General features: G+C 33.6%; 4 protein-coding genes across 4 annotated transcripts in view; 1 reads left to right on the forward strand and 3 right to left on the reverse strand.

Annotated features, from left to right (window-relative positions):
• Nucleotides 1-46,540, reverse strand: part of CdGAPr (GTPase-activating protein CdGAPr) — a 320,315-nt gene extending 273,775 nt beyond the window's left edge. The window contains exon 1 of the mRNA XM_072522419.1: nucleotides 46,405-46,540. The gene's annotated coding sequence lies outside the window, so the exon portion shown is untranslated. The remainder of the gene's footprint in view (nucleotides 1-46,404) is intronic.
• Nucleotides 46,541-63,065: 16,525 nt separating this feature from the next.
• Nucleotides 63,066-104,624, reverse strand: LOC140433624 (uncharacterized). The gene is made up of 3 exons (XM_072521606.1): nucleotides 104,335-104,624; nucleotides 63,646-63,757; nucleotides 63,066-63,367 (listed from the first exon to the last, which is right to left on the reverse strand). The coding sequence occupies exons 1-3, from the start codon at nucleotides 104,392-104,394 to the stop codon at nucleotides 63,066-63,068; spliced, it is 474 nt and encodes a 157-aa protein (XP_072377707.1). The 5' UTR covers nucleotides 104,395-104,624.
• On the forward strand, nucleotides 98,716-100,399 carry LOC140433217 (uncharacterized). The gene is made up of 2 exons (XM_072521256.1): nucleotides 98,716-98,797; nucleotides 99,815-100,399. Exons 1-2 carry the CDS (start codon nucleotides 98,747-98,749, stop codon nucleotides 100,343-100,345), a joined length of 582 nt encoding a protein of 193 aa, XP_072377357.1. The 5' UTR covers nucleotides 98,716-98,746; the 3' UTR covers nucleotides 100,346-100,399.
• A 3,148-nt stretch (nucleotides 104,625-107,772) lies between the features above and the next one.
• LOC140434278 (zinc finger HIT domain-containing protein 3) lies at nucleotides 107,773-118,232 on the reverse strand. Its single transcript, XM_072522423.1, has 3 exons — nucleotides 117,976-118,232; nucleotides 116,246-116,400; nucleotides 107,773-115,711 (listed from the first exon to the last, which is right to left on the reverse strand). Exons 1-3 carry the CDS (start codon nucleotides 118,041-118,043, stop codon nucleotides 115,527-115,529), a joined length of 408 nt encoding a protein of 135 aa, XP_072378524.1. The 5' UTR covers nucleotides 118,044-118,232; the 3' UTR covers nucleotides 107,773-115,526.
• Between the last annotated feature and the right edge of the window lie 9,555 nt (nucleotides 118,233-127,787).

Genomic DNA, 127,787 nt, shown 5'->3' on the forward strand with positions numbered 1-127,787 from the left:
TAAAAAGTACATAGTTTTGTAAATTATTAAAAAAAATATATAAAAAATACTATGAAAAAAAAATGTAATCCTAGGATAAATGTTCAAACTGCATACTAAACAAAAAACTAGGTAAAATAAAAATCGATCAAAAATGTTTGTTTCCAGCATCAGTCAAACTTTACCAATTTTATATGCAATTTTTTCATAGTGGTTTTGTACATCCCAAACAAACAGGCTTTTTGCAACGCAAGCACAGGTATTTTGTCATCCTGCGATTTCTACTAGGACACAAACTGCAAATCTTGCGTTTTTCTAAAATATGAACATCCGTCTGATTGTCCTCTTGTTCTTCTTGAACTCCAAGTATCTGACTAGTTGTAAGACGTAATTGACGTTTAATATTCGTCATTGTCATTCGTCTTTTCATGTGATCTTGCACTAACTGCATAGCCAACTCCAAAGCAAAAACACTTTTTTCTTTTATTACTGGATTATTTTTGTAACACTGATGTAGAATATGTGAATTTGCTATAGAAATGTCCAATATGCGGAAAAAAATTGTTAAGTGCCATCTTCGGCTTCGACGGCTTGAGGTGTTTTTGGAGCATTTCTCATCTAGGGAATCTGCACCTCCCTTATTCTCATTATAATAAGAAATAATTTCTGGTTTTTCAGTAGAGGGATCACTATACCGTCTACTATGCATTGAAGATATAAGTACTGTAGCCTTTCCACTTTTCCTACATGAGAAATTAAGGTACATTTTTCCCTAAATCCATAAATTGTTGACCCTTCAGGTCTATTTCTGTTGGGCAGAAAAGATGGAGGTATCAGCCTTATTTTTTTTTCAGTGTGCCCACATAAGTCAAGTTTTTAGTTCGTAAAATATCCACTAATTAAATAGAAGAGTATCAATTATCAGCTGTGATATTTCGGTTGCTACCAAAGAGCGGTTCAGCTAAGCGCAACACAGCTTGTGTAGGCTTTAGGAATTTTTTGTACTCGTCACTGATACCAAATCCATCTGACTCTTTTCCGCTGTAGATATAAGCATTATACAAATAACCATTGTGTGCATCCGTAAGACACTGTATTTTGAGTCCGTATTTAGCCGGTTTGTTAGGCATGTACATTTTAAACCGGCATTTACCTCGAAAACTTACAAGCATTTCATCAATTGTGGCAGATTGACCAAGTCTGTATACACTTTGACAATTTTCTATGAAAGTACTTATTGAATATAAATGAAATAGCTGCAGTTGGATCATCTTTTTGCGTTCCTCCCTGTCTTCAGGATTGTCGAATCGGATAGCAAGTAGAAGAACAGCAAATCTTTTTTTGCTCATGACTGCTTTGAAAATTTCTCTTCCAGTTCCATCAGTTGCAAATAAACGGTCTATATTTTCGTGACTGGAGTTGAAAATGGCAGTGTAAACAAGGAGTCCCAAAAATGCTCTTAACTCAATAACATCCATTTCTCTAAGATGATGAATAGAACTAGCAGAATATTTCTCACGCATTGATCGTAATTTTGTGTTTGTATTATGCTTAATATGTTGTAGAATGTTATCACTAAACAACATATTCCAAACAAAGGGTATCGCAGCCTCGCCAAGCATTTGCCTTTGTTTTTAGAATTGGCACTTTTATGACAATGTTGTGTTTATGTGTTCTAGATGAGGGGATAACTTCTGACGTACACCACCTGTGTCGATTTTTACCATAAACATACGTTTTGTCACCATCACTTACTGCTAATTCATCACAATCTAAAGGCTCGTCAGAATCAGAAAATTCCAAACATGTATCGTGTTCAGATTCAATGTTATGGTCTTCCGAAATATCGTCTACATCACTGTCACTATCACATTCCTCATTGTACCACTTTAAAAGAGTTGTCTTATAATCGTCATCGCCGAAACGCACTCGTTTTGATGGCCTGGCCATAATTTCTAACAATGCACGACACACAAAAAAGTCACACCAACAGTCCGGCGTCGTCTGAGGAACTACTCTCGACCTAATTGTTACGATAACTTTTTAGGAACTGAGAGAAACTTGTCGCAAATACACCCACTTGTCAAGCTCCAATAGTTTAAGGATTAGATAGAAGGACTTGCCTGTGAGCGGTGCCAATTTCCAATAAAATATAATTAAAAATATGGAATCGTCTGTCAGACGACGCCGGACCAGTTAAAGGTTGAAATGCAAAAACCCTGGCTGTTCAGGAAAATCAAGATGGAAATGTCAGAAGAGCAATGTCCTTTTGTGTCTTCAAAAAGGAAAGAAATTGCTTTTTATGTTTCATATGCGCTAGTTTTTTAGATTTGTTAAGTACTTTTGGGTACAAATGAACCGATAATAAATTTTTTTATATATAAATGTTATATTTTTTGATATCCAACTGTTTTAAGTACATTTTAGGCAAAAAATATTTTTTCATTTGCTGAAAAAAAAAGCGGTACTGAAAGGGTTAAGTAAAACCCACCAAAAATATTAGGCCTAGGCTTAAACTCTTAAAATCGTAGGCTTAAACGGCACTCCTTTAGGATTTATAAACGAAAAAAATTCAGACGAAAGCAATTATTTTAACGTAATCAGCAGATTTTTGTCTGTTAGTTTTGCACTGTTAAATTAAGCATGTCTAAACTCTTAATAATTATAATCGTATATTGTGGGATAAAAATAAAAATTCGTTATTTTTACTTCCAACTATCATTATACCAATTTCCGATATTTCACAACTGATGCAATCGGTGACCCTGTAAACTTTCACCGAATTTTGTGATTTATCAAAGCATCGCCGTCCAAATCACTATAATTCGGTGCCACGGTTCAAGATTTCGTTAATAGTCCTCCGAAAATCCGTATAAGAAACTACATTTAACCGTTAAACAATACCACATTAAGGTGGAAATAATATACAATGAGGTCACATTTGACTTTTTTCGTAGTACTCGAGAAAAAAGGGAAACAGGATAATATGAAAACTAAGTCATAACGATTTCAGTAGAAATTAGAAAGTATAGAAAAAAGTATATTTCGCGGTTATAAGCTGTTATAATATTGTACATGTTTCTAAGATATGACGATTTGACTATGGCGTATACGAAGGAGTCGACTTACAATCAGTAATTTTGTATCTATTTCTTAATTTGTAAAATAAAACAATACAGCATTTCAACTACATACATGACAGTTTGGCGACTGGGCGAGCCAAATCTACAGGAAAATACATACATATTAAGGCCAGTATACATAAACTTAATGTTCAATCACTATAGACAGTGACATTTTACATCTTAATCTACATACATAATTGTAGTCCAGCAAATTTACATACAGTTACACAGATTCAAAAAAAGATTCCTTCTATATGAAATAAATAATAATTTTTAATTCATTTCTGAAAAACTGCGAAAATTTGAGGTAGTGCAGGATTATCAAAAGGATAGACAAGAAACCTACGCCAAACAAGATAGTGTCACTGTGAGTAACATACAACAAAAGTTCTCGAAAATGACAAACACTATAAAGGAAGCAACGTCGAAGAACATGACAAGAACAAAAAGATTTAGAAAAAACCACTGGTTCGACGACGAATGTAGAACAGAGTTAAAAAAAGATCAAATTTAAGATTAAAAAGTTTGCGATCGCAAAAACAAGACAACCTAGAAAGGTATACCGAACAACAAAAAAAAGTAAAGAAAATCCTAAGGGCGCGGAAAAGAAAGTATATGGATGATAAAGTAAAGCCTATTACGGAAAATTACAATAAAATTTTTTACAAAGAGGTAAAATACATTAAAACTGGGTATCAGGGAAGAACAATGAATGTAAAAGATAAGCAAGAAAACCTGATAGTGGACGAAGACCAAATATATGAAAGGTGTAAAGAATATTTTGAAGAGATGCTAAATGGCGGAGTGACTACTGAAGAAAATTATAATGTTCCTAGACCTCAAATAGTAATAAAAGAAATACCAAATACCAGATACCAAATACCAGAAATAATAAAATATATGAAAAATCAAAAAAGCCCCGGAGAGAGCGGCATTGTAGCAGAGAACTTAAAATATGGAGAAGAGGCTTTAATAAATCAGCTTAGTGAGCTAATACTAGAAGTGTGAGATGCCGAAGAAATGCCTCAAGAATGGAACAAGTCCATTATAATTCCTATACACAAACAGGCAGATAGAACTGGATGCGCAAACTATAGAGGAATATCCTTGTTGGAGGTAATATATAAAGTGCTCACCATACTAATTAAAAAACCATTAGAAATATTTGTGGAGAAGAATGTAGGAGAATACCACAGGGAGAATTTCGCAAGGGAAGATCAACAACCGATGAAATTTTTATGCTAAAACAAATCCTGATCAATCGCTATGAATACAACATTTCAGCACACGTATTTTTCGTTGATTACAAAACTGCCTAAGATACAATAAACAGAAGCAAATTAATAGAAACGCTAAAAGAATTCCAAATGCCAGAAAAAATAGTAAGATTGGTAAAAATAACAATAACAAACTATTTCTGCTGTGAAATGCAACGGTACAGTCTCAGAAGAATTCGAAGTGAAAAAGGTATTCGCCAAGGAGACCCGTTGTCTACCTTGCAATTCAATATAGTTCTAGAAGAAATTGTAAGGGTTAGTGGGATAAATAGGTCCGGCGGTATTTTATACAAAGAGCACCAATGCTTAACATACGCTGAATATGTGATTCTCATTGCAAGAAATGGAAAAGAACTGGCAAGTCTAGCAAAAAGACTGATTCGGAAAGCTCTAAAATGGAAATGAAAGTTAATATTAATAAATCCAAGTAGATGGGAATCTCGAGCAAAAAAGAAATAAACACCAGGAGCTCCTTTAAATTGGATGTGGAGGATGGATCAGTTGCAGAATTCGAGAAGGTGTATGAATATATGTACTTACGTACTCTTATTGATCAGACATGTAAGGAAGAAACTGAAATCAACCTGAGACTGACCAAGAGCAACAGATGTGCTGGAGCCATGAGCAAAATAATTAAGGTCAAAGATATATCTCGTAATACAAAAATAAGAGTATACAAAACTATAATTAGACCCACAATGTTATACACGGCCGAGACATGGACTATGAACAAAACCATACAGAACAGATTTTAAGCAAGGGAAAGAAGGATACTTCGCAGAATGTTTAGTGGAAAAGTAGTAGAGGGAGAATGGAGAAGACGAACTATTGCAGAAGTGTACCAATTTTATGCTAACTTTACAATAACAAAAGTGGTGAAAAAACGTAGACTAGAATGGCTCGGACATTTAGAAAGAATGCAAGGTAATAGTCTAGTCAAGAATATTGTTTGGAGAGAACCTAATTGCAAAAAAAAGAGGAAGACCAAGAAAGAGATGGGAATCAGAGATTGGAAGCTGATAACTAAGAAGAGAAAACGATGGAAATTATCCATCCAGCAATGGGCCTAAAAGACCTGTTAATGCTATACATACACACATATTGTTTTGAAGTTCGTTCTTATTCATCATCATCATCCAGCCTCAAGAGTCCACTGCTGAACATATGCCTGTTCCTCATGTTTCCAACCCCGTCTATCCGCTCTTATCGAGTTTTTATTGAGTCTTCTTAAATCGTCAGTCCATCTTGTAGGTGGTCGACCGACGCTTCTCTTGTCTTCCCTTGGCCTTCATTCCAATAACCTCTTTGTCCATCGCCCATCTGTCATTCTGGCTATGTGTCCTGCCCATCTCCATTTTAGTCTGGCTATCTTCTCGATCATGTCAGTCACTCCGGTTCTTCTCCTGATGTCTTCGTTGGTTATTCTGTCTCGCAGAGTTATTCCTAACATGGATTCCTAACATTCTTCTCTGCGTGACTCTCAGTTTGGTAGCTGCTGCTTTTGTTAAGGTAAGTGTTTCTGCTCCGTACGTCAAGACTGGGAGGACGCACTGGTCAAATACCTTTCTCTTTAGGCATGTGGGCAGCTCACTTTTAAAAGTTTCTCTCAGTTTTCCAAATGCTGCCCACCCAAGGCCGATTCTTCTCTTCAGTTCATGAGTCTGGTTATCCCTGCCAATCATAATTTCATGTCCCAGATATTTATATCTATCTACTAGTTCTATTTCTTTCCCACCAATACTGATGTTCTGGTTGGGTACCAAATTGGTCATGAGTTTTGTTTTCGAGATATTTATATTTTAACCTACATTTTCTGTAGCCACAACGAGTTCCTGTACCATCTCTCTTGCCATCCCTAAATCTTCAGCTATTATCATTCTTATTAATGTATCATAAAAAATTATTTAAAAAAATTTAATTTGTTTAAACAAAGATTTTGTCCGGGTTACGAAGCTTAATAGGACAAAACCTAGCAAATTTTTCGGAAAAGATCGATTTGCATAAAAATTGGCCTCTACAGCCAAATCTATATTGAGCTGACAACCGCTTTTTAATTTTTAAGGGAGAAAACTACGCTCTACTGCCAAAAAGAGCTCCCAAAGAAAAGGTAATGATTTAAAGGTCACCATCTTATTGTTTATAATTTCTTCGCAAATACTGGTCAACTTTGATCGGTTTTGTATCAATAACCACTGATAATAATTCAACTTTTTGTAACTTCTTTTTAAAGAAGCGTCTTGCCGAGTCTGTTCTAACGTCGTTTTTTAATTTAATTTAAACTAATAATTACCGAGATATTATATTTGTTTATAAGCCAAAAAATTGTTTATAATTTTCTGATACACATTCCTGAGGCCGCTCAAATAATCCGATTTCAATTCTATAAAATACGTTAGATAGGTGGAGATCTATTTATATGCAAAAAAATTTGAAAACTTCTATATGGTCCAGTTTTTGTTGTGCAAGATTTTAAAATCAAAAAAGTTTTAAACAACAAACTCAGATGAACAACAAGGATTCAGATCCGGAAGATCCTGCGTAGATGCCTTATTTGTACACTTCCCGTCATATAAAACTGGTACACTTTTTTTTCCCAATGTAAACCTGGGTTCAGACTGGATACAGTGGTTCGTGAATTAATTCGCTGTTGCCATCACAGATAACGGAATTGCACTAAATCTAATTAAAAAAATAAAGCTATTATTAGATTTTTTCAAATTTATTATATGATGATGCTCCTAGTTCTAGTTTGATGTGCCATGTTGAAAATAATGAGACTGTAAATATGTCATCTGAGATGGAATCTGCTGATGAATTAGAAAACACAGTCATAGAAACACAAAATACCTCAACTGAAACAGCACAGAATGAGGACTCCAAAGATAATGCTAATTGCTGTGACAATCCTGTTGGTAATAATGAGGAACAGCCGTCCATCTCAGGTAACATACATCAAGTAACTGAGAGTAACATAGAGCTGGTGTTTGAGAGTGACTCAGAAACTGATAAAAATAGTGAAATAAACGAATACCCTTCCGACAGACGTAAAACTAAAAAACCAAATTATCTTAAGGAATTTTTCTTGTATTAATGTTTTTGTTAAAAAAAAAAAAGAAAAAGCGTGTTGTATATTTAAGAATTAAGTTTTATGTTTAGAGTAGAATCTAAGTTTTATTTTAGACATTACTGTTTGTGTTAGTCTGTATGCAGCTTAAGATCATGAACTTTAGTGTGTAGACAGCTTAAGCTGACGGCTGACGGACAACAATGATGGCCGCTAGTTAGAGCCGGTAATGTAAGTTTATATGTTTTAATAAAAAGAAAATAAAGTTCTCCAGAATAGTTATTTTTATAATATCCACCACCAACGAAATAAAACATGGTATTATTTTTATAATTAACAATAAAAAACCGTATTTAATAAATTTAATAACCAGAGATAGGGTTCAGCTAATATCCAAAATATTTGAAGGATCTTTAAACCTAGATTATTGGCACAGGGAACATTGGAAGGCATCTACTGTATCTAATTTTTTACTTCAATTACCTAGCGAACACGAACTGTATTTTGTATCAATAAGTTTAGTCACAGGCCAACTACCAAAATTTATTTATTATTTATTATAGGAACGATAACATTAACAAAAACTAACATTATACTTTATCCTACGTAGATTATAAAGTGACAGATCCAATACCTCACTGTAATGTTTTATTATAATAATTTAAAGTTATGTCTAGATTGATTTTATCTATCACTATATTTGAATTAAAATATTTTCATAAATTATAATTTCATATATTTCATAAATTACAGTTTCATAAAACACAAATCAAGGTATGAGTACTTAATTGAGATAATGAAAAATTACAAAATTAATATGAGAATTTTTTAGGATGCATGTTTAAACAAATTTAATGTGACTGACTGATCGAGAATGCTCGATGTTTTAGTTTTTAGAATACTCAAAACTGGCGGTCTGTCACACAGCCCTGCTTTTAGCTGATTTCATATAATATTTTCGTTGAACTGGCAACAGTGCCCTAGAAATTAGAATGACACATGTGACAAGATCAACTTACACAGCTTTAAAAACATGATTTTTGGTAATAAGAGTTGTACCAGATTTTTATGACGCGAACGGTACTTGTAAGACAAATCACAGAAAAGGCCATCGAGTACAATAAACCAGCATATCTATGTTTTATAGACCTGACAAAGGCTTTCGATCGCATCCAAGTCGAAGACGTCTTACACCTACTGTATAAAAGAAACATACCAATTAATACTATACAAACCATCGAAAACATCTACTTACATAATCGAATACGGGCAAAGATGAATAGAAAACTAATACAGTGTATACCAGTACAAAGCGAAGTCAGACTGGGTCACTCGTTAAGCCCAATTCTCTTTAATACAATAATGGACTAAATAATATAAGTGGTACGTAAAGGTCATGGCTACAGAAGACGAGCTCAAAGATTAACACACATCTTCAATACAACAGCCAAGAAATATAATGATAATAAGTAAAGCGGCGGGATCTCTTAATGACACAATCTGGAAGAACAAACACCCAAGACAAGACACAAAAACAAGAATCAATAAAGCAGTAATTAGACCTATATTAATATATACGGCAGAGACAAGACCTGAAACATCTAAAACGAGACGACTACTAGAAACAACAGAGATGAAAATACTCCGACGAATATCAGGGAAAAGTCTGTTGGATAGGGAGAGAAGCGAAAACATAACAACATCATGCAATATAGAAGACATAAATAACGGAAACAGGAGTGGAACGAACACGTTAGTAGAATGACAGAGGATAGGATAGTACGAATAGAATGAGATAAGTCACCAAATGGACGAAGAAGTATTATCAGACCAAGAAAAATATGGTGTGATAATTTAAGCAATTTAGGAGGCTAATATTGAAGAAGAAACAGGCTTTAAAGCCTGCATACAAGAAGGAAGAAGAAGATTTTTAAAAATTTTAATTTAGATTGCAAAATTATTTTTTAGCCGGTCCTAAGTGCAACCGAAGCTGTTGAGAAACATTGAATAAGAAAAGTCCCCCCCCCTTTTTTTTGTATTAATAAACAATTTTAATTTTAACTAGTCGGATCTCATAGAAAATTCCATTATAGCTATTTTATTTCAGTACGACTTTGCTCCAAAATCAATTGTTTCAAACTTATAAGCAAGGAAAGTAGAAAAAAACCGACGTTTTTAGTATTTTTTAAATATTTTAATTTTTTTTAATATTTCCGTCCTATCTGAGAGGGAGAATGAGTCAATTATTTCACGAAGTTATCGCACAACTTTTTCTACAAAAATTAAAATGCCACCTCTCACATCCACCTAAAAACAGATCCGCCCTTGTCTATTATAAAACCGACATAGTTCCGCCTGGTGGTTTATTAATGTATGCTTAAACCCAACTTGCATATTGTTAAATTATTAAACTGGAATATAAAACAAACATTCCCGATAATTTAGAACGTGCCAATTATATCCTGTCTGACAGTTACCACTTCCGCATGCATTTTACTCTACTTTAAAAATATACGAGTAGCAAATATCGATTTGACTACGACAACCCCTGTTGAAAATTTCTACTTTACAATGCAAACCCAAATCAAATTTTCTACGGAATGAATACAAAGCCAACTAACTCTTCGAGTTACATATATAACGAGGGGCGTGTCTACGACTGCCTGCACCGGAATATAACTGATTCACCACGCGTACGGCATTTGTTTTACTGTCACGGTATACCCCGCGACTCCTCGAAATAGGAAGTAAGTAAAACGGACTCTGGTGTCGACAGCTAAATGAATGCCGACAACGTCGAAGTGGTATCCTAGTTGGCACCGGTTTTCTTATACAGGCTGTCTTATAAGCCATTACTTAAAAGCATCTAACAACCAGGGTTGGTTCGGTTAAGACAGTCAATCTTATTCGAGGATACGCTCAATAGAACACGGGCAAAACTACGTCATTATTTTGAGTAGTAGTAATATTTCGGGTCGACTAAGTTTAAAATCTTTTTATTTATATAAAATTTCATACGTGCATGATTTTCCAAATAGTTTTAATATACAGAATTGGTATTTCCCTTGACAAAACTAGTTCTATGTTCAGCTATCCATTTTTTGAAACTTCTTTCTGTCTGACCTATGTAAACTTTTGGGTATATCTCACAAGTGATCTTATATACTCCTAAACTTTGGCTAGTATCATCTCTATCGTTATTATTTCTTATGTATTTACCCAAATACATAATTGCAGACTCTCCTCGATATCGAAAAAATTACATCTGTCTTATTTCCGAAATATATTTTACAAATTCGTCAGCTTTAAAGGTTTTAAAGTATACCATATATTACATTCTAATAATACAGTTAGAGGAGGTAATGTTATCATAATAAAAGAAACTATCAAACTAATCGTTGCTGCTATGTATTTCCCACCAAGACATGCTCTAAGAAAAGACTATTTATTTATGATATGATAAATAGCCAATAAGAGAAAGATTTATAATCGGTGGTGATTTTATTGCCAAAAATACACATTGGATGTATACGCTAGTCATAACCAATTTAACTATTTCAGGCAGTTAATCAGTTAAACTGTAAAATGTCTTTAAGAGGTAAACCAATATACAGACCTACCGATCCCAACAAAATCGCAGACTTGATTGATTGATTTATGAGTAGAAATATTTCTGTTATTATATAGTAGTATTAAAGTAGTATTCAAGATGTAACTTAAAAATATTGAGATAAATACAATGATCCAAAAATAATAGAAGTATCAAAAATATTCTATTGCAATAAATAATTGTTTTTCAATAGAAAATTAGGGCACACGAATTGGATAACATGCGTGTCTTCTTTCAAAATACTTTCGCTACACTTCAAGTTTAACCTTGTAGATTCAGCAGTTGTATAAACATATTTGGCCTAGTAATGAGTCAATTTGTAATAGAATCATAATGTTATAAAACAGAGACCAATCGAGGGCACTTAATAATCGTAATTCATTCGTAGTCTATATTCGTAATTTAAGATGTAAACATGTAATTAATTAAATAAGTAATGTCATCCACTATAAGTTATCCCGTTGTAAACATTAGTGAATAAATACGATACATCACAAAATATATTTTCGATATCCTCTCCAACAGTCCAAGATGTAGATGAGTAAAACATATATCGCCAATCCATTTAGGCATTAATATGGTAGCGACACGAGATACGAGATATATCCATTAATTATAATATAATAAGCATATTAAAAACGCATGGGACATTCTTCAACCCTCCTCACATTCAACGTACAGTTATTCAAAATTCGGCACTTTTCGGACTAAGCAACAAACATATTCTGCGAAAAAACAAAGGAAACAACCGAACCTATAGGAAAATTATTATATACATAGCAAAATAGAATTTTGACAGCAATGTATACGTCTTTTAAGAAAAATTCAACCGACTTTCTTTCCTGACGTGTTACAAAAGATGGAACATGGGTTCACCATATTATACCTAAATCAACAACAGAAGGAATAACGAATTGCATTGAATGAAAAGGTATAGTTAATGCTTTTTCGGATTTCAGAACAGTTTGAGTTCATTTTTTTGACTAATAAGCAATAATTTTTACACAACAAAAACATTTGTCTTTGTAAACATCTTTTCTGAACCTCCTACATAGCTTAGAAGGGGACTGAACGTGCACTCTCTTCGATGGGCCAACATAAACTTTTACAGTCGTTTGGAGAACGTAAGCAGAATTTGAAATCGTCAGTAAAATAACTCACCCATCTTCAACAAGAACAAAAATTTGCCCCACTTAAAACCATGATAGTGTTAGTAGTAGTATAGTTACACCGTAAATAAGATCACTGTCAAACTGACATTGTGCAAACACGGATTAACGAGCAAAGCCACCTGGTCAACAGAATATTGTTTAATGAGGTCTTAGTGACACTTTCATTACCTTTGTCTTAAAACTGAACCAATGCATTTAAAGACATGGGCAGAATACAAAATTTAGGAAAATAATGAACAGTTTCCTCAGTAAATACGCTTGAAGCGAGCGGGGATTTTAAATGTTAGTTACGCATGCGAAATCAATTTTTTTAATAAAAGTTGTATCAACTCGACGGTAAAAATTCGATATCTTTTGATCCTATCGACAGAAATCAAATTGCGTTTTAAAGGAGAAGAGAGCAGTTTTTGTATGCGAATACATTTTGTCGCAAATGCATTGTCTCTGAGAGAACATTTTTATTCAAAATGATCTTAGATACATTTCTTGTTTGAAATATTTTTTTCCACAACGTTCAGATTCTTGGTAAATCGATGTGTTCCGTTCCCTCCCAACCCTACGTGGGACGTATTAGGGGGAAGCCCGGGTTAGACGTGGCAATCTTTTTTGAGCCTCAAAATTGACCTTAACGTATGGTCCTAAAGTTTTGGGAAAAATTTCACCTGGTCTGATTGAGAGGCAAAATGCATTTAACAAAGAAGGCCATGGAATTGAAATGTCATCAGTTATTGACATTTAATAAACAAAGCAGAATATTTTGGTTTGTGCTCTGCAAAATGTCTTATAAAATTGATATTCGGCGAGGTGTTTATAATATGGTTGGGCGAATGTCGAAACGAGATATTGTAAATATTTATCGAGATCAAAACATAAGCAAATCGACAATTTATCGCACAATCAGAGAATGTGAAGAAGGGATACCAACAAAATTGGGGTCTCACAGCGAAAACTGGCCAGAAGATTTCATGTTGGAAAGACTACAGTATACAGGACCCTATCGAGTAACAATATTATCTACCGGAAAAGAAGGAAAGCTCCAAAATACACAGAGAATCAATTAGAGAGAATTCCGAGATGTTGCCGTGCGTTAAGGAGAGTGCATTTCGTCAACAAGTTGATCGTGATGGACGATGAAAAATATTTTACTTTGCCCAACTCTGAGATGAAGGGTAACGATGGGTTTTACACGAACGATTACGAAAATGTACCTGATGAAATAAAATTCAAAAGTAAGAAAAAATTTGAGGACAAAAATTTGGTATGGTGTGCAATTTCTGAGGCTGGCTTTATCTCACAGCCCTACATTGGTGTTGTTCGAGGCGAAGCCTTAAACGCAAATATTTAAATTCAAAGATGTCTCTCTAAATTGCTTCAGTTTGTGAACACACATCATGCAAATGATCAAATAAACTTTTGGCCAGATCTTGCTTCATGTCATTACGCGAGGATTACAAGGAACTGGTACGAAACTAACAACATTACCTTTGTACCGAAAGCAGACAATCCCCCCAACCTACCTCAGGCTCGTCCAATTGAAGAGTTCTGGGCAATATTAAGTCGGAAAGTCTATAATAACGGATGGGAAGCACAAAATCAGGAACAGTTAAGACGCCGCATATATACCAAAATTAGAGAAATTGACGCCGAGGTCGTCCAAAGGATGATGCAACGTGTCAGGGGAATTATTAGGCAAATCGAAAATAATGGTCCCTTGTCTGTCATTTGAATTTTGATTTATAATAAGGATAGTTAAGTTAAATTGTTGAATAATTTAATAAAAATATAAGATTATTGTGGTCAGAATTATATGCTTTTGAAATTTTTCCCAAAACTTTAGGACCATACGTTAGCAGTAAAATTCAGCTTGTTTGTCTCGTTCTTAGAGATCCAACCTTTGACGATATACCTTATTATATGACCTAAGTATAAAAAAGTAATTATCGTCTTTTTGACGAAACCAGCTTTACACCGCTGAAATGTATTATTCCCTCCTGAACTAAAATGCATACTTTTTCTCAGTGTACAATTATTGTAATAGTCGACATGGCGCAGTCTCGAGGTGATTCACGATTGGTCTTTTATATCTGTTGCGATGTCTATCTCATTTTGAACTTTCGTCGTGTGTTCGACGATAACAATTTTTCCCGCGAAGAAAGGAAGCCGTTAATAATACTACAGTTTGATAGTTGAGTAGCTTGATCCTTCTCGGATTCTTCATTATATTATCTATTATTTTATTATGATTTGGTTTGCTACATCTTACGTAACTTCTTATAATATCTTGTTTTAGATGTATCCATAAACTTGTCTCTTGAACAATATCATGTCATTATCTAATATATTATGTGCTGCTGAAGAATTCTCTTAATAACATTTACACATTTATCGACAACGGACATTCTGTATATCGGCTTAAATAGAAGATACAGCTTTACCTATTGTCACCACGACGTTCTCGAAGATTATTAACTAGATAAATTTACGATTCGATCTGTAGAACAATCGAAGGGAACACAGAATAACCACAATTTAGATATATTGTTCGCTAAGTCTATCCCATCGCCTAAGATTAGTGAGCACGACGTACACAATTCCCCGAGAAAAATCAGAAAAATGAGCACGTCGGTTGAATTTATCAAGTAGATTATCTACATCCTTGTAATCTTAAGATTCCAGATAACAGACACTAACTGTGAATGAATTCCAGCAAACGCTTGCAGAATGCATCATTTTTATGAGAATACGTTGTTGTGTGAAAATGTATTTTTATATATCGGAGTGTAGTCTTTGTTTACGGGTAGTATAGAAATACACAAATAATATGTTTTTTTGTGACTGGAAAAACGTTCGAAATTTTTATATCTGTTGACATGTAACAAAATAACACTTTTTTATGAAATTACTTTTTCCCGGACATATATACACATAAATAAAGGTAGTTATTTTATTTTAGAATATTTTCTTATACAAAAATTACTTTTCCTTTATATCAACAGTATAATTATTACCATTATTAAAGGTGCATTGCACGAATGACATGTTCCTTGACCTATTCGGTACAACAGTCGATTTTTTTTTGTGTTGAAATTATATTTTCTGCCATGGAACTGCCGTTGACATATCTGGTCGCAAATCGGGTGTTATTTTAGCACTGCCACACGTTATAAACAGTTTATTAGCTATTTCTGTTCTGTGAGCTAAATATTAATCAACATACTCTTCAGCGATCGTTAATAACTTCCAATTGCCATATTTGTAGTATCATTAAGTCTCTCCCAGATTGTACTATACTTTTAATCAGTGAATATTCGACTACACTGTTTACATGATATCGCAAAAAACAATTAAAGAATGCCGGAAGATCGGCTTAGAAAGAAAATCCGCATATGGCCTCCATATGGGAGAAGAATAAGTGGAAGACCTCCTTTTAGCTGGAGAGGTTGCATAAACCGAGAAATAAAAAGATGAAAGCTGGAAGAAAATGTGAGATAGATCGGGACTAGGTATTGGTAGACAAAAGGTACAATAAACATTAGTTTGCAGACTTCTGATCTATATGAGGGACGTAAAATCAAAGTCGGCAATCTCCCATTTCCATAATTTTGGGAAACCGCGAAAACTGTAGAAACTAACAAAATTATATTAAAACAATAAAACTGATGAAGAATGATTGTGATCGAATGTCCAGAAAGAGGAGTTTAAGAAATTATTTCTTTTTCTTTTTTTTTTAATGTTTTAGTTTGGAGATTGTCGTTTTTGTTTGCAATGCTTGGATATTGACGGATATGAAAATGATCTATAAGGATATTGCCAGATTTGAAACTAATAAAACATCATTGTGTCGGTTAATTAGTAAAAAAAATATATTTTTATAATGAACAATAATATAATATTATGTAAACAATTTATATAAATATCACTTAAACTAAAATATCCGGAAGTTCGGGTATACAATCACAGGTTTCGACAAACTCTAACTCTGGAATAGGATTCTACAAGTAGTTCTTGTTTGCTTCTTGTTCATAATGTTGAAAAAGCTCTTTATATTAGTTAAGCTGAACCTAAACCAAAATGTTTGGTCAAAAGATTTCGCACATCACGCAATTTTAAATTATTTACTATACTATGAGCATCGGGGATGTTTTTCTGGATTGATCATGATAATCTGATTGCCTTTTCGTGTGATATTTACAAAAGATCCGAAATCGTTTTCGTAATGAAGTTCACCTCGTATTAAAACATTTCCTGTCCTAAATCGTTTTAAAATGTATCTTTTACATTCCTTAAACTGGAAACCCCATGCTTCTACTGGTTTAAGAACCTCTTGAACATCAGACTTCCAATCGTAAACATAGCTTTGTTTCATATCAACGACCGTAGAAAATTCCGAATTAATTTCCTTGTATTCGCCAGGTGTCGTTACTACTTCTCGTTTTCGTAAATTCTTCTCAATTTGACCGAAAACTCTATCGGATGGTTAGAATGAGTGACCAAGTACAGGAAAAACTAACTGAAGTGATTTAACATTTGGTAGTGCGCTTTCGGCTAACCATTTGCATCACATACCAATCATTATCGAGTTTTTATTTTGGCCACTGCATCCATCGGCAACAAGTCGTACCTTCTTTGGCGTGTTGCCAAAATCAGCGTCATTGAGTCGAAGAAAGACTGCAGAGGAAATTTCATTTAATCCTTTGCCAAACATGTCCTCAGTCCAACAGTATGAAAATATATTTTCCTTTGAAAGTGGAGATTTTGAGGAACCATTTTTTTGGCAGCAAAACGACAAAGTGACTAGCTCAAAGTTTCTGGAGCCGTTTTTCAGTCATTAATTTAATTTTAGATTGCTCAGTTTTCTCGTATTTATATAATTATATTGTAATTATATTTCGCAATTATAAATATATTGCGAAAATACGATCTCTTCACAGTCTCCGATGGAATTTTCTGAGCAGTGTACATTCCATACAATTTTGAGACGCTGAGTTCAGATGGAAGATACATTCTTTTCGTCACTGAACGGCAGTAGTGGGATTCAGTACATTTTAGTTGGTTTATAAACTTTTGCACTCCTTCCAGCTTATACCGATATTTCGCAGTTTTTAGATCACCACCTTTGCGTTCAATCGGTACTTGGCCTGTTTAATTTAATCGTTTTATCACATAGGAAAGCCTGTGTTTTGTTATCCCTAGCACGTTGAAAAAAGCTGCTTGGCACATTGGAACTTTCTCCTTGGCAAAAATATTACGGATGAAACATTTTACCTGGTGCTTCTTTGGAACACAAAAAACACTTTTCATTTTTGTGCTGACGACGGACAGTACGATTCACAGTGCAATATTTCAAAATAAAAGCATCTTGAGTCGCTTTATCTTTGGTCTCATAGAATAAGCTATGAAATTTCTGTATATCGTTTTTCCGTTTTTTGTATCGTGTTTTTCCGATTATAGCGCCATCTATCAACAATTCGAAAACATGTTTTCTATAAAAGTTAATGAGGATTCCCATTTAATATTTTAAAGTTCCCCGCTCTAGGGTATGTAGCTGCTGGGTCGTGCTTGGTGTCATTCGATAGATTTTTAAAATTTTAAGATTTCCCTCAAATTTGTGTAGTCCGTTAATTATAGGATTTCTATTTAATAAAGTAGATTTTTCAACAGTTTCTATATTTGGCGAGTTCATTTTTTTAATCGAATATTTTCTTTAAACATTTCAGTACCTACGTTTCTATTCTTTTGACTAACTACTATATTAATTTCATAAAATTCTCCGCATATTTGTAAATTTCATAAACATGCCTATAAATGAAAAATCTATACGGGGAAATTTTAGGAATTTTAATAAAAACGCGGGAACTGAAAATTATGTTCGCTTTGAGAAAATCTCCCAAAAGAAAAAGCAGTCGCCTCGTGCGCTGTCGATGTTTAAAAGCAAAAAGCTTGGTCGGGAAAATCTGGTTAAAATTTCGTTTTAGCTGTCTAAGCTTTTAAGTCTTCATTATACGAGGTATATTAAGTTAAAACCCGCGTTTGGTTAGTTAGTTAGTTTTTCTGTGGCTTTGATTTAAACGAAGGATTAATGTGAAACAGGAAGAATGTTGGTTTATACAAAAAGTTCAAGGTTGACGATTTTATCCTACCCGATTTTATATCGTTATACATCTATACCGTATAACAACTATACGACAAAAAATCTAAAGTTATTGTGGGGAATTAACAAATAATGTACTATTACGAATTAATAGTAATTAAATTAACACGAACTATTCCTTCAATAGCCCTGGAAAGATAAATAAACTTTTACTCATAGGTGCAAATAATTATCAAAATTTAAATGGTTGCAATAAACAATTTATAGGTACAGGTAAAACTAGGTAAAACTTACCGCTTGGTCTAATTACCATGGTTTGCACTACTTTATGAAAACAACGAACAAAACGAATTCAATATGATGGTTCACTGTAGGGTTACGTCTTTCCCCTTAACGACTTACGCTCTTGTGTATTTAGAGAGATGTATTCCCGAGCTTCAGCGGTATTTATAGGGACCGTAGGAATACAGGGAGGACAGTTATGTTAGGTTAGGTGTCCACTAGTTTCAATGGGTAGCCCATTTTGCCACCTTTTACTTATCTATAGAATTGATTGAAATATGAATTATGTGTTAGACATGCAGTTTTCAATCAAAGATATGTGGTCTTGTTGAATAGCGTTTTTAGTTTCCAAAATATTTATGGTTTCTATAAGAATATTTGTAAAAAAAGAAATGATGTCGAAGCTTACTAGGTGTAACAGGATATTGTTTAAGAAATTCGATAAAAGGAAGATAACTTTTGACAAAGAATAAGGTTGAAGTAAAAAGTTTCTATAGTTTTGTCGGGTATTTTGTCAAGGTTGTTTTGGATATTTATATGCACTGACGATCATGATGTCTGTTGCTACATATGGTACTGTCGTTCTCTTCAATATCCTTCTTTGTGAGTGTTTCAGGATCAAAGAAAGGAAACAACAAAACATCCAAAAAGATCCTGAAACCCTCACAAGAAGGGAATTGAAAAGAACAATAATACCATATGTAAAAGACTTATCAATCAGAAAAATTTAAAAAGATAGGAAATAAATCCATCACGGCAAAATTTAAAACAATCAATACACTGAGATCTAGTCTATCCAAAACCAAACCCAACAACATAAAGAAATATATAATAACTGTATTTATAAAACTGCTTGCGAATGCAACAACAACTTTTATATGGGGGAAACTTTAAGATAATTACGTGGTAGGGTAAATGAACATTTATCTTAGATTGAAAAAAGGCTTTGGTAGATCTCATATATGCAAACATGCTTGGAAGAAAGAACACAGAGGCTAATGGAAAGAATAGTTATGAAGCAAACAGATACCAAAAAGAGAAAAATCAAAGAAGCAGCACTCATCTCACTAAATGAAGAAAAATGTGTAGCAAACACACATCAGTAGAATGAAGCAAGATCTGGTTACCAATACTGAGAGAATAGCAATAAGAATATACCAACATTAACGCGTTAACAGCAGGTCAGAGACGTATTATCCACTCGTATACTATCTATTCAAGGACAGAGAAACAAGTATAGAAATTACAAAGGAAGAAATATTGTATGCACTAAAGAACACCAGAAACAAAAAAAGCCCGGGGCCAGATCAACTGCCTATTGATATCCTTAAAATAATAGAAAATGAGTACATGGATGTCCTCTTAAAGCTCTTTAATGAAATTACGATCTTAACCTGTAAATCTTTATCATAGACTTTGCCTCGATCTTATAGGCAATAGCCATAATAGTATAAACGTGATAGATAATTTATTATAGAGTGCTGTCAAAATGCATTTAACGTAGAGGTGCAATTCACTAAATATCTACAATTTGCAAAAGGAAGACTAAGAGTAAGAAAGTTATGCTAGATTAAACATGGTTTTGAACAATATTGGCATTGATAGGATAGACAGTAGACGCCAGTGACGAAGATTCAGCGCAAATCCTTATTTTCATACCGATTCGATCTGAGAGCCTTGTTTACATATTTTACATATTTATCCAGGCTGTTAGTAGCGCAGCGGTAACTATTCAGTGCCGTTAATTATATAAAAAGCATAATCACGCCACTGTCCACCTCTTCGGATACAGTCGGCACACGCCACATGCACGAGGTTGGATCTTCCTATGTGGCGTTTACAGTAAAAAATAGGAAGAAATTTATGTTTGAAGACAATAAATTGTTTGAATATGTAATGTGTAATTGTATAAAGAGATCGACAAGAAAGGAAAACGTTTGTTTTCAACGTATTGTGTTCAATATAAAAACACAGAAACATAGACAAGATTCTTTCATTGATGGCTTGAAAGTCTGTTATAAGATGCTTCCGTTTTATTATCCACTATAAAGGCTACTCCGACTTTCTTTAAAGGGAATCCGTTTAAAAGAATCGTCTGCACTCCTAGTTTATTCAGCGTTTCCACGTTCCCAGCAAAAGCTCCATATTACGTTGCCAAGTCGGTTTCTGGCCTATTGTCCAACCCTTTTCCTTTATCCGGGCTTGTGATCGATCCTGGCAGTGACTAAGCTACTCAATCCACCCAGCACTTAAAAAATAGAAACCAAAAAAATAGAAAAAATACACATAAAATTTACTATTTACGATTACATTTGTAAAATATAACTACCGAGATTGCACTATTATGTAACGACAGTTATACGAGCAAATGCTCGTATATAGACTAATATTTGATGTTGGGACTATAATTTACAATATTGTGATTTATGTCCAACGGTAGTAAACATTATCAACAAATAAACGTGACGGACAAGTTGCTGCTACGCAATATTTTTGCAATTTAGTTTTACAATCTAAACGAGATAAAGCGCACCACAAATAAAAACCACGAATATGCAGAGGTGAATGTATTATGAGTTATCTGACACTTCCGTAACAAATAATTTGTTATAAAAGGTACTAAAGTCACAGTTATTACTAAAGTCCGGATTATAAGGATTTTGGTTTTTCTGCTTATAATTTTAAATTTATTTTTTGGTATTTAATTCGGTACCGTAAGTTAAAATATGTCTCTAAAATTTGTACATGGATTGTATCCTATCCGGAACTCTGCATTGATGGAGGAAACATCTACTGAAAACCTTGTAATAAAATAATTGTAAGTACTTAAATAGATAATAGATTTTAAAACAGTTTTAGAGTATTTAGAACGAGAGTGACCACTAGAACACTCAACGATGGAATAGGCTAATTTGCATGCCTGTAAAAAACAGTGGAATATTGAACAAAAGGTAAATTTAACAAACAAATTTAAAAAAATAAAATTAGCAAAGTGTGAATCTTTACCGGAAGTGAAATTTTGGGCGCAAAGGAAGTGTAAATAATAAACTTCGCCAAATTGTGACCTATATTATTTAAAAGAAAGACTCTGGATTTCTGTAAAAGAATAAGGAGGATATTAAATACAATAATGTTACATTATGTAACCCCATTTAATACTAATAACAATAATATATAGAAAACTCAATTTACAATAATAAAATTAAATGAGCCCTTCTTTTTAACACGTTAATCGCCATGACACGCTACGACATCCATAGGGCAACCTTCACTACTAGAATGATCATTAAAGACTGTAACCCAACTGCCGTGCTTCACAACACACGAATCTACAAAAAAATATATGAAATCAGTCTGTTCCCTCCAGAGCCAACGTCAACATGTCGGACATAGAAATTGCAGCAGCTGCGACTGTCGTGATAAAGCGTGCATATGATTATATTTTGCTACAAAAAAGGCGAATTTTACGTCATTTTGTCTACAGCGTTACTTAAAGTTACTAGATCTTTAGATATGCCGTATTTGGCAACTGCAGACTAAATATATGAGTGTAAACCTGACGTCGAAGCTCTGAATCCCATTTATTCTTTTATTAACTCAATTCCCAAATTTATTAGCCTTCTATTTTGGCTATATTCGGCATCAAACTTTAACTGACTTTAATCCACAGCCGATATATGGAAGTACATATTTTAAAAGTTATATGACCACACGAGGGTGGTCTATTAGGACAAAATTGATCTATATTTCAAAATTGAAAGTATGTACTTTTGTAAATTATTTATATAAGTACATTTTTTTGGGTGCCTGAAAGAAACTGAAAAACCAGATATGTATATTATTTATTTATGTAAGAAATAGCCTCTTGAGCATAAACATCGTTCTGATAGACCACTGGAGTGTTAATCCTAAACAACTCAACGGAGGTGGCTCAGGTGGCCGAAGATCGATTTTTACATGTTGTAAATTTGTTTTTTAATGCCGTTATGGAATAGAAATTTTCTTCGATAAAATAATTTTTATTTTCTAAAAAGAATGCTGTGTAAAATGGCAACACAAGCATTTTAAAAGAAAAAATGAAGACGAGGACTCTTTTTATAAACTGTGGCTTGTCATTGGTTTATTTCCTTTTGCTTTGCTATATTGTGCAAAATTAGGTACCCAATATTAAGCAGGATGCGAAAATTACGCGCCAACAACTAAATTATACGCAAATATCATAATTATACGCCGATTGGAATACTGCTGTAGCGCCAATGTGTGGTTGGCATCAACAGCAACACTAGTATTGGCGTCAATCCCTTTGATGTGTACTCAAAAACCGAGAGCCCACGGAAAACTCCCAACGTTGGAGCAAGTCATAAAAACGTTGGCGCCAACATTGGCTCCAACACAGTTTTGTCGGTACACACATTGGACGAACGCTGTTGGTCCCAACGTTGGCCCCCATATGTGGAGCCGGCGTAAGAGTCTGTTTATTATTGTTGAGTTCTAATTTCAAGAAGATTTATTTCCTGTCTCGCTCTTCAATTCGTCTTTTCTCTGTTCCGCCTACAGAATTTTTAAAAATAATTGCGGAGAGAGTAAGCTCGGTTGATCGCGGCAATGGTACTTTGCAATAATCAATTAAATAAGCAATTCTGTCTGTTCATTGGCGGATTGATATCTCTATCTTTTGCGCAATCGTCCGATACTTCTTCTACCGATTGGTGATTTATCTCTTGATATTTTGATCAGACGGGTCTCCCCCATTCTACTTATGTGATTATTCCATCCTTTTTTTTTGTTTGGTGTCCATTCGTTTATAAACTGCACTTTACATTTTCTTCTATTGCCTTCATTCCTCTTTCGATCTCTCAGCGTATTTCCTGTAATTTTTCTCAGTACTCTCATCAAGGTTTCGCGGCCTAACGACCCCTTATAACTACAATCTAAAAACGCGATTGAAAGAATAATCATTCATTACTGAAGATTAAAGGAAGGAAAAACGAAAAGAAAGAAATCGAAGCATATCTAAATATCTAAAAATCCAAAAATCTAAAAAAAGTACATAAATAGTAAAATAGTGACAATAAATTCTTAAAATATATCTCCTAAAACGTCCCCATATTTTCAATTCGCACAGCAAACATTTGCTTTTAACAATTCCACCTTTTCCTTTCTCTGTCGACACTACCACTGCATCAATTCTTAACAAAGAACCAATAAATCAGCTTGAATTAAACGTAAGCAAAGTTGATTAAAAATGGGACTAGACAGATAATTTATTGCCGCGTTCTAGTAGAGAGAGATTTGTTATCTCTTGCACTTGCTAAGTGAACTTTCGCCGTTTCCAATTAAATTTGACATTGAAATCGTGAAATGTCAATGCACTAACGTTATTAATACCTAAGGTTGTGGTGCATGCTGTGAAAAACTGAGCGTAACCGATTGCGAAAAGAAATGCCTGAAGTGAGTAAGTACTTCGTTGGCACACCAGGAATATATTATTGAATATAGTAGGTTGTTCAATATGTTTTGTCGTTCTACAAGATAAACGTAGTTTGAAATACATTTTATTATTCAACATGAACTTCAATACACTTGTTCCAGTAATCTTCCAATATATGGAATGTTTCCTTCTAGTAAGAATCGAAAATACTATTCCACGGCTGCCATTACCTCTTCGTTCGATGAAATTAGTCCCAAGCATGAAGTTTTTGAAGTGTGAAAACAGCCGACATTGAAAGGGGGCTAAATTTGTCGAATAGAGTGAATGTCGCAACAATCCGTGCTCAAATTCACTGATTTTCACAATGGTTATATGAGGTATGTAAGATAGTGCATTGTATTGATGAAAAATGATTTATTTTCTGAAATACAGGTTTTTTCTCACGAATTTTTACATCTAGCTGTTTCAACGGTTACAATACTAATCTGAGTTATTGTTTTACCACTTTGGAGATAGTTTACGAGCAGAATCAATATGGCATTCCAAAACACTAATGCCAACACTTTGTTGGTCTAGTTCTAGATTGAGGGCACGGTCGTAGACCCAAGTACTGAAATTATTATTCTTATCTTTGACACAAAACTATAAATATTACTAAAAAAGTCGCATTCAAATGCGTTTTCTGCACTTCGCTTTCTGAAACTCAGAGTTTCAGCCAAAATATCATTCACAATGCCTAGTAAGACTGGTTATTCGACAATCTTTGAAATGCATATCTGTATGTAGAATCTGTTTTTCTATTATTGAAAGCCCTTTTATGTTCTGCTATCCGTTTATTAAAATTTCTACCAGTTTGACCGATGTAAGTTTTTGGGCAGTCGCCACATTTAAGTTTGTGAACACCACTGTGTAATTGTTTTTTATTTTGGCTCTTGTTGTTTTTAATATATTTGCTTAGGTTGTTGTTTGTTCTGAAGGTTCTGAACGATTCATTCTACACAAAAAATGCTAATATACATTTTTGTTCATAATAATCTCATCTCCATTTCTTACGGCTACGGCATACATATTCTTGAGCAGTCGATGTTTTCAGTTTTCCCCCTACGAGGGCAGTTTTAGTGGGAAGCCGGGGATAGGAGTGGCAAACTTTTTTGTATCTTTTTTGGGGTCCCAAAATTGACATCTCCAGCGAAATGCAACTTGTTCTCTGACGACTGAACTATATGGCCACTTTTATTCTTTAATTTTATTCCATAGTTTTTGATATCACATTCACCTTCTGCCACCTCGAATATCTGATAAAATTGATATGGATTTATTTATTTATATATTTTTCGATTTTGTTAATATATTTATGGACATCTTGACTGAGGCCATTAAGTAATCTCTAAAAATTTCAATCGTATTAGGTGGTAACTATATTTACAATTTCCTATACGTATAAATTCGTACCGTTCAGTATTAGATAAGTGTATATATACACTTCGCTCGATATAGCGTAAAGAAAGTATTGAGTAATTGCAACGGAGAAAGTGTTTATTAGTTATATTGACAGCTGAGAGAAAAAGGCAACTTATTTTAGCGACACTATATTTGGATTTATTGTTTCGGAAATGAAATTTCTAACGAGTAATTAAACACAGAGATGTTTCAACTTTTTATGACGGGTTATTACTACACCACGTAGACTTATTAATACTATTAGGTGTTAGCGAACATCATCTGAGTATATGATGGTAAATTTAACTTTCCCATGATAATTTTTGATAAAACTGTCCATATAAGATACGGTAAGATACGGAAACAGAGTGCAGAAGCAGTAGGGCTAGCAATAAATACAAATAAAACAAAACTACTCATACAAACCAGATCAAATAGACCGGTGCAACAACACTTTATTGACGATATAGAATATGTAAATAGATTCACATACCTAGGAATGGATCTGGTCGCAAGCAATGAAGAAGAACCGGAAATAAATAGAAGGCTTGTGCTGGCAGATAAAGCCTATTTCGCGATGGGCCACATATTCAAATCGCGAGACGTACACCGGAAAACAAAACTCCGGGTCTATAAAACAATAATCAGGCCCATAGTAAGTTATGGTTGTGAAACATGGGTGGTGACACAGAAATCTGCCAATGCATTAGATGTGTTTGAAAGAAAAATATTACGTAGGATCCTGGGCCCAATAAGTGAAAACAACAACTGACGAATTAGGTATAATAGAGAAATATACGAGCAATATAGCGAACCAACTCTAGCACAACATACTAAACTGCAGAGATTACGGTGGGCAGGGCACGTGGTCCGCATGCATGAGAATAGAATCTCCAGAAAATTATTAAATGCAAGAATGCAGGGAAAAAGACCTGTTGGAAGACCTAAAAAGAGATGAGAAGACGAAGTCGATGAGGATGCCAGGAACTGCCTGGAAACGCGTTCATGGAAAAGAACAGCGGTAAATCGAGATGATTGGAGAAGCCTGTTGAAGGAGGCCAAGGCCCGATTTGGGCTGTAGCGCCATTGGATGGATGGAAGATACGGTTAGTGAATTAGTTGTCTTAGTGACTGATACTGTAACCATTTATAAGACAAAACAGCAAAGATTTTGTCTTTCTTCTGTCTGTCTTCAATCGTCTCAGGAAGATTTTATGTAATATGCACCTGAACATTGATATAAGAACAGGAGTCTTGAGATGCTATGTATTTTCTACCTTTTTATATGTAGTCGAAGCCTGCACCTTGACGGAGGCAACATGCAAACGATTAGAAGCCTTTGAAATGTGGTGATACCGCCGCATGCTCAGAATTTCCTACATCCATCATGTCACAAACAATACCGTGATCCAACGTACGAATAAAGATCTGGAAATTATGCGTATCGTGAAAATCAGAAAGATGACATACTTAGAGCATGTGATGCGCAATGAGAAGTATCAACAAATTCAACTAATTTTATAAGGCAAGATAGAAGGCAAAAGATCTCAAGGGCGCAGAAGGACATCGTGGTTGAAGAACATCAGACAATGGGCAGGAATGACTACCTTACACCTATTTAGAGCAGCTGTCAACAAAGTTGTATAAACCAACGTGATTGCCAATATCCACAGAGGATAGGCACCAAAAGAAGAAGATTCTTTGATCATTAAACCGCTCGATATATGCGTTTCAAATAAACATCCATTTAGATCGCTGAGAAATTTTTGCCGAAAGATAATTGCTCACTCTCGCTAAGGCGGCTATCGGTTACAGTCGCTTACAGTGTTAGTCAAAAATTTTTCTTCAGAATTGTAATATCTTCGTCCTTTTTTATGGTAAAATATGTAGCAGTGTACACTCTCGCTGAGGCGTGGTCAAGAGCGGTGGGCTTCAGCTTTAAGTCCAAATTTTTCGTCGAATTTGAAATGTTTTCTCATTTTGTATCCCTTTTTATGGAAAATAAGTAGCAGTAGAGTTAATAGAAGAAGTTTAATGAGTTCAATACGTAGTTGCAGTTAAAGTAAAATTTAAAATGTTGCCATTGTGTCCAGCTGTACCTATTACTGTTTTTTAAGAAGCCGAGTTTCCAAAATTTGTGTTCCAGTGCCCCAACTTCCAACCTCAATAATTCGCAGTGTGATATTCAGTTTTTTTGTTCGTGTGTCGAGAGATTCCAAGTCCAGTTCTCCTAGAAATTTTCAAGTCCAGTAGGCCCAGTTTCCGACCCCAGAAATGTAAAGTAAAGTAGTTTAGTGAAAATCCGGGTAACTTTTTGTGTTTAATTTCAAAGTAAAGACATTTTTAAATAATGAAAGCAGTTATTATTTTTTTAATAATAATAACTGCTTTCATTACTTAAAAAGATACTTTTTTATTTGCCACAGTTTATAGCCCAGTAACATTAGTAAGTTTTGTAGCAACAGAGTTTGTAAACGAAAAGGACATATGTAAGTTTTTCTTCTTTATTATTTTGGTATAAATCTCTGTAACTACTAATATAGTATGTTTTGTGCCATCTGTATTTTTGTAACTGTTTGTGATGACACAACAATAAATGTTTGATTTATTTCTCTAAACCATTTTTTTATTTATTTAAAAAAAGTTTATAACCCCTTTTTTGAGTTTCATTTAAAAATATATATTTTTTATTTCTAATAATTATTTCAATAGTTACAACTAGTAGTTGTAATCGTTATAATTTGGCACCTAGAAGCGGCGTCCATTTTAAATTGCTAGAGGTCTTTCTTGTTGTTTGCTCCCAACTTTCAACCCCCATAATAATACCCTATGTGGTAGGCAAAATATTACGTTACAACTTTACCTTCCAATATGATTTGGGAGTAATTCATACCTTTCACCTCTCAACACATGACCCAAGTATTGTATTTTTCTCTCTTTGCTTATGCTGAGTAATTCTTTTTGTTTATATACATTTCAAAGGCATCTATTCTTTAAAGGGATATAATTAGTTCATGGTGTTTAGTCCAATTATCCACTAGTTTCACGATGTGTTCCAGAACCCTCACACAATCGTCATATGAATCACGGATGGAATAAATACATATATCATCGGCATATTGGATACATTTTATCGAATCAACAAAAATGCCGTGTATACTTGCCAAAAAGAAGATCGGGCTTAATACAGACCCCTGTCGTAATCCTGTATGAGTTATTCTTGGACCATGTAACTAATTCATATGGTCTCTGATATATAACGTTCGGTTATAAAAATATTTACTACATTAGCGGATAAATTTGTGGATAACCCCAGTCCGCATAACTTTGTATACATTACTGTTAAATTAACACAGTCGTAAGCGCCTTTAAGGTTTAGAAAAAAACATGCTAAATATTTATTTTTAGCATAAGCATTTAGCATTTTAGCATCTAGTGTATCAAGTCCAGATCGAAATCCATACTGAGTCCTTGGCAAAAGATTATAGTGTTCGACTGTCCAGTTAGAACGTTTTTTGTTAATTCTTTCGAAAGTTTTTGTTATACAAATGAGACAATGAGAGAGTTTTGTCTGTTGCATTTAATAAAAAGACATATACTTACTTGTTTCTTTCATTTTGTTAATGTTAATTCCTTCCACAAGCCAATCATTAAATATTTTTATTAAATGATTTTTAACCTTATCGGGGAGGTGGTTAAGTATCGAATGAAAAATTAATAAAATCAATTGTACTCGCAAATTCTTTAAAACGCTGTCCTGCAAACCATATAAAAACGAAGTACAGTGTTTATCATAGCAGGTGTTGATAAATACCATCTTGGGAAAGTGCCAGAGATGGTCACTGCCAATCAAAACAAAATTAATCTTATTGCTCAGCAAAACCTATAAAAATTACTGGACACTATCCGGAAATTGGCACCTTCCCTAGATTGCAGAGATTCAATTTACGACCTTAACCTATTTTATCCTTATTTCTTCCACAAGATTGCCCATTACTGCATCTTTGATTATTATTTTACTGGTTTCCGACGCCATCCGCGAAGATTGATCTAATATTTCCAAGCGGGCTTTTCATCTCCGCAACATTAAGTTTTCCGACGTCATATCGCCTTAGGAGGAAATGTTCTAGTCGATCAGGGTCGTATTACTGATTCGTCGAATTGAAAAATTATTTGTTTCTTTATAAGCTACTAGATTTTTCTAGAAATTAAAGCTATTCTAATAAGGTACAACTCATATTATTAAATTTAACACGGTAAATAGTCTATTTTCTTATATCTTCACGATTGGTGTGTTTTTGCCTGAGAGACCATACTTCTTATTTTTCTATCGGCTATTATTTTCCTCCAATTTTATAGTGGGGGAAAATAAAATATTGGCCAATCGCTAGGAATGATAACGGTTTTATAAATTTAATTAAACAGTTTAACCATGCACCAACTTCTTCTTCTTTTGGTGCCTATCCTCTGTGGATGTTTACAATCACGTTGGTCCATACAACTTTGTTGACAGCTGCTCTAAATAGATGTATGGTAGTGATTCCTGCCCACTGTCTGATGTTCTTCAACCACGATGTCCTTCTGCGCCATTGAGATGTTTTGCCTTCTATCTTGCCTTGTAAAATTAGGTGAATTAGTTGATACTTCTCATTGCTCATCACATGCCCTAAGTATGCCATCTTTCTGATTTTCACAATACGCATAATTCCTGGATATAGGATGGATATAGGAAATTCTGAGCATGCGGCGGTAGCACCACATTTCGAAGGCATCTAATCGTTTGGATGTTGCCTCCGTCAAGATCCAGGCTTCGACTCCGTATAAAAGGGTAGAAAATACGTAGCATCTCAAGACTCGTGTTCTTATATCAATGTTCAGGTGCATATTACATAAAATCTTCCTGAAGCGATTGAAGACAGCTCTCGCCTTTTCCAACGCTATACTTATAACGAGGCAAGTGCAAGAGAAATCATTAGAATACAACAAACCGGCATATCTATATTTCGTGGACCTTAATAAGGCATTTGACTGGGTCAAATTAAAGGACGTTATCCACTTATTGTATGCAAGAGAGATACCTGTAGGAATAATCAAAACGATCGAAAATATCTACCAAAACAACACAATAAAAGTAAAAGTAGCAGAAGAATTAACCGACCCTATTGAAGCTTGCAATGGGATAAGACAGGGAGATTCCCTGAGTCCTCTCTTGTTCAACCTGATTATGGATAAAATAATAAAAAAAAGTAAGAACTAAAAAAGGATACCAAATGGGAGAAAAACAACTTAAAATAATCTGCTATGAAGACTGCAGACGACGCAATACTACTTTCTCAAAATGAAGACGATTTACAACGTATGCTGCACCAATTTAATATAACCGCTAGAAAATTTAACATGCTAATCTCCCCAAAAAAAGACAAAATGCACGGTTACAACAACAAATTCACTAAGATTAAAATTGGAGCTGGAAGGTCAGATAATAGAACAAGTGATGGAGTTTAAATATCTAGGCATCACATTATCTAGGTACGGAAAGCCCGAAACTGAAGTGGAAGATCAAGTGAATAGAGCAAACAGAGCCGCAAGCTGCATGAATGAAACAATATGGAGAAATAAAAATATCGGGAAAGAAATGAAAGGCTGAATTTACAAAACAGTCATTAGACCAATAATGACATACGCGGCAGAAACACGACCTGACGCAGAGAGAACAAAAAGGATGTTAGAAACAGCAGAGATGAAAACACTTGGTAAAATTGATGGTAAGACACTATGGGACAGAGCTAGAAGTACAGATATACGACGTAGATGCAAGGTGGAGAATATCAAGAATTGGGTAAGAAATAGAAGAGTAAAATGGAACGATTATATAAGTAGAATGACAACAAATAGAGAAGTAAAGAGGGCAAGAGACGGTTCCCCAAGAGGAAGACGATCAGTAGGAAGACCACGAAAACGATGGAACGACAACGTACTGGAGGCACATTGAAGAAGCGGAAGACGAAGTTTAACCATAATCTGAATGTTGTTTTCGTCCAGTATTTCGGGAAGTTCGGCAGATATGTTGTCCGGATCGGGTGTCTTTTTGGCGTTGGCTGTAATCACCGCCTTATCTTACCTCTGACTGTATAATTTCTATACCCTTTTCCAATTGGTTTACCGTTTGGTCTAATATCTCTAAATTCTCACGTAATATAAGAGTTGGAAATGTGTTTAGGATGTCTTGTTCATCAATAATTATTATTATTATTAGGCGAGTTCTTTAAGGTTTTTATGCATGTTGTATTATATATATATATATATATATATATATATATATATATATATATATCGAGCGACTCCCCCTGTCTCCCCCACGATTGAATCGACATGAATCAACATTACGAACATCGGTTTTTACTTTCCTTGTCCACCTACATATTATTTAGTTCTGTTAGTGCTTTCATATCACGATGGCTCCACATAAACACGTGACTTTGACTATCGAACGAAAGATCAAAATTCTCAAGTTGATACAGCAAGGAACTAGCTACAGTTTCATTTCAAAACAGTGCGGTATTGGCAAATCTACCATAACAGGCATTAAAAAGAACAAAGAAAAGATCGAAAAGTTCGTTTGCGAAACGGAAAGCGGTCCAGGGAAGAGGAAAACCATCAAACCCCCCGAATATCCATCCGAAGATAGAAAGTGCGTTGTTCATGTGGTTCCTACAACAGCGGAGAAAGCATGTTCCGGTGAGTGGTGGAATGTTGTGTAAAAAAGCCCGTCATTTCCATCGTGAAAGGTATCACCAAATCACCAAGCTTTTAGCGCATATAAGGGTTGGTTGGCTGAACTTCAAACGACGTCATGGAGTAACAAATCTCGAAATTACTGGTGAGAAACTCTCGAGTAATGCCGACGGCATCGAACCCTTCCGAACAGCATTTGAAGAACTTGTGAATAAAAACAATTTGACACTTGAGCAAATTTATAATGCAGATGAAAGTGGGTTATTTGGCGCATGTTACCAGACCACACATTAGTATCATCTCAAGAAAAGAACTCTTCTGGTCGAAAAATTATGAAAGAAAGAATCACCTTTATGCCTTGTGCAAATGCTTCAGGGACTCACAAACTTCGTTTGCTTGTTGTGGGGACGGTTAACAAGCTTCGTGCATTCAAATCTGTTGATCTTCCCGTGTGGTATCGAGGGCAAAAAAGTACATGGTTGACGACAAGACATTTGTTCTTGGATTGGTTCAAAACTGAATTCGTCCCTGATGTTCGTCGTCATTTCGCACGTGTGAACCTCCCTCAGGAGGTAGTGTTGCTGCTGGATAACTGCCCTGGTCAACCATCCGCTGATGAACTTCGTAGTGAAGATGGTAAAATTTTTGCCATGTTTTTACCAACCAACATGACAGCTATGATTCAACCAATGCACCAGAATGTCATATCCAACTTTACTCTCCAACATTCTTGCTGACGAGCAAAGTAAAACGGATCTGGTAGTAGCTTTGAAGAAAGTTAATCTCAAGGATGTCGTTATCAATTTGGCAAATTTTTGGTCATCCATTTCCCAACGTTTGATTCAATTTTCTTGGAAAAACTTGAGCCCAAACTTAGTGGCTTTTGACGACTCTTCATCCAACGAAAAAGACATAATTTTAAGCCCATTTGTCGCTCAGCTGGCTCAAGACAACACGACATATTACGACATCACACGAATAATTACTGAATCTGAGGTTCGAGAATGGGCATTAGGTGGTCGTGATAAAGAAATTGACACCCAAGAAATGCTCACGGATGAAGAAATTGCAGGGGACATTCAAAATGAAGAAACGGAAGAGGATGATGTCGATGACGACCCGCTTCAAAATCTTCTGCTGTTGAAGCTGTTAAAGCCCTAAATACGGAAGATCAATAGAAGGAATTACATCCACGGGCCACGAAGACAGATGGACAAAAAAATGGAGACTTTGAGAAAGAACTTTGTAATTACAGGAGGCCCTTACACACGATATATGGAGAATATATTATTAAATGTACATAAAATAGGAAATGCTAGAGGTGTATGGAGAAGGCATATGTCTTGCAGTGGACACGAGAGGCTAGAGGAAGATGATGATGATTTCGTAGCGATAACAATGCCCTCAGATTCCAGAACTTTTAAAACAAATAAATCAATCGTTTTTGATCAAAGCCACAATCTTAGCTATTCAGTTAATAAACCATAATTTAATTATTTTAACAGGTAACGTATTTACAGTAAATAATATTTGGTATAATTAATTGATTGTTTCATAATTACTCATTTATCTTAGCGTGAAGCACGCAACGGCTATATATAGATAACGATAACAATAGATTAAATAAACAGTCTTCATGGAATGTTATTTCTGGAATCTGATCGAGCTAATGTCGTCAAGTTTGTTTCTGGAAAAACATCTAAATTTAGAAAACGGATAAAGTTAGAAGAGCTTTTAGTGGATATTAAAAAGACCATTCCAGTTAAAAGAATTAACTAACGTGTTTTAATTGAGAAGAACTGCCCATTTCTTAATATAATTTAACACAAAAGTGACATTATTGATGATAAGTAAATGATATGCAGAAAACTATAAAAAGGACATCAAATAACAAATATTTATGCCAGGATTTACTCTAAAATAAATTAATCAAGATCTTTTATTATTTACTACTAACCAATAAAATGTCGTCCAATTGAAAGCAAAGTATTTGATGCCTTTTACCTCTATGAGCAACCTTGACAATATAACGAGAAAGATATAAATCCAATTAGCAGATACACTTTGTTTTTAAAGGAACATTTTTATATTATTCTGATTAAAATGTATCCAAAACAAATATATTACAGAAAAAAAGGCCAATTACCCTAATGGTACTAGAAAGAAACTAAACTCCATAACTGTACTGGCTGTCGACATTTTGGTAAATCGCTGAGCTAAGCGCTGTCATGTGTACGATACTACTTTTCTCTAACGTGCGCTTAACGTGGCATGTGTACAGGACCTAAATAGAAAAAAATATCCAAACAGACCAAATAAAAGGATCATATCAATGAAGTTTATTTATAAATAATACCAGTTCTATCTCTCACGATTGTAAGATCTAGATCACCCAGTACTTTCTTAAAAAATATATCAGAGCGACTCCTGGACAAGAAAAAAGTAAACCTTTTCCTAATCCTAATAAGCTTATGAGAATTTTTCTTTTAAACTTCCTTCATACATGTTTTTAGGCTGGTTTGTAATGATGTCGCCGTCAGCGCTTACCAAAAGCACACCACCACTACCGAGCTCCTACCTCGGGTTCCTGAGTACTGACCAGAATCCACCATCCTTTCCCATAGCTATCTCAGTATCGATTAATCGATTCCATTCGTCGTATGTGTCGAGTATTGAACCGACTCCGCCCCACCTATCGCCTGCGCTGAGCATTTACTTGAATATATATTTTATTTAGATTAAACTTGCATATTACTGAGTCTGGTGTCTAATAGAGCTAGCCGTTACAGGTTTTAGAAAAACTTGTCATCAAAGTCAACAAATGTCAACAAAGATAGACATAATACATACGTAGCTTCTAGCTGCAAGGGTTAACCCTAAAGCCAAAAAGGCCAAATCTACATGTGGCACAAAGGGCAGGTGTGAATAAGGTATAGATAAGGCAATCGAGCTTTTATTCGACAAAGACCTAGGTGCATTTCTAAATACAGAAGAACCTTCAATTATAATAGCAGATTTAAATGCCAGATCCTTTAACTAGAACGATAGAGCTACGAACAGAAACGGAAGAGTACTAAATAATTATTCAAAAAACAAAAACTCGTCTCGATATAGCTTTGGGACTCTAAACAAAAATCTAGACACTAGCTGAAGCAGCTGGGAACAGAACCCCATCCTCCTAGAAATAGGCATATAGGGAGAAGATTATACCGCAATATATAAGAAAAAAGACCTAGAAAAAAAGAGCTAGAAAAGTAGCCAGAAGAACAAGAAAACAAGAAGATAAAAACACTGCAAAACGACTAAATCGACGAGTCAAACAAGAACTTCAAAACTACAGATACCAGCTTTGGGAGGAACATATTAAACAAATAGAAGAACAAGGCATATCGAAGATAAGAAGCCAGTTCGTCGAGTATTATTTAGTTTAAAGAAGTCGTTTATTTGCCGAACATAACTGCAAGGCTAAGATTAAGATTCAGATTCCACCAGCTGGCTATGGATACATTAGCGCCATTATACAGATTGAACGAATTTAAAACGGAACATACGAAATCAATGTATTTCGGCTCAACTCCGCTCTAGGTGGTTGGCCAACAATAGGTTGTCAAATAATTATATTATAAAAATCCAATACTTCAGCGGGCTGCTGGATTCGGAACTCATTCAAGAACAAGTCAAACCTCCACCCAAATAGGTTGCCTAGAATCACTGAAAAAACTAGACTAAACAAGCAGTTATTATGCTGTCAAACCACTTATCGCTTCCTTATAGTCCAAGAGATAGAGCCGAAATTTTGAACTGATCAGTAATATGACATTTCTCTATTGGAATATATTCATTGTAACTGGGTTAAGACTTTGCCTTACAGGCGGACGCCCCTCGTGGTACAGGGGGTGGCTATACAGGGATAAAATTATCATTTTTTTCGGAAAAATTAACGATCGATAATATGGCTGAAAATTTGCCCAGAGTAAGATCTTGGTATAACTAGACGAAATCCCAAAGGGAGGACGCGAGAGTAGATACATAAGGTGTGACGGACAGGGGTGAAATTGCAATTTTTTGGGGAAAAATTAACGATAAGTAATATGTCCGCCATTTTCATGGCTCATTATTTAGCCCCTAAAAACTTTAAATCCAAAAGGGCGGACAGCTGGGTTGGTACAGAGAGCCACAAAACGGGGTCAAATGTACCACTTGCCTGCGCATTTTAGGTCTCGGTAACAATTTTCAAACTGATTTTATTATGATATTTTTATACCGATTGATTTGAAAATTTGTATGCTCACTTCTGTTACTATTCTGAGAAGTGTCAAGTAGAGTTTTCCTCAAAATTTTCCAAAAAAATTTCCGTAAATGAAAAATTTCGTAATTTTTTGAGGTAAAATCTAATTTGTAGAATCCTTTCGATTTTCTGTAAGTTATACCATGATTTTTTTCCAAAAATTTTCAAACCATTTTTCCGATAAGAAAAAAAATTTAGAAAAACTTTTCTAAAACATTTGATAAAACTCTACGTCATCGTCTGAATCTTTTATAGAATATTTTGTAGTATTAAAATGATATTATGATAATGTTTTTTTTCCAAACTAAAGTCATATTTACTTTACAAATCACATTTTTTTCTTAAATATAAATATTTTACGAATTAATCTTTAATTGAATAAATGTTTGATATTTGATATTTTATTAAATTAAAGTAATTTTATAATGTTAATTATTAAATATTTTTGGTATAACAAATAGTAATTTTACTTATTTTTTATTACAATAAAAAGGTTTTTAAATTTATATTGTATAAATAATGATTGTTCAGATATCAGAAAAATTTGATTTATTAATTTATGATTTATTAATTAATAATCAAATACAAAATATATTATTTCTATTTATCAATAGATAAAATTCAATTTGTAGAATTCCTTTAACATTTTACAAATAATTATTAATAAAAATCAATTTAATAGTGGAATTATCAATTTTTTAAGTTTTGAAATTTACTTTGTAGATATTTTCAATATTTTTTTTTAACTTTTAAATTGATTGAATTTTTTTTCATTAGTTAATTATAATTTTACAAATTCTGTTTTGACATTAATTTTGCATCATTATTATTTTAAAATATTAAAATAATAATGATGCGCATTCATTTAGATCAGTAATTCTAGACGCATGCGCTAAATGTAATAAGTATCAAGATGCTTTTATTCAACTTGGTGAAACTGACTTCGATTGTAATGAAGTTTTTGAAACCTTAGAAACTTTTGTATGTCACTTATATGGAACAGGACTGACGAGAACAATTCCAAAAAGAAAAGTAAACGATGTCAGATTTTCACTATTTAACCGGCAGTATAAGTTGCATGATGTGAACGAACCTTAAAAAAAAACTAAAAACTTTCGATGCTTCAAGCTTACCACCATGTCAAGATGAATTACACCAACATCTACTGCGAGCTCATTATATTTCAAATATTTGGACAAATGCTCATAAAAAACTACCAACAGAATTGATTGTTGAAGAACATGGTTGGGAGTTTGAAGATGAAACATATAAATTCAAATGGTTTAGTGGACCTCAGATGCCAGAATCAGTTCGAGAAGTAGTGATTGAAAATGAAGCAGATAATGAATGTGATATTATTGAAAGTGAAAGTGACGAAGATGATGAATGTAATAACATCAATGAGAGTGTGAAAAATGACGAAATTTTTAAAGTTTTTCTAAATTTTTTTTTCTTATCGGAAAAATCGTTTGAAAATTTTTGGAAAAAAATCATGGTACCTATAACTGACAGAAAATCGAAAGAATTCTACAAATTAGATTTTACCTCAACAAATTACGAAAATTTTCATTTACGGAAATGTTTTTGGAAAATTTTGAGGAAAACTCTACTTGACGCTTTTCAGTATAGTAACAGAAGTGAGCATACAAATTTTCAAATCAATCGGTATAAAAATATCATAATAAAATCAGTTTGAAAATTGTTGCCGAGACCTAAAATGCGCAGGCAAGTGGTACATTTGACCCCGTTTTATGGCTCTCTGTACCAACCCAGCTGTCTGCCCTTTTGGATTTATAGTTTTTAGGGGCTAAATAATGAGCCATGAAAATGGCGGACATATTACTTATCGTTAATTTTTCCCCAAAAAATTGCAACTTCACCCCTGTCCGCCACCCCTTATGTATCCACTCTCGCGTCAGCCCTTTGGGATTTCGTCTAGTTATATCAAGATCTTACTCTGGGCAAATTTTTAGCCATATTATCGATCGTTAATTTTTCCGAAAAAAATTACAACTTCATCCCTGTATAGCCACCCCCTGTACCACGAGGGGCGTCCGCCTGTAAGGCAAAGTCTTAACCCAGTTACAATGAATATATTCCAATAGAGAAATGTCATATTACTGATCAGTTCAAAATTTCGGCTCTATCTCTCCGACTATTAGGCAAGCTCCTCTTTCCTTTAAAGGAGACAGATAGTTGAACGATATTTTATACAATGTCTATCACCGGGTATGGATTTATTTTTGTCCAAGTTTTATATTGGTCCACTATTTCAAATGCAGTTCAAACAGACATATATTAAATTGTATGTTCCGTTTTAAATTGGTTCAATCTGTATATACTGATATCCAGTGTTGTCATCAATACTGTACAACATATACATAACTGATGTTACAAGAACACCAGGAACTCTATTCAGCCTTTGCGCAGAAGAAAGACAATAGCAAGAAACACAGAAACCAGAGTATAGCAGTAAAGAACCTCCAGGCTGCATTAGATGTATTAAAATATTAGTGAATATGATGGAAAAAGGCTAGAAACCCAGAGAAAACGAAAGCAGCAAAGTTCAAGTAGAGGAGAGATATACTAGAAGAACAACTAGAAATGCTTAACAGACCAATCGGGTGTATAAATGGGAATAAAGACCTAGGAGTCGTAATGGACAAGGGACTTACCTTTTCATGCCATTCAGAGGCAACTATCCAAAAAGAAAACAAAGTTGTTAGCATTTAAAACTAAACCAGGTTGATAAACATAAAGTGAAACCCGTATTGATATATGCATTCCTTGCATGAACCACACTTGCACAACCAATAAGAATAAGAACCAAACGCTTATATTCAGAAAGTTTTCTTTCCCACATTAGCGCCAAAAGCTACAAGTATTTTTTATTTTTTAACATTTCCTTGCTTAATAATGCAAAAGTTCTTTATATTTATTATATTTATATTTATCACAAAAATTCTTAAAATATGTTCTAATGACTAGCTAAATTTAGAACTGATACCAAAATACCCTTCCCACATTTTTGGTCCTCCCAATGTCAAAGACTCAATTTGTTTATTGCGGACCTGTCGAGAAAATTCCGCTAGCGAGTTGTCTTTTTCTAAAAGGGTCAGGGACAAGGGACGCGTCTCCCTTAAGGGCGTAAAAGGGTGTAGAACTTTCAAGGGTGACCCTTATTTTACAAGAGAATTCGTTACCATGTGAATTTTGATGAGATAAAAGTTTCGGTATTTAAAGCATCTCGAGATGAAGTTCGTAATTGTTAAAGTATCAACTTTTCACATGTAGCTTGACAAAATTGCGGCAATATCAGTAAAGGAGCCACAACGGTGACGACAAGGATAGTATAGTAAAAGATTCCGTAGAAATTTCTATTAGCGGTTAAATTTTGTGATTATGATGAAATTTTATACGGCCACAAAAATTTCGAATAAGCATATTTATTCCACACGACAGAATATTTTTAGTAGACAGGTGTACAATATAAAAGCAGCAAAACAGTTATCGTTTGCGTCATAATTTCAATGACGTCCTAAATAAGTGGCACATCCCATTATTATGCCCAATAGAATCCAACAAATGTTGTACAGCAGTAAAAAGGTACACAAAAATAATTTTAGAAGAATATGTAGTACATTCTACACCATTTGTAGGCTCCAATTTTATTTTTATGCATGACAACACGTCAACATCGTGTAGGGATCATCGTCCTGATTTTGTGACTGCGAATGGATGTTATATTAGGGGATCAAGGTACATAACAATCATTTTTGCATCAGTCGTATCCAGTTATATTTTCAATTACGCTAATATGTGTCGACACCGCTCAATGAATATCTAGAAGAGGTTAGCAGTATCCATATAAATTTCAGCGTTCATAGTCGCGATCCAAATAATACAATCGAACATCTAGAATACGTATAATCACAGATGAATCGATGAATTACTGGGAAGGCCGATTCGCTAAGGAGTAGCCTTTGTTCACAAAATGGTAAGCTTAGTGCAGCGCCTTATGCAATGTGGGACGAATTGGACCAACTTAATCTAAATCTCTATGCCGCGAAACAAGCAGATATCTGGTCTGATACATCTAACCTTATTTTTGGCATTTTTATAAGCATTAACAACACAAGATCTGTGCACTTCTTTACCTCTCTTTTTCTGTAACATTTCCAGTTCTGCTTTGTGGCAGGGTACATAAATCATATACACTTTTGTCTATCCATTTAAGCACCCAAATTCCACTTACACTTTGTTTTTGTCCACTTTTCCACTTGTAAATTTTTGATATTTTTGACAAATCATTTCAGTAGTTTGTTTTACTTTAACCAATCTATCATTACATGCTGCTGGATCTCCGTCATTTGAAGAATGTATACCTAATTTAATCGGCAATCAAATCTATTTCGCTAAATTGTTAACTGGATGGGGTTATTTCCACACATATCGCTCTAACTCCAATACATACGAGTTTGTGGTAAACAACATATATACCCATAATCAAGAGTCCCTAAGAATTTTTTAATTTCTTAAATTACATCAAGAATATCATCGGTTATAAACTCTAGATATATAGTTTGTGGGAATTGATAATACTGAATTATCCAAGTTAACTTTCTCTTGAGCAGAGAATGTGAAGTTGTCTTGTTTATCATGGACATTGTCCCTAATTTTCTAGTAACAGATGATTACAAATGTTGCGACGACGAAGAGTTCTCACAATATTATCTTCATTGTCGTTATGATCTTCTTCATCTCCAGAGTTTACTGACAGAATTGGTTTCTTCAAAGCACAGTCATTGACATCTTCTTCAAAACTTGATGTATTAGAAGGGATATAATCGTCCTCATAATCTAAATATGGTTCAGGTTCAGACTTTTCCTCTTCGGATGATGAAAAATATTTTGTTATGAATAAAGAATCACCCACATCAATTAGGAATGAAGGACCTGTCACATCCATTATGGTCGATTAAAGAGTGACCATATTAACACACTCATTTGGCAAATTATTTTCCAGCGCTAACGATAAATTTTGTCCACTACCGTCACTTTGTCCATCCACTGACACTGTAAGGTCACTAGCAGAGTCGCACTGTACCAGGAACACGATTTTTTACCTCTCGATATCATCATTTACGGATTATGGCTTATCACAAACTGAAACAAAGAATGTTTTGAGGTTATATGACCATTACCCCTTGTATATATATATATATATATATATATATATATATATATATATATATAAACTTGTATAGTATAATACAAGATAGACTGATCATTGAAATACCAGCCCATTCACCCAGTGCGATAGAGAAAACTGACGTAAAGCAGTCCCTGCTTCGGTTTCTAATTTGCCACGTTTATCGACAACGTGACCTAAATGACCAATGAGAAGGTCACGTGATCGATAAACCCGGCCCATTAGAAAGAGATGCAGGGACTTTGCGTATGACAGCAGTCAGTGTATTTGTATTATATTTCTATGCTTGTACCATAAAGTGGTACATAACTGCTATTATAAGAAATCACTCTCGTAGCCGCTATTTACCACCGATGGAACAAGAAAAACTAGTTATGGAGATGTTGAAGAAGAAGTACGACAACAAAGCTTAAAAGCAAGTAAAGCGGCGGGATCTCTTAATGACACAATCTGGAATGGAATGAAACACCTAAGACAAGACACAAAAACTATATAGCAGTATAATAAGAATCTATAAAGCAGTAATTAGACCTATATTAACATACACGGCGGAGACAAGATCCCTGACACATCTAAAACGAGACGACTACTAGAAACAACAGATATGAAAATACTTCGACGAATCTCAGTGAAAAGTCTATTGGATAGGAAGAGAATAGAAAACATAAGAAGAGCATGCAATATAGAAGACATAAATGGATGGGTGACAAAACGGAAACAGGAGTGGAACGAACACCATTAGTAGAATGGCAGAGGATAGGATAGTACGAATAGCACAAGATAAGTCACCAAATGCTTCGTCCATTTTGGCAGACCAAGAAAAAGATGGTGCGACAATTTAAACAATTTAGGAGGCTAATATTGAAGACGTACCAGGCTTTAAAGCCTACATACAAGAATTAAGAAGAAAAAGAAGGAACAAGAAAAAATACGAAACAACAGGCTAAAACAAGTCTGAACATACAATAAAAACACAAATAACTTTTAAAAATGACAATATTGGTGCAAAACCATTGTTAGACACCGACGGCTGCGGGTTGGGTATGTCATTGTCAATGTCAAAGGGTTATGTCAAAAAAGTAAGTTATCAACAAAAAGAGTTTCCCAATTTTATTATAATTATAATTTTTATTTAAATTTTTTTCACTCATTTGCTCAATGTATCGAAAGAGCCTCATTTTTATTTTTAAATAATGCAATTGAAGTTAAAATAATATAAAAGGATATCTGAACACCCGGTATTTAATCATGTGTTGTGGAAACTTAAAAATATTTATAGTGAAACTTAAAAATTCTCAATAAAGAAATGATGCATAAGTAGTTGTTATGCAAAAATATTATGGTTAGTGTTTTACTGAGTTTCTAAGCAATAAATTAAATCTGTGGACCTCTGACATGTTGAATATGTATAGGAGTGTGAATATTGAATTTTTTATTTCATTAGAAATTAGAGATTTGTTTTCACTTGACAAATGCACTATTGTGTTCATATTTTATGAGATTAGTGTTTTATTTTTATATTTCTTTTACAATGTATATAATTTGTATAGATTTAGATATTATACAACATATACAACATAATAATGCAATAATATTACGATAATTAGTTCTATCACAGTTAGATAACTCATTAAATTAAAAAATCTGTAAGGTTTTATAAGAACACACATTCATTTGTAAGAATTCATTGTTTTTTAGCTATAGTTTTAGCTGCTAAGCATCTAAAAAGAAAATATGGTGTTCTTTATCTACCATATTTGGAGTCTCTGCTCTTCATGTATTACCAGATCTTACGACATTTTGCAGGTAAAGTTTTGGAACTGTATAATTAAATATGTCAATCCATTGGCTTGTAGTAATCCACAAAATAGAATAGCAAAACCTTCACGGCTTGACAGCAACAATAAGCTACATAATGAACTTAATTTCATCAGTCAATGATGTGATAAAATTAGGAAAAGCATAAAAACAGCAACAAGATCAGTAAATTACAAAAATATTTAATATAAGGCCCAACATATAGAAAAAAAATATTAGAAGACTCCAATCAGGAGATTTTTCAGAAATACTCTTTGGGAGACTCAATAATGGATGGGACTCTCAAATCAAAAAATTTACCAAAAAGTTTATTATTTACTTAATACTCTGTATATCTTGTTTGTGTGTTTAAAAAATGTCATATAAGGTGAAGGAGAATTAAAAATGTAAACGAAAAATGTCAAAATATATAGGGTGTCCCATATAAAAGACAAGTTGGATTATATTTCCTTAGTGTGACCCCCTAAATAATTTTCTCGTATCCCACTGCACCCTACCATAATATATCTATCAAAAGTTTAAACAATTTTTTTTTTAATTTTTCTTAATAAAGAAGAAATATATAACCCTACCGTTTTCGGCATTTTTCAAATAATCACCCTATATCTTGCTAATGTGAGGAGCTATTGATGATTTGATTGGACAATCCTTACTTTAACGAAAAAAGAAGTCATGAAATTTTAACTGTTTTGTCTGCTTTTTCGGTAAGTATACCCTGCAAAATATACCAATTTGGGACACCCTGTACATTGAAAATTGTTTTTAATTTATATTTGTCTAAATATCTATAAATAAGTATTTTATGCTAATTTTGCTGAGAATGTTAATTTTGTGATCCAAAAGTTTACCACTCCAACCCCCAGACTTACCCCTAAAACCCACTCTTGTAGTGCTTGTGACCAGGAAACTGACATGAACAATCAAAAAACATAAAAAGTATGTTCATTAATCGCAAAAATTGACAACTTTAAAACAATCGTTTAATTTTCAGTTGTTAATAAAAGCTGTACATAAAAAATTCTTTTCTAAGGCAGTTTCTTTGTGAAATCTCAGTTTTTTTCAAATATATCTACTGAATATACCACAAATTAGACTCCTAGTTCTTTGAATATATGGTTTATTGCCAATAAAAACTAAACATATTTATGAAAACCATAGTAAAGAATTTATGGATTTGACATAATACTATAATAAAAAATGATTTTGTTGTGATAGATTAAAACAGAAGATATACTAAAACTACAGCATACATTACATACAGATTTAAAATCAAAAGGGTGAAAGACAAAACACAATATACAAATACATGAAAAAGTTAATGAAGAGGAAAAATTGGATAATTCTATTAAGGGAAATTCCACCTATCTTTATTAATGTGAAGGCAATGGAGAACAATACTGAAATAATAAATGTATGGCTACTGAAATGACAGAACACAACATCTTTGTTATTTCTAACAAAGACAAAAGGTGAATACTATAGGAAGAATTAGACAAAAAAGTTGTATACACTATAATTAATACAAAAAGGAAATTTATAAAAATACAAATAACAAAATATACTGCAACATGGAATAACAATAATTATTACATATACAGTAAAACAAATACTGTTCTGAACTGAAGCTATTTTCTTGTGACATCTTAATGCAGTTACTATTTTCCTTGGTAATATGCCACAAAGTTTAAAATAAGTTTATTTTTGATGTTTCAATTTCCACTTCACAAATCATTCTCAAAATACAAACAAGTGAGTAAAACAAAAAGTAAAACAAAAAATGACAGAAATTCAGAAATTAATGTTGTGAAAATAATTTCAAAGGAAAAAGTGAAAAACAATGATTTGTAATATAAAATCTTATTTAAGGGAGGAATTACTCCAAATAGATTTATGCATTTGTATGCAGAATAAATTAAAACAAACACCCCAGAAATGAAATTAAACATGTGGAGGTGAGGACAACAATGTAATAACTTTAAGGTTTATGGCTGAAGTGGATAAAAAGAAAACAATCTCTAGAGACCTTAAAAACCTAACCTAAAATTGACTTTAATACATAACCTTAAAGTGCTTAAAGGGTGAAACAGTGTGTTGGTTTTTACAAATATTTCACACAAATTACAGATATTTTGATATATATTTTAGTTAAAGAAAGATCTTTTAATTGAGTAAGTAGTAACATTCAATAGAATTTACTTGAATGTATGAAAACTCAAAATAAATAAATGTTTACCAGGATTTACTAATTTCATAAAAATTCTAGTTCTTAAAATTTATCAATTAACACCATTATATCTTTATAATATTATTAAAGTACAAATAAACTTGATACAACAAAAAAATATTGTTTATGTTTGATATACTATTAAACTAATTTATTTGAATAATACACAACAATATAATATGTAATAATATGCAATGATAATTGGCAAAGAAATCCTTCAGAAGAATTCAATTTTTTAGTAAAAATAGATTATATTTAATGAAATATAGTCTTTTATTGAATTAAACCGAATTGTGTAGTCGAGGAGTAACCTTTAATTATTCACAGAGAAACTGTATCTAAATATATAACCATTTCCTCGAGATATAGGTAGCCGGAGAATAAAGTAGTCCATAAGAAAATCTAAGAGTAATTCTTTTAAACTAGGCAACTAATTGAAGACTACTTAATGTTCTAAAACCATACTTTACGCAATTACCGCAAACAATATTCAGTGTTTAAATACACTTAAAATGTATTTAAAACTTGTGTAAACATGATAATAAATTTTAATGAAAAAATAAACAAAATCTAAAATTAATTCGAGATTCAATTAAAAAAAGTAAGTTAATTTTCTGACCATTTAGGCTCATAATTGGAGTAGGTGTTGGACTTACCTGATGAGAATAGTCCGAAATATATCATATCACAAATTTTACACACTTAGCACACAATAAACAAGAGTTTTTATTCGAAATTCAGTACAGATGCATCACATACCGACTCCCGTAGCGACTGCCATTTTACGTATGACAACAAACTGAACTTCAGAAAAGTGACATTTGTGAATAAAATAATCTGGAGGTAACTAAATAGAAGTTTTAGAGCAATAGATAGATAATTCTCATTACAAGTATCCGTAATACTAATTGTATAATTAAAGTGAAAGGTAGGCAACCAATACAACGTTTAGTAGCCTGACGTTTTTTATTCATAAAATGAAATTGCTTCCTGTCTAGATTATATTGGATGAGAAACAAAATTTATTTTGTAAATTAAACTACTCATTCTAGACAAATAAAAGAAAAGTCGCTGGAATACAACAAATCAGCATATATGTGTCTGATAGATTTGAAGAAAGCGTTTGATAGAGTGAGAATTCGGGACGCGATACATTTATTATATGAAAAGGGAATATCACTGGATTTAGTAAAAACCATTGAGAATATATATAAAGATAACATAGCTATGGTAAGATGTAAAAGAAAACTATCACAACCTATCAAATATGAAACTGGCATTAGACAAGGAGATTCGCTGAGCCCATTAATATTTAATCTGATAATGGATGAAATCATAAAGAAAGTTAAAAAAAGAAGAGGATATAGAATGGGAGAAAAGGAAATAAGCATAATATGCTACGCCGACGACGCCATAATAACAGCCGAAAATGAAGATGTCCTACAAAGATTAATTAAAGAATTCAAAGATACGGCGCTCATATACAACATGGAAATCTCAACAGAGAAAACTAAAGCGATAGTGATATCAGCGCAACCGAGAAGATGTAAACTAGTCGTAAATAACAAAATAATAGAACAAGTGATGGAAACTGAATACTTGGGAATAAAACTGTCAAGCTACGGAAAAGTGGAAGAAGAAGTACAAAAACAAGTGAACATGGCAAACAGAGCAGCAGGATGTCTCAACAACACAATCTGGAGAAACAAATACCTACACAGCGGAAACAAGAGCAGATACGGCGAAAGCGCAAAGACTACTGGAAACAACAGAAATGAAAGTCTTACGAAAAATAACAAACCAAACTCTAAGAGACAGAGTAAGAAGTGAGGAAATACGAGAGAGATGTGGTATAGAGGAAATAAACGCTTTGACCAAAAGAAGAAAAGTGGAATGGAATCAACACATCGAAAGAATGACAGAAAACAGAATAGTACGAATAGCAAGAGACAAATCGCCAAATGGAAGAAGATCATTGGGACGACCGAGGAAAAGTTGGTCAGACAAGGTCAATTGAGGCTAAAAACCGAAGTAAAACAGGCATCTTGCCTATTTATAAAGTAGGAAGAAAAAGAAGAAGAAACTACTCATTCTTATTTTAAATATACCTATTTTAAAAATACATTAGGACGTTTTTTTTTTAATTAAAAATAGGAGCGAATATAAACGCAAGATAAAAATACGCAAACTAAAAAAGCTAAACTTAAAAAGTTTTCTAAAAAGATCCAATTAACAGTGATATAAAACAGATATAAACGACAATAAATGAAAGAATGAAGAAACATGGTAAAGAGTCATACTTTATAGAAGGGCTATATTCTATAAAGTATGGTATTTCGTTATGAAGTAATAAATTTTCAGTTGCACATTCTACTATAAAATTGCAATGAATTGTGCAGTCAAGGAGTAACCTTTCATTATTCACAGCGAAACTGAATCTAAATATATAACCCATTTTCTCGAGATATAGGTATCCGGTTAATAAAGTAGTCCATAAGAAACTCTAAGAGTAATTTTTTCAAAGTAGACAACTAATTGAAGCGTTGTTAATGTTCTAAAACCATACCACAGTATAGTTGGTTGTCTATACTGTGACCATACTTACTTCACGCAATTGCGACAAACAATATTCAGTGTGTCATATTCAACTATGTCTACTACAAAACTGGTTATAGTGCATCTAGCAAAAAGACAAAAGAGGGAATCTAATCGTTATGAAAAGGCGACCAAAAAAGTGGCCTCTGATGGCGGACATATCCGGAAATGCGAATGCGCCAAATTTAAATTTTCCGACACTTATTAACAGTAGCTATAAAATAGTTTTCAGAATGTGTCTTAGACGAGAATATTTTAATTAAATATTAACGATAACAGTCTAAAATGTGAAACAATTGTTAAAAAACTTCAATATAAATAAGATTTCATGTGACAGTTGGGACAAATAATAACATAACCCAACTAAATTTGATTTCTTAAACAAGGAAAGACTCTCTTTCCTTGTTTAATTTGGCCTCTCAAGATGGCACTTCCTGTCTAACAATATTTTTGCCCCCACTACCTTTACATTCCCTCTTTTGTCTTTTTGCTCGATGTTATAGTGGCAGTGGCAAGTCGCCTAATACTTATTGGATATTCTTTTTTTTGATTCAATTTTCTTGGGACAAAAAAACATTTTAGAATAATTTTTTGTAGTTATAATGTGCTATAACCTCAATAAAAACAACTTATGCATACTAAAATATTTATTTGATCATTAAACAATTTAAATATTAGGCAAAAGTATAAAAATGAGACTTTTTCAAATTAAAAAAAAACTGGATACTTACCCTATTCAAAATTAGGAACCTATTTTTCAATACAAAAATTACACACATACTGCTCTTTTTATCACTATCAGCACGCTCTTCACGTGATCATCTAAATCAAAAATCAAGTTAAACATAGTACCCACTTCTCTCCATCTTGGTTCTTTAAATAAGGTTCAGTGCAGAAAATAAACTGCGTCAATTTCTGGATCGGTATCCATATCTGAATCATTATCATAAGGAACATTTGAGGAATCTGAGGATTCACTTTCTTCTTTTAATTTCTTTATCTTTTTACTTTTGACCATCGTCATTTGTTTTTCTTTAATGCTAGCTTCAAAATCATCTCTGTAGGGCGTACTTGTAATTAACTCCGCAGAATTGGTTTTACGTTCGTTGTGTGAAGTAGGTATCAATAAAATGCAGGATGGTAAAGGTGAAAAGTCTTGAACTTTTACAATGTTTGATAACTGATTGATTTCCACACTACTACCCATTTCATGTTTCGGGGGATTTTTTCAATAGACAGTTGAATTGAGCTAATGGTGTGATTTGGTTCGAATGGCTTGATTTGTCAGAAGTATGTTGTCGATGCGGAGTATCTTCTTTATCTCTTTGTTTTTCTAAAATTAAATCTGCTTCTGAAAATATATTCCGATTTAATGAAAAAATTCCTGCTTTACGAAAACCAGTGGCTGATATAATAAGCATATTTTAAAGGGTCCTACATTTCGACAAGGATTATTCTCTAACCAATTTAGGATTTTTCTTGAATAGTATGTCTGTAATGGAGACATAAAACACAAATCTAACGGTTAGATTTTATATAAAGTATGGGGAGAGATTAATACAATAGAAATATAATTTTTTCTCGCTAAGTCTATAACGTCCAGATTACGTGTATGGATATAATGGCCGTCAAGAATGAGCAACATGGGATCATCTTCTAAAGGTTTTAAATTATTGTGAATATGTAGCTCTGTATCCATCCTTAAGGGTAACGATCATCAATTGGCCCAGCTGGAGCTCTGTCTAATAGCTCGGCTTTCATATTTTTGCGTGGGAATACAAACAACGGAGGAACGAATCCTCCCGCAGCATTCATGCATGTACCTACAGTATGACTGGCTAGTCATTCTTTGGAAAATGGGCGCTGTATCAATAATAATTTGTTTATCTTTAAATATTTTGAAGACCTATGCTTGCTTTAATGGTACAACTCTATTTTTCCTGTGAAACTTAAGTTCAGCTACATTGTTACCAACAATCTTTAATAGCTTATATGAAATTTTATTTTAATTTTATTTGAGTATCATAAAAAAATTGTTTAAACGCAATTTTCTAAAATTAACTTAAACTAATTGTTACCGAGATATTTTATTTGTGGTGGCCTCTTTTCCATATTCCGTTAAGATCTCCTACAACATCTTTATGCCTCTTGCTAGATTCAGATACTTGTGATAATTGTTCCTAGAAATATTCTTTTCGTTGTACTTTTTAATCTTCGATGGGTGCATAAGCGATGATTAAGCTCTTGGTTTGGTCATGATATTTAATTTTAAATATCAATATTCTTTCTGATATTGCTTCTCATTTTCGCAAGAATTTTATTTTATTAACGTGTATTATACACCCTACATTTCCTGTTGATCTTTCTTTTTCATTAACTTCACTGTATAACATCAAATGTCCATTTTCTAGTTCTACCACTGATCTGATCTGATCGTTACCACTTGCAGGGTTGACTCCACTAAACGAAGTAACAAAGAAGAAAAAAAAAGTTAACGGCAATAAAATACCATCACTAATGGGGTTCACTTCTCCAGCTGATTCTCCAAGGGAAGGTAGATGGTAAGCGCGGACCAGGAAGAAGACGCATTTCCTGGCTTCAAAATTTACGAAAGTGGTATAACACGACTACCACTGAACTGTTCCGCGCTGCAATATGCAAAGTAAAGATAGCCGTGATGATCGCCAACATCCGGAAAGAAGAATGGGGTTACAGTTACAATATAGCAAGGACATAAGTCATAAAAAGATCAAAATTTGATGTCAATCTAGAATATAATAACACCTTTTAGAAATTTTAGCTAACACTGCCTGGGGTGATTGCCGGGTGGATTTAGTAGCTCTGCGGGTACTACAACCGGTCTCAAGCCCGAATAAAGTGTGCAGGGTGATTGGCAAGGTTAGCAACTCACTAATCGTAAAAAACGAATACTGCTCATAGAAACGATCTACAGCCTCGGAGCCGGATTGATAATATGAAGACGAAGACGACCAGGCAAAAAATAAGGGTAAGCGAAAAATATCCAAAACCCAGACGAGAATTACTACTTGGAATATTAGATCGCTCAACTCAAGAAATAACCCTAGTGCTGAAAGAGAAAAAAATAGACATTTGGGCTCTACAGGAAACAAAAAAGCAAGGAAGAGGTCAATCAAAATTAGGTGAATACATACTAATCTATAGAGGAGTAGTAAAAGAGAACAGGGCCAAAGAAAGTTTAGCCTTACTAATACACTAAAGGTACCAAAACCACATCAAAGAGCGTCAATACATATCAGAAAGGATTGTAACAACAAAAATAAGAATGGAAAAGAAAGATATGAACATCATCGGAGTATATGGCCCTGAAAATAACAAGCCTCAAACAATAAGGGAAACGTTTTATGACTAATTACAACAAGCAGTAGATCAAGTCAGAGGAAAGATGATAATATTGGGGGATTTTAACGCTCGAGTAGGCAATCAAGTAATACCCGGAATTAAGCAAAAACATAAACTATCCTAATACCTCTTTGCAAAAAGGAAGACAAATCAGACCAGTAAAATTACAGACGAATTAATTTATTAAACACAACACTAAAATTAACAACCAAAGTGATAACAAATAAACTAAATGAAATTATAACTAACAGAAGAACAACAAGGTTTTAGGTCGGAAAGAGCATGCATGTTTATCATGAGGCAAGTGACGACATACACAACAAACCGCCATATCTATGTTTCCTGGACCTTAAGAAGGATTTTGGCCAAACTAAATGTAGAAGAAGAACTAACCGACTCTAATGAAGCTGACAATTGAATAAGACAGGGAGATTTCTTGAGTCCTCTATTGTTCAACCCGATTATGAATGAAATAATAAAAAAAGTAAGAACTAAAAAAGGATACCCAATGGAAGAAAAACAACTTAAAATAATCTGCTATGCAGACGACGCAATACTATTCTCTCAAAGTGAAGATGATTTACGACGTATGCTGCACCAATTTAATATAACCGCCAGAAAATTTAACATGTTAATTCCCCAAAAAAGACAAAATGCATGGTTACAACAGCAAATTTACTGATATGTAAAGAGGAGCTGGAAGGTCAGATAATAGAACAAGTGATGAAGTTTAAATATCTAGGCATCACATTATCTAGCTACGGAAAGCTCGATTGCCTGAATGAAGCAATATGGAGAAACAAAAATATCGGGAAAAAAATGAAAGGTAGAATTTACAAAACAGTCATTAGACCAATAATGACATACGTGGCAGAAACAAGACCTGACACAGAGAGGACAAAAAATATGTTAGAAAGAGCAGAGATAAAAACAGAAAAATTGATGGTAAGACACTATAAGATAGAGCTAGAAGTACAGATATACGACGTAGTTTGCAAGGTGGAGAACATCAATAATTGTGTAAGAAATAGAAGAGTAGAATGGAACGATCATATAAGCCGCACGACAAATAGAGTAGTAAAGACGACAAGAGATGGTTCCCTAATAGGAAGACGATCAGTAGGAAGACCACGAAAACGATGGAACGACAACTTACTGGAGGCACATTGAAAAACAGACGAGTCTTGTCTACATAAAAAGACAATCACAACACTATCGTTTTCGCCTAGTTTAAAAGATTAAATTTCATATTTTTTTTATAATTTGGCAATTGATTTCAATTTCAGGTTGTAAGTTTGTAATTTTTTTTGTATAAAAAAATACATTGTCATTTTAAATTAAACTAATATGTATTTATGTAAAATTATATAAGTTATTTAATAAACTAAATTAGAAGTAATTTCGTAATTATATAAATCAAACTGCATCCATAAACATCCTGTAACAATTATTGTATTCAACGAATTGGTGTTTATTTAATTCATTGTTGTTAAATAGCAAATTTTTACATAATCTTTAATGTTTGTCACTAAATTAAACGCAATTAATTTTCTGTATATATAAAGTCAAAGGAGGCGTTATATATCAGTATAGTTCTATACAGTTCCCAAATATTAACAATCCAATATGAAGAAGTGCGCAGTTTTGATTGCAGTTCTATTGGTAGCAATGCAGGTTGGTATATTTTGTTTATTTTTCTTGTTTTCCAAGAGTTTTTTACTTAATGATGTACCACTTTTCGTTATTTCCTTTTCCATTAAGATATCCAGTAAGTTAAGTTTCGATTTAAATTTGCTTGATCTGCATTTATCCACTATGTACTTATCCGGTTTACCCCATCGTTGGTAACCTTCTTCTTCTTGTGATTCCTTCTGCTCCAGAGGTTGGTTATTATCATAGCTATCCGTATTTAATTTGCAGCAGCTCTGAATTAGTCTACTGAGCTGCAATTATACCATTCTCGAAGGTTTCTCAGCCAGGAAATCCTTCTTTGGTCAACGTTTCTCTTATCTTTGATCTCCGCTTGCGTTATAAGTCACACATCTCCGTTGAACGCCTCTTTTAATGACTATGATTTCTGTTTCACAGTTGTCAAATTTGACGGACGCTCTTTGTTTTCAATACAGAATAGTTTCTGCAGGACTACCTGATCATAAAGCAGTATATACCAAGTTGAACACTCTTAACAAACCATCCTCAAAAACCCAACTTTTAGGTAGGATTTTTTCCGCTCAGAACTTTCGTAAATTCCAAAATTTGTGCTTGACTTCTGACTGGCCGTGCACTATAATTTCAGTGATTCTTTAGATAGGCTTGTTTGTATTTTCAATAAGGCATTTTCTTTAATAACAATTAAAACATCACAAAACCTGGACTACCAAAGGTATCCACATATCGGCCAAGAATATGCGTTCACTACTGTACATGAAGAAATTTAATACCAACGTCTTTGTCACTAAATATATCTCCAAGTACAGATAAACCTAGCTACAACTTATCAAAATAGCTAAAAAATGGACTATCAAAATCGTCTGGAAAGCTCTAAAAATGTTGCAAAAGAAACTTGGTCCATTATAAACGATCTTCGAAATAAAACTAACACAGCTCTCATTTTTCTCTTCCAAACCCGAAAATCTAAATGAATACTTCGTTAATACGAGTAAAAATATAACATCAACTATTTTGCCACAACAAGATCCTATTTCCTATCTCCACAATTCAAAAAAGGTCTCGAATTCATTTTTTATAAGACCAGTTGATAAATCTGAACTGATCCAAACAATCAGTAGTATCAAAAGCAAATCTTCCTGTAGTACTGATGGACTATCCATAAAACTTTTTTTAAATCTTCCAAAAATTGTGTTGGAAGTCCTTGTCTCACTAATTAATGATTCTTTTGAAAAAAGTATATTTTCAGAGTGCCTAAAGACAGCCATTATTATTCCTCTTCATAAGATTGGCGAAAAATCGAATGTCTGCAACTATAGACCTATTGCCTTACTACCGGTCATAACCAAATTTATTGAGAGACTTATAAAAGCCCAACTTATGTTATTTCTCGTTGAAAATAACATTTTATCACAAAGTCTGTTCGGCTTTTTATCTAATAAATGTACCAGTGATGCTATGTTTTCTGTACTACATGAGGTCTATCAAGCACTAAACAATCTTTACATTGCCACTATTTTTTGTGACTATGCCAAAGCTAATCAAGACATTTTATTAAAAAACTAAATTTCTACGGAATTCGAGGCATTTCTTTGAATTGGTTCCAATCTTACTTAAGGAATAGGAAACTAGTTAGAGCAAATGATACTGAATCTAGTCACAAAAGCATTATATATTGAGTACTATAAGGATCAGTACTGGGTACTCTACTTTTCCTTATCTTTATAAATGACATCACTAACTTAAAAATCGATGGAAATTGTTTTCTTTTTTCTGATGATACCAGTATCACCTGGAGGAACTCTAATATTGCAACCCTTCATGCTCTACATGATCTACTTAAAATAAAACCCTAGTCCGACATTTTTATAAACAGCAACCTTAAACAGTCCCTTCATATCGATTTGTTAAGTAAGAAACTAGCCTCAGCCTGCTATGCAATAAGATTTGTTTCGAAGGAAATCAATTTAACATCTTCCAAAATAAAATATTTTTCTTTTTTCGAGTCTCATCTTCAACGTATATTTAAAAAGTCTGCCGATACTGCAGGTAGAATACCTGTTCATTGGCGAATGTTCTTCAGCCATTCTTCTTCTTTAAGTGCCTCTCCTATCGGAGATTGGATATCATTAGGGCGATTCTAATTTTATTTGCTGCTGTTTTGAATAATTCGTTAGTGGTACAGCCAAATCACTCTCTTAAATTTCTCATCCAGGACATTCTACGGCCTGGATTTCTGCGTCCTTGGATTTTTCCTTGCATTATATTTTGTAGGAATGTATACTTTTGTCCTCTCATCAGGTGGCCAAAGTATTCAAGTTTGTTTTTTTATATTCAGTATAACTTCTGGATCGTTATTTATTCTGCGTATTACCTCTTCATTTGTAATTTTATCCACCCAACTTATTTTTAGTATATGGCGGTAGCACCACATCTCAAAGCTTTCAAGATTTTTAACACTCTTCTGTTTAAGAGTCCATGCCTCAACACCGTAAAGCAAAGTACTGAATACATAGCATTTTAACATTCTAGTTCATAGCTGAATACTAATATCACGATTACAAAATAATTTTTTCATTTTTATAAAGGTAGACCTGGCAATTTCTTCAGCCATGATGCTTGTTTTCTACACATACAATTCTATTTAATAATTGTTATAAGAAATTATGATTTAATTATAGGTGGCATCTGGAGTGGCTCAAGGGTCTCAAGGTGGCCAAGGTGGCGGTATGGGTCCACCACCATCTGGCGGTATGGGAGGCGGTGGTAGCGGTGGCATGAGTGGCGGAATGGGCGGCGGAATGAGCGGTGGAATGGGTGGTGACTCTAGCGGCAGTTCTGGAGGAAGCCAAGGCTAATTATAATTAAATGTACATAAACATCTGTTATAAATGAATAATAAATGTTATTAATAATGTGTTATTATATCTGCTGCGCAAAGTTTTACAGTAGAATCTTACTAATCCGGCACTATTAAAAACCTAAGATGCCGGATTATTGGAATGTTCGGATTACTGGATTATATAGAAAAATTCATAATAAATAAAGTATTTCATTTACACTTTTTTTTTACTGTAACATATCTCATATTTAACTATGTAATTACATAGTTTAAGATAATCTTTAATTAAGGTTTGTTTGTACAACACAACCCTGTGTGTACGACAGGGTTGTGTTCTGTCACCCCTCCTTACGATTTTCGATAGAGCCTTAAGTGACACTGAAGATGGAATCAAAATCAACGGACAGCCTATTAGAAATCTTCGCTATGCTGATGATACATAATATCTGATCATAATAGGTCATAATAGCTGATAGTCAAGAAGCGCTAAAACGACTAATACGTAGAATAAACACTGAAGGAGAACGACTGGGCTTGAAGATTAATATAGACAAGACGAAGGTAATGGTGGTTAGCAGAACACGAAATATGCAATAAAATATAAGAGTAAACAATAAGAACATCCATAAGGTCCCCAAGTTCAGATATCTCGGTAGTTGGATAACTGAAGATCTAGATCCAGACATAGAGATACGTAGCAGGATTGAGCAAGCCAGAACAGCATTTACTAATATGAGAACCTTGCTAAGCAACAGCAGCCTTAACTTAAAGCTTCGATATCGCTTTGTAAAATGTTACATTTACTTCATACTGCTATATGGTGTAGAAACCTGCACCATAAAGGCCAATGTGATGAACCGATTGGAGGCCTTTGAAATGTGGGTATTTAGAAGACGACTTAAAATTCCCTAGACAGATCATACAACAAATGTCGAAGTATTAAATCGAATGGGCAGAGACCGAGAATTGCTGCAAATAATAAAAAGAAGAAAAACTGCTTATCTGGGTCATATATTTCGAAATTCCAAGTACCAGTTCTTAAAGCTTATTATGGACGGGAAGATAGAAGGAAAACGGGGAATCGGAAGAAAGAAATACTTATGGCTTAAAAACATAAGGGATTGGACAAACCTCGATGCCCATGCACTCTTTAGAGCCACACAAGACCGAGAGGAGTATGCCAGAATTGTCGTCAACATCCACTAATTGGATAGGGCACCATAAGAAGAAGAAGGTTTGTTTTTATGCAACTTGTAGCCCTTGTTTATAAACCTTTTCTCGAATGTTTCAAATAATTGTAATATCTTTAGGACATACGCCATTTTCGTGAGCCCATGTTATGCAGGTATGGAAACAATTATTTGCTGTATCTGGATTTACTTTTGTATTTGTTGTAATTAGTGGCTCCAGTATTTCTACCAGGCTTTCCTTCTTTTTGTACTGATTCATATATTTCATCTTTAATAATTATCTTCATTCAGAAATGACAGAACAATTAACAACATTAATTAATAAAATTATAAAACACAATAAAATACCGGAAGAATGGAGAACAAGCGAACTAATTCTACCATTCAAAAAAGGAGATAAAAACAGCCAGAAAACTACAGAGTAGTGGAAGATAGTATATGTATGCAATATTCGTTATAAAGCAAATTACTGAGAAATCACTAGAATGTAATAGACCAGATAGAGTATGATAGATTGAACTAAAGAAAGCGTTTGACAGAGTAAGACTCAAAGATGTAATCCATCTTCTGTATAATAGAGAAGTTCTCCTAAATATAAAAAAATTATCGAAAACATCTACCAAAACAACAAAATGGAAGTCAGAATAGATGGACAACTTACAGAATCTATAGAAATAGACAGCGGAATAAGACAAGGGAATTCATTGAGCCCCATGCTCTTCGATTTAATTATAGATGACATCATCAAAAGAGTTAATAAAGGAAGAGGATACACAATGGTAAACAAAGAAATAAAAATACTCTGTTACGCAGACGACGCAATATTGATAGCCCAAGATGAAGATAGTCTTCAAAGACTGGTCCACAGATTTAACAAAAAAGCAAAAGAATTTCTATGACAATCTCATCTTAGAAAACTAAAACAATAGTAGTTAGCAAAGAACCAACCAGATGTAAAATATAAATTGATGGCATCAGTATTGAATAAGTAATGGAAATAAAATACCTGGAAATTACACTGTCCAGCTATGGAGATCTGGACAAAGAAGTAAGAGATCAAGTACAAAAAGCAAATAGACTGGCAGGATGCTTTAATAACACTATATGGCGAAACAGACATATTAATACTGAGATGCAGTTCAAAATTTATAAAGCTAATGTAAGACCAATAATGACATATGCCTCAGTAACAAGACCTCACACAGCCACATCGCAAAAGCTACTGGAAACGGCAAAGATCAGAGTACGGAAAAGAATTACAGGAATTACGCTGAGAGATCGAAACAGAAATGAAGACATTAGAAGAAAATGTAACGTACAGTGTATAAATGAATGGACACAAAATAGAAAAAAATAATGGAATAACCGCATAAGCAGAATGGAGGAGACCTGAATCGTTAAAATAGCAAGAGATAAGTCACTAATCGGCAAAAGAAGTATCGGATGACCGCGCAAAAGATGGAGTGACAACTTTCAATAGAGGTATTATTCCGCCAATGAACAAGCAGAATAGCTTATAAAGAATGGAAGAAGAAGTAATAATTTTCTTTTTCTTTGATCCCTTTAAACCAAGAATATAAATCTTCACTTGTCTCGAATCGTTTTTCTGATAAATTTTAAAACCAATCGGAAATAGACAGTATTCTGTCTTATGACACAGCATTCATTGTAGGCCATAGCTTATTCCATCATGATTGAATTGAATCAGTTAAAACAGAGCTTTGTGCGTGAAGAGAATCCAACATACTTCAACTTAAATTTTTTGGCGCTCTGCGTTTTGTGCTCATACTGAAAAATAATATGAAAGAGTTATTTGTTTTAATAAAAGGGCATTCATTTTTAGATACCATTTTGGTCCATCGACTGCAATAAAGCTGTGCATTTTGGTGGTAGATAGATAGTTTAGATATTCCCATCACTGATCTAACTTCTTGTTCATTTTGGTGGCCTGGAGCATTGTTAATTACAAGTAAAGCTCCTATCGGCAAGTTGGATATTTTCATAAACTTCTTCATTTCTGGGACAAAGTCTTTATGGAAGTATAACTAAATATCTCTCTTGTGACCCAACTTTTAAATTGGTTCTCGTAGTAGATTGGCAGATAAATAGTTTTGAAAGCTCTGAATTTTTAGGTTTACCAATTACTAACAATTCCAATTTGTGTGTTTCAGTAGCACTTTACGACCTGGCTCGCCCGCTTCTTTGAAGGATACGAATGTTTTCTTTCACTGTGTGAATGTATTCCACATTTCATTGTATTCACGAAGTCCACTATCTTTTGTACACATGTTCTCTTCACCAACTTCTATAAAATGTCCATTTTACATTTTAAAGCTAGAATCTTGTGTTTCCGTTTACGTGACATTTTTAACTACAATAGATTTGTGTGGTGTAGGAAGGGGCTGACGTAGAAAAACTTATAAAGATGACCAAAAAACGAGACCTAACATTTATCTTAGGTGACTTTAATGCTAAGTTAGGTAGAGGAAAAGTTTCTGGATTGATTGGAGACTTCGGACTTGGAGCAAGGAACGACAGGGGAGAGAGAATGACAGAATTCTGCCAACAACACAACATGGTAGCGACAAATACATGGTTTAAATTACACCCTCGCAGATTGTACACTTGGACTTCACTACAACACAATGAAAACAGAGTAATCCGTAACCAAATAGATTACATATTGGTCAACAAAAGATATCACAATGCAGTCATCAGTGCAAAAACATATCCTGGAACTGACATCAATTCCGATCATAATCCTGTTGTTGCAAAAGTTCGCGCAAGATGGAAACTAATAAAGAAACAAAAACCTCAACATCAACTATTAGACATCCAATTATTGAAAAACGACACCATACATCAGACAGTAAATAAAGAATTAAACAAAAATTTAGGAAATATCGACCACAATAGAATTAGCGAGTCTTCTTCTTAAAGTGCCTATCCGTTCCGGATGTTGGCGATCATTCGGAGTAGCGGGAATTAGCGAGTACGATGACATAAACGTTCTGTGGAAAACTATTAAAGAACAAATGAACAATGTAACGGAAAAACATCTAAAAGTAACACCTAGAAATAACAAACAGGAATGGATGACAGAAGAGATTTTACAATTAATGAACAAACGAAGAGAATGCAAAGGAAAAAATGACAAGGGCGGAGAATACAAAAGACTAAATAGAATAATTCGAAAAAAAATAACCGAAGCAAAAGAGAAATGGCTGGAAACAAAATGCGTGGAAATAGAAGAACTACAACAAAGGCACAATTTTTTTAATTTACATAAAAAGGTAAGAGTTTACATCGACTACCAAGAGAACGACTTTTCTCACCATGCTGAACACGGATGGCAAACTGCTAGAATCAACGGAAGACAAACTGAAAGAATGGGAAAACTATATTAAAATTCTTTTTCACGACATACGAGAAGAACCAAGATTGGAAAATAACAACGAAGCGCCAACAATTCTGAAATCTGAAATTATAAATGCAATTAATCATCTTAAAACAAATAAAAGCCCAGGTCCAGACGGAATATACCCAGAAACGTTAAAATTAATCAGCGAAGAAAATATCGAAATATTTGTCCTTTTATTCAATCGCATTTATGATACAGGTAAAATACCCCAAGATTGGCTGGAGTCAATATTCATCCCACTACCAAAAAAGCCAAACCCACAACACTGCAATGAGTTCCGTCTGATAAGCCTTATGAGTCATGCAGTAAAAGTCCTACTAAAAATCGTACATAATCATATCTATAGAAAGTGCGAAACAATCATCGGAGACGATCAGTTTGGATTCAGAGCCGGCATGGGAACGAGAGAAGCCCTGTTCAGTTTTAGTAGTTCTCGCCCAAAAATGCTACGACCAACAGAAAAATATATTTATATGCTTTATAGACTTCGAAAAAGCATTTGATAGAGTAAGACACGACCTACTATTAGAACGTTTGCAAGAAGTCGGTTTAGATGGAAAAGACATCAAATTCTTAAAAAACTTGTACTGGAACCAAAACGCCAGAGTTAGGATCGAAGGTTCCACATCCGCAGAAGTAGAAATTAGGAGGGGAGGTAGACAAGGATGTGTTCTGTCGCCTCTGCTGTTAGCATTGGAGGATTCCAAGGATGGAGTCAAGGTGAATGGCGTAAATATCAACAGTATCAGATACGTCGATGATACAGTGTTAATTGCGGATTCCGACGTAGGTCTACAACGACTCATCGACAAGACCAACTCGACCTGTGAGCAATTTGGTATGAAAATAAACATTAAAAAAACCAAAGTGATGTCAATTCGAAAAAACCAAAACGTACCTCAACCTTGCACAATAAATGGGCACATTTTAGAACAGGTCAATAGATTTAAGTACCTGGGATGTTGGATCGATAGCAGCCTAAATCCTGATCTAGAAATAAGATCGAGAATAGAACAGGCCAGAAAATCTTTCGAAAAAATAAAAAAACTGCTTTGTGATTCTCGAATAAAACTCGAAATTCGACTACGTTTATCAAAATGCTACGTTTGGTCGACTCTTCTATATGCAGTTGAAACGTGGACCCTAAAAACATCAACCGTAAATAAATTGGAGGCCTTTGAAATGTGGACCTACCGGAGAATGCTCAAAATTTCATGGACATCGCATACCTCAAACGAAGAAGTGCTGCATAGAATAGGCAAGGAAAGAGAACTTTTTAACACAGTAAAAGTTAGAAAAACATCATACCTAGGCCACATACTGAGAAATAATAAGTACCAATATGCCCAACTTATAGTGAAAGGAAAAATCGAGGGAAGGAGAGGCCTAGGAAGGAAAAGACTATCGTGGCTCAGAAACATCCGACAATGAACAGGGCTAAATTTTGAACAGCTAATAAGAACAGCTGAAGATAGAGAAGATTTTAAAATTGTAGTAGCCAACCTCCATTGAGGAGAGGGCACTTTAAGAAGAAGAAGGAAGGGGCACAGGAGACACAGGCGGAGGGTGCCGGATTATTGGACGTTTCGGTTTATTGAATATTAACATTTTTTAATTATGCAAGAACTGAATAAGCAAGCATTAATAAAAATTGGTTTTTTTGGCACCGTTTTTGAAAAAATAAATGGTTCGTTAAGGAGTTAACAAATGCACTTGACACACTGAGTGATTTGTGGTCACTCACTTTGGACCTATTTTCTTTAGAACAACCATGAACAATATGGTCATAAACATAGCCCAAATAAGCCTGACAAATATGGTCTAAAACTAGTTACCATGATGTGAAACCATATTAAATGTGCTCTGCTAAAACTTACATTGGCATGGAGAAAAGAAAAAGTAAATGTTTAATTTTAACATAATACGAGCTTGGATTTAAAACAGATATTCATGAGACAAATAGCACTGCAATATGGACAATTGATTTAGCTCTTACAAAGCTGCAGAAAAATTACAAAAAAAATTATGGCTGGTAGGAACGCTTTCGGTATATACGAAAAGGGCCTATTCTTTAGGTTTTGTTTGTTTTTGTTGTGAGTAGTTGGTTTGAAATATTGCAATGTTAACTTCAAAAGTAAACTGAAAAAATTTACCTAACTAGTATATATTCTTAAAAAAAGAAAAAAAAAACAACTAAATTATTTTTTAAATTTATTCAAATTATTTTGATGCTACTGTTGTGGTTTCTGCAGCTTCAGGAGCAGCTGTAGTTGAGTCGGCAATCGTTGTAGACGCTGCAGCGGTTGTAGTTTCGGCTGCTGTTGAAAGCTCCATTGCCATTGTCGATGCTGCTGGGGCCGCTGTCGTTTCGGCAACAACCGTTGTTGTTGTGTCAGCAGCAGGCACAGCGGTTGCCGCAATTGTTGTAGTCATCGTTGCAGGGTTAGCCTGAGCTTGATTGGTAGCTATTGTGGTTTGTGCTACTGTTCCTGGGGCAGAAGGGGATGGAGGCTGGGCTGGAACTAAAACCCAAAAATTAATTGGAGTATATTCTGTTAAAGAAGATAAATTAACAACAGGAAACTCTTTTGAGAAACTCAACGTGAAAATTAAACTCTTATTTCAAACCGCAAGCACAATGGTGACATGATTTTTAAGGAAAAGGATTTAATACGTCAACTTACAATCAACAATATATATATATATATATATATATATATATATATATATATATATATATATAAATAATGGACTATACGATAAATGTTAAAAAAAAAGAAATATTTATAATAATACTTACGTGTAGCATTCGGCGCTAACGTGGGAAAGGGAGGTCGTCTACGAATAATGACCCATATACATGGTCGTGTAAACATTTGGTCCAAAGGATTTGGGAAAATAAATGTAGATTCCTGAAATTAAAATATAAATTAACTTTGAGAAATAATCATCATTTACATTACAAAAATTTCTGATTAGCGCAGGAGTGTATTGCGATTTTTACATTTTTTTATGTGAAACATCTAAAGGCTGACTCAATCGACTCGTGTACTTGGCAAAGAACACAATTATTTGCCTACTTTGCAAATATACGAGCTTTGCGATTATGATGGCCAGCAGAGCGCTCATACGACGTGTACAATTGACAAGTACACGAGCGTGAAGAGACATGGCAAGTATTCGCAAGTATTCTTAAAAACCTTGACAACTAAAACAGTAGTGTGACAGTCAATATGGATAGAGGTCGTCCTGAAAATCTCGTTGTTGCTCCCGCAGCTTTTGTTGTGATGAGCTTTGCTTATTTAATTAAATTAAAAAAAAGAGAAGAAGATGTATTCAAAAGACCTGTATTCAAAATAAACTAAAACATCATTGTATATACAGAAACTGAAAAAAAAATTATAAATATTTTTTGTAGATACAGCGCCACCAATATGTTGCAGGATCTCAAACGAGAACTTTTAGGCCATATGGCCATTAGCGAATCTTTTTATTTCAGTTCATTTATAGTGCACTTATCTTGTATTCTTTTCCAGGTACCATTAACTACATTACGATTTTTATGTTCTTTATATTTGGTCATTCAAATGACCGGCTCATTTTTATAAAAATCAAAAAACTGCAACACAACGTCATATGTCCACTCAACACAACAACAACATATTGAAATCCAACGAGTGACAAATAATTGTACGCGTAACCCACTCACACGACATGGCAAATATACGCAAGTGACGATTATTTGCCAAGTACGCGATTCGTTTGAGTCAGGCCTTAACGCAGTGACGCTTCGTTTGCCATACACATCCTTGTAACTCTTCGCATCTTTCCGCCATTCCACATACTGAGCTCGCATACCTAACCTTACCATATGTATTGTTATTAAAATCCTTTAGTTACCAATCCATCTAAATCCATCCTAATCGTGTTGTGCTATCTAGACGCCCAGCGAGATCATCCCTCATTAAAGTGCATGACATATTTTTAATAGGAAATGTTACTACAATAAAGCTACTGTAAGATTATCTAGTATACTTAATGGGAATAAACCACAGTTTTATTTGATAACACGTTATATTTGACTTTTAGATTTCCGAGGTTCTGAAAATGCAAGTGAAAATCTAAACGTCTATGATGTGATGAGAATAATTAATTCAAATTTTATGTATTAGAAAGATCAATCAAAAAAGTATTAGTATTAAATAATATAAAAGATTATTTAATACCTAATGTACGTCAAGATTATGTCTTATACAAATATCGGACAATTGTTTAATTATTTTGGAACGTGAACTTAAAATGTAAAGTATAGTGATTCTTAAATCACTATCTATTGAGTAAGCAATTTGTGTGATTGCAAGAGTACACTTTTACATTCAATTAAATAATCGGAATACGCTTAAACTCCGTAAAATAAAGATCTATTGTTATTATTCACTTGTAACTACTTAGCATTGAAAAGAACCTATCTCTGGCAACCTTACAACGTCAAATATAACGTATTTTCAGTTAAAATCGTGATTTACTTCCATTAAATACAGCAGATAACATAAAAATGCCACAAGAAAATAGTTTCAGAACCATATTCCCTTAAGAGTAAACAAATCCCACTAGTTAGTTATTAACTTTCAGTATGAATTCTTTTAGCGTTGTTTATCCATTCTTCATCACGTGTAACAATTTTCAGAAGGATGACTCCAGAATATACGATCAACGGCGTTATCAATGCCCACCTGACTTCAGTAAAGAATGCTTCAAGAACGACTAATGGATGTTATCAATAAGAATGGAGATTACCCATAGACATTCCAGTTTCACTCAGCAAAAGGAGCAGTTTTAACGAAAATAATTGATGGAAAATTTGAACATGTTTCTAGAAGATTTGACGAGAAATTTAAATATGTTTCTCATATAATTATGGAAACTTCTAGAAAGCCTGATGATAAATTCGAAAATTTTTTTAAAAGATTCGACGAGAAATTTGATGTTTCTCAAATTATTGAGCAAACTTCTAGAGAGAATGATAATAAATTTGAAAAGTTTCTCAAATGATTGACGCAACTTCTGAAAATCTTTCCAAAAGATTCGATAGAACTTCTCAAATAATTAAAGAAGTATGTAGACAGAACAAAAAGAAATTTGAAGAAGTTTCTAGAACATTCCGTAAGATACAAAAAAATATAGACGAAGTAGAAGAGAAGATCAAATAATTAGAGAGCATGATAACTAATATGAAAGTGCTACTACCAGTTAATTTTAGTAATTACCAGTAGTTTTAGATCCCATAGTGAAAGAAGAATTACCGAGAGACGAAACGACACATGATATGAGATTCAAATTACAGTCATTTGATGGAAAGTCTTCTTGGTCCATATATCTTAGACAATCTAAAGCTACTGCGACAGCCAATCAGTGGACCAAACAAGAGAAGGTTGTTTCCTTGACTGCTGCTTTACGAGGTATGCTGCGGATATCCGAAGACCGATTCCTAAGGGCCAAGAAAAATGTTACCATATCTTGCTCACTCGATAAGAAAAACGCTATGGAGATGTTCATCTACAACAAGTTTATAAAGTACAAACAAAAAGTAGAATTCAATGAGAAAGTGAGAATTTGCAAGTATTTGAAGCATTTGTTGCTCGGATACTTGGATAAATAAGTAAAGTAAGTATTGGTGATAGTGAAAATGAAAGTCCTAATAATAATAATTAAGGAAATTGGAAAGAAATATATCAGAGGTTTCAAATAATATTAAGTAAGGCTAAAACCATCACTAAAAGAAGCAGATGCTTATAAAAAAAGGAGAAGAAAGGAAAACAAGAAATAATCATATGAAAATTTGGAATATTGACCATTTTCTGTAGCTTTTATAGTTAACAACCAAACACTCGAACTTTATTACGCAGTATAACTAGCAAATTTCCCTAAATCTATATTAGATCGCAAATAAGTCAAATTAATAACAGATTACATTCTGGAACGGTTTTATGTAATCATCACCTATTAAGTAATAATAGTACTATTACAATTATAAAGTATTTGCAAATATTTAATTCTTTAATAGAAAAAATGACACAAATAATTACCAAAATTTTGTTATAAAAGTCAAAGGTATAATATAAATTTAGCGTAGAAATAAATGCAGCTTTACACCAGTGACATCAATCAGCAGTATATCCAATATGATGAAATTTGCAGTTTTGGTAGCAGTCCTTATGGTATTTGTACAGGTCAGTTAATTTTTTTAACATATAGACAGAAAAAGTACTGTATTTTTGCTATTTTTTAGCTTCTACAATTCCCTATCCACCCAATCTTCGTGTAGGTTTCTTGAGTTCATAGCATCCACTATTTCCTGTTTTCATCTTCTTGGAAGTCTTCCTCGTTTTACTGGCTCTATCATTAATTTTCGTTGGCAATTGGTTATTATCCATTCTTTGGAGGTGGTCATACAAAGTTAACAATTTGCTATCTATGGTGTCGAATGTATTCTTTTTCTCCTTTAATTTCACGTATTATTCCATTTCTGTAGTGTTCTATTCTTGAGATGCGACAACTTCTCCAAAAATCCATTTCCAGAGACAATTTATTTTTTCCCTTTTGTTTAACTCCCATGTTTCCGCGCCATAAGTGGTGATGCTTTCAAGAATTGCTTTGTATAGCATTATTTTTGTTTTCTTCAAAATTCCATCATTTAATCGGCCTATTGCCCTTTTACCTTACCTAATTTTATTTATGATATCTTGGTTGTTTTTTCTGTTATAAGAGTGACGCCCACGTATTTATACGAACAAACATTCTTAATTTTACAGGAAAAAATGTGCCAGTGAAACCGGGAAAGACGATGATAGATTATACAAAATAATTGCTAATATTGATGTTTATAAAAAAGTTTGCATAAAAATAAAGTGTTTCATATTATACGTACAAATTTGTTTCAGATGGATTCTGCACAATCACAAATGAGTAACTCTCAAGGCGGCATGGGCATGCAACAATCAGGAGGTATGCCACCTTCCGGTGGCATGGGAGGTGGTTCCAACAGTGGGATGGGAGGAGGTATGAATGGCGGTTCGAGCGGCGGTATGGGAGGTGGTATGAGCGGCGGCATGCCTTCTGGACAGCAAGGTTAATAATTAGTTGTTGATTTTTTTGTTATTTAAATGTTAATAAAAAAAATACGAATTAAACAATATTTTATTTATTATAAAAAGAAAATATAAAAAAATAAAGAATGTTTTATTTATTGTTTCGACGTCATTCTGAATATTCTGTCTAAATTATACTTTTATTATTAAATTACTGTACTTTAGATTTACTTGGAAGACAGGCGTAGATATTAAATTATTTAAAAGAATACAGAATCTGAATGATTACGGATTGAAAATTTTTTCAATTTTATTATTATTACATTTTTTATCCTAAACTAATACTTCTGGACACCTAAAAGGTATTTCTTATTCTTCAGCCTTAAGTAATCCAACTTTGGACATAGGCCTCCCCAAAATCAATCCAGTGTTTTCTATTTTGCGCCACTTGCTTCCAGTTGTGTCCTCCGATCTTCTTAATATCATCAGCCGATCTCATTTGTGGTCTTCCTCTGCTTCTCTTTCCTAACCATGGTCTCCATTGTTGTATTTCGTGGTTCCATCTTTTATCCTTTAGTCGGACATTGTGTCCTGCGAAGCTCCATTTTAATTTGGCAGCATGTTCTCCTGCGTCTTTTACTTTGGTTTTGCTTCTAATCCATTTGTTTGTTTTTTGTCTATAAGTCTCATCCCGAGCATTGATCTATCAATCGCTCTTTGTGCTTTTACTATTTTATTCATATTAGACTTGGTGAGTGTCCACGTCTGTGAACCATACGTGATTATAGGGAGAATACAATGATCGTAAATTCTGGTTGTCAAATATTGTTCTATTTTAGTGCTTTTCAAGATCCAACTCAATTTTCCAAATCCTGCCCATGCTAACCTTATTCTTCTGGTAACTTCGGCAGTTTGATTTTCTTTGTTAACTTTCATTATATGTCCCAGGTAGATGTATTCGCTTATCTACTGTTTCTAAATTTATGTCGTTCAACATTATTTATCTAATGTTCGGTGTATTTGTCTAGGTAAAAAAGGTCTTTACTAATATAAAATACTTTGAAATTTATTGACTGATTCTTTTTTTACGCTACTACTTTCTACTTTTTACGCTAATAAATCCAAACATGATAATAGTTTTTTTCTATCAAGTATAGACTACAAGCCCATGTAACATTTTTAAGGGATCGTTTGACCCAACATGAATCACATATAAATCAATACTACAATATTTGTAATAACAACTTAAGAAACTATGCCATCAATTCTTATCGGTAAATCGGTAAGTCGAAAAATTTGACCCCATTTTCAGCTATTTGATACAGTACGGCATTCATACACATAGTTTCGGATCGTTATTTAGATTACTTTTTTGCCATGATTACTTGCATTTCCAAATGATTACTTGATGCGTAAAAGAATTTTTCGCAGAATTTTTGGCAGGTTGATATCGTCGGCTGTATGCAATAGTGGCACAACACAAAAATTTTTAATTTTTCAAAACAGAGGTTTAAAGTTTGTGTGCCAATAATTGTGTTTTATTTGTATTACTACATGAATTGGGATTTTTGAAAAAAAATAAATTTTGGTTTATTTGGGAGAGCGTTAGGTAGCCTTTAATGAATTGTAACACAGACTTTTAAATTCAATCCTTATTTTGAGTTGTGCCACTATTGCACATCAACATTTTGTCTTTCAAGACTAATTAAGGCAAAAACAAAACTGACATGTTTTTGTTATTCCTATCAACTGAAATAAAGTTTTAATAAGGAATACTACAAGTTACTTGAATGAGAAAATGTGTTTATTAACAACTGTAAGAAGAACGAAATAAAAAAAGTATATATTAATAATAATAGGAAAAGTTGATTAACAATGCTTTAAATGTCAGTAGAAATCACGGTAGTATCACAAGTCAAGCAAGTATTTTTCTTCGACTTTTAAATAAGGTTAAATTTTTGATTAAAATATTGATTTGTAAGTGACTAGATTTACAAGCTTTATGTCAGAAGCAAAAGAAATAATGTGTACAGATCATACATCTTGGCAAGGTTAAGATCGGGATTAGGAAATCGTGAAGTAGCCCCATTTCTACAATAATGTGAGGCATATTTTCGGAAACAATTGATCTGTTCAATAACTTTAATAAACTTGCTCATTGGGACATATATTCTTTTCTACACTATTTTCCCATTTTTCATCACTTATTGCCAAATTATTGGAAGATTTCCCATTGACGGATTCTTATTTCTCATTTCCACACCTTACTGAATTACAGCCAGTTGTGAGCTGACCGTTGAATGCCGGCCGCAGAGGACATACAAGCACCCGAAAGTAACTCAGAGCCTCACAGCAAGACGGTTCCGCGGGAGGCCAAGGCACGGAACCTAACTCGAATCCATGAAACCCAAATCGTAGGAATTAGGCTCACTTCACTTCACCCACACCCGACACGTCAGCCGTTACCCGCTTCCTCACCAAGCTCGACACGCCCCGATCCTCAAAGCCAATTCTTATCCCGAAGCTACGGATCCAATTTGCCGACTTCCCTTACCTACAATATTCTATCGACTAGAGGCTCTTCACCTTCGGGACTTGCTGCGGATGTGGGTACGAATTTGGTCAGTGTCCAAAGCCGACTAAATAGTTTTTCTTTTTCTTCGACTGCTACATCTGTATATTTTTTCTTACATTCACATCTAAATTTCTGAGCAAAAATTTTTAAATAAATCTCTTTACCTTTATTGTTTGTAATAAATACATGACAGTATAACTTATTTTTGCTAACCAAAACGGGTTAATTGCCAATTGGACTATCCATTATTTATTTATGTTTTGGCTTAAAAAAGAGCTACAGATGGCGGTTCATTTGGGAGTTAAATCATGTTGGCTGATTGAGAAAACTTGTTTACAAATACAGCGTGCGAACAACTCAATTTTAGAAAAAATGTGGTTTAAATCATTATTGCATAGCACTATCAATTCAACGGTTGTTTTATTAACATGGCATAAAATGATTTTTTTTAAAATATTTAGCAAAAATAAACGAATATAGTAAGTGTTGTATAAAATTTAGTAAACTAAGAGGAATTTATTTTACTAAAATATTAAAATAGTCTTGGTTCATTAAAGAGTTGGTACAATTCGAAATTAAATCTTTTGCGTCACTCCCCGTGATCGTTTATAGCTCTTAATATTTTGCGGAGTATCTTACCAAAGAATATAGACGCTTATTTATGCAAATTTATATGCAAATTGCTTTTTAACACATACACCAAAGAATTATTTTTTACAATTTGAAAATTCGAAATTGTGAAGTATAATTTCGGATTTTTATATTAAAAAATAAATAAGTTAGTCTCAAATAACTCCTCACTGGAGCTCAACAAAGGAAGATAAGAAAAAGGCAAAAATGGCTGCTGGGACATAGACCATACGAAAAATATAGACCAGCAACACCCGACGATAAAAAGAGACTTCGGGAGAATACCATCATTCCCCCGTAACAGAGTTGCTGAGAAATTAAGGTGCTCTAACGAGCAGACTAGGTCATAAAGCACCCTGACAAAAAGGGTAGCACACAGACATCATCCTGATACTCAACTACAAACAACAAACTGGAGCAAGCACTTGATGAGGCTCCTATCTGAGGTCAACATGAACTTCTGCAGTTCCATAAAACATCGTTTAGCGAAGGGATCCTGTGGGTGAACTGTGTTAACGAGTATACAAAAAAAATGGACGACTGAAGTGGTGAAGACTGGAAAATTGTCTAAACACTTTGATGAAAAGTCCTGAGAAAATTAAATTTTTGGTTGAAAAATTTTGAAATTTTTTTAAAATGTTTCGTTAATTTTTTGGCAGAAAAACAGTATAATAAAAAGTTATGTGACGGTTTTTCGTTGTGTTGGAACAAACCTATTTTGAATTCAAAGTTATAAAATTTAAAAAATAAATACTTTGAATATTGTAAATATCATACATTTTTAAGTTTTAAAATAAAAAATTTAACAATTTAATATATTAAAAATAAAGATTTTATTGTGAAAAAACAAAAAAAAAGACAGTTTGCAAATCAATGGCATCGAAATTTGTTTAGGCGTAGATGCAAAGTTACCCGTTCGTACTCCTTTCCCACTTCCCCCTAACTACATATTTCATGATAGTTTTCATGATAGCCGACCGCCACGGCGCCACGCTTTGAGTTTATGCAGCCACCCTCTTCGAAACCGTAAGCAAATCGCCCATATGAACTGCTCTTCTATAAGCGTCTATATTCTCTGATCTTACGCTCAAATATTCCCAGAAGTCTTTTATCCTTCTGCGTTAGAGTCCATGTTTCCGCCCCGTATGTGAAGAGCGGCCTCAGCAGTGTTTTGTATACAATAATTTTTCTTTGGATATTTCTTGAGTGGAATTGTTTTTGGAGTTCATAGTATGCCCTATTTGTAAGGTTTATTCGTCTTTTAATTTCTTTGCTTGTGTTATTGGTAGTAGTCACTAGGAAGCCAAGGTATGTGAAGCTGTCTACACGTTTAAAGATATGACTTCCAAATGTGTTTCCCGTTCCTCATTTGATATATGATCATTCTAGGAAATATTGCTCAACATCTCGCTTGCTACGCCCTATTCCGACAATGTCATCAGCGGTTGTTAAGATTTGTGTCGATCTATTGTAAATAGAATCGCCGTCTCTAATTCGTGTGTCTCGGACTGCCTTTTCCAAGGCAATGTTAAATATGAGGCAAGTCAGGGCATCTCCTTGCCTGAGTCCATCCTTTTTCTCAAAGGATAGAGAATTTTCTCCCTGTATCCTAATGCTGGCTTTTAAGTTAGACATTGTCATTCTCGTTAATAGAATAAGTTTTTCTGGCATACCAAACTCACTCACTCACTAATAGGTGATGGGTTTCAATGTTAAATTCTAATGTTTTCTCCAGGATCTGTCTTATTGAATGAATATCTGTTGTCAATTCTTGATTTTTCTGAAGTAAACCGGCCTGGGATTTTCCAACTATGCCAACTGTGTAAACTTTCGTAGAGAATATTTGCTAGTATTTTGTAAGCAGTTGTTAACAGGGTTATACCTTTGTAGTTATCATACTGGAATTAATGGCCTTTTTTATGTAACGGGCATATCACGCCTTGAAACTATCAAGAAGTAAAAGTTTATTTGTAACAGGGCGTCGCCACCATTCTTGTAGAGCTCACAAGAAATTTGATCAGTTCCTGGTGCTTTATTATTTTTAAGCTTTTTAATGACTTGGGCAACCTCTTCAGTGGTAGGTGGTCTTTCGTTTGGGTTCAATAGGTTCCAATCGTTTCGATCTGCTATTAAAATACACATATTTCTACCAAAATAGCAGCAGAAGATAGAAAAAAAGAACCTCATATGCAAATTTCAAAATGTTTTCAAATTTTCTGCAGCCTTTTTCATCAACAACCAAACACACGTGCTTTATTACGCAATATAATTAGTAAATACCCCTAAATCGGTATTAGATTGCAAAAACAAATTAATAAAATTATATTACATCCTGTAACGTTTGTATTTAATCATCACCTTTAACCGTCAGTACTATAATTACAATTATCAAATTTTTGCAAATACTTAATTCTTTAATAGTAAAGTATGACATAACTAATTACCAAAATATATTCATATATAAAGTCAAATGTATCACTAGAAATACATTAAGCTTTACACGAGTAATATCAATACACAATATATCCAATATGATGAAATTTGCAGTTTTGGTTGCAGTCCTTATGGTATTTGTACAGGTTGGTTCAATTTTTTTACACAAAAATACAGAAAAAATCTTTTTTATTCTTTCTTCTGAAAATCCATTTTGATATTTTGCTATATTTTTGGTTCCAGTTTTTATTTTGCTTTCTTCTTTAAAAGTAACTCTTTCTCTATTTTGTTTTCATCAATTCATTGCTCTTTGACATATTATTATATATTTTGCTAAGAGAACAAAGTAAGAGAGGCTAAGTAATTTTTGGAGCAGATAAATACAAAGGTTTTGATGCAAAAGTCCAAAATGTGTCCTTTTTGGATACAAAAACTTACTTAAATAGTAAATATGTCTAAACAGACAAAAATCGGATGCAAATTATTGAGATTAAGATCTTTCCTGTGCTGTCCAAAAATTCATCACATTTTTTGGATTTTAAGAAAATAACGAATATTTTATGAATTTTCAATGTAGAAAAAACATAAAACAAAAAGTTCAAAGGAAAAATGGCAAATACACCACTTCCGGTGCAGCAACTAGCTTAAACTAATTGTCATAACAAAACATAGCCAAAAAAAATCAGAGTGATGTTCTAAATGAAAGATAAAGGTCTTATAAGAGTATTATACCAATGTATATATGCAAGAAAAAAGGCTTTTAGATCCAAAACCGAAGATATCTTAAGCGAATTATAAATAAATACTATCTTCACTATTGAATTTCCTTCAAAGATTTTAACTTTAAAAATGAATAATCCTGAAATTGAAGACTCTCGATTAAAAATTACCCTTAATTCTACCACAGCGTTTCTGTTTTTCCATTTTTTTCCCAAAATGTACTTTTTTAGACAAAACATTTTGTTCTCATATACCTTTGTACTCTTTTAGAAATGTTTTTTTTTTATTTTTTGACAAAAAACTGTAAAACTTCTGCACTATATTGAACTTGTTATAGTTCAAGTCTTTTTACCATTATTCATTACTATTTGTTGTATTTGTTTCAGATAAATTCTGCACAATCACAAATGAGTAACTCTCAAGGCGGCATGGGCATGCAACAATCAGGAGGTATGCCTCCTTCCGGTGGCATGGGGGGTGGTTCGAGCAGTGGGATGGGAGGTATGAATGGTGGCTCGAGCGGTGGTATGGGAGGTGGTATGAGCGGCGGCATGCCTTCTGGACAACAAGGTTAATTAGTTGTTAATTTTGTTTGTTATTTAAATGTTAATAAAAAAAATACGAATTAAACAATATTTTATTTATTTTCAGTTTATTGCTTTAAATAATATTTTCACGAGTAAATATCTTGTTTTGAATTTAATTGGAAGACATATATATATATATATATATATATATATATATATATATATATATATATATATATATATATATATATATATATATATACTACTACACTACTACTACTATAATATATACATTCATATACATTTATATAAAGCACCAATACATTCTACTGTACAAAATAAAAAGTAAACTAAATAAAAGGTTCAAATATACCACCTTGTTTTGCAAGACAATAACCTAGTCTATTATAAAATGCTTGTCTTACGTTTGCAAGCTGTTGTGGCGTAATCGTAGCACATGCATTTCTTATTTTATTTTCTAAATCAAGTAGATTATGTGCCCTCTCGAGATCGTTGCCATAGATGGTAGATTTAATATGTCCTCAGAAAAAGAAATCCATGGGAGCCAAATCGGGGGATCTCGCTGGCCATTTAATTTGGTTTGTTCCATTGTGTTTAAATAATTTTTCACGATACGCGCATTAGAACGGAACAGCCACCCTGTTGATACCAGACATCTTCTAAACGTACATCTGGGAGATTCTGAATAGCTGGAGTAATGTTATATTGTAAAACTCCCTCAATGGAGATGCATTCATTGCAGCTTCACGAAACTCCATTCTACGAAATTGATCTCCGGGAAATAACTCCTGAGATTTCGAATATTTGAAACTCTTAAAGCCATATTTTTTTAAAACTTTATTAACTGTGGTATGCGATACCTCCAACTCCTCGGCGACACTTCTAGTGGTTCTTAAGGTATCCACCTCAATAGTAGCACCAATATTTTCATATCTCCTTTCGATTTTTTGCTGTCTCTCCGGGGATATCTCTTTTCTTTTGTGACATTTTGTACAATCTTGTAAGCAATAATGTGTTTCAAAACTATTTACAATATTTGCAATTGTTTGTCTACAAGATGAGTATATTTTCGAAAGTATTAGCAAATAGATTTACACATTCTGACAAAGAATTGCGCTGATAATACCATTTAATTATTTGAACCTTTTCTGGAGAAATGTAAATAAACATTTTAAAACGATACTCTTAGCTCCACTGTTCCAATTGAAAAAAAATGCGTACAGCTCTCGACAAGGAAATAGAGACGGTAATTCATTGTTAAGAACCGATTTTAAAACTACCAATTGTTGGAAAATTGGAAGACATATTTCAACGACGTGGTTATTTCATTATTTTTTTTTAGAATTGAATTATTTTATTAGACATTAATTTTATCATTATGTCTCTGTTAGATATGGCAAGATACAACAGTTACAAATGCACAACAAGCCTTCGTTAAAGGTCTAGTGACGAGCGAATTAAAATTGCGAGCGCCGTCACCAAAGAGCCAGCGTCTAACTGTCGCTCATATTGGCAGCGATACTGGCTTTCTGCAAAATGGTGTACTTATTTTTATATCGAAGAAAACTGGGGACTATTATGAAGAACTCCATATGATTCAAAAAGTGGAACAAAGGCAAATAAAATGAATATACTTAATATGTATATACAGGCCGTGTTAAAAGAAGTGGGACGGAATATTTCGAATACTCGAAATTATTTGTCGACATCAAATGTTCATCTGATCAAATTTGAATAAAATACATCCAATACTTTACTTTGTGCAGACACTGTATTAAATATAACCTTGAAACAAATTGGCACTAAATCGCTTCCGAGTTTTCAGCAAAACAAAAGGTTTAAATACGTGTAGTCCAGTAATTAATACCAAAGCTATTGAGAGTATGCAGTCCAGTAATAAGACCGAAGGTACTTTATCGTTTAACTAAAACACACCACAAAGTCCGAATTGAATTCCCGAAACACTTTTTTGTTACTTTTTTTTAGCAAACGATTTGTCCTATCCACTGTCTGATATTTCAATATCAGAGACGTCACTATCTGAATTGCCTATCCGAATAATTAGAGGCCGGAGCTCATCTATAACATCTTGATTTGAAAAGACTGAACAATTATGTCTTCCGTATGTCTAGTACAATTTTGCCATTATTCTGCCTTTATTTGTTCTAGCGATTCTTTCCATAAACTAAGAACGCTAGCGTCATCTGTTGTTTTGGATGCATGTTTATCATAAAAATTTTTGGCTATACCCCAAACTAACTCAATTGCATTATGGTGGCAATGGTAGGGCGGAAGTCGAAGAACTTCATGGCCATATTTAAGAGCCATTTGGTCTGTAACAAATTTCTTTTGAATTTTGTGCTCTACACACCTTTGAAGTAAATCGATTTTTAAAAATATGTCACTGTGATAAATTTTCTTTTCTGTCTACCACAACTTTAATTCTTCTTTTGTCCAGCTGCTTAAAGGAAATCTCTCTCCTACTCTTGAGTGGTGGGATGCATTATCCAACACTATTATGGATGGTTGCTCCAATTTTTTTAACAAATTTTCTTCAAACCATTCTTAAAAAATATTTGCATCCATATTTCCATGGTAATCACCTGTATTCTTTGTGGACGAAAAAAATTCAACTAACGTCAGAAAAAAACCCTCATCATTTTCAGCATGAAGTATAATGTAGCGTTTACCATTACCGGAACGACTAGAAGAATAACATTTCGTGGTGCCATCTTGCCAGGATGATTTTGACATATTTCCTTTAGCGAAAATCCAAGTTTCATCTAAAAATACAACTTGTCTCGGACTATCAGACGTTTTGTTGTTCATGTATTTTCTTAAAAAATGCCACCGTTTTGAAACAACATTAGGGAGTTAACACAATACTTGTCTATTATTTGTCTTTTTATATCGAAAACCTAATGGTTTCAGAACTCTCCATAAACTTAAACTAATATCACACAGTTGATTGTCTTTTATTTTTTGTAACACAGCACTAATTGTTACATGTTCTTTGGCTTTATACATATATACTATATATACATATATAATATATATGTTATATATAATATTTTTAATTGCAAGTTTAATTGATTGGTGCAAATCTAAAGTTTTTGGATGTCGACGATTTCTCTTGCTTACTTTATTTATTTCATTCTCACTCATGTTATTAATTCTTCGGAATGTCCTCTCTGAGATACCGGAAGCATCGCATGTGCGTTTCTGAACTGCCATAATAGATTTCAATGGACCCATATATAATAACTTTCGACTTTCAGAACTAAACGCCGTTCTTCTGGAGATAACACTCTACGTTTCGACTGTATTTTATTTTCTTCCAAATTACTCATTTTACTTTAAAGTAATTATTAAATAACACCAATACAACCCACGACCATAAATTATTTTTTAACTATAAACAGAAGTGTAATATGATGACAAGTTTGAATTTGATCTACTTTGTCGATAACAATGTCGTTAACAGAAAGATATTTTTAAATAGCATGGATCATTTTTCAATGATTTTGTGGATTAACAAATTTTAAAGTGTGTATAAAGGAGATTACAATTATTATGACACATGGTATTTACTCCTTATTTTTCAAATAATATGTTCTTGTAAAGGCAAAACTTTGATTATTGGGTAAACCTACATTATACGATACGTCAGAAGAAATTAAAAAAAATTAACATGCAATAAATTCACTGTTTAAATAAATATTCCATACTCGTACTATTGCAATAAAATATTAAAACCACTAAACGATAACTTTCTGAGCAGTGCTGATTGAAACAACAGAGCAGTAAAATGTTATTACGCTAGTAATAAAGTTACCAGCATTCAATTGCAAAGCGGTCTTCTTAGGTGGAAAATACTTTACTTCATCATTTTATTGAAGACGGTTCTTATATGAATCCCTACACAGAATTAATTCATCTAAAATTATAAATGAGCGTATATCCATAAAGAAAATACGTGGCAGAAACACGACCTTACACAAAGAGGACAAAAAGGATGTTAGAAACAGCAGAGATGAAAAATTAATGGCAAGACACTGTGGGACAGAGCTAGAAGTACAGATATACGACGTAGACGCAAGATGGAGAACATCAAGGACTGGGTAGAAAATAGAACTAATAGAGTAATAAAGACGGCAAGAGATTTTCCCCAATGGGAAAACTTAAAATTATTGGTCACAGTGACTCTTTAACGTCATCAATCACTATTACGTCACCTGTTATAAGCCTACGTCCGTTTATTTCCTCCCTCCCAATTTTACTATTATAAGTACGTTAAAAAGATACTAGTAGAGAGAGGAGACTTTTGGCTAGCACTGTATCCTAATTTTATTTTATTTTTTGCTATTAAGCTAACAAATTGGAGATAGTGAAACTAAAGATTTTATGGAAGCTAAAAAAATCAAACACCGATAGAGAAAATAATTGAGGAAATTAAAAAGAGATTTGACAGAATTGAAGCTAAACCCGTCACTAAAAGTATCATTCGCGTATCAAAATATTAAGACAATAGAAACGAAGAAATGAGCATATGAAAGTTATTTACCTACCATACTTTCCTTATCTTTTATAGCAAACAACCAACACTCCTCCAAATTTCTCTAAATCTATTTTAGATCACAAATAAATCAAATTAAAAACACATTACATGATGACATTAAATTTTGAATTTTTTGCAAATATTTAATTCTTTAATAGAAAAAATGACGCAGATAATTACCAAAACTTTGTTGTATATAAACTCACATTTATCACTAGAAATACATTAAACTTTACACCAGTAACATTATAGCAATATTATATCCAGTATGATAAAATTTACAGTTTTGGTTGCAGCTCTAATACTATTTTTACAGGTTAGTAGATTTTTTTACCGGAAGACAGAAAAAATATTTTGATTTTGAGGTTTTTTATCCTTGTTTTTTATTTGACCGTTTATTTTTCTATCATCTTAAAAAATATTTATTCCTATTTTGTTTTCATCGACTAGTCTTTGCGTACATTACGAATATCCATCCATCCAATGGCATTACATCCCAAATCGGGCCTTGGCCTCCTTCAACAGGCTTCTCCAATCATTTCAATTTACCGCTGTTCTTTTCCATGAACGTGTTCCCAGGCAGATCCTGGCATACTCATCGACTTCGTCTTCCCATCTCTTTTTACATTACGAGTATACCGTTTGTTAATGAATTTAATTATAAATTAACTTTGTAAATTGTTTAAACATTTTTTGGAGAAAGAATTTTTACAATATTCGATATTTACAACCCCCAAGCGTTTTGGAAGGATTGAGTGTAACTTTCCATTTGTTGCACCATCTAACAATTCTGTTCAATTGGTTTTGTGCTCTTTAGAATATAGACGCCTGTCTCAGCATCCCATTATATATTTCTGCAGAGATGAGTAGTGTCGTCAGAAAAATAGTGCTAGTGACCCTGATCTAGTTAATGAGTGGGGAATGTCACTGTTGCAGACTGTGTATAATATTGGTGCTAGAATTGAGCCCTGTGGGGACCGAATGAAGTGAATCCTATGGATAACGTGTTAGCGACCTTGACACGGATTGTCCGAGTGGAGAAATAGGAATATATTATTTTTTCGAGGGGAGTAGGCAACCAAGCAAGGTAGAGCTTTTCGATCAGTCCTGTGTGCCAAACTTGATCAAAGGCCTTGTGAACGTCGAGGAAGATGCCTACGGCGTACTTATTTGTTTCGTTGATGTATTGTGATATGAACGTTGCTGCTTCAATCGATGACTTTGTGAGGAGTGTTCAGCTCTGAATCCAAATTGGAAGTTTGGGATTATGAAGTATGTGTCTAGGAATTCTACGAGTAACTCCTTAACGAGAGAGACAAGTCTATAGGATTCAGTGCTATTTGGGGGTTTCACTTGTTTGGGAATCATGTCTGTTGGCTACCTTCTAAGGAGTAGGAAAATAGTTCAACGATAGGCATACTTTGATTATGTTTGTAAGCAGCGGGATAATACTCTCTGGAAGTTTTTTGAGGCATCTTCTGTGTATGCCATCAGAGCCAGGAGATGTGTTTTTACCTATGTTACACATCTGCCTGACGGTGTTCTCTGGAATAGGAGCCACCGTCGGATGAGGACGGGGTTCCATGTGCATTGGAGGATAGTAAAGTATGTCTTTCACTCCCCTTTCGGAAACTCTTTAAGATCGCTCGTTAAATGTTATCGAGGTCCATAAAATTCATAAATTGTCAGTTATCTGGCCGGGTTATAGTCATGGGAATACTTTATCTCTCTGGATTATTTTACCTAATACACAAATACGTTTTAAGTACAATATCAAGGTCTCAAATTTATTTTTCTTTGTCCTTAGTTGATACAAATCCTAATTTGTAATAATAAAGAAATTTGAATTATTGGATTTATAGGAAAAAAACGTCCCAGTAAACCGTGAAAGATGCAGATTACGTCATAATAGTCGTTAATATTGATTTTTATAAAAAAATCATTCATTAATTTAAAAATTAAGTCTCCCTTTTTCTACTGAAAAATGTAAAGCATTCAAATGCATGTTAATTTGTTTCAGACGGATTCTGCACAATCACAAATAGGTATTGCTCTAAGCGGCGCCGGCGCCGGCATGGGTATGCAACAATCAGGTGGCATGGCTCCTTCCGGTGGCATGGGAGGTGGTTCAAACGCTGGAATGGGAGAAGGTATGAGTGGCGGCACAAGCGGCGGTATGGGAGGTGGTATGGGTGGCGGCATGCCTTCTGGACAGCAAGGTTAATGAGATATTAGTTTTTTGTTGTGTAAATGTTAATAAAGAAATACTAACTAAACAATATTTTATTTATTTTCCTTTATTTTTTTCGATGTTATTCTGGATGGATGTTATGTTCCTTTTATATTATAATTTTATGAGTAAAATGTTATCTTTTGAATTGAATTGAAAAACACCTAAAAATTGAACGCTGTAAAAGAGGAAAAACAGAGTTTGTGTTCGAGATTGGTGGTAGTCTCAGAGGGGGTTTGACAGCATATTGTTACATTACGGATATTCTCAAGACCATTATGTAAGTAAATTAACATTAAAAAAAATGATGAACTGTTTGAAATGATCCGAAAATTATTCAAAAGATGCTTAAACGGAGAAGAAGTTCCAGAAGAATGGAAAGTATACTATACTCAAAAGTACTACGAAACCTGATAAAAAATGATATTAAAGACAAACAACCCGAAGAATAAGCGGGATTTAGGGCCGGACGCTCCACTATGGATAATATTTTCACATTAAAAATTGCAATGGAGAAACGAGTGCAGAGAAATAGAGAAACCCATATAGCTTTAATAGATTTGGAAAAAGCATATGACAGTGTACCGACCTCCCAACTATGGATAAAAATGGGTAACTTGAAAATAAACCCAATTCTTATTAACGCCACTCAAAAATATTACGAACAAAACTTTGCAAGAATTAAAATGGGACAAGAAATCACCTCTCCTTTTCAAACAACAAAGGGACTAAGACAAGGCTGCTGTCTGTCACCCACCTTATTTAAAATCTATTTGGACAGATCCTTAGTGAAATGGGTAAAAAATGTAGAAACATGGTAATAACGGTGGAAGAAAACAAGCTATATATACTTTCCTTTGCGGATGACCCAGTAGTAATTGCCGAAGACAGCTACGATCTTAGCTATATGGTAAGAAAACTGCAAGAAGAATATGAGGTGGCAGGTCTAAACATGAATATGACAAAATGTGAATATCTCTCAGTGAGAACAGATGAAATATGTGATCTAGTCTTGGAAGACGACAAAATCAAAGGCGTGCAACCCTGCAAATATTTGGGGGTCATTTTCAATAAGAAGGGAAATAGCGCAGATGAAATCAGGGAAAGAATAAACAAGGGCAGAGCAGCGACCCGTGCCTTAAACTCTCTTCTCTGGCAAAAAACAATTCGACATTTACGGTAGTATAGTCCAAAGTATTACACTTTACGGTTCGGAAGTATGGGATGTCACCAAAGCTAATAGAAACAAACTTATGATGACAGAAATGGATTATCTGAGACGAAGCTGCGGTAGATCGAAGCTGGAGAGAGTTAGAAACGAACAAATAAGAAACGAAATGAAAATGGAGCGAGATATCAATGATGACATAGAAAGAAAACATGTAATCTGGTTCGGACATGTTAAAAGAATGCCAAAGTACAGATGGCCTAGAAGAGTACTAGAATGAATCCCTCCTGAAAGAAGAAAGAGAGGACGACCACGGAGAAGTTGGCGCAACGATATTGATGAAGCAATGGCGGCAAGAGACTTAGAAGAGGCAACTGCATATGACAGAAAAAGATGGAAATTGGGGGCGGAGAAGCGTCGACAGCCGTAATAAATCCCTTATTATATATATACATATTTTCTCACATAAAATATTAAGTTATCTTTGATAATAATATGTTCTTAGTTACTAACTTTATAAATATTGGTATCTACAATAAAAATTACTTCTGTTTATAACAAAAAGTGTACCTTATTTTACTTTTGAGTTGATTTTTTTTGATCGCAAGTGTAGTTCACGAAAATAATGTCAAAAAACGATCGAAAAAGTAGGTACTTTGACAATTTATTAAATGAAGAATTTGTGAGAGAGACATCACCAGCAATGGTCACCAAAATCACAAACGGTGTTCAATCATATCAAAAAATAAAAAAAGTAAAACAGTTAGACCAGATGATATATGTGTCGAAATGTCGAAATGAGCTTTAGAAGAGATAGAAACAAGTTGGCTAACAAGTTTATTTGATAGAATTATGGAAGTGTGTGGACAAATGCTAGACGAATAAAAAAACAGTATATTAGTGCGTGTTTACAAAAACAAGGGAGATATACAACAATACAGAAACTTTACTCTGGAGTCACTTAAGATACTTTACTTTTTAGCACAAATCACAGTTTTTGACAAATCCCGTAGACGATTAACAAAATTTTATATCGATGATTGAATGTCAAAATTTTTATTTAGGCTAAACTTTAAGACTACTAAATTTTTGGTTACAGGAGCCTGAATCTTATAATAAAAATAGAAATTTTTATATATCTTTAACATTTGGTCTTTAACTTTAGGTCTATCGCCAACGGCGCAACTGTTTTAAAACAACGGTTGAAGACTAATAATCAGTCACCAAAGTAGAAATGCAAAGATTTCTTTGACGAAACCAAAATTCAGATTTTTGCTTTTCTGTGCCTTCTATAAATTGCAAGCAAAACAGACGGTGATAAAGGTGTAAGAGAGGTATAGGAAATCTGAAAGTTACATTCCAGAACATATCTCCTCCTCTAAGCAAAAACCCGTGGTGAAATGGTTTCTTGTACTCATAAAGAATAAACAGAAATAAATTGTCTTTTCTTCGATTTAAATCAGTTTACAACCTTAATAAAACCTATCTCCACCCACGGAGATAGGAATATAATGTTATTGTGGCCAAATATTGGGTCTAGAAAGACCAATTTCAAAAATTAGCTTTTAAAATATATAGTTACTAAGTTTTTCGAAAAAAAAAACAAATAATAAATAGTGCTTTTGATCACAAATATATTTCTCATTTACGATAGATATGTGAACAAATGTCATCCGTCATTTTTAGATTTTTCGGTAAATTTCCAATCTATAAAAGATAGATATTATATTCCAATCTAAAAACGAGATGAACAAGCTAAATTTTGGTGAGAATGTCAATTTTGAGATTCCAAAAAGATGCAAAAAAATTTGCTACTTCTAACCCCGGGCTTTCGCCTAAAAATGTCCCTCATTTTAACCAGGGATGGAGGCAGGGAAAAATGAAAACATCGATTTACCAATATGTTTCAAACAAGAAATGTTTGAACGCGAGCGAAATCAATTTTTTAAATAAAATTTGTATCAACTCGACGGTAAAAATTTAATATCTTTTGATCAGAGTGTCCTACAATTTTATTGATCTGGTTGATCATTTTATACGATTGAGAATCGTATAAAATGGCAAAAATCGCGCAACGTTTATTATTTAACAGCTTTATAAATACAGTCTTCATTTGCAACAAAACTCAAAAATTGCATATGAGAGCTGCATTCTTCAGCTTTAACACACATTTTGAATTTTGTCGATAGGACATTCTGATCAAAAGATATCGAATTTTTACCGTCAAGTTGATAAAAATTTCTTGTAAATATTTTTGTTCAAATTATCTGAGCTACATTTCTCGTTTGAAACATTTTTTTCTACGGCGTGCAGATTCTTGGTAAATCGATGTCTAAGAGGGGAGAGTTTTAGAGTGAAGCCCGGGTGTAGGGTGGCAAACCTCTCAGCAAAATTCAGCTTGTTTGTATGATTTTTAGAGGTTCATTTTCGTCTTTGACGACTGGAGTAATTGTTATTCTGAAAAATAAATTGCTTAATATTTTTGGCAAGAACTTTTCGTTTTTACTTATATCCAACTGACAACTGTAACGTCTACGTAAAATTAAAATTAAATCTTAAAATACAAATAGCCGTAAATGTTTTCTAATGTTCAGTTAATATATATTCTTTAAACTATTGAAATAATCTAAACAATATGTTTTTGACGTGACAACGTCTTAAATTAGGTTGTGGCTCGGAGTCACTCATGAAAAAGTGTAACGCCCGCTCACGTCTGTTACGATGAGTCACCGAACGAGAGAGAGGCCCGCCGGACCGGCGAATGCCTTGCGTCTCTCTCCCACTCAAACATGATCGGTCCGCTGGTGCGATGCTATTTCTCCTATCATCGTCCTATCCTCAACAAAATCACTCAAATAGAAATTAGTTAAGTTTAAGTTTACATGTACAATGTTTTAGTAAACAAAATATATTTCTATAGTTAAAATTTGTGCAATTCTTATTTTCATTCAATTCCTTGTTCCTATTGTGCAATTTAATAATATTCATATCAATAAATATTCTACCGAGAAAAAGACGTTGTCACGTAAAATATTCGCCCGTAAAACCGACTTTACAGGCAACCGATTTTTTTTGGGAAATTGAAACGTTAAATTTTCTGGCGGATATATTAAATTGGTGCAGCATACGTTGTAAATTATCTTCACTTTGAGTCATTAGTATTGAGTTGTATGCGTAGCAGATTATTTTAAGTTGTTTTTCTCCCATTTGGTATCTTTTTTAGTTCTCACTTAATATTTCATCCATGATCAGTTTGAACAATAAAAGACTTAGGGAATTACCCTGTCTTATCTCATTGTTAGCTTCAATTGAATGAGTTGGTTTTTCTTCTAGTTTTACTTTCATTGTGCTGTTCTAGTAGATAATTTCAATCATTTTGATTATTCCTAAAGTTATCTCTTTTGTGTGCAGTAAGTAGATAACGCCCTTTAATTTGAGCCTGTCAATCTTAAGGTCTACGAAACATAAATATGCCAGTTTGTTGTATTCTAATGATTTCTCTTACACTTGTTTCATTAGAAATATAGCGTCGGTGTATCATCTTCCCGATCTAAAATATTTTCTTCTTCTGCTAGTGTTATAATTTCATTCAGTTTATTTGTTATCACTTTGGTTGTTAATTTTAGTGTTGTGTTTAATAAATGAACTGATCTGAGCCATCCTGAATGTGCACATTGTACTTATATAATACTTACAACCCGTCGTGGACAAAACTGATTGCTAGCATCGGGATGTATGTATTTATAGTTTGCGCAAAAACTCTGTTCAAACTACCATCTATCAATAACTGTTCTTTTAAGTCTCTCTCTCTCTCTCTTGGATTTCTGAATGGACAGCCGGAGTGTGACGTCACGGTGGCCATATTGTTATTATTACTTTCCAAACAAAAGTTGAAAAGCCAGGGTTTGCCCAATCTCAAGACTTTTTAATTTCTATAAAGTAAAAATTTGGCTTCCTCTGCTGCTTTTTCTTCTTACGTATAGTGTTTTTTACGATATTACCATCATAATTCGGTGTTATATTTCTATGAAATATAGTTTTAAAGTTTAAATTAAAGAAATTCTAACCTTACTTTATTGATACATGCATTTTATTCCTATTTTTATAAAACAACATGCTTTATTATTTACACAACCTTGTAAAATTGTTGTAGTAACTATTGGAATACTTAGATATTGAAAAAAGCGGAAAGATTCTGTAAAAAATAAAAAAATCAGTAAAAATATAAATTATCCACACTAAACAAGGTTTGTTTGGAAAGTGAAAGTGACAGATGTCAATAAAAATAAATGCTTAAAATTGATTCCTTAAATTCCCCTTTTTCTGTCCTTTAGTTTTCAACATTTTGATATGATTTCCTTCGTCATTCTTTAAATATGGCCATACCTTATAAATTCTTCACTTTGAATATCGCATTTCTTAATTTTACTAATTTTCTAATTTCTAATAATTCAATAACATTAACTCCCCCTCCTCCTCATTCATTGAGCCCTTGTCAGGGCGTGGTGACACTCTAAATATTATTATCTTGCTGTCAACATTGGCTCCGATTCTGTAGAATATGGACGGCTTCATGTAGGGATTTTTTTTTAAATATTTATTTCCTAAAATGTTTGCCAAATGTTCAAATAATAACGTGCTACAGCAAATTGCAACGCAACTGAGTCCACGGGAGGAGGCTCTAACAAAATCGGATTTGACCGACGAACAAACAATTGAGTGCAATCGGTTTCAGACCGTAGTTTTAAAACAGTTACACCGTGAGCGCTGGCTTTCAGAGGTAGGCCAAAGTTTAGGCTGAAGGATAATATGGACAATTGTTGTAATAAACAACGGTTGTCATTAACTAGAAATGAAATGGTGAAGATTTAGCCTTGAGAAGATCTAAGTTATACTTTAGAACCGTAGCATCCACGAAGACGATAAACATCGTCTGTAAATTTTAAATCTTTAAGTATTAGTTATGTATTTATAATAACCTTACTGATGTGTTCTGTTTCAACCTTTATCATTACCCAGTCGTAGATTTTATTAAGACACACTTTATTAAACCAAATAAATGGCATATTTTCCTAAATTTATATTAGAACGGGTATACATTAAATAATTATATATATCATATCCTGTAACACATTTTTTAACCATTAACTATTCATTGGGAAAGTTATTATCACAATTATCAAATTTTTTCAAATGTAAAATTCATATATAAACTGGAACGTATCATCAGAAATACATAAAAATTTATACGAATAACAAATATTAGTACCTATATAATATCCAATATGAACACAATTGCAGTTTTCGTTGCAGCCCTTTTGGTATTTGTACAGGTTAGTTAATTTTCACTGGTTGTTCAGGTTAGTCACAAAACCATTCAAACATTTTTGATTTTACTATCACGTTGTGATTCGTAGAACTTTTGAGCCCTTTTTAATTTTTTGCTTTATTTTTATTATTTCCACTTTTCAAATTATGTTTTTTACACAAGTTGTGATTTTTATTTGATCCCTTAAATGATTGTGAACAATATATATACATATATATATATATATATATATATATATATATATATATATATATATATATATATATATATATATATATAGTCGATTATTGTTCTATTCTTCTCATTAAATGTCATCTAATTATTTCATTATCAAGATAAAAAATGTCAATTCTTTTTTTGCCTCCTTTCGCTCGTTCAACAATAATGAAGTCCCTAACGCATGGAACGAAGCTGGGTCGTTCTCTCCTCATGAACTTGATCAATATGTAGTAGTTAAGTACTCATTCAATAGCAGGTGCTACATATAGTATTGCATTGCATGATAAGACTAGAGCTTCAAAGCCTTTACTTGACCTGGTTCCAACCTAATATAGCTTACCTCTGATAAAAAATGTTACTGTGCTGGAGATTGCTGCTGCAGGCCAATACAAAGAACCACATGTTCAGAGCTTAAGTTCGAATCTTCTTTAGCTAATGCAGTATAGGCAGAGCCAGCCCTCACGTGAGAGATTTTGCTCTTATTTTCAATTTTTCTCTTGTATATTTATTGACAGCTCCAGCAAATTGAATATAGTTGAATAAGTCGATCACAATAATTGCATGTATCTGACCGAAGCAACGCAAACCTAAGATTAACCTCACTATTGAAAACATTACGATATATGAATGATAAAATTCAAATTCAACCCAACATGTTGTAGGAAAAACATCCTACATGTTGAGTTAGTGGATTTTCTAAGTGGCTACGAGTCATACATGCGCAAAGTAGGTACAAATTGACGCTTCGACCGTACAAATTTTAATATTTTGGACGATCCGGCGCGCAGATATTTTCAAGGTCATAGCCGCTTAGAAAATCCACGAGCTCTATATACATAAAGACCATAAAATTACCTATTATCTTAGATTCTAATCATAATTTTACTCTAAAAATATATTTTCTAAAATATTCATTCATTTCAGATGAATTCTGCAAAATCTCAAATGAGTAATTCTCAAGGAGGTCAAGCCAGCGGTGGAATGGGTATGCCGCCATCAGGATCTCCACCAGGCGGTATGGGTGGCGATATGAGCGCTGGAATGGGGGGTGGCATGAACGGCGGAATGGGAGGTGGTTCGAGTGGTGGAATGGGTGGAGGTATGAACGGCGGCATGAGCGGTGGTATGCCTTCTGGACAACAAGGTTGATAAGTTGTTTTTTTTTTAATTGTTGGTAATTAAAAAATATTTAGAAGCTGTGTTGTTTATTATTTCTTACTGATTTTATCAGTACAGTAAAATCTCGATATAACGGACTACTTGAAGGGACGTCCGTTAAAGCTGAAAGTCCGTCATATGGTCATATAAAAATATGTTTAAAGTAAATCAAAAAACTTTTTTTTTTGAAAATATGTATGTTTACTGTATTATGATATATGTATATAAAAAATACAAAATACAAACAAAATTCTATTTAATTGTCTTAGGATATTCGTTGTGAAATGACGTTGCTGTTAATATCGACGCGCTTGCTGTCGGTAATCTTGTTTTGAAAAAGAAATTGTTTTGAAAATCAATAAATGTTATTAGATCGTCGAGATGCGATCATACCTCTGATTTATTTTTGGCAGTGTTTTGTCGTTTTCTTTGCTACCCTCACTTTTATCCTTATTTTTTAGGTTAATAACTTCATCTGCTATTTCACTTTCAGTCATGATGTTGCACACATTTTCACCTTCATCTACTTCTAGCCATTGTAAAACATCTTCCTCGGCTACATGTTTCCAGCATTTTTATGTATTTCATACAGAAATCAGTAACTTCCAACATTTCTAAACATATGTCTGCATCTTGGCCATCAAACAAATTCTTCCAATCATTTTTTTAATGTTTGCTCGTTCACCTCCTGCCATGCTGCAGCAAAATTAAAAATTGTCGATTTTAAATAGAAATACCTTTAGTTTTGCAATACGAGCATAGTGCAATACAATCATTATTTCGTCTAAAAACTTCGGCGATATATTCGTTTGGTTAGCAAAATTATTCCCTGATCCATGGGTTGAATAAGCGATGTTGTTTTTTAGCAGGAGCGTTGTCTAAGAGCAATAAACATTTCACCTCTTTTGGCGGTATTCCCAATTTCTACTCTTGAAATTATCTCACAGAAGGTACAAATTCTTTGAAAAACCAATTTTTAAAAATATCCATATCTATAAGGTGAACCATGCCTTCTTAGAGTTATAATATGAAATGGGCAGCTGATGCATCATATCTTTTAAAACTTTGGGTTTACGAGATTTGACAACCAGTATAGAAGTCAATCTATGCGATCGATTGTTGTTAGCACAAAGCAGTGCTGAGATCCTGTTCTTGCTGATTTTTTTTCCAGAATTTGATTTTTCATATTTGGAGGCTTGTGTGCTTTCAGACAAAGTACGCCATAACAAACCAGTTTCGTCAGCATTGTAAATCTGAGATTCTAATAGCATTTTGTTACTTATATGTTCTACTAATGTTTGCCTAAAAGGTTCTATTTCTTCTTTTGTGCACATTATATGTGCTACCTCATATGTACCAAAACCTAATAGAAATGTGCTGATGTTGTCGACGTTTCACAAAGATGATGAAATTGATCCAGAAAGTGGCGATGCAATGAAACCTTCAGTCATAGTTCTATAATCTAACAAAAGGAGCTGTTGATGTGGTGGACAGGATGAAGTTAGAATATTCGACTACAAGAGTGAGCAACCGTTGGCCTTTAACTGTTTTTTGTTCTTTACTTAATATTGCTGGCATAATTTCACAAATTGTTTACTACAGCAATAATATCTGACAGATCTTGCTAAGCAACTTACGAAGCCCCATATTGTTCGTCGATCATGTATTACATCACTGTTAATTCCACTAAGGCAAAAAATTAGAAATATTCTAGGAAATTAAGCCATTCCAGTTGATGCTGCCGAACTAAATGATGCGAATGCGAAACTTCGTTGTTTCTTTTGCCCGAAGAGAAAAAAAAACCGATTTACTCAGCACCGATGTCATACATGTTTGAAATCCGTATATAAAGAGCATATTGCAGATACAGTTTTGACTCGCGCTGACTGTATTAACAGAGGAGAAGATTCCTAAATTAATAACTTGTTATTTTTTGTTGGTAACTTTTTTTGGTTGTAAACAGTTCTTTAATAAAACCGTTAAAAAAATTGCATAAAGTTGTCATTTGCAGCAGTTATACTAAATTATATTTTATCATACCAGTCGTTCAATAAATACACAAATAAAATAACAATATTAGCTATGAAAAATACTGCCAAGTACCAAATACCTTAAAAAAGGGAACAATATTATTATGTTAGATGAAATCTAACACGGTACCTACGGTGGGAGATTCATAAGCGGTACCGATCGCGGGTTAACAAAAACGAATAAAATTTTGAAAGAGTTATGCATAATTAATACTTGAATGAAGTGGTTTAAAAGAAAACGTATTATTTTATGGAATACTATAGCCCCAAACCTAATTTATTACTTAAAGGGTCTTATACGTTTAAGAGTATTTTAAACACTCATAGGTATTTGAAGCTATAAAAATTAATAACCCCAAGACATAGTTAACAAAAAAATACAGGCATAAGTTATAAATTCAACAAATTTAGCCTGCTACAATATTATAGCTGGTCTTGTGAAATTTTTATTTATTTTACTTTTTCATGGGAATCCTTCTGTTACCCAACACAGTAATTGCTTCCTTCCACTTCATCAACCTAAAAAATTATTCAAGATAAATAATTTGAATAACTTTTAGACTAATTAGTAAATCAAACTGAAATTTTGAGAATATTTTCAACACTACAAAACCCAACTTTCCACGTAATATCAAGGTTGTAGTTTTGTTTTTACAATAGTTATTAACATTTATTGAAAACTAATAATCCTTGGGCTTTTTACAGTTTTCTATGTAACAAATTGTAAATCAATATTCGTAAATCGCCATTTTAAAGCTGTAAACATGTTTACCTGAAATCTCGTTTAAAATACTATACTTTTTACTAATAGACTAGAACTTAAAAGGGTGCACTTTTGGCCTCAAATTGTTAATAATTCAAAAAATCCACCGAATCAAATGCAGAAAACTTGAGGTTTTAATTAGTAAGGTCTGTAAAACCCAAAAAATGTGTCAGATATCTGGCCGCATTAAAGTCCCGGGAATATTATTTCTCTGAACTAGATGTGATACTCTCCAATAGGTTCATTAAAATATTTTATCTTTATAGACACCCAAAAAAGCTACAATAAATTCGAAATTCCCATATTTTACTCTTGATTTCGATTGAATCTAAAATGTTTTAGTCTAATTCGACTGGAGTCTAAGTAATTAGCTTACAAATATCTGAATTTTGTTGCGACAGATCTCTAAGAATTATTCCATATAGAAGAAGTACCTGAACGAAAAAGAAGAAGTATTAAAAATCTAGAATGTTCTACATGGCATCGAAATATCCCGAAATGTATCGTAAGGTTTGAAACGTTAGAAAATATAATAAACACAAATAAAAGTAGAAGTAGGAATTGAATATTTGAATAGTTCTGTTATTCTGTTGGTATCAAGTACTGTGGTATTGTTTGCTGTCTCAATAAAATTGATTTGTAATAATACAATCGTTACATTTTCAATTATGTTGCTTTATCAGAAAATCTACATATATTTTTGTATAAAATACAGGAAGTAAAAGAGCTAAATATATCAAAAAACACAATATGCACTAGAGGTAAATAGTGGGTTATATTTACTAACCTTCAAATAGTGAAATAAGTGTAATATGTATCATAATATTAATTTGTTTATATGTGTAATAAAATCCGTTGTACAGAGAGTTCTTAAAAACTATTACAAGAGTTTCTGGAACTGTTTTATTATGACATGTTTAAGTTAAATATTGTTTTATATACGATTAAACCACAATAATTGATTGTAATGTGAATTAGATTTTGCATATGTTTTGAAGTTTTTATTTCGAATCTGAAAATCGGTTTCAAAAAAAAATTATAAAGTAAAAAATTATTAATTTAACAAGTGGCAACCAATTTGACACTTGACTTACTTGGCCTCGATCTCCAGGGAGATATTTTCCAGCCACATTTTAAGTGAAATTTTGGGAGGTGGTATTGTACTTTGGGTTTATATAAAATTCTGATTTTTCTGTGGTTATGTAGTTGATTATAGATAATGTGTCCGTAATCTTCAATTAACTTATTAATGTTGGTGTATCATTATTGCTAACTTCTTTAATTACTAGTAACCAGAGCCTGCTGCATTCTATCGAGTGTGTTACACATTTTTCTTTATTTATACCCCTGATTCCATAGTAGTTTCATTTGTGGAGCAAAATGTCATGTGACACGCAGTTAAATGCCTTCGACAAGTTGCAAAAAGAAATTGCTATGCGATTCCCGCGTTTAAGCCCCTCAATCACCTCGCTCACAACATTAAATACAGCGTTCGTAGTAGAACGAGCACTTCTGAATCCATATTGTGAGTTGCTAAAGGAATTATTTGACTCAAAATAGAAATAAAATTGTTGTTTGATAACCTTTTCAATCACTTTCCCAAAAATAGAAACAATGCTTATGGGTCAGTAATTGTCAGTTTTGCGAGGAATCACCTTTTTTGTAGATTGGTAGTACTTTTGAGTATTTTAGTACTGCCGGAAATACTCCAGTTGATAGAATTAAATTAATAAGGTTAGTGAAAGGTGTTAAAACTATTTGGTAAGTTTCTTTTAAAATTTTGCTATTAATTTCGTAAACGTCCCTAAAATTAGAATTACTAAGAGACTTTATTATTTGAGCGACCTGTTCTTCCACAACGGACGAGAAAAAAAGAACTTGCTCGGAGAAGGATAATTTCTATAATTAAAGAGGACATCGATATTAATAGTGGGAGGAGATGAAATTATATTCTCGGAAATTGTAGTAAAAATTGATTTATTTCGTCTGGAGGTAGATTAGGTTGTACCGAACTGGATCTTATATTGTTTCTTTCAAAATTTACTATTCTACAGCAGTCTCTAGGTTTATTTTTGGAATTAATATTCAAAGATAATATTCAAATTTTTGTTGTTTATATGCTGTAACCTCGGAAACCTTTTTTGGATGGTGCTAGAAAGGTCACAAATGAAGACACTGCCGACGGCAGCCAGATGGTTGGTGGAGAGCGAGTCGTGGGTTCGAAACTAGCTTTTGGAACCGGGAATGGGTCCAACGGACGAAATAAGTAAATGTAGAACAGGGTAAGAGATAGGAAAGATATAGAAATAAACAAAAAGATAGACGAGTAAAATTACCAAAAATAAGATAAGATATAAACAGGGTCCCACTTAACTTTTTGGGTTGAAGGAGAAAATTAAGAAACCTTAGGAGAGAAAAGAGGTAAGGAAAGATATTTAGGTTCTGAGACCAAGTCCAAGGAAACATATCAACAGTTAATTATTAAATAAATTTGGTCAACACACTATATAAACAAATAATAAATATATTAGGTGGACTCTGTCCACCTACTTACCTACGAAAATTAATCAGCCTGATCTTTCTTCTGGTCGAAGGTATAATAATTATTTAATATAATAAACAAACATTCAGAGATATTGTTATATCAGGAAACTTATTACTAGTCGAGAAATAAAATTTATTGATAAAACAAAACAAAATGTATTCAACACCACTATGATGTAGGCAGCTAAATGTACACACATGTAAAAAAATGCACCATCAATTATTAAATGGTGGTATACATATAACAATACACAGTATTATAATTAGGAAATACCTTTACAAATACAATAATATAATTCAATCTTGCACAGTTTAAATTATCAGCGAAGAGAGCCTGAAAGTATTTAATAGTATTCAACTAAAGCTGATATAAATCTCTCTTTGCTGTTTATGGGCTCATCTCGAAGTAACGGGTTCAAAATGTATAACAATTATAGCAAATAACAAAATGATTAAATTTAAATTCTAAAGAATACAAAAAGGTTTCAAGAATTCTGTATTATAAAAATTAAGCCAACCCGCACTTGGTTTAATATAATTATCTGTATCGCACTATGGTTTAATGATTAACTGAGAATTAAAATTAAATGTTCGTAATTTAGAAGTTCTTAATAGCTGATTAAAAGTTCGTATAAAATTATTAAATATTCCTTGATTGAATGCTAACTCAGTAGTTAACCTTAACTACAGGAGAAGAAATAGTCGACGGAGATTCGCCCAGATAGTTGAAGATAATATGATTAAGACAACTTACGATAAACATTGATGACTGCTACAATCTTCTTTGAAACTATTATAATACTTTACTTGTATTAAACACTGAAGTTAATTAATTTAAAGGTAGTTTATGCCAATCTTTAATCTAATATGGTATTAGATTATTAAACTGAAACATTTAAGTGTATACACACTTAAAGAAAAAAATCACAGACACGGCAAGATAACACAGAGACGGTAATATAGGAAGCGTCCTTACTCAAAGATCGTCCTGCCAGAAGTAAAGTTCCTCTCTCAAAATTTCACAAGCTTCCCCAAAAAATAAGGTGTGATATCCCCCACTTAAAAATGACAGGCCAGCCTGTACCAATTTCTAAGAAGATAAAGGTTCGAACGAATATCGAAAATAACGGGAACCTTCTAGTTAGGACGTGATGAAAGATATAGCCGATTGAGCACCAACGAATATTCCTAAACATTCAAAAAACTAATTTTGTAAAATTGTATTCTTTAGGTACCTAATTATATTAGAGATAAGCAACATTTTATAGAATACAAAATTGAAGGTTTTACTTTTCTATATGTGGCTCTATATGTAGTTTTCAATTTATTATAAAAAAGTAGAAATTTTTTTAAAATACAAAAATCCCCCTCTTACTTCAAATTCAACTTTTCTCAAAACTAAGCATTTTAAATCAGCCAAAATTCTAAATGATATTATAAATACATTAATCAATTAAGATTTTTTTAAGCACTACAAAAAAGGTTCTATGAGTTTTTTACAAAAAATGCATTGGTTACTTCATATTTCACGTTGAAACTTTAAATTTTAGCGTTTGTCGAAGAAGAACCAACTTTAAACAACTTTCAATAAGCTATTTCTTCGTTTCTACTGGGGCTACAGACACCATAAAACCACCATTATAATTATTTTTTTATAAGCTATATTTTTTATAATTTTTTTGTTGATAAAATACATACGTTTTGAGTATTTCGCAAAAAAACCGTTTTAAAAAGTGTTTTTTTTTAAGAAATTGATATTTTCACTTGCATATAAATCGAAATGCTATCGGAGCAAATCAGCAATATAACCGGAGTGGATCATTACCAATAATCAGGATAATCAATCAGGGATCTGAAATTTTACCGGACGTAACACCCAATGAAGTTCGAAGGTCAGTGCAAGAAATGAAAAACAATAAGTACCCCGGAGGCGATGAAATAGTGACAGATGCCTTGAAAGTGGCTGCAAAAAGATTATGGCAGGTCCTTGCCAAACTATTCACTAGATGTTTGCAGGAAGCAATAACACCAACCCAGTGGTATAACGCAGAAATTATCATACTTCATAAAAAAGGGGATGCTACCGACCTCAGGAATTACAAGCCCATAAGTCTACTTTCACATATTTATAAACTATTTACAAAAATAATTACGAAACGACTAGAAAATAAATTGGAATTTTATCAGCCCATAGAACAGGCGGGTTTTAGAAAAGGATATGGAACAAACGATCACCTACTGGTAATAAAAAATCTTATAGAAAAATGCACTGAATATAATAAACCACTAGCTTTAATATTTGTCGACTATGAAAAGGCATTTGACACCGTAAATCAACAAAAAATGTTGGAAGCCTTGACAGAATGCCGAATTGACTATCGGTACATAAATATAATTAAACACATATACCAAAACGCAACAGCCAGTGTTAGAGTGGGTGATCGTCAAACCCAGAAATTCCCGATACAACGTGGAGTACGCCAGGGGGACACCATATCGCCGAAACTGTTCACTACGCTTTTGGAATATATATGTAAAAGGGCAAAACTGACCGACAAGGGCATAAACATAAACGGAGAAAAGCTTAGCCATCTAAGGTTTGCAGATGATATTGTACTAATAGCTGATAGGATAGATGAGGCCAAAGAACTTTTAAATCAGCTCTAACTTTTCTCGCTAAAAGGGGGATTGAAAATAAATATATCTAAAACCCAGATGATGACAAATCTTGTAGTCAGCGAAGATATATGCGTAGGAACAAGATCCATAGACCAGGTAATGGCCTATAAATACCTAGGTCATGAGATTCACATAGGAAAAGATAACCAAACCGTTGAGCTTCTCCGTCGTATAAGACTGACTTGGGCAGCCTTCGGCAAGCTGAACCATATTTTCAAATCGTCTGATATACCAATATACCTTAAAAGAAAAACGTTTAATGAGTGTGTTTTGCCAGTGTTAACTTACGGTGCGGAAACGTTGACCGTGACAAGGAGAACAGTTGAAGAGGGCTGTCGATGTTTCTAGCTTAACGGTACTGGCATATAAAACAGGAGCTTTCATGGAAGGGAACAGTTAGTTAATATCTGAAGACCCGCGCCCGCGATTTTAATTGTAGCGTTCGTATAAAATAAATTATGTATTATTAGTGGTTAATAAACTTATATAAATTATCGTGCTTTTTAATAAATTAAAATAAGAACAATATAATAAATTAATAAAGACATTATAAATTAAATAAAGACATAGCAGTTAAATAAATTCACAACAGTAGCAACACTAAAATGGAACTGGGCAGGTCACGTGGCTCGAATGACAGATAATAGATGGACAAAACGGATACTGGAATGGAGACCAAGAGACGATGCCTACCGAAGCAGAGGTCGTCCACCAACACGTTGGACTGACGATCTAAAACGTTGTCATAGGAATTGGATGCAAGAGGCACAAGATCGAAATAGATGGAAAATTATGAGGGAGATCTATGTCCAGCAGTGGATAAGCGAAGATTGAATGATGATGATGACGATGATGATAAATCGAAAAGTATTATAAAAGTATCGGAAAAAAATATATAGCACAAAAGGTGCTTAAAATTGGTTAATATATTATTCCCATGTTATTTTTAATAAAAAAAATTTAACCCCGAGAAGGGGTGACATCACAGGTGATCAATCAATGAATCATCTTCTTTATTAGATCTTAATGTGAAGCTAGTTGTAGTTAACATAAATCAGAGGAAGTAAAAATATAACTTGGTTCACAGGGTACCTAAATAAAATTCACGGAAACCCGGAAGTTCAATGACAAATTTATTAAAGGTAAATATATTGTCACAATTCACTTATTATAATAAAGTGTCATTTATTCATGTGTCATTTGATTTATTCGTTCAGAAACTGTGATTCATGATGACTCATATGTGCTGCCTTCTGATTTTTTTGGTATTCTCGAGCAAGGTAAATAATACCATCTATTTTTTTAGTTATAATCTCCGCTATGAAGAAAATGTATTACGAAACCTTTAACGCATTAGAATGTGTTTTCTTCCATGGTGGTAGATTTTTTGACTTTTATATTTTCCAACTATTTAGAATAATAGTCGGAGAGATAGAGCCGAAATTTTGAACTGATCAGTAATATGACATTTCTCTATTGGAATATATTCATTGTAACTGGGTTAAGACTTTGCCTTACGCCCCTCGTGGTACAGGGGGTGGCTATACAGGGATGAAGTTTTCATTTTTTTCAGAAAAATTAACGATCGATAATATGGCTAAAAATTTGCCCAGAGTAAGATCTTGGTATAACTAGACGAAATCCCAAAGGGCGGACGCGAGAGTGGATACATAAGGGGTGGCGGACAGGGGTGAAGTTGCAATTTTTTGGGGAAAAATTAACGATAAGTAATATGTCCGCCATTTTCGTGGCTCATTATTTAGGCCCTAAAAACCCTAAATCCAAAAGGGCGGACAGCTGGGTTGGTACAGAGAGCCATAAAACGGGGTCAAATGTACCACTTGCCTGCGCATTTTAGGTCTCGGTAACAATTTTCAAACTGATTTTATTATGATATTTTTATACCGATTCATTTGAAAATTTGTATGCTTACTTCTGTTACTATTCTGAAAAGCGTCAAGTAGAGTTTTCCTCAAAATTTTCCAAAAGAATTTCCGTAAATGAAAATTTGCGTAATTTTTTGAGGTAAAATCTAATTTGTAGTAATGTAGTAAATGTAATTAGGGAAGCCAACACAGCATGGGGATACAGGTGAAGAGAATGATAATCATGAACCTGATACCATTCCATCTCTTTTACTGTTATCTTTTAGTTTCATCTTAGAAATACGTATACTGTGTTTAGTTATGGATCAGAATAAATGGTTTCTTAAGGTATGCTCTATGCTACACTTTTTAAAGTATTCTGCAATTGATGAAAATTATGGATTATATTAAGATAAAATTGTTTGCTTTTAGGTTGACGATTCCTTAGCTCAAATGTTGGGAATGGACCCTTATGGATCAGATAGCACTGCTCAAATCAACTATCAATTTAGTAATCCCACTAACGAATTCAGCTATAATGGTAATTCCTACGCAGGTGTTGCAGCTGTCAGTGTGCCCACATGGCAGGGTGGTGAAGTGAGCTCGTTTAAAATGTTAGGAATGGATCCCAATGATCTCGGAGGTGTAGGTACTGTAAACGTAATGCCCACTGTAGTAAATAATATGTTAGGAATGGTTCCAAATGATGGAGGAAATGTAGCGTATGCAGTAGCAGCTCCAGCACCCATACTAGCCCCAACAGACAACTACGTGGGCACCGTAAACAGCTTTAGAATGTTGGGTGCAGACAACAGTGGTTCAAGTAATGTTGACATAGTTTCTAATAGTGGATCCTTTGTCCAAAGTTACGGCGCAAGTATTCCTGTAACGAATTATGCTTCCACAATAGGAGGGGGTACATGGGAAGGAATACTGGGAAATAATGAAATAGTGCCTTTATAAGAAATCTTCTAAACTTATTCAATATGTGTTGTGTATATATTTGTCATCTACTAAATTATGATTGTTTCTGTAAATAAACTATTACTATCTTAAATGTGTATTATTTGGATAATATAGTAAATTATAATGATTTTTTAGAAATGTTCAGTTGGCTATTACTTGAAAGTTGCTTATAAAGAAGAAATAAAACAGTGTGTCTGTATTAGGTGCCTTTCTCTCCGTTTTCACATTTCATTGGTTTATAGAAAATTACATTACCGTGTTTTCTATCATTCTTGTGTGATCAACTCATTATAATTTAGTTTAATTATTTTCTCTAGAATTCAGTAACTATAAATATTAGTCATACATTCTCAGTTGCTCTGCTACTTTTTATGTAATTTAACTTAATATTAATTTTTAAATCTTTAGCTTTATATTGATATATTGTAGCATTTTTTCTTCCACCCTGTATAAAGTTTAGACTTGTGTCTTGCAAATATTCGAAAGAGAAACACTTAAGAATTGCGTCTCAAAATCTTCGAATGAGAATAAACATAATCCAATGCCTCTGGAACGCTTGCGGTGACGTCCTCCGCGTTTGGGGGCATCATGCCCAACATCGGAGGGCACAAAACTAAGCGGAGCAGGGCCCTTCATTCTGTTGTGCAATCGATCGTCTTCTATGCTGCGCCTGTCTGGAGTAATGAAGTTTTAAAAAATGCGTACAGAAAGCAGCTCACTCGAGCAGATAGGAAGAGTCTATTGAGAGTGGCGTGTGCATACAAAACAGTCTCTGCCCAGGCGTTGGGAGTTATCACCGGGTATATTCCGATGCACGTGCTAGTGAAGGAAAGAGGAAGAATATACGAGAGAAGAAATGAAGATATAGCAACAGAACGTTTAAAAAAAGAAGAAAGGGAGAGGTCCATAATGGTGTGGCAAGAGGAATGGGACGGGATGAGAAGGGTGGCACAGTGGACTAAGTCGTCGAAACCTAATCTGAGATGGACGGATTGCGGGCACTGGCGTTTGGATTACTTTCTGACGCAGATGCTCACAGGACATGGTTGCTTTAGGGCATACCTTTATAGATTTGGAAAGGCAAAAAATGACAAATGCCTGCACTGTGAAATTCACTGTGAAATTTATACTCACTGTCTCAAATACTCTATTGGTATGCGGTAGATGGATAAATGAGAGCAGCCTGCTTGAGAGAGAACTAGCAAGTAGGGTGCAATCAGCCACGGAACTGGTGGAGGAGATGGTTAGGTCGTCAGATCGGTAGAGAACAGTTCAGAGATATGTTAGGAGAACGCTGGAGAGAAAGGCACAAGAATAAAGGCGACCCAAGGGAGGCAGGGTGCCCAGGAGCAAGCAAGAAGATAAGGTAGAATGAGAAGGGACGAGATTAAACATGAAGAGGGAGGAATGATCGCCAACATTCGGAACGGACAGGCACCCTAAGAAGAAGAAGGGAGGAACAGAGGTAGAGAAGAATTCAGTCGTAAGGAGAAAGTGCTAGAGTGCGTGAATGCGAGATCGGGTGAATGCCGTGCCGATGCTGCGTCCCAATCGGGGTAATCCGGCCGGTAATTTACCGCTAAGAACGGTGATTTTTTAGCAGATAGGTCTCTGGCATTGACGGAGATGGTGTCCGAACAACCCTTGGGCGCGGTCTCGTATCATCGTGGCCAAGCTGGAGGAATCCTGCATAACCGATCCTGAAAAGTAGTTCGGCCCACGGCAGTTCTATGGTTGTATAAAATAGCAAAGGGTTTCTATTGGGATCGTCTCTTGAAAGAACCCCGCTTTGTCAGTATAGGTGTTGGAAGTTTCTGTATTTTAATTTTAAAAAATCTGTTAAGGTGTCCATCCTCTTTTGTTGTTATGGAGTCTAACAATTCCATGGATTCTGCTTTCAACTGACGAAATTTCTCGACAATTGTTAACATTACACTTTTGTTGGTGGTCGCCTTGTTAAAGACTTGTCGATATTTTTCAGACACTTGTTTCAAACTTGGACCATTATTTCGTATGAGCGGAAATAATGCTCTAATACAAACAGTTTCTCCTCAGTTGTGAGAACCATTTTCACGATGGTTTTAATAACAGAGCACTGTTTATATGTTAAGACAGATTTATATGTTAATAAGAGAGTACAGTTAATGACAAATAAGCCCAATCAATTAAATACATAAGCCGTCGAAATTTCTGTAATAATTATTTTGGCATAATACCGTATCTATAAAATGTTTTGTATCAGAAAGGGATTAAGCACGACGGGTCAAGGAATGAATAATTTGGTTGCAACGGATACAAACGATACATCAGGAAACCCAATATGTTTTAGTTATAAGGTTTGGTAATATTCAACACAAAAAAGGATATTTAATAATTGTGAAGTATCTTCATCTTATTCTTAGTTCAGACGAGACATTTTAATCTCTGCCATCTAGTCATAAGACTTTTGTACTAAAATCTTTTTTTGCATTAAACTCCAATAAGTCCTGTGGCCCCTACGTAGGCTAACAGTTTCCTTATTAGTAGTCTAAGAATTTCTTCTGGTTCAAGCCTCAATTGTATAGGATGTGTATGGTAGTCTCTTCTTCCATTTCACAATTTCTGCACTATGGTTCATTTACATTACCTATTCTGTATAGGTGTTTTCTTCATCGACAATTTCTAGTTGTTTAAATGGTTCTGTTTAAATCTTTTGTTTTGTTGAAAATCATAAAATTGTCCAAGAGTTGTTTATCTATGATCTTAATGATTCTCTTGTCCTTGAGTGGCTCTGCATTTATTTTGATGACTCCTTATCAGCCACTTTTGAACCTTATTTCTTGCAGGATCTTTGGTGATGCCACAAAATGGTTCTGGGCCAACAAAGATTTCTCTCGAGCATTTTTTTCTCAACAAATCTGCTCATTCATTTCCATGTACCCCTTCATGGCCCGGCATCCATATTAAAGACTTTTTATTGTCATTTTAGGTTATTGAAGAGATCTTTGCAGTTCCTCACCAGTTTTGGTTTAGTGAGTGGGTTCTTTACGACCGGAATAGCCTCTTGGCTATCTGCATAAACGTTGATTCTCTTTGTTTTGCGGTCCCCATTCAAGATATTATCAATGCAGGTCACCAACGCAAAAACTTCTGCTGGAACACAATTGTATATTGACCTAGACTGTAGGATTTGGTATAATTAAATTTTTCCCAAAAGACTTCTGATCCAGTACCATGGGCAGTTTTAGATCCAACAGTAGTTATAGATCCAATTGCGTTAATTTTCTCAGTGAACAATAGTCCTGGTGTCATCAAATCTAAGTTCATCTGAGAAATGGATTCCTCAAGCATAGTCCCAGTGGTATTTGTATGAATATTCAGTAGGTACATAAAGTCTACCGCTGAAATATATAATTCTAGCAAGGGTAGACCAGTGATAACGCCTAAAGATGCCGTTCCTTTACTATTCAAGGCTACTATTATATATATATTTAGAATATAGTATAATTAGAAGCGTTTGTATTTGTAGGATGGTTGGATGGCCATTTTTTCCACCAAAGTACTGAACCATATGTGACTATCGGCCGTACCATTGATGTGTATATCCAGCAATCAGTCACGGCAAGTCAATGTAGATGATTAAAGCCAATATGAACAATTGCTTTTGTCTCGTTCTTTGAAATCAGTCAAAGAAAACAGAAACGGAGCCTTTAAAGAGGACAGACGAAAAAACATAATATAATAATAGCATATTAAAAAAATCTGATTTGTTCAAATTTCATTTTGAAAAAATTTTCGAAAAAAAATTGTTAAATCTGTTTTAATACTTACCTTTTTATTACTTAAGTACTCTTTTTAGCTGTCATAGATATATCTCTTGTTTAAAATATATATCTCAACCTCTCAAAAATATATAAAATTGACGAAAGTAAATTAAAAAAAAAATAATTCAGTCATTAATGGGTTCAGTAATAACTCAGAAAAAAAAGCTCTAAATATCTACTTACACTAATTATACCCATACAAAAAATCACACTGGCAACACAAATACACTTGATAAGATTCATTTTGTTTAAAACCCGATTAGGAACAACAATGGCAAATGACTAAACATAAATACCAAAACAAAATCCGTTTTGGCTATGTACTAGTAATCCTCATTACTGCATAATGATAAAAATCTTTTCGGATCCAATTGCCATTTGTAACAAGGTAATTTTGCCATTATTCGAATTATTTCAAAAGAAAAATGAGGCTAAACCAATATTTTATTGTTGACAACAATAGGTCTATAACAATATCGGTACTTCCTTTTGAAAAATGCAACAAATCATCCTAGATTACGTTAAATTATTTTGAAATGATATGCATGGAATCAAATTTCATGCAGATTGGGTCGTTAAGTATGTAAACAAATTAGATTGTTATTGGAAATGCAATAAAGTGCAACGCGAATGAGTCATCAGTACAAGGAGACATAAAAAGGAAGAAGAGTATTCGTATGTTCTTTGTTGTACGTACCTTACTCCTGTTAAAAATTTTAAACTGACGGAATATTCCAATATATATTCTAATATATATTCCAATATTCCAATAAATATTTGCTTCTTACCTGTTCCTTCATCCTTTTGAGAGGTCCTAAAGAGAGGTTTACTTTCAGTTTGTAATTTTATATTTATTTTGTTCGCCGAATCATGTACCTATATCAAGTAATAGTTTTAGCTCTTTTGAGAAATCTCATCTCGCTAGTTTTTATTCTGGAATTCCATATTTATTATTATCATAATTATCCAGCTTTCACATTAATATAAAAGAGTATAAAATAATACGAACGAAGTAAAGTAGCATCAAAAATAAATATAACAAAAACATTAGTAATGAAAAATCGTAGATATATAAAGCACAATACGATTCGGTGAAGAGAATATAGACCTAGTCACACATGGGCATGTCTTCGGTTGTTCTCTGGTATGACGTTCCAGGCAGATGTCATTTTTGCTCGTCGAAAAAGAACAGAAAAATAAAGACCCAATGCGTACGGCACAGCGTCAAAAGCATATATTATGATGAGAACATACTTCCCAGCTTTGTACTGAATGCTATAAAATCCAACAATAAATAAAAAATTGTAACGTAAGTTTAAAATAAAAGATTTTTAGTTTATATTTAAGTTCTACTTGTTTTTTTTTATTAATTAAAACCAAAACTATGTATACGGTCGATTTGACCGTGCAACGTAAGTTTTTTGGCGCGGGTAATGCCGGGTTAAAATAGCTTAACTCTTCAATACCTACTCTTCCAGTTTAAACCACAATATTTTAATGCTTTAACTGAGTTTTGTTGTTTTACTTGTAATCTATATTTTGGTATTATACCAGGACAAAACTGGTCTATATTTCCATTATTTTATGTAAATATTTATATTCATATCGTGTCAATAAAAAGAAAAACAGGTGAACCTGTTTATTTTACTAGTATTGTTGTTAAAAGTAAACTAATTATTAATGAACTAGATTTAAACGACACTGGTAAATCTTGTTTTTTAAGTTGGCATAAATCGTTGTCATCAGGTAGAAGTTTTCCAAAGTTCTCTTGTCCAACGTGTTTAAAATAATTTAATTTTAAGCTTAAGACATAATATTTTTCTAACATCAACTGCTTTTTCTTGGTATAAACTATACTTTGGTATTATACCAGGACAAAACTGTTGTTAAATGAGTCATACACCGATTGTCTCGCTTTTAGCCCAAAGTGCTTTATCTGTTCCGTTAGGATTTTATCCACCCCAGGTGATTTTCCGTTTTTCATGACGTCCATGCCCCTTTTGACTTCTTCGGTGGTGAATGTTTCGCAGTAAAGTTGTTTCTGTTCTTTTAATTTTCAGTGTTTTGCTTTACCATTCAGCAGTAGTTTGGCGTTACCGCGTTTTACCTCTGTGGGATCACCGTAAAATTTTTTGATCCTATTCCAAGCCTGCTTTTGCTTCGTTGTTAAGACCAGATAAATAATGTTGTTGATATCCCATATATCCTCTGGTTATGTGCTTATAGGAGGTTTGTTTTACAAGCTCGATGAAGGCGGAGTTGGATTTTTGGGAGTCGGAACTATGCTTTACACTTAGTCAGTGTATTTCTGACGAGGAGCAAGCAAGCAATTTAAGTAAACCCAGTCTGTGAGACATGTTCACCCCTAAGATTTACGTTTGGGTGTAACAATTCATTGGAGCGAGGTGTATTAACTCGAGTTAAAAACAGGAGTCACTCCACCGCGATCCAGTATTTCGTATATTTCAGCTTGTAGTCTTCTTAGTATTACTCTTTCTACGACCTTGCCGACAGTAAGCTTGTAGGCCTGTAGTTTTGCGGAAACATGGTATTCTTTCCTGGCTTCCGAATCATGATAACGTGGGCTTCCTTCCATCGATTTGGGAAGAGCCTGTATCTAAGGATCGCGTTAGTTATGTTGGTTAAAAGTACTATTGCTTTTGCTGGTAGATACTTCAGAGCTCCGTTTGAAATTTCTAGACCAGGTGCTTTTCTCGGTGAACTATTTTTAATTAGTTCGTTTCTTTCTTGAGGAGATGTAGGTGCGATAGTCTCCTCTGGTTCTTCGGGTATTTCTTGTTGTTACTCGACTTCTTCGATGAAGTCTACATCTTCGTCTTGGTGATAATTTAATGTACACTCTCTCTCGAGAATCCTCCTCATCACCTCTGCTTTTTCATCTATGGTGTAGACAATTCCATTTTCACCGTGTAGTGAAGGTATATGTTTTCTATCATTTCTTAGTATTTTTTTGTAGTTTCCATATGTTTTGGACGTGGTTATTACATTGTCAACCTCTGTGATCTGCTAGTGCTGTTTTCACTTCTCTGTTTAGCCGATTTGCCCTGTTTTTGTCCTCCTGATTTCTTGTCCTTCTAGCTCTCTTATTTTCCTTATCATATCTGTGATTTCCTGCTTTATGTCTCTAAACCTTCCCATGTGTATGTCTATTTCTTCTTCAGTAGTGTTATTTCTGAGTGCTTCTTGAACGAAGTTTTCGAACTCTAGAACTCTTTCTTCTATTTCTTGTAGATTGTTTATCACTAAGACGTTGTTGATTCCAATACTCACAAGTCTTTTGTAATTTGTCCATTTTGTTTTCTTTTTCTTTTTGTTGTGTTGTTTTCTTACCATGTTCCTATTTCTAGTAGTATGGGGTTATGGTCTTGTGATCCTTCGTTTAATGTTTTGATCTCGGTCTGTAGTCCTAGATTTTTAACTACTACTATGTCTAGATGGGTTGGTTGAGCATTTCCTGGGAAATGTGTCGGTTCGATGGACCCTATTACCATTGTGTCTTCATTGTTTGCTAGATAGTTGTTCAGTAATCTTCCGTTTCTATTCTGACGAGGAAGACATTGTGGAAAAAATAACCAAGGGAATAACAACTCATTACGATTCAAAATCTTTATTGATATGTATATATTGGGTATACATAGACTATAAAAATTCACTTAAAAATTCTAAATATTTATTAAAGGTATCACAACATTAATATTAACGTCAGTTATCAGTCGGGCAGTCTATATCTTATATATAATAGCTAGACTATATGGGATCTTTTTTTTACTACATACACAATAAACGAATAAATCAAATTATTTACTATACTTTATTCCAATAACTGCCGTTTTATATTCACTTAATTTTTTTGAATCCAAGTTATTTACCCAATTACACTTTGTAGTATACGGTCTATTTGGCTATGTATCAGCCTGGACGCATAAAAAGATTATCAAAGTCTTCCGTGCAGTAGACTAAATATGGTATATCGGACACATACCGATTTGGTAGACACGAGAATTTCTTTTTACCTAATACCATACCCATACCCGTCGGAAATCGTAACCGTACTCACCGTGCGAGAGAGCAGTAAGTTACCACTCCAGAGTAAACACAATGACAAATGTATGATGATTATCGAAATATTGAATAATCCATAGTTTGTAAAACCAACCAGGAGTCTGTAAAATTGAGAACTACTACAGTATCGTAACACATTATAAAAGCTTAATCAAATTAAGCACTAAGCAAGTTGAATTTAACATATTTAACTTCCTTAGCATTAAATGCCATCTTGACAAAATCTTTTCGTCATTTTGGTTCTTTGGATTGAAGATAAAGTTTTGATAAAGATAAAGTTGAAAACAAATCCTAGAATTATATCCGACACATTTGAACAACACAATGCCAAATGAAGCTGTATTGCTGTCGGTGGTTAAGAAATTTGGTCGCCGTGTAGTAGTAGATTAAATACTCTTGAGGTCATCGAAGTACAGTTTGAATAAACGATAATAAAATAAGAGGGTTTGAGTAAGTCGTAGAATCACAGAAAAAAGTTTTTCCATACCGAATTCAAAATGTATATTAAATATAATGTGAAAACAATGTAACATCCATTTATTCAATATCTGGTTGATATCCCGACAACTGAAGAAAGAATTAATATTATTGGAAAACATGTAAGACATATTATTCGTAGGCAAGTGCTTAACTTAGTGTATAAAGGAGCCGATTTCTTGAGAAATCTTGTACAGTTTTCGACCGAAACTCAACAGTTAAATGAATCGATACCTTAGCTCTGAATGCTGTATTATTATTATGGAGGAATCTCTCCAAGATCGAGCAGCCAGTTGTGTTTATATATCTGCTTATGACGTAATTATCCATAATAAAAAATTCTCATATTTTTCAAGAAAAAAACTCTCCTGGATTGCTAAGTTATGTAAGTCGTTTGGAACTGGAACAACATTAAACGAACTATTACGCGTTAGTAATTGTCAACGTCCCGAACGGATAAGACGCCTCTCGAAAAAAAAGGGAGTCTGGTAGAGCTATTAAAGGATGATTAAGCCTTATTTATATTAGGAAAAAATAAGCTGTTAAATAACAGTACAGCCAGAAGCTTATTACACCTTTTTGAAAGACATTAAGAGGCGAAATTAACAAATGTTAATATTTTTCCAGGTTCAATATTTCGGCAAGTAGTATACAGAGACATTGGGGTAGTTTCAGTCAGTAGACGAGTTTTGAGTCCAGTCCGACATTGTATGAGACATCCCCCTATCGTCCACCCCAAAAAAATAGTATAAGAGAACTACGATAAAAAATAAATATTTATTTTCAGCATTTGCATTAAGTTTTGATAAATATGTTCCAATAATTTGCAGAACAGTTCTGGTTCAAGTTCACATCGTAGACATTTTGAACAAGCGCACGAGAAAAATTAAACCATTTGTATTTTCTGTATTTTATTATCGCGAAAATGGTAGTTACAAATAAACCAAAATGATCGTCTATATGATCCAATAACTCCACAACAATATTTGTGTGTAAATCGGTTGGAAGACTTGGAATAAAGTATAGTTTTATACTAAAATACATACATAGGGCAAAGTTATACACACATACTATAAACTTAATGAATAATACTAGATGTGGCTACATAATAACGATGATGACGCTGCTAAAAGGGTAGTATGCATGCGGCAGCCACCGATAGCTATCCTTGAAGCCTTCTAAATCGATGCCGTCCAAAAGCTTGCATGGAATTAGATACGATATTGGTAGAATAGCTAAAGTTCATAACAAAGGCACAACCATAATATCAGGTCTAACAATTGATAAAAACAAATCAGTTTTTTGATGCTTTGGACTTAGGAGAGTTTATGCATCGTCTAGGTGTTTGACTCGCTTTAAGCAACGCCATGAGATGAGGGATATGCAACGCTACAGTAAGTCACAAATTGACGCTGATTGGAAAGCAAAATACCTAGATCTTTTAGGGACATTAGAACAGAAAAACTACCTGTTGATTACTTCAACCAAAAGAAAGGGTGGATAAAAAACTATTTCAAGACTGGTTTGAAGCAAAATTTGTACCAGACGTTAAAAAAAATTACAAGCAAACAATTTGCGGGAAACAGCTGTGTTGTTCATCACCAACGCCTATTTAAAATCCTGAAACTCATGTGCACAAGTCTACTCACTTGTCTCCAGCATATAGACCAAGACGTCATTGCGTATATGAAGAGAAACTACAAAACAGAGATAATTCGCACAAAAGGTAAAGAAAGATATGACTTACAAGAGCTTTGGAAGTCATTCTCTATGGTAGCAACGCTACCAACCCGGGATTTTGGCATCTAATGCATGGAGACATCCTAAGAAAACGAAGAGGGCAGTGACGATGAAGAGGAGTTTGCACCTGGGGGACGAGTGAAAACTGATGGTACGTAAAGGGCAATGTAGAATTAAAAAACACGTTTTATAATAAATAAGCAGAAACAAGTGACATACTACTTTCAGAAGGTGTAAAAAATGTAAGTGTACATAAAAAATTGTAAATTAAAGCTTTTGGCGAAAGTAAATTCAGCTGTTTTCGTTAACCGCGCCAATTAACTCCAAAAACAAACGACGTCCGTTCATCCTCGTTTATTAATAGCCACACCTCGTATACCCTAAAATACCGAACATTACATCCAATTATATCGACGTGCAGATATTATAATTGGTTCAAATTAGTTTAAATGGAAAAGCCGTTCATTATTACACTATAATACATTTTACGAAGGTGTTTTTGAAATTTATCAGCTGTGATATTACAAATATTAATTAAATACAAAATTGAACAGCAAATTCTATATAATATTTTTAAATAAATTTGTATATTGTTATTTCGGTATATATTGTTTTAAATAGTTTAATATCCCATATAACCTTAAATAAGCTACTTTAAATGCTAAAACAAAACGAAATAATACATACAAAAATGCAAATGTTACTATATAAAGTAAAAACAACTGGATAAAGATAAAACATGTTCTTTAAAAAAAGATATTAGAAATCCTAAAGTATTTTTTAATTGGTTCAACCATCGGTTTTTTTAATTACAACATATGAAGAAGGAGGAAGAAGAAAGGAGGAGGAAGAAGGAACTGGTAAATAAATAGTAAATTTTTGGCAAGCTCTATGCATGCACAAAGGCGCCAAAAAATATCCTAATATTGCACTGCAAGATACCAGACGCATGGAGAAATAGCATACTGATACCAATGTTCAAGAAATGAGATAAAGAAGACCCCAACAATTATAGAGGTATAAATCTACTGAACACCGCACTTAAGCTTACCACAAAAGTCCTAACCAACAAAATCAATAAACTAACAACTTTATCAGATGAACAACAAGGATTCAGATCCGGAAGATCCTGCGTAGACGCCGTACTTGTACTAAGACAAATCACAGAAAAGGCCATCGAGTATAATAAGCCAGCATATCTACGTTTTATAGAACTGACAAAGGCTTTCGATCGCATCTAAGTCGAAGACGTCTTACACCTACTGTATAAAACAAACATACCAATCAATATTATACAAACCATCGAAAACATCTACTTCCATAATCGAATACAGGCAAAGATAAATGGAAAACTAACACAGTGTATATCAGTACAAAGCGAAGTCAGACAGGGTGACTCGTTAAGCCCACTACTTCTCGTTTATATAATATTGGACGAAATAATACAAGCAGTACGTAAAGGTCATGGTTACAGAATGGGCAACAAAGAAATCCAAATATTATGTTATGTGGACGACGCCGCATTAATCGCCAAGACAGCAGACGAGCTCCAAAGATTAACACACATCTTCAATACAACAGCCAAGAAATACAATATGAGAATATCAGCAGAAGAAACCAAATGTGTGACAACATCTAAATACCCACTACGATGTAAAATCGAAATTGATGGGAAAATAATAAAGCAGGAAGCAAGGTTTAGATATCTGGGAATATATATAACCACAGTATATATTAGGAAGGGAACCAACAGATACAGGAAAGCAGATTGCTAATATAAGAACTAATTTTCAGAAACAGTCTAGAGTAACCATTTCATCCTTCGCAAATCGAAGTTACCAGATATGCGTAGATAGCGTCTATCCAACAAAGAAAAAACGCGAATTCGAATAGAGAATGTCTGATATCAGGAAAGAGCGTTTCCTACTTTCCATTCATGATCAGACAATTGCAACCAAAAACTGTGAAGGTATAAAACAATAAATCTCCATAAGGACAGATCCAAAAAACCATGCAATTTCTTACAAGGGACGGTGTGGCATTGGCCTTAACTTAATATAAGGAACGATATTTTAGCTAGCCACTACAGTGGAATTTCGCCAACAGACTATCTGCTATATTATAGATATGTCCTGAGATCATGCTTGAAAATAATAACTAGCAGCTGTATTGGGACCATAGAGCGTTCATAGACCAACTAGTGGTACCAAATAGATCGGATCTCATAATACTTAACAAACAAAACAAACAATGATTATTGATGTAGCGCCATCTAAGAACAAAAATATGGGTGTCAAAAACAGCGAGAAAAGTACAGAGATCTTGAGATACAAATAGGGAGACAATTGAGAATGGAAAATACCCAGATGATACAGATTATACCCTCAACTACTAGTGTCATTCTATGCAAAAAGCGATACTGCACGTGATATCCAGATGAGTCAGAAAATTTGTGAAGGATATTCCACTATACCAGGTCTAATAACTCTCCAGCACCTATTACCTGCTCTACAACAAGTAAAACCCTATAGCGCAATCTTATTGATACCGCAGTTATCTGGGATGAATGAATTTTTCCCTTATATAGAGTGAAGGTCGCATCACTTAAATCTGAATAAAATAATAAGCTGTGAGAGTTCGTCAGTTGTTCTATCAGGCGCGGTAACTTGCGAATGAGTTGAATGAGCGTAAAAACGTACTTTTAGAATAACTGTCTGAGGATCATCATTGACCGCCTGTGAGAGTATGCGGGACATCGGTGACAGGGTGCTGGAAATGCAGATTCCTATTATACAATTAACAACTTATCTCAAGGATAACTACTATTCAATCAAAGTTTTACTAAGAGCAATACGATGAAGATGCCCCGTCGGAATAACAACCAGTGTTCACCAATAGCTGTATACTATAGCTGCAAAAACCTTACTCGCATTTATTAAAAGGTGGCAAGTCTCGGTCATATATTAGAAACAGACAGGTCACCTTCATGCAAAATTTTAAGTGAGTACTCACACGTTCACATTATATGAACAAAATCGCTCTATTGTAAGAAATTCCTTATATCAGGAGTATTTCCTATCAGGGGGCACGAAACTATCAGGTGCGAAACAGGAAGAGGAATCAGTAATTATAAGTGTAAAGTAAGACAGGTACCAACCAAAAAGTAAATATCATCAGTAATTGATATACATAATACCGCTTAAACTAAGAGAAGCAAAAATGCGAAACACGGTCTATCTAACACAGAACACATATCTGGAAGGACAAACCTCTACATGGACAGCAACCCGATGAAGTCAGAAAGGACTTTGTCGACAATATAGCGAACTATTGGCTGCCACCAGGAAAATATCTCTCGAAACATAGGTTTTCCTTCTTACCACTCAGGTTCGGATGATTCCAACACAAAACCAGACAGAAACATATCTAACATTAAAGACTATTATGTAGTTGGAAAAGGACGAATATTGACATGGATGTTAAACACAAGAAATCATTCAAAATCTCACCAGGAACTGCCACGTATTTGCTGCAGCTATTCATAACTCACTCAAGGACAAGGAGCTTGATATTAGCGATCTTAAGAAAATGTAGAAAGCTTTGCCGCTCGCGACTTGCAGCCTTCCTAGGAGCTGTGTACGAGATATTCGAGCATAAAAGTCAACTAGATTTCGATAATTTTATAAGAATCCCGCCAGAACTCAATTCTTTTAATACAGTAGATTTCTGGTGTGAGTGAATATTTTTTAAACATTTGCCTTTTTGCATACATTTATTCATGTTTAAACTTACACTTTAGAGTGCTCAATATGTGTTATAGAATATCAGATTTAAGAAAAATTTTAATCTTTCAACAAATATTAAACTGTTCCATTAAATATAGCAGGGAATGACAAAAAATAAAGTAACGAGTTTCATATAATTGCGTCTAAGTGAAATTATGCTCTTATCTTATGAAGACGATTCCAATCTAAAAAACAACGAAAACGATTATTGACAAACAACGAAAAAACCGACGGAACTCTTGAAGGTAACCAAAATATTTGTCGAACTGTAACGGTTTACACCAGAACGATATCAGAGATGCATTTTTGAAAATTCTAATTACACCAAGTATGCCTCTACGTTATTTCTACATGAAGTTAGTTGTAACTTTGATAACGTTTGACCTATTAAGCACAAATTCAATAGGGTTCGTCCTTGACATGTAGGCAGAAATTAAAGAAGGCAAAATTAGCAAAATTTAGCAGGTAGAACTATTTTGTGACGTACATAGACTTAAAAGCAATAAACGAAGAAACTATATAGGATAATTTACTAAAATTAAATACTACAAAAATATTTGCACCTATATTCATAAAGACAGTTAAAGAGAATCTAAATGATGGTTAAAAGTTCTGAAAAATCCTATTTAACAAAATAGTTCATGGTTGTTGTAAATAGAAAACTGTAGAAGAAATCATTCAAACAAGAAAATAAACATTTTATCAAAGCCGAAATGATATTTATTAAAAAGACAAATACAAAAAGAAATTTTTAATTAGTAAAAGAAAGTTTAAAACAACAAAAACTGCACCTATAAAGCTTTTGTTGTGATGATTTCGGGTCCAACTACATTACAGACTAATCGAATGATATTGAAAATAAGTGTACACTCTTGGTAATGTGAGAATCTCTTTAAATAAAATCATAATCTCTATTTCTCTACTAAATAGCGTATTTCAACTTGAATTGTTGAAGCCAATGTATGCCGTTTTAACTTACCTCATTCCTCTTTATGGACCAACCCTTCGATTAATAAATCAATATAAAACATTTTTCACTTAAATATTTTGTCTGAAAAACAAACTATTTTCTGGTATATAATAAAACATATTATCACTTTTAAATCCAATAAAAATGGATTTTTGTCAAAATGTCACTCTTTAAATCATCAAATAACACAAATAGGGCACTCTTATAACAATATAGTTTCAAATTATTACACAAATAAATCGTCACGATTTTCATATACTATCAATCTTACATAAAATCCGAGAACCTACAATATAACTTAAGCTTCAACTCAAACCTTTTTAAGTATTTTCCTCGGTGGTTTTGTTTTCAACGACTTTAAGACAGGCATCAGCGAATTCTACAAAAATTGGTTCCTGCATGGCTTTCTGCATAACTTCGTCTGCGCTTTCGGCTTGATCTATGGTTACTAGGAGATTTCTGAGGTGACTATTTGCTAATAGATTGTTCAATTCCTCATTAGTGGCTGAAAAGACATTACATATATTTTTTACAATATATATGTACATCATATATATATATATATATATATATGTACATCATATATATATATATATATATATATATATATATATATATATATATATATATATATATATATATATGGTGTTTAATGGCACAAGCAAGGATAGCAAAAAAGTAACATTTTAAAAATTTTAATAATAATTTAATACATTGTGAATGTATTAAAATTCATAAACAAAGTGGTTTCAAAAACAACAAAAAAAATGAAAAGTGGTTTCAATGATGATGTTGACAAGATTTCCATGGTATGCAATAACAAATAACATTCTCCATTGCATTGATTGAAAATTATACACTTTGCTGTGTTTTTTGTCTATTCTCTGTAGACACCAGCACTATGTCATCCAACCCTTGATATTTGTCAAAACTTAGAAAGAACAATTAGTTTTTTAGTAAGAAAAGGTCACTACCTTCACTTGAAAAGAAAACTAAATATTGAAATATATTAACTTTTGTAAAAGAGTGCTTATATTACCTAATAGTTTCAATTTATCATCAGCTACTGTATCTTCTGTTACAGTTTCAATTTTTCTTCTCTTCACAATCAAGTTAGCTTCTTCAGTTTCTTCGTCACGCTGAAGAACATTGCATTTGTTTTCTCTGTGTTTTTTACAGCAAGGAACTGAACAACTGTAAAATAAAAATCAATTATTTAAAAACAGCTTTCAATGTGGAAGTTGAAACTTCATTAATAAAGAGTTTACTTTATAAATTGAGTGTACCATAGAAAATGGGGTCACACTAAAAGAGCTTTTAACACTAGATCAACATTATTAGGTAATTATTATGACCACATTACTTATAAAATCCTAATATACCTATTTTAAATTATTTCAATTATTATAATATTTGAATTATTAATATCAAGCTGACTTTTGTGATTTTTTAACTTTTCCCTAAAATATGCTTTTCTTTACACTGATAAATTTTAAATTGATGTTTGTATTAAGTTTTTTACATTATATTGCAGTAATATTACTATAAACATGGAAAAATTTTCAGTTTTAATGAGAATGTTTTACAGAATGCACTTTTATCTATGGACCTGGTAGTTTTCTAAAAGTTGTTTGTATGTCTTGAATTATTTATAAAATTCTATTCTTCCAGGAATATTATTTCGTAGATTAGTGCTGAACTTTTGTCTATTTGAGAGTATTGGTCCAAACCCCTTTAGGAATAGTTTGAGTAGTTTTAAATTAAGTCTTCCAAGATGCTTCCGAATGTAGTTTGGACCCAGAAAAGATTGCTGATGGTACTTTGTGAAAAAAAAACTGTGGAACAGTTTTGTGGGAGGTAGCCAACTAAATGAAATATTGCAAAATGCCCTCTGGAGTAACCTCTTACTTAAAAGCACGAATTTGTGTCAAATATTTCAAATACCTTTCAACTATTCATTGACAACTATATTTTCAAACATATAAAACGATACAATTAACTTGAAGCTTAAGATAATTAGAATTTTAGTGCAAAAGCTTTGATTTGAATAGCCTGTAGCCAAACAATTTTTTCAAACAAAAAGTTATTTCAAGTTAAAGTGGAAAAAATTAGTGAATGAATAAATATAACAAGACTACAAAATACTTAAAAATTGTAAGTAATTTAATAAAGAATATACATATTGCATATTTTTCTCTAGAACTGTAGTAATTCTTAAATAAACTTCAATAATATCACTAATTCATAATCTTTTCCACACAATACTGAAACACTATTCAAACTAATATAGAAACCTTTTGGAATAACCACTTTTTACTTAGTCTTTCTATTTTGTTTTAATATTTTTTCATTTTATCATTGTTTTCTTTGTAAATATTTTGGTAACTGTTTATTGCATCTCCCTTTGTCAATGAGTCCAAAAATGGTCTTCCATACCTTACCTATCTCCCTGCTGTTTCAATTAGTTTCTCTACTCATCTACTCTCAAGAATTTTAAACAAAATATTCATCCCTTTATTTTACTAAGAAATAATGACTCGTGACTTATATTTACAATAAAATATAAATAGGAATAGGTACTTTAAGTCTTAGCAGAATTATTGTATATATAACAGTCAATTATCCAAAAACAAAATAGGAAAATTCCGAATAAACATAGAAGGTACTTTTTGATTAATTAGTTTTTTGAGAAAAACGTGGTTTGCACAACTTTGCACAAATAGCACTGTCGGTGCTTTTTAAAATTAAATGGTTAAATAATATACTTACTAAAATATTAAACAAATTGGGCATTTATAACGTGCTTCTTTTTGGCAAATTTCACAAATTTTATTCATCTTTTTGTAGTTACGTTTTAAATAATGTGAAACTCTATTTAATCGTATCACAGTTTTTCACTCTAATTTGTTTACCCTATTAATATGAAGTTAAAACAAAGATACAAATGTAAAAAGTAACAATAACGGCGTGGTATTTAATATTTTTAAACATTTGAAGCCTATCATTTGCTTTCTGTCAAATATAAATCAAATGTTATTGAACCTATGGAGTGTTGCGCTACCTAGAGCAGTTTCACGGAAGTATTAATGACAGAGCCATCTGCCTGTATTTATTAAAAATAATACTAAGCTTAGTTCGTTAATTGGTAAATAGATGTCTTCAGAAAAAATAATACAAAGCGTATAAATATACATTTTGAATGTTGATAATAAAATGCAAGATATTATGCAAATTCTGTAAATTAATAGAAAACCGTGATATTAAAATTATCCGAATATGATGAAACTTTATAATCAGCTATTATCTTTCAGTAAAATGTCAATTTATTCCACCCATTTAATTCAAAAATCTATATAATACTTGCACTTTTTAGTACAACGTCCAACACAAGCATATTCTGATTTGTATTCCAGGTTTTCCAACTATTGTTTTTCTTCTTTTAATAGCAATTGACTGCTCACTCCTCGATGTAAGTCTTGTCCTACCATTTTAATTTGTCTTTTACAACCTGGTGCCATTGTCTTACCGCCTTTTCTTTCACATCGCCCAGCCATCTTTTAAGAGGATGTTAGAATTGAAAACTTTTGCCTTGAGATTTATAAGAATATTATTTTTCTTAAGGACAATTTTAAGTTTGCCAACGGCAGCCCATGTCTCGCGAATTCTTCGGTCTACTTCCTTTTGGTTTCCTCTACTCAAGGTTATTAGATGACCCAAGTAAATATATTCTCAAATTCTTGCCATCATTTACTCCCCCACAGTAACTGATACCCACTTCCTCAAAAGTGAAAATCTCGGTCTCAGATTAATTTTCAAGTCTATTGAAACAACCAGCCATATTCTTTCTGAAACAAATATTAGTGCCAAGTATATGTAACTATTAGTGCCAAGTATTTCATTCTGATAATAAATTAATTAATGTAACGCTGATTTTGTCCAATTATCTATATGCTCAGTGGACTTCCAATTCAAGTACCTAGATATACTATGTCAATTATTTTTCTAAGTACTAGTGCTTTATTCATTTCTTTATACTTATTATTGTTTTTATTAAGTTCATCTGTCAATCTAAAATCACTTATAATAACGATGTTGTTCTATCTTTCAAATCTTCTTCTTCTTCTTTTGGTATCATAACCCTGGATGGGTTTTTGTCTGTCTGTCTATGTCCTTCCATTCAGATCTCTCTTGGGCCCTTCTCCTCCATTGTCTTATATTCATGGTTTTCAGATCGTCTTCCACGTCATCCAACCATCTCGTCCTGGGCCTTCCCTTTTTCCGCCTTCCTACCGGATTCCACTGTAACATCTTCTTTGTCGTTTTCGTGTCTTCTTGTCGAGGAACATGTCCCAGCCATGACAATCTTTGACTTTTCACAAATCTTACAATGTCATACCCTATATTCAGTTCATTAACCTCGTCGTTTCACCTGATTCTCCATGTGTCGTCTTTCTCTTGCACCGGGCCATATACTTTTCTGAGTATCTTTCTCTCGAATGTCCTGAGTTGGGGTTCCTCTTTTTCGTCATTACCCAGGTTTCACAACCATGGCTTACTACGGGTCTAATCAAAGTTCTGTAGATACTCATTTTGGTTTTTTTATCTAATAATTTCGATGTCGTCAATCTTTTATTAGCATAGTATGTACGATTTCCACTGGAAATACGTACATTCATTTCGCTACTTACGGAATTCTTCTGATTGATTTCTGTGCCCAGATATGTGCAGGCATCCACACGTTCAATAGTATAGTTGTCTATTGCTATATTATTTTCATTCTCAGGTGTTCTTTTGATGGTCATGTACTTACTTTTTGTTTCCATTAGTTGTGTCTTGCTTCTACTAATAATGGCGACATCGTCTGCATATGCAGTAATTTGTACTGTTTTGGTGTTTATTTGACCGGTTACATTGGTTTTTCTCATGACTGCTTCAAGAACTAGGTTGAACAGTGTTTACGCCACTATCTATTTTAAGTTTATTTCATGAATTTTTCCGATCCGGCAACACAGCAGTCTATGCGTATAGGCCATATGTGAAGATAACGCGAGTCTATAAAAGCACCCCAAGACGACAACATTAAATACGAGACGAGATCGGTGATACAGCATTCAGAGCGAGCGGACATAATACTTATTAGCGTTCATATATTCATGTATTGTGTAATTCAAAATAAAGTCAGTTTTTCACACGGAGTTTGATTATTTACCAGCGGCACACGCGAAGTGCAAATCAAGTCATTTACAAACAGCATGGTTGAAAGTGCGTCTCCCTGTCTCATCCCCATGTTGATGTCAAATTGTTCAAATATTGTTCTAAATATGAATATGTTGTCTGTAGTGGCTCTATTTGGTCTGAATCCATTTTGATAATCACCAATTATATTTTCGGAGTATTCTGACAATCTAGTGTGAATAATGCCAGAAAGGATTTTGTATATTACATTTAGCAATGTAATTGGTCTGTAGTTCTGGCATCTCCTTTTTTATATATTGGCTGTATAAGACCAACATCCGGCATTCGCTCCTTGGTGCATACCAACTTTATCAGCTAATGGATGCTTCCGCAAAGTTCGGGTCCTCCATATTTCAACAATTCTGCTGAAACTTCGTCCGTTCCTGGCGCTTTACTGTTTTTTAGTTTCTTTATTATTTGAACTACTTCTTCATAACTCGGATTTTCAATATGCTGCTCCGCCGTAAAAAATATTGTCTCGTTTTGCTCATTTCCATTGTCTGCATTTAGATTTTCCTCAAAGTATTCTTTCCATCCCATTATAATTTTTTGTTTCTCTGTTAGTAGTTCTCCGTCCTTGTCTTAGCATATTGTCAATTTTGGTGTAAATGACTGTGTGCTTTCTTTTATTCTTTTATATAATTTTCTGCTCTCGTGTCTGATGTTATGTTCTAGGATTTCTTGTACTTGTTTTTTCAAAGCCTCTCTTTTTTTCTTCTGCAGATTCTAGTCGCTTGTATTCTCTTCTCGTTATAAACTTCTCTGCTATCTGTTGTGTTTGATGTTGGTTAAGCTTAGCTTGCCTTTTTTCCTCTACTACAGTTCTGCATTCATCATCATACCATTCCGCATTTCTTTGCCTTTTGGCTTTTCCAACAGTTTCTTCTGCAGATTCCATTATTATTGTTTTTTATTAAGTCCATCTGTCAATCTAAAATCACTCATAATAACGAATCTCTACAATGTTGTTCTATCTTTCAAGTATATCCTCTAATTGGTTATAGAAGGTAGGTACAAGTTTGAAAAATTTGACGTAAGTGAAATATTGTAAACTTTAAATTAGTTATTTATATCATTGTTCTATTGTAGCACAGCTTTAAAGATGGCTTTGTAAGTCGAAAACGCTCAGCTAGGAAATAAATGTTTACACATTTCAAAATTACTTTTCTTTTCCATTCTTTGATTTGGATAAAATAAAGATAAAGAGGTCTCAGACAGCAATGTGTTCTGTCGCCATCGCATTCCTCAATGTCTATTTAGAAGAAATAAATAAGAAAATCATTCAGTTAAATAAATGCAATAACAATTACGCCATTACATTTGTAATATTTGATAAACAGTTGACATCACAATGCCTATTACAATAAATATCGACGATCTCCAAAATTACCATCTATACAGTAGTAGAAACAAGTGAAGAATTTGGTCTTTCACTGAATACCTACTCCTAATCACAAATTTATTATAATCACACAGGAACATATTATTATTGGCAGCCAAGAGACTTATTTCAGACGGGACTATTTCAGAATCTCAGAGGCGTATCTATCTTGAAAATCTACTGGAACGAACTAATTAGGATGAACTCCAAAGGGTGAATGAACAAAAAGAGATATCATCGACAGATAAATACCGAGACTTCAAAAAAATCTTAAATTTCTCTACGAAATAAAATGTTTAATGACTTTCTTTAAACGTTCTATGTAATTCTACATCCTCAATTTTTCTCTGTATGGAAACAACAAACGCCACTATCGCAAATATTACGATATTCTCTAGAAGTCTAGAAACCGTATTTGGGTATATAAGCAGTTCCAAAAAGGAGAGTTTGGTCAACAACCAACGATACAAATCAGTCATAAAGGAACTGGTCTCAAACAAAGATCCTGCAGAAATAAAGAGGACAGTTGAAGAACTAAACATCAACCAACCAGCGCCAAGAACATGAAATCAAGATTCGATGAATGTATCGCATACATAGAGTATTGCGTTAAAATTTCACTATAAAGCAACTAAAGACCAACTTAAGGACAGATCAAGAAAAGAACAGAAGGCCCAGAAAAATAATATATCGAGGGTAAAATTAATGACAAATGACTGCGAAGAAGGTCTTTCACAGGGTAGATAGATCAAGTAAGAAAAGAGAGAGATTATTTGCCATTGCCTACACGAAGTTTCTTTAAAAGCCAAAGACAGACAAGGATGGAGAAACACTATCAGAGCAATCGAGGAAAAGGATTGAAGCAAAAATTAAAGAAGGTATTTTTGTTGGACCATAGATTTGCATTATTTTGAAACATTTTGACTTCACTCTAATAGATATTAAAGACTTTAACGACCAAATTAAAAAAAATCGTTACATTTTGTCCCGTCGACAAAATCGATAAGACAATCGATACGATAATACAATTGATAAGACGCGTCTTATCGATTTATGTAAAATTTTGTGGCGTATTGGAAATAGCTTTGTGGGGGCATAACGAGTCATCAGAAAGCTTAAATCCAGGAATATACAGGAGCCTCATTAATTTTGTACAAGAAATCGATAAGGCTACGAAAGAACATTTGCAGGGAAATAGTTTTAAAGGTATGCCAAAATCAGTTCAAAATGATATATTAGATGTTATTGTACCTGTTTGTCAGGAAGAGATAAAAAACAGGTTTCAGGCACGGTTTGTATCTAGTCAGTGTGATGAAACTACTGATGTTTCTACCAATCAGCCACTTGTTTTTATTTTAAGATATCAGCGGAATGGCCAAATTTACGAACGTTTCTGGAAATTGTTAGAACCTGTTTTACAGGTGAGTGCCAGTGACATAGCCACAAAAACTAGAAAATAGTTGGAACTGCTTAATATTTCTGTAAATTAGCTAGTAGGTCAAAGCTATGATGAAGCGGCTGTACTGTCAGAAAGGTAAGGTGGCGTTGAAAGTATTGTTATGTTTTTATTAATTCTAATTTATTGTTTTTATTTATTATTAAAGGTTCTATTTATAACACTTACAAATTTATTAAAGTCTTTATTACTAATTTATTTTACACCAATAATTATATAATTTATGTACATTTATTATAATACGTGCGTTACATTTTAAAACGCGGCGCGATCTTCAAAAACTAACTGTTCTCCTTCCAACAAAATTCCTCTTTAAATATAAAATACTGTTATTCGAAAATGCGGCGATTCCCCATCGAAGACCCGAGAAAGTCGCTCATACTGGTTTTTATTCGGCCTGCCTGGAAATTTCGAGTCGTGGGTGACTCATCATAATTCAGGTGAATAGGTCTTTCAACTGAGCGCCGAAACAACTAGAACAGAAAAGAATTAGTCATAATATATTGACAGTTTTATAGGCCATGATATTTATCGTAACAGTATTATAAGAAAGATTTTTCTTACGCATTTTATGTACATTGTTATGCACATCAATTTAGTTTAATATTACAGAAAAGTGTTTGAGTTCATGCAAATGAAGCCAACTTTTTTTTTGCAAATTTACATGTTTTCCGCCATTTTTCCGCCATCACCAAAAATAACTAGCATGCTACTAATGTGCATGAACTAGCAAAAGCTAAAGTTTAAATTTTGTTTCGCATTGATTTAATGTATTGCACACGACAATAAAACTTATTTCATATTTATTTTATGTTTTATTTATATAGGAACAACAGTATTAATAATATCAATTTTTTTTTGCGCCGCTTATTCACCGTTTCTATAATTTCACTCCTTAAATTGAACACCCTTCATAAATTACCACAAGCCGCCACTGTGTGTTTGTATGTGTGATAGAAAACCCTTCATTCTTGAAGACTACTGTGGCATTATTGTTAGAGATTTTCCAAAAACAATTTCCAAAAGAAACGCAGTACATACTTTAAAGCATTTATTTTATTATTTGTTAAAAATAGAATAAAAAACTTATTTTTAAAAATTACAACTAAGTTTTCAATTTTATTTTCTTATAAGACTCAACAAATTATAAACTAAAATTTGCTTATATTTTGTCAGAATTCGAAGAAGAAATCAATTTTTTTTAAAAGATCATCGTCATTCCCGCTTGTGCCACCTCTGTCTGTTTACATGGAAAGGTACATTGAAAATTCCGGAACTGTCATCACAACTTCCAACGACTTATGCCTGCTAATACCTGATAAAGACAAGAAAAGTAAATTAATTTTTTTTTTCGATTGTGCGTATATTTCAAAAGTTTCACTTTTATTTATTCTGAATAAGCATATATAAATATTGTTAATCAATTTACCAACAACAAATACAGACATCAATAAACATAAAATATAAAATTTGAGTAAACACAGCATTACGGAAATATTCTCTATAAAAAGATATCATTCATATTGGTCATTTTACTACAAGCATACGCTCTATACGGCGAAGTTAAACAAAAGGGTGAATCATCTACCGAAGGTGAACCCCTTGTTGTAACATTATCGGTCCACAACCGGTGTAGAAATAGGACCGTGCCCTTACGAAACGTGAAATAGGTGTCTGGGTTGAATTGGGCACAAAATGCAAATGGATAGCTTGAACTTGAATGACTGACTGCCTGTGTCTGGGGCCTGGGTCTGGCGCCTAAAAGGGAAGTTGCGTACGTGGGTGGGGAAACTTCCTGTGGTCATTGCACTTATCATTGATTTGGTTCTTGTGTTCGTGTGTATACAAGGTTCGCTACGATTTATTTAAAGAACAATATGAATGTTTACCTAGATATGAAATTTATAAAAGAAAAACAACAAACAATGACATTTAGTAAATAGATCGACAAAAAACTTGGTCCCTGGAAGTCTTTGAGATTACCTATAGCATAAGGAAGTAAGGGCCGGCTTACCTGGCCAGGTATTTGACAAGTTTTTTTATGTAGCATATGTCTCCAGGAAAAATGGGATTTTACATCCTTATACACTTTTCTTGCAGTAAATTAGGTAGAGCTTTAGTAATTATAGATTGACAAATAGGTACCTATTTTAATCTAGCCGTCAAAGATTTGACCCCTAAAAATCGTACGAACAAGCTGAATTTTGCAGAGAATATCAATTTGGTAGCCCCAAAAAATATGCAAAAAAGTTTACCACTTTAACCCCCGGGCTTCCCTCTAAAACCCCCCTCGTAGGGGGTAAAAGCGCAAAAAAATTGATTTACCAAGAATCTGTACGTAGTAGAAAACTTTCAAATAAAAAATAGCTGAGATAATTTTGAACAAAAATGTTTATTAGCACCCTTTGTGAACCGTTGTTTCAAAAACAAGGTTTGAAAAAATTATTACAGCCCACATCATAACTTGTAGACCACTATATGGACGAACACCCTGCACATGCCTGAGTCCCTCTTGTCAACCAGACTCTCTGCAAACTCTCACTTTTCTTGAATCAGGGTAGAGACAAAACCTAGCTTCATCTGTAAAACAGAACTCCATTTTTGTAAGCCACAATGCACATGTTGTTGTACCCACCTTAATCTTAGCACAAAATTTCCATGATGTAACATGGGAACTCTCCATGGCCGTCTGGCGTGCAGATCAGTTTCATGAATCTATTCTTCAAAGTTTGGTCACATACAGTAATGTTATGGGTATTTTCTAAGGCCTCACAGCTTACACGTGTAGTTATATGGATATTTCGACGAAATAATCCTACCACATCTCGTAGTTGCACGTTGATGACCTCTATATCTTTCAGTGACATTACCAAATTGTTTATATCGACGCCACAACGTCAGAGTCGTTCTGAATTTTTACTGGATACTATATCTTGGTTCACATATTTATAAACTATTTACAAAAATAATTACAAAACGACTAGAAAATAAATTGGAATTTTATCAGCCCATAGAACGGGCGGGTTTTAGAAAAGGCTATGGAACAAACGATCACCTACTGGTAATAAAAAATCTGAAAAATGCACTGAATATAACAAACCACTAGCTTTAATATTTGTCGACTATGAAAAGGCATTCGACACCGTAACTCAACAAAAAATGTTGGAAGCCTTGACAGAATGCCGAATTGACTATCGGTATATAAATATAATTAAACCCATATACCAAAACGCAACAGCCAGTGTTAGAGTGAGTGATCGTCAAACCCAGAAATTCCCGATACAACGTGGAGTACGCCAGGGGGACACCATATCGCCGAAACTGTTCACTACGCTTTTGGAATATATATGTAAAAGGACAAAACTGACCGACAAAGACATAAACATAAACGAAGAAAAGCTTAGCCATCTAAGGTTTGCAGATGATATTGTACTAATAGCTGATAGGATAGATGAGGCCAAAGAACTTTTAAACCAGCTCTACCTTTTCTCGCTAGAAGGGAGATTGAAAATAAATATATCTAAAACCCAGATGATAATAAATCTTGTAGTCAGCGAAGATATAAGCGTAGGAACAAGATTCATAGACCAGGTAATGGCCTATAAATACCTAGGTCATGAGATTCGCAAAAGAGAACCAAACCGTTGAGCTTCTCCGTCGTATAAGACTGACTTGGGCAGCCTTCGGCAAGCTGAAGCATATTTTCAAATCGTCTGATATACCAATATGCCTTAAAAGAAAAACGTTTAATCAGTGTGTTTTGCCAGTGTTAACTTACGGTGCGGAAACGTTGACCATGACAAGGAGAACAGTTCAAAAGATCCGTGTGTGTCAAAGGGCGATGGAGCGTGCTATGTTGGGCGTTTCACTACGAGACAAGATCCCAAATCGCCAGCTACGACAAAGAACAGGAGTGGCTGATGGAGTAGAGAGAGTAGCAACACTGAAATGGAACTGGGCAGGTCACGTGGCTCGAATGACAGATAATAGATGGACAAAGCGGATACTGGAATGGAGACCAAGAGATGATGCCTACCGAAACAGAGGTCGTCCACCAACACGTTGGACTGACGATCTAAAACATCGTCATGTCATAGGAATTGGATGCAAGAGGCACAAGATCAAAATATATGGAAAATTATGAGGGAAATCTATGTCCAGCAGTGGATAAGCAAAGATTGAATGATGATATCTTGGTTATTGTCACTTTTATCATGCATATAAGTTTTTTTTAATTCTTAACTTATTCATGGCGTTGTAAAGACTTGGTCTTATGACACTGTCATACACCGCTTTAAAATCGACAAAAAGATAGTACATACCTAAATTAAACTCTTGCACTTTTTTGAGAATTTTTCGTAGTGTAAAGATCTGGTCAATAATTGAATATCCACTATTTTGTTCTTCTTCAAGTGCCATCTTCGTTCCGAAGGTTGGCGATCATCAGGGCTATACGTATTTTCGAAACTGCTGACCGAAACAATTCGTTGCTGCTACAGCTATATCATT

The sequence above is a fragment of the Diabrotica undecimpunctata genome, chromosome 2 (assembly GCF_040954645.1).
Source record: "Diabrotica undecimpunctata isolate CICGRU chromosome 2, icDiaUnde3, whole genome shotgun sequence".
Taxonomy (NCBI): domain Eukaryota; kingdom Metazoa; phylum Arthropoda; class Insecta; order Coleoptera; family Chrysomelidae; genus Diabrotica; species Diabrotica undecimpunctata.

What these genes read in the sequence shown, in the direction of transcription:
- LOC140433217 (XM_072521256.1), top strand. Translation starts at nt 98,747, where the DNA reads ATGATGACTCATATGTGCTGCCTTCTGATTTTTTTGGTATTCTCGAGC. An exon ending in TTTTGGTATTCTCGAGCAAG is followed by an intron (nt 98,798 to 99,814) that starts GTAAATAATACC and finishes GTTTGCTTTTAG; the next exon opens with GTTGACGATTCCTTAGCTCA.
- LOC140434278 (XM_072522423.1), bottom strand. Translation starts at nt 118,043, where the DNA reads ATGAATAAAATTTGTGAAATTTGCCAAAAAGAAGCACGTTATAAATGC. An exon ending in CCAATTTGTTTAATATTTTA is followed by an intron (nt 116,401 to 117,975) that starts GTAAGTATATTA and finishes TTTATTTTACAG; the next exon opens with TTGTTCAGTTCCTTGCTGTA. An exon ending in TGATAAATTGAAACTATTAG is followed by an intron (nt 115,712 to 116,245) that starts GTAATATAAGCA and finishes ATGTCTTTTCAG; the next exon opens with CCACTAATGAGGAATTGAAC.
- LOC140433624 (XM_072521606.1), bottom strand. Translation starts at nt 104,394, where the DNA reads ATGAATCTTATCAAGTGTATTTGTGTTGCCAGTGTGATTTTTTGTATG. An exon ending in TTTGTATGGGTATAATTAGT is followed by an intron (nt 63,758 to 104,334) that starts GTAAGTAGATAT and finishes TTTTAATTTCAG; the next exon opens with GAATCTACATTTATTTTCCC. An exon ending in GTTAGCGCCGAATGCTACAC is followed by an intron (nt 63,368 to 63,645) that starts GTAAGTATTATT and finishes TTTGGGTTTTAG; the next exon opens with TTCCAGCCCAGCCTCCATCC.